This window comes from Coenobita brevimanus, chromosome 107, assembly GCF_032717465.1.
Source record: "Coenobita brevimanus isolate Jiangsu-jjx chromosome 107, ASM3271746v2, whole genome shotgun sequence".
In the NCBI taxonomy this organism is placed as follows: domain Eukaryota; kingdom Metazoa; phylum Arthropoda; class Malacostraca; order Decapoda; family Coenobitidae; genus Coenobita; species Coenobita brevimanus.
In genome coordinates this window covers 2,236,676-2,361,675 of record NC_137060.1, presented here as the reverse complement: position 1 = coordinate 2,361,675, position 125,000 = coordinate 2,236,676, and the positions used below count along the sequence as shown (strand labels likewise).

General features: G+C 43.3%; 1 protein-coding gene across 1 annotated transcript; it reads left to right on the top strand.

The window, feature by feature from the left end:
* Positions 1-45,641: 45,641 nt before the first annotated feature.
* LOC145416639 (uncharacterized) lies at positions 45,642-82,331 on the top strand. The gene is made up of 7 exons (XM_080285574.1): positions 45,642-45,690; positions 48,039-48,166; positions 57,473-57,639; positions 63,008-63,153; positions 70,483-70,642; positions 71,366-71,480; positions 82,113-82,331. The coding sequence occupies exons 1-7, from the start codon at positions 45,642-45,644 to the stop codon at positions 82,254-82,256; spliced, it is 909 nt and encodes a 302-aa protein (XP_080141700.1). The 3' UTR covers positions 82,257-82,331.
* The last annotated feature ends 42,669 nt before the right edge of the window (positions 82,332-125,000 follow it).

The window sequence follows — 125,000 nt, the reverse complement described above, 5'->3', positions numbered from 1 at the left end:
GGGAGGGAGTGTGTGAGTTGGAGCGAGGGCAGCCTGATGGCGGATTAGGCTACAGGGTGACATGGAGGATCCGTTTGTGGCGACTCCGTCCGGGATTAAGACTTTTGAGCTATAGATATATTGATAGATAGATGGATGGATAGATAGATAGATAGATAGATTGACTTTCTGATTTACGTTGTGGGATATAGGGAGGTGCATAGATATATAGATAGATTGAAAGATAAGTAGATATAGGTAGATAGCTAAACAGGTAGATGTAGATAGACGTGATGGAAATGGTGGTAATCTTTGGGTGAGTTACTAAACACTGTGTGGGGGTAGGATGTTGGTTGGTCGCGCTAATGATCCGTGTGTGTGGCGTGAGGCAGTGAAAGGATAAGTGTGGACAGATGAGGTGCTGAGATAAACGCCTATTCACCTCTGTCTGTCTCATTAAGACTACCGTACCGTGTTCTGCCGATGTAGTCAGCAACGAGTTAGGGAAAGGTAGGTAGCAGGATTTGTTCGTCTGCCAAGGAGGTTATGTTTTTGGATGGGTGTGTTTGTGTGTCTTTGTATATTATGGAATTATTGTTGTATGGAATTGAAGTGTGGAGTCCAGCATCCTAAGACTTCTATATCTTTGTCTCGCTCAGCTGTCATTTTCTGCCTTGATGGAGTGGGAACAGAAAGGTATTAAGGGTGTCATGGTGGCGTGTTGTCCAGTGTTTTGGTGCAGGTAATGTTACACGCTTACAGGTGTCATGGTGGCGTGTTGTCCAGTGTTTTGGTGCAGGTAATGTTACACGCTTACAGGTGTCATGGTGGCGTGTTGTCCAGTGTTTTGGTGCAGGTAATGTTACACGCTTACAGGTGTCATGGTGGCGTGTTGTCCAGTGTTTTGGTGCAGGTAATGTTACACGCTTACAGGTGTCATGGTGGCGTGTTGTCCAGTGTTTTGGTGCAGGTAATGTTACACGCTTACAGGTGTCATGGTGGCGTGTTGTCCAGTGTTTTGTTGCAGGTAATGTTACACGCTTACAGGTGTCATGGTGGCGTGTTGTCCAGTGTTTTGGTGCAGGTAATGTTACACGCTTACAGGTGTCATGGTGGCGTGTTGTCCAGTGTTTTGTTGCAGGTAATGTTACACGCTTACATTCAGCCAACACCACTGTTGATAGATGCTGTGTTAAGGGACTGTTCTTATATATCTTTATCTCACTGAATGGTTTAGGAAAACTTTAGTCACTAAACTACGATGACGTATTTTTGCATTGTACTGTTGCTACCTCAGGAGGATTTTATTCAAATTCGGACAACTTTTTTTCAGTTCGTAATGCCACCATTGTTAATGTAATAGTCTGGTGGTAGCGATAATTAATACGTCATTGGAGTGAAGCGATTAACCCTCTTATGACGGCAATGAGTTGTTTATATTTTTAACGCCAGACGATTTTATTCTGTACAGACTCTGTGCAGGAGCCTAAGAGTATTAATGTTGCCTTCATTAACCCAGTCATGGTCGGGATAACTCTGATATTCTAGTTAAGCTAACGCCAGACGATTTTATTCATTTGACAGTGAATCATAGGAGCCTTAGTGTTAAGCATTTTTCATATGTGTATGTATTGGTGCATGTGAAGTGTATGTACAAGTTCAAAGATACTTGTATGTGCAGTTATTCCAAAGTTATTCCAAGGGACCAAATTATTCGTGACTGTTTTCCTGGGCATGATGTTTATAGTTCTCACACGTATGTGCCTTATAATTCCTTGTTTGTGGATCCTGCCTCACCCCATCTTGTAGGCGGGAATTAGGGTTTGGGTGATGACGATGATGATGGTGATGATAATATTATATTCATATGTTAGTAGCATTACTTCATTTAGCATCAAAGAGGGTCGGAAAAACAGCCATTCTTTCACTTTGCGCAGCAGAGGCCAGGAATCTTCCGTAATGGAATCGCACAGACTCCGTGGTAAGATGCAGCCAACCTTGCCTGGCACATAATGTTTGTGTAGGATCAGTGTTGCTCTTCCATCTACGTCTTGCTGTGTTTGCCACTGAGCAGCAGGAGAGAGGAGGAGCGGTGGTTTATCTGAGTTATTGTAGTCAGACGTGTGTGTGTGTGTGTGTGTGAGAGAGAGAGAGAGAGAGAGAGAGAGAATTTTCGACTAGCTATATGTTATCAATATGTAAGTTAATAAGTGACAGTTTCCATATTTTATTCTTGTTCCCGACACACAGCTTTATTCATCTTCGGAGAGATCCTTGCCATAAACTCAAGTTTACCGACACATCACCGCCGGCAGACACAGTGAAAGATGCTACAGTAATTAATTTAGTGTGACATTAGTATGAAGTAGAAAAGAGTATGAAATAATGGCTGCTGTGTGTCGTTTAGGAAGGAACGACAACACTGCTGGGAAACTTGCAACTGTCTCTACATCATCCTTTTTATTTTTGTTGTTCTTTCCACAGTTGATGTATTTCATTTTACAACAACGCACGGTTAATTCATTCTCTCTTCCACAGGTACGTTGAGATCATCACACTGAACCTGTAAGGCCATTCCAGCATAGTAAGTCCCTGTTATGTAGTTGTTGGAGAGAGAGAGAGAGAGAGAGAGAGAGAGAGAGAGAGAGAGAGAGAGAGTTAAAACATTATTTTGTATAATGATAGACAGATAGATGGATGGTTACCATCGTGTAGCCTAAATAAAATCCGCCATATACTCGTATACGTACCGGTATCGAAAAACATATTCTCGGTTTTACTTCGAAAAGCGGAGAGTGGTGCCAGGTGAGCTAGGGCGTGGCTCTCTCTCTCTCTCTCTCTCTCTCTCTCTCTCTCTCTCTTTCCAATTCTTCCTCCTTGTACCTTATTCTTTCTCCACCCAGTCGTATAATCCCTCTGGTTCTCTCTCTCACTCTTCTCCCTCATCCTCTCTTTCTCATTCCTTCTCTGCCCTCACTCCCATTGTCGCTCTGTCTGCTACCTTACTCTTCTCTTTTTCTCATCTCCTCCACTCTCTCTTCCCTTAATCTCCTTCTCCCCATCTTGTTGCCTTTCCTCTTCCCAGGTACCCTCGTCTTCACTTACCTAACACCCACAGCCACACCCACCTATACCCTCATCCTCTTCTCCCTCAATTTCCTTTCCTCTCCCTATTTCCTTCTCCCACACCTTCAGACTCTCTTCTCTTCACCCTCCCCTCACCTTGCTCCCCTCACCCTCTGTTTCCTCCTCCTCCCCACCCTCTATTCCTCCTCCTCTCCACTCTCTATTTCCTGTTTCTCCCCAACCTTTTTCTTTTCCCCCTCCCCATCTCCTTTGCTTTCTCTCCTCACCCTCACCAAACCCAGCCCCACCCCCACCCATCCCTGTTCTATTACAATATCTTTCTTTCCAATACAACTCTCGGTCTCCTATTCCATTCTTGCTTTTATTCTCCCTCCTCCTATCCTTCTCCTTCTTCTTCCCCCTTACCCACTCTTCTCCCTCGGTCACATTCGCACGTTGTTTCTCCCTTTCTTCCTTCTCCCCCCTTCTCCCCCTTTGTCTTCCCCTCTTCTTCCTCCTCCATTCTCACCCTCCTCCTCTCCACACTTCCCTCAACTCCACCTCTCCCTCATTCCTTCCTCCCTCACCCTGTCTTCACTATCACACCCTCATTCATTCTCTGCCACTGCAATATTCATGTCAGCCTTGCAATGGACACCAAAAATTCTGCCACAGTCACAACCGTGGGTATGAGTGAGGCAGTAAAGGCAACAAAACCACATTGTGTACCGTAGTAAACATGTGGGAATAATGTCAACACAGGATTGCCACGCCAGACACTCCCTTGTCCATGTTATTACCACCTCCTGATTCTCTCTCTCTCTCTCTCTCTCTCTCTCTCTCTCGCTCTCTCTCTCTCTCTCTCTCTCTCTAGTCGGACAGTTTTATTCAACTTAGGGAAACCCCCTGATTGTCCAGGGATTAAGATTTAGCAGAGCCCTATATACCTAGATTAATGAAGAAATAATGTGTGTGTGTGTGTGTGTGTGTGTGTGTGTGTGTGTGTGTGTGTGTGTACAAGGCGTGGTCCGTTTGGGTGGGGTTTGTTGGAGTCGGGGTAAGAGGGGTGGGGTTGGGTTGGGGGGTTGGGGTGGACAACTCCAGACGGTGCCGCAAGATGGCAGGTGTGGCCCAGCCTGGGGGCGTCTCCAGAGATGGCGGGCACCGGCTCTAAATCATTCCCTCTCACACAATCAATACCGATATGAACAACACTCACAGAATTGTATTTGAAAAAGTTTTTCATTGAGGCTATACCTGCAACAGCTTATACCAGTCTTTTATTTTCTTAACGTAGGAATAGACAGACCATATGCCTGTAGTGTATACATACAGGGAAGAAAAAGCTTCACTATCACAGTCGGTATACGTATTTATAACAGTTCTTTAGTGGGGAGATATAAAGTAGCTTTTACCCTCTGGAGGTGACTGGAGACTTTTCGATTATGTTATGTGTTGGACCAGAGAAACCTAACCTCGGGCTCCTACTCCCTAACCTCGGCCTCCTTCCTACTCCTACACCTTCAGGGGAGTAAAATGGGGCTTGCTGGATCGTTTATTTAGCCCATTGAGTTCCTGGGTGTATGCACAGTATATAGATAGATAGATAGATAAATAAATAGATAAAGATATGCAGTAGATAGATTGATTGATTAAGAAATTGATATATAAATAAGTAGACACACACACACACACACACACACACAATACAGTTTGGGGTCGACTTTAATCCTCTTCAAGTATGAATACACGGGGCCGCCTATGCGTATGTATGTATAGAGATGTCTGGGATTTGCCTGTTGACTAAATCCTTGTCATTAAGACTTGCATTGAGTTTTGGCTGCGTCCCAACTTTCCCCACAGACTACGACACACAGTCTTGCAATGTGCAGTCCTGATTCCTATTTCGTTTCTGTACGAACAGGCTGTGAAGAATTTTTAAAAAGTTTGTCTGAGTGCCTGTCGAGTACACGAGGGTCATTGTTGTTGCTGTTGTTGTTGTTGTTGTTGTTGTGGCCCCAGGTTCATGTGACACGTCAACTGAATAGACTGCAGGATTAAGCTGTCCTTTTCCTGCAGTGCACCATCATTCTGTCAGGGGATAGGGAAGTAGTTGAGGGATGATTGTATTAACAGGTATTAAAGCCATCAGGATTTATCGGTGCCACCACATGAAGGCTTCCCTCTCCAGCACCACACGAGGGACATTAAGGCATACAGTCAATTTCTGTTAAGTCCTAATCTTCTCCTAGAAAACCACCTGCAGTAGTCGGTTTACATCCAGGTCCCCAGTGGTGCTGCTGGGTGAACAGAAACAAGGGGGAAACACACTTGGTCAAAAGGTCTGACGGTGCGAGAATCGAGCCAGGGATTTTATAGTTGCCGTGCCAGCTGACCGTTCATACCAGTACACCATTGGCTTCAAAACAGACTGGGGATTTAGTTAGTTAATTAGTTGGATACTTTTTTTTGTTAAGATAGGTTCATGCGTATGGACTGCATAGGGGTTATTACGACAAATACCGTAACCACTAATTTGGAGGGAGATGTTCTGCCACCTGCCTGTACACCTCCCTTGGACTGGATATAGATAGATAGATAGATAGATATACTGAGGGGGAGGCCGAGGATGAGATGGAGGGATGGGGTGGAGAGGTATATGAGAGAGGTGGGTGTGAGTTGGGAGCAGGGCAGTGAAATGGCGGGGGACAGGGCGACTTGGAGGCGATTTGTTTGTGGCCACCCCAAACGGGATTGAGGCGTCTGGCAATATATATATATACATATATATATATATATATATATATATATATATATATATATATATATTTATATATATATTTATATTTATATATATATATATATATATATATATATATATATATATATATATATATTTATTTACTGTTTATAGATAGATAGATAGAGATAGATATGTATATATATGACATATATATATATATATATATATATATATAGATATATATATATATATATATATATATATATATATGAAAGAGAGAGAGAGAGGGGGGACAGCAGTATGAAATCGTAAGACACAATCAGCAAACTTCTGTTCCTCCCTCTTGTGATTTGATGAACCACCACCACCGAGTAAATATTTAGGGTAGATAGATAGGGTAGGTAGGTAGGAAGAGAGAGAGAAAGAGAGAGAGAGAAGACACAGATGGCAAACACGACTCCTTTCCCTCCCTCATTGTAGACATTTCATGAATCAATTTTTCGTGCTGGTATGAGACCATTGTTGAGTAAATGTTGAGGGAAGTAGTTAAGGGCGTGGACCAAGTGGGTGATGGGTTTTGTGATGGCTCTTCCAAGATACATCCTTATTTCCTCAAACTGCAGTGATGTCTATTTGTTTGTGATGTGATGGCGATATCGTTCCTAAAATCCTGTATCTGATTTTGATGTTGGCAATATATTTCATTCAGACTTGTTTGAGGAAGAATTCAGTGAAGATGATGATGATGATGATGACACGTGGAATGATGTCTTCGTATGTACGATTAAATGGTGATATAATTTCCGGAATTCTTACCAAATTTTGATCATGGTTATATATTTCATTCAGATCCGCGCCTCGATTAATTTTTTCGTTTTATTATGACTCTTTCTGGGCGATCTTATTCAGGTATTCTGGAATGACAGCTGTGTGTTTGATACGATGACGGTAATACTGACGCTTGTTTTGTATCCAGATTTACTTCATGTTGATCATGGATATATAATTTGTGATGGAGATTTGTTTCAATATTTTATGAGATTAATCATAAGATTGCGCATAAAATTTTCCCCATTGGAATGGTGTCCTTTTGCTTGAGGTTCGTGGGTGATGCCATAAATGTTTCATTTCCGGTTATTTAGGTAATGTTTCTGTATTTCATTCACAGGTGCTTCATTTATTTATTTTAATAGTCTGGTAACAGTCCGACGACCTTATTCAGCCACATTAACGCTATATATGCTTTATGATGAGTAGATCCTGCTGGTTATATCAGTGCCACCACAGGAAGGCGTCCCTCTCCACCACACCACTGGCACTGAAGGCGTTAATGGCTTCACCTGGCAAATACACTCCAGCAGGTTGGCACTGGCCTCACCCAACTTGCCTCTAAACTTGACTGGTACAGCCATAGGAAGTTGAAGTAGTAGTAGTTGTTGTTGTATTTGTTGTTGTTTTGTTGTTGTTGTTGAAGCCCCAGGTATATCTGACACGTGAACCTGGTGGACTACAGGCCTAACTGATCTGCAGTTCGCCGTCCACCTTTTGAGGGACGTGGGTATAACCAGGCAATTGAGGCACCTGGTTATGTCGGTGCCACCACATGAAGGCGTCCTTCTCCAGCACCACAAGTTGAAGTGAGTCAGAACATACAGTCCACGTCAGTTGCTTACCTACACTTCTGGTGCCGGTCAGACTGGTGGACACAGTTTGTTTCCACTTGTTCCTGTTCACTCAGCATCACAGCTAGGGACTTGGGGTGGGACTGTCCGGCATATTTAGCTTACCAGCAATTCCCTGTCGTAACTTGCATGTGTTTTCACAGGAAGAACTGGACACATGGCAGGATTCAGCACTTACCACTTTCCTTGTCGTTCCTGCCTAGCAGATACAAGGTGGTCCTTAAATAGCACTGCATTTGAAATTTAGTGGTGATATATTGTGTTGCGGGTACGGCTCAGTCTGCTGCTGTGGGCGTGGGGTGGCAGTTAGAGTAGGAAATGAGTAAATGATGCAAGTTAGACATGGTTAACGCTTATTCAGCCGTCCCCACAACACACGAGATATCACCTGGAGTGGAAGAGGAGCGTTATATACGGACCACCTGGTAATTTTCTCTCGTTGCCAAGATAAATTTTTGTAGGAGGAACACACACACACACACACACACACACACACACACACACACACACACACACACACACACACACACACACACACACACACACACACACACACACACACACACACACACACACACACACACACACACACACACACACACACACACACCTACTCTGGTTAACCTCAGTGCATCACCATAAATCCGCCTATTATTGCTCGTAAACTCAGGTCCTCTGCCTCCCACTGTCTCACACACCTCACCACCCTTAACATATCACACTCCACAGTGTTCTGACTGATATCTATGTCTGTTTATGTTTAGCTATTTATCTTCATACTGTATCTATCTATCCATGTCTATTTTCGTCTATCCGTTTATCTCTCTCTCTCTCTCTCTCTCTCTCTCTCTCTCTCTCTATATATATATATATATATATACACACACACACACACACACACACACACACACACACACACACACGTTCGTTTGTCTGTCTGTTTACCTAATTGGGCAAATTGCAATAGGCCTACCCTGATGAGTGTTTAAAATGCCAGTGTAATTATATGGTCACCTTGTAGTACACCGGTTTGTGTACAGTACCCAAGCTACCTCTCCCCTGAACTGCAATATGTTGGGCAGCTTGTAGTACTCCAATTAATGATTTACGTAAGTGGGAAACCTCCTTGGATCATCTGTCGTTATTAACTTTAACAGTAGAGTCAATTTCCGGTACTCTGATTCACATTATAGCCAGCTTGCGTTCATTAGCAGTCTGGTTAGTTTGCACTGCCTTGGTAAATCAGCAATATCTCAGTTTAATAATCTCGTTAGTTTGCCCAACAGTAAACTATATGCATTGCTCCACCTACAGTCTGGTTAGTTTGGAACTAGGCTACCCAGAGCGTGACAGGACTACCCTAAGGTCGTAACCCCGGACTCTTACTCTGGTAGCCCCGAATCCCAGCGGGGTAGGCCTAGACGGGTGTTTTACGATCAGACACTAGAGTATTTGCTGGCCCCACCTGAATTATGCATCTCACACACACACACACACACACACACACACACACACACACACACACACACACACACACACACACACACACACACACACACACACACACACACACACATTCGGATTCATTCGTCTGTTTTTTATGTTTGGTGCTGTTGATGTTGCTGTCTGCTGCTGTATTTAACCCTTTCAGTACAACTACCCATTAGTTGTATTTTGTTACCTGCAAACGTTTTTGTTCAACTCAGGATAGAATTTTAGAACTTGTGAAGTTTTAGATATAATTTTCAATAACATTTTCCGTAATAAATTGTCTTCCAAGCTAAATAAAGACCGCAAAGAGGCAGCAAGATTAAACCAACGAGTTTTGTATACCACAGCACCATCGCCGTCTGGTTCATGTGCCTCTATACTTGTTTACTGTATAATGCTGTTGCTGTCTGATGCTGTTGTTGTCTTGTGCTACATGCTGTTGCTGTATTATATATGGTTTATGCAGCCTGTCCAAGTATACCCACCCACACCTCACTCTCATTTGGTTCATGCCTCTGAACCTGTTTGGTATTTGATGCTGTTGCTGTCTGATGTTGTTGTTGTCTTGTGCTACATGCTGTTGCTGTATTATATATGGTTTATGCAGCCTGTCCAAGTATACCCACCCACACCTCACCCTCATTTGGTTCATGCCTCTAAACCTGTTTGGTATTTGATGCTGTTGCTGTTGTTGTCTGATGCTAGTGATGTCTGGTGCTGTTTACTGTTGTTATAGCTATTTAATGTAGAGTTTTTGCTGTTGGTTGAAATATAATTACCTTCATCTCGTCACCGTCATCCACTTCATGCCTCTGGACCTGCTGTCGCTTTTGAAGCCGTTGCAATTGCTGTCGCTGTCTGGTGCTGGTGGTGTTTCTTTGCTTCTGTTTATAGGAGTGTCCTGTTTCAGTATTTAATGTAGGGGTAATGTTGTTGGTTGAAATCTCTACAGCTGTTTACTCTTTGTTGCATGATGCTGTTTGCTGTTTGGTACTGTTGCCATTGTTGTTTGGTGCTGTCGGTGTTGGCGTTGTTTGTGTTTGGTGCTGTTGCCATCTGGGGTTTGCTGTTGCAGGACTCAGTGTAAGGTTTATGTTACAGGTTGAAATATGCCCACCCACACCACACCGCCATTTACTTCATACCCCTAAAGTTGATTTTTTTTTTTTTTTTAATGGAATTATTTTGTTTTATGCTGTTGCTGTCGCTGTATGGAAATTGCTGTTGCTATATTTAAAATAATTATGTTGTAAGTTGGTATGTAGGGCAGTGTGTAGGGTGAAGCAGGGCAAGAAGGCAGTCTGGTACAAGGGCCCCATATATGACAGGGTGAAGATGGCTGGGGTAGGGTAGAATGATAAAGGAGTCTTATACTTGTATGATACGTTAGAAAGGGGATGTGTAAGGTTTGATAGGATAGGTTAGTGGTAGGGTAGTTGCAGGGTGAACATTGGGCTAGGGCAAGGGCTCTATGTGGCAGGACCCTACATGATATACGGTGGTATAGCATACCGTAGGTATATACTGTAGAGTGGTAGGGCTGTTGTAGGGTGAACAGGGTGGGCTTGGGCAAGGGCTGAATGTGGCAAGACCCTATATGATATACGGTGCCACCGGTACAGCAGACCGTATGTATACAGAGTGTAAGATAAGAGAGCTTGATATATGATGTAGTAAGATGGAAGGTTAGTATGTGCTGTCTGGTGGGATACAATGTTGGTGTGTACTGTAGAGTGAAGTAGGGTAAAAAATCTGGTGTATAGATTGAAACAAGATAGTAGGGTGTTGGATTTGGCAGAACCCTGTAGATCCAGGGTGAAGTAGGGTAAGATAATTGTGAGAAGGTACAGCAGTATAGGGAAGGGGTTAGGTGTATGGTATGATTAGATTATAGTGTAGCAATAGTAGTAGTTGTTCCCTAGGCAGTCTGGCCGAACAGCGCCGAGTCCTTAAGGAAGGCCACGGCCGATACCGGACTTTCCCACACAGCTCTCAAGGAGTGCATGTTGTGTTGTTGGTGCAGGTGATTGTGTGCAATGCAGTCTTCCATCCCATACTGTTATGCATATAATGGAAGACTGCATTGCAATGATATTGATCGTACTTGCCCGGGCGACCGAAGCCATTCCCAGGTTCTCGGGCCCCGAGAGGGGCCTCTTTTTTTTTTTTTTTTTATGCGAAGAAGAAGGAACCAAAGGCCACGAGCCCGCAATATCTGTTCCCTCCAAAAGAAAAACAAAATACAAGAGAGAGCCAAATTCAAGATCCTTTCATTTCGAGATGCCCGGACACACTGCGTTTGAAGACTGGAGATCATAGGAAGCAGGAAATACAGACAGAGGGAGCCAGTGCCAGAGTTGACCTGTTGCATAAATGAAGGACTGGGAGTAACGGTTAACTCTTGCATTGGAGAGTTGGACAGTACTCTCTTCACTGTAGGCCCTTTTTTATTTTAATGTTAGGAAGAAGGAACCAAAGGCCACGAGCCCGCAAACTGTTCCATCCAAGAAAAAAACAAAATACAAGAGAGGGCCAAATTCATGACCCGATCTTTTCGAGAAGCCTGGACAAACTGCGTTTGGAAGACTGGAGATCATAGGCAGCAGGAAATACAGACAGAGGGAGACAGTTCCAGAGTTGACCTGTTGCCTAAATGAAGGACTGGGAGTAACGGTTAACTCTTGCATTAGAGAGTTGGACAGAAAAGGGATGAGAGTTTGCTGCTAGACTGGTGCTACGCACCCGCCTTAGAGGTGGAGGAATGCATGCAGACAATTCAGAAGAGCAGTGACCATTGAAGTAGCGATAAAAAAGAGATAAAGATGCAACAGTGCGGCGAAGAGACAGAGATGAAGGGAGCCAGTAAGAGGAGGAGAGTTTATGAGACGAAAAGCTTTTGTCTCCACCTTGTTGAGCAGAGCTGTATGTGGGGAGCCCCCTCACACGTAAGAGTTGTACCATACACAGGGCGAATAAAACCCGTGTATAAAGTCAACAGCTGTGCAGTACTAGTTGTTGTTGTAGCCCCAGATTGATATGAAACGTGAACCTGGTCGACTACAGCTTGGTTGCCCCTTTCCTGCAGTCCATCATTCTCCATTTAGGGTAAAGGGAGGGAGTTAAGAAATGTTTGTTTAACTGGTTGGTGGAGCTGCCCAGCTGTTATCAGTGCCACCACAAGAAGGCGCTCCTTTCTAGCATTGTGTGACAGGGTAAAAGGGTGGAGTGTAGGGTCTGGTAAAGTGGAATGGTAGTATGTATGGCGTGGGAGGGTAGGTTAGGAAGGGGGTTCGATTCCTCCAGGCCTTAGGTGTTGTAGGATGGAGTAACTATTGAGCCCCGAGGGAGGAGTTTGTTTTCCCTGCGAAGGACAGTGAGCGTCAGATTTTATGGCCCTGGGTTTTTCCTTTATTGGTCCTCTAGCTGCCTTTGTGTGAGGTGGGGCGGGGAGACTCTTAACGTTGTGTGTGTTACGTGTTTTGATGATGATGATGACGGTGGTGGTGGTGGTAATCATGATAATAATATTAATGATGAAGTTGGTGATGATGATGCTTATAATTCAAACATAATCCATATGACCCAGATGAATTTAAAATCCTTTTAAGTAATTTGGTGTAAATGGCTAAATTTGGGACCCTTTTAATGGTCAGAATCATTCCCTAAAGAGAACCCTAACACCGTGGCTACAAGAGGTCAGTCTTGAACTCTTTAACTTCCTTAGGCCACAGACGTTGTTTGCATTATATTCTGTTTTTCATGTGCTTAACTTGACGGAAATTTTCGTCCTTTTCCAGCGTATTTCCCCCAGAGCACAGTGACAGAATAAAACTACTCCGACTCTACATTCTACCCATAGCACTTTTGCATGACTAGCATTATATTCCAGTGTCAATCTTTTGCCGCAGTCCAGCATTGAAAATGGAGATATGGCAGTTTTACTCTTAGTTAAAGTGAACAAAATATTGGTACCGCCAGATGGCTTTATTCAGCTGACAAGAACCACCTGGTGGTGAAGGAGTTTGAAACAGTCTCATGCAATATTGATTAACATCTTCAGGCCGAGAACGTTCATTATTGTTTATTCTGGTTCATGGCAGACGATTTTGTTCAGCCTAGGTAAACTCTTTCGCCTTTGTCTATCAACTTGTACCTTTCCTTCTTGCTGGAAGTTTGCTCTCATTCAGCCAGTCCCAAAGAAGGGTGACCATTCCCAACCCTTAAACTATCGTCCAATTCCTTTAACATCCTGTATCTCAAAAGTTTTCGAGTCAGTTCTTAATAGAAAAATTTTAAAGCATCTTTCATATCACATTCTTTCTGATCGTCAGTACGGGTTCCGTCAGGGATGCTCCACAGGTGATCTTCTCACCTACTTTCAGACCCCTGGTCGTCCTCCTTTCGGGACTTTGGTGAAAGCTTTGCCGTTGCACTTGACATCTCAAAGGCTTTCGATCGAGTGTGGCATAAATCTTTAATTTCCAAACTGCCTTCTTACGGTTTCTATCCTTCTATCTATGCCTTCAACTCTAGCTTCCTTTCTGGTCGTTCTATAGCCGCTGTTGTAGACGGCCATTGTCAACAGCGGTGTTCCTCAGGGCTCTGTCTTATCACCAACTCTCTTCCTTTTATTCATCAATGACCTTCTGAGCTGTACATCTAACCCTATCCACTCATACGCTGATGACTCCACCTTTCCATTCGGTTCCCGCAACGTCCATCTCAGCAGTTACTTCAACAAACAAGGGATGAGGCTATGGGACACCTAATGTCTGACTTGGCTCGTATCTCTGACGGGTGAAAATAATCTTGTTTTTAATGCATCGGACTCTCAGTTCTTACACCTATCAACCTGACAAAATCTTCCACAGGAGTACCCATTAATATTTAGTAATATTCAGCTTAATCCTGCATCATCCTTGAACATGCTTCGGGTTTCATTCACTTGGGACTTGTCTTGGAAAGATCATATTACATCTCTTGTAAAATCTGCTTCCAAGAGATTAGGTGTGCTGAGCCGACTCCGTTCCTTCTTTACCCCTGCACAATTGTTGACTTTATACACGGGCTTTATCCGCCCCTGTGTAGAGTACAACTCTGAGGTGTGGGGAGGCTCCCTACATACAGCTTTTCTCAACAGGGTGGAGTCAAAGGCTTTTCGTCTCATTAACTCTCCTCTTACTGGCTCCCTTCAACCTCTGTCTCTTCGCCGCATTGTTGCATCTTTATCTCTTTTCTGTCGCTACTTCAGTGGTCACTGTTCCTCTGAACTGTCTACATGTATTCCTCCACCTCTAAGACGGGCGGGTAGCGTCTAGCAGCAGACTTTCATCCCTTTTCTGTCCAACTCTCTAATGCAAGAGTTAACCGTTACTCCCAGTCCTTCATTTATGCAACAGGTCAACTCTGGAACTGTCTCCCTCTGTCTGTATTTCCTGCTGGCTATGATCTCCAGTCTTTCAAACGCAGTGTGTCCAGGCATCTCGAAAAGATCGGATCTTGAATTTGGCTCTCTCTTGTATTTTGTTTTTTTCTTGGAAGGAACAGTTTGCGAGCTCGTGGCCTTTGGTTCCTTCTTCCTCACATAAAAAAAAAAAAAGAGCCTACAGTGAAGAGAGTATGTGATTAAGGCTTCAGGAACTGTTATTAGTTTGGAAATTTTCTTTAAAGCTGAGTAAAATCTTGTGGCAGCAACAGAAATAAGACAAAAATGGCGTCCTTTGTTCTTTATTGCTGGGTTTATCAGAAGCACGGGCCGCGCCAAGCTGCCTAGAAATTATTGGAGATAGTATTTCTGTCCTCCGCTGCTGTACAACTTTATGAATCAATTTCTCGTGATTGGGTGAAACCATTGTTGAGTAATTATTTAGGGAAGTAGTTACGGGCGTGGAAGTGAGAGGCGGGTTTGTGAGGCTCCTCCTTTATACACCCTTAATTATTTACACAGCAATGATGTCTTTGTGGTTGTGGTAAGATGGCGATTTCGTTTACAGAATTTCTCTCTCTCTCTCTCTCTCTCTCTCTCGTCTGGTTAACCTCTGTGTATGACCATAAACCCAACCATATGGCTTCTAAATTCACATCCTCTGCCTCTCGCTCTCTCACACCTCACGATATAAAACTTACATTTGTAAATCATACCTCTCTCTCTCTCTCTCTCTCTCTCACACACACACACACACACACACACACACACACACACACACACATATATATATATATATATATATATATATATATATATATATATATATATATATATATATATATATATATATATATATATATGCAGTATCATCACCAGCAGTAGCCTAAATACCTCAGTATAATACACTTGTCCACCTGCAATATGATGCAGGTTTTGCAGTACTGCAGCAAACAATTTCCTTGGATAAGAAACCTATAGATCAAGTTGTGATACCGGGAGGCTTCTCCAGCACACAGCTTTGTCAGTAATATTGTACCTTGCAGTGTGGTTAGCTTGCAGTACCCTGAACCTCGCAGTTTAGCCATTTTGCAGTATCCTTCACCTCGCAGTTTAACCAGTTTGCTGTATCCTGCACCTCGAAGTTTAGTCAGTTTGCAATACCCCGAACCTGGCAGTTTAGTCAGTTTGCAATACCCCGAACCTGGCAGTTTAGTCAGTTTGCAGTACGCTGAACCTGGTGGTGGACTACCGTAACTAATCCCGGGCCCTGACTCAGTGTGCCAGCGGGGTAGGCCCAGGCGGGTGTTTTAGCATCAGATATTAGCGTGTTTGCTGACCCCACCTGAATTATGGACCACACAGCAACACACTTCGCTTCCTGACCCTACTAATGCTGTTTTTTCCTGTCTGTTGCTGTTGCTGTCTGGTGCATTTTGCTGTTGCAGTGTTTGACGTTCGGTTTGTGCCAGCATTTGGTGGAATACTCCTACCCGCACTACAGCACCCTTCACTGGGCCGTACTTTTAGAACTGTTTGATGTTGCTATTGCTCTCTGTTGCTGCTCTTGTTTATCTTGTCCGTGTTTGGTGTTGTTGGTATCTGAGGTTTAGTGATACTGCCTTTAATACAGAGTTTATCCTGTTCGTTGAAATCTACTCACAGGTTTTTGTCGGATGCAGTTGTTGTGTCTGCATAATGTTGTTTCAGTGTGAGGTTTGCTGTTGTTGGTTATTACACACACACACACACACACACACACACACACACACACACACACACACACACACACACACACACACACACACACACCGCCGTCGCCGCCGCCGCCGCCCCCGCCGCCCTCGCCGCCGCCGCCCTCGCCGCCGCCGCCCTCGCCGCCGGCGCCCTCTTCTAGTTCTTGCCTTTGGAACTGTTTGGTTTTTCATATTATTGCTGTGTGTTGTTTGCTTGTGTTTGTGTTGCTTATGTTGTGACTGATGGCGTTGTTATATTTGGGTGTTAATGGGTCTCCACGCCATAGTGTTGGGTGAAACGGTAGCAGCGGCAGAGGTTCGATCCGGCAGGGCTGTAGATGTTGCTGGGTGGAGGAATAAGGGAGCCCCTGGGGAGGAATTGAGCCCCTCCCTCCCCGTACGAAGGACACAGTCAGCGTAGGAGTTTATGAGTCTTTCCCGAACATCAGGTCTGGAGTCTTCTTTTATTGGTCCTCCAGTTGCCTTGGTGTGGCCAGACTCCAGACCTGTCTGTGTTTACATGTTTTTGTGATGGTGGTGATAATGAGGATAATGATGATGATGGTGGTGGTGATGGTGTCTATAATTCTAATGTAAGTAATATGACGTGAACTAAAATTTCCCATAGGTAATTAGGTGTAAATGTTCTAATCTTGGATCCCTTTAACGAGCAGAATCATTCCCCCAAAGACACCATTACTACAAGAGGTCTGCCTTGAACTCGTTAAGCCTCTCAGACCGCGGACGTTCTCTGTATAATATTCTAAGTAACGCCGGACGATTTTCTTTGGCTGGCACGAGCCCCCTTGGGGTGAAGGGGTTTGAAACAATCTCAATCATATCACTTAACATCTTCTACCCAAGGATGTACAGTCAGGTACAAAAGCCCGTTCGTATCTGCCTCTTTCTCTCTTTGATAGTTTTATAGGCTAGTTGCTTGAATGGTACGTAGTGGACAAAGGTGCATATGATCACCCACAGATGAATGATAATAAGCACCTCAGTCCACTGCGTCACATTTAAGCTTCTGTGAACCCAGCCATGAGAGAGAGAGAGAGAGAGAGTAGGCCAACAGATTTTGGTTTTTGTATGGGTGCTTTGTAGAATATTTTGGTTAAGGGCAGACGATTTTATTCAACTGACGACCCTTTTTGTCTGGTGACGTGATTTTGAATGTATTTCTCCAGCTACCAGACGATTTGCTTAATTTAGGATAAATCTCTCATGTTGAAGGGATTAATGAAGGTTGGTATGTCTGACCTCTACTGTTCGTCAAGTCTATCTGGAGCGAAATAAAATTGTCTGAATACAGCAAGAGTGAACTACAAAATACCTCATCGAAGTGAAGGGGTCACTTCATCCTGTTGTTTCTCGTAGCTACCGACAGAAGCAGCCAAACCCATTGAGTGTCCCTGAGTCACTCTGACTGAGCCACTGTACCCAGTACTTGAATGAAGAATGAAATCTGGCTATTTGCGACCGTAGAGTTACATGAGCGTCACACGTATGGTGGCTCCCTCCCTGGTGGAGAGGGTGTTTTGAGGGGGGTATTATTGCTGGTGTGTCTGTTGTGCGTCTGTGGCATGTCTGGAGTGTGTCTGAGGTGCATGTGGTATGCAGCTTGAGTTCATCTGTGGTGTGTCTGACGGTTATGTATAAAGACAAGAGACAGTGTGTTGTGATGGTGGATATGTTTGGGATGGTTGTGGCTATCATGATTGTGCTTTTGTGTGTGTGTGTGTGTGTGTGTGTGTGTGTGTGTGTGTGTGTGTGTGTGTGTGTGTGTATGCTCCACTAACCATGCATTTTTCATCCATTTTATCTTGGCGGAAATTTTGTCTTTTTGCAGCTCAACAGTCCTTCATCATTTCCATATCACTTCTTCGTGACCAGCATCGCATTCTACAGTAGTGTTAATTCTCTGTTACAGCTTTGCATTCAGTATAGAGAGATGGCAGTTATACGCCCAGTCAAAGTGAACAGAGTATAGTGACTACATATATCTCAGTTCTTGTTTCCGTGCTGATGCCATGAGTTTTTATTCAGCTTACGGGCCGTATTTTAGGTGGTACAGGAAACATCGTAGCTTGTCTTCCTTAGCTATTCATTTTGCATATTACAATAACATTCTCTTGTAATTTATTTATATACTCTGTTATGGACGTAGTTTGCTTTAGTAACACACAAAGTAGTACTGAGGTGTAATGTGCAGCATAAATTGCAAAAAAAAGACGTGTTACGAAATATCCAGAGCAACTTAGAATACGACTCTAATAGAAAGACCATCGCAATAGTAGTAGCAGTATTAGGTGCAACGCCGGGCTTATCTGAACGTGAACTCGGTGGACTGCAGGCCAGAGTTGTCCTTCCGCAGTCCACCATCCTTTCTTTTGGGGGGTGGATAGGGAGAGCATCGAGGAACGTTTGTACAACCGAGCCGCTCCACCGTCCGGTCATATCGGTGCCACCACATGAAGGCGTTCCTCTCCAGCACCGGCCCTGGCAGTAAGGGGGTTAAGCCAGCCTGGAGGCGGTGTAGAGCGTCCGTGATAAATGGGGAGCAGAGCAGACCTCACACACAAACACTCACTCCCCTCGTGCAGACTTGAATCTGTATGTGGGGTGGAGTAGGAAGTTAACATCACCATCAGTATTACCAGCATCACATTTGTCATCATCATCATTATCATCGTAATCACTGTATTGTCACTATCACCATCATTATCTTCATTTATAACGGTCATCTTATTTATTACAATTATCATGACAGTCATCATCACCATTTTCATTATCTCTCTGTCTTTAATGCCAGAGTTAACTGAGAATGTCAGTCATCTAAAAATACACATTGTCAACTTTGGAACTGTCTTCTTCAGTCCATCTTTCCTTCTGCTTGTAACCTCGATGTTTGCACTTTCTTTTCTTTTTTAACGCAGTGTAACCAGGCATGTCGATATGAACTGATCTGGACTTTTATTTATTTTTATTATTTTTCTCTTTGTAAAGTGACAAATTTCGTATGCCCAGACTTTACATTATTCTGTTTTTCTTTTGATTGTTTAAGTAAAAAGAATAACTATCCCTGATGTTGTCTTGGTGTAGTGTGTTCTTGCTTCCTCATAAAGTTTTTAGTCAGCTTAAAAAATGACCTCTTGTATTGAAGGGGTTATGAAGGCTGTATTTCACCCCTCTAGTTCAAGAAGCCTCTCCAAACTAAGTAAAATCATGCGGAGATAGCAAGACTAGGTAGAGAGAGAGAGAGAGAGAGAGAGAGAGAGAGACGTCATGGTAGTGAAGGAGTTAAGTGGACCTCATTATGTAATTGTAAGAACGTCGAATCCATCAATAATCCAGTGACTGGTATTGGAATCCATTGGCAGGTTTAAACTATGGCATTCTCAGGCATACGTAGATTGGCACATATTTGGCGGTTTTTGTGGAGTGGTTGGCGTGATTCCCTTCCATCGTTATTATACTCATTTTACTCTAACTTGGCCTAAAATCACCGCCTCTCTTGACTGCTGAGTTATAACAATCGATTTTTCCTTGGAATATGATCTGAAGTGTTATGGACAGGAAGTATAGCCACATAGCATCGTCTGGTTCTGCCACTGAGCTGCGTGAAATAAGTTGCAAGATGACGAAAATCTGGGCCAAGTTTAGGTGAAAGAACTGTAGTAACCCCTTCATCCCGAGGTTGTTTAATTCTTGCTTAGTCACCGCTACGACATGGAATATATCGTACGTTTGTTTGTAAATATCAGTCCTGGATGGAGGGACCGAGTTGTTCATCATCCACTCACTCGACTCTACACTGAATGACAAGCAAAATGGTTTCCTGTAACCCAGAAAACTATTGTGTATGTTGACTGGTAACTACATAGGGTAACCAGCACATGGACGCCTGGTGGCCTAGTAGGTTAAGGCGCCCCAACCCAGTGTGACCCATAGAAGTTTAAGTCTGAGGAATGGTTGAGGTTTATTGCTGAAGTAATGTTGCTGAGGGAGAACAATTACTGACTTAGGGTAATGGTGTGGAGGCAGCAGCCTAGCCCCGGGCCCCTACGCTACTGATAGGGCTTACTGACTTAGGGTAATGGTGTGGAGGCAGCAGCCTAGCCCCGGGCCCCTACGCTACTGATAGGGCTTACTAACTTAGGGTAATGGTGTGGAGGCAGCAGCCTAGCCCCGGGCCCCTACGCTACTGGTAGGGCTTAATGACGTAGGGTAATGGTGTGGAGGCAGCAGCCTAGCCTCGGGCCCCTACGCTACTGATAGGGCTCACTGACTTAGGGTAATGGTGTGGAGGCAGCAGCCTAGCCCCGGGCCCCTACGCTACTGCTAGGGCAGTAAGGAAGGACATGTTTGTCTGCATTTCAATAAGGGTAGTGTAGAGTCTTACCAGGTGTCAAGGGGACGTATTTATAAAAGATACTAACTAATTGTACGATAAACAGGTGTCCATAACAGTGTACTATGTCACTTTAACATTCACTGGTATTGCATTGTGGTATTTAGTAGGTGTGATAAACAGGTGTCCATAACAGTGTACTACTAGCACACAATATCGGGTTTTTCCTGTACTGTATTGCATTGTGGTATTTAGTAGGTGTGATAAACAGGTGTCCATAACAGTGTACTACTAGCACACAATATCGGGTTTTTCCTGTACTGTCACTTTAACATTCACTGGAATTGCATTGTGGTATTTAGTAGGTGTAGCAGTCAACACAAGCCTATATACAAACATTCTTATACACAAGTTAAGCTTAGCACAGTTTATAAATGCCACCTCAGGCGTATACGTAGGACAGTTTGTAAATCCAATCTGGCTTCCAATAACACATGTAATGAGTTTAAAGGACAACATAAATTAGCAGAGGATAAGGTGTGACTCCCATTACAGATTTAATAACAGTGTCCCTCCTAATGCTGTAAATAACACGAATGAATGAACTGGTTGGAGATGACTGAAAGATATGTATTATCTTTTACTCCTTTCTCCCTCCTTTTCCTCTCCATGTCTCCGTCTTCTTTCCTTTCATGTTCTCCGGGTCATTCTTCTTCTCCCCCATCTCTTTCTCTATACCTTTCTCTTCCCTTCCCTCCTCTTCCATCTTTCAATTTTTATCTCATCTTTTTAACCCTCCTCCTCCTCCTTTCATTACAGGTTTAATAAGCTCTCTATTATTTCCCTTCCCCATAAACATGTTCCCTCTCCCTCGCCTTCCTTCTCCTGTCTCCTTTTTCTCTTGTGTCCTTCTTCGTCGTATTATTATCCAATATCATCTTCCCTTTCTTATTCGTTATTCGTTCTTTAATTTTAACCATTCTTCTTCCCAATTTCTTTTTTCATTTCCTTCTCCTCACACTTTTCATTTCATTTCTCTGTCTCTGTGGTGCTTGGGACCGTCACCACCACCACCACCACCACCACCACCAGATGAAATCTGTAATGGTCAGTTAATGAACAGGGCTGTCGTACTACATTGGCAGGTATCGTACCGTAGATGGATTTGCCGATAGCTAGATATTGTTCAGTCGACGGTCTATCGATCCATAGATAGACAGATAGTTCAGTGGATGGATCGTTGGGTAGACAGATAGACAGGATGATAGAGAAAAGATAGATAGATAGATAGGCAGACAGATAGATATAGACAGATACAGTAGGGTGATAGAGAAAAGATAGATAGATAAATAGATAGGTAGGCAGATAGACAGGTAGATAGATATACATTGTTGGATTGTTGGACGTGTCTACATTTGGTGCAAAACAGATTGTAAGTTAATTTTATTATCTATAAATTACTGTGCTAAGCAGATGATGTATAATTAGGTAATGGTGTGTGGTATAATACAGTATGTTTTTGTGTCAGGTAATTGGGTATGGACGGGTGTATCCGTGTGGTGTATGTATGTATGTACACCAACTGTATCCTGTGTGTAGTTTGTGTAGCAGTCACAGGTTGCTGCATTAGGTCACCGCAGTAGTGTTACAGGAATTGTTACACCCTCACAACAAACACAGTTTCTGTTTGTGGGTATAGCTCTTGCATAGATAGACAGATAGATAAAGGGATTTAGAAGGTTGATGGATGACTTGCCGTAAATAGAGGGGTCGATTACTTAGAAAGTCGAAATAGAGACGGGTCGATTACTTAGAAAGTCGAAATAGAGAGATTGACAGATAGACAGATCATCACCTTAATTGTCTTAGATCCAGCTAATAATCAGGCTCAGGTAAGCTTTGGCTGAGAGAGAGAGAGAGAGAGAGAGAGAGAGAGAGAGAGAGAGAGAGAGAGGTAATAAGGAGGGTGAGTTAAGCTTCGGCTGATCGTGTTGGCAGGTAACTAAGCGACCCAGCATGGCCTCGCCTCATCATCATTAAGGATAATTATGTACCACACTGACTGGCGGGGATCAGACTGGCAGGGGGTGGCAGTGAGGTTTAAGGGGGAGGGCAGTGAGTGGGAGAGGGAGGTGGGTTGTGAGTGTTGAAGGGTAAAGAGAGGGACAGTAGTAGTAATAGGAGTAGCAGTAGTTGTAGTAGTAGTAGTAAGTAGTTGTTTTTGTTGTTGTTGTTATTGTAGCCTCAGTTTCCTCTTAAACGTGAGCTCAGTGAAATGCAGGCTGAAACTGGCCTACTGCAGTCCAGCAGTACACAAGCCTCTTATAGGGAGACAGGGAGTGAGGTGAGGCAGTAAACCTGTCGGTTATCCCGGTGCCACCACGTGAAGGCGTCCTTCTCCAGCACCTGGTAGGGGTGTAGGCGGGAGAAGTACAGGAGAGAGGGAGTGGTGGAGTGGGGAGTATTAGAAGGGTGGATGTGTGAGTGGGAGAAGTGGCAGAGGTGGAATAAGGATGGGGATGAACGATAGATGAGAAGGACAGGGTAGGGACAGCGATATGAGTTGGAGTGAGAAAGGAAGAGGAGCAGTATAGGAGAGATAGAAAGGTAGGTAGTGGTAGGGGGAGGAGAGGAGAGATGAAAGGGAGGGGGTGGTGGTGTGAAGGGTGATAGATGGCTGATGGGTTAGGTGTGGAGAGGCTTACAACTGTTGTCTTACGTGATGGCTATTGCACCATCCTGGATTGTGAGCATTACAGGTCAGATTCATATGCGATCTTACCCAATTTCCATAAGAGCCGTGTTTATAAACGATCTTATCCAATCTCTACCATGTGGATCGTAGTTATAATGGATCTTACCGTATTTACAAAGAACATTAATTTTTTTTAGACGATAAAGCTATATTCATAAATATGTTATGCAGTTTCCACCATATGGACATTATTATAAAGGATCTTACCCAAAACGTACCATAATCAAGTTTCCATAGCAGTTATCCCCTTCAGTACAGGCAGGTCATTTATATTCTTACCATAATAAAGATTCCTTAGTAGTTAACCCTTCAGTACAGGTGGGTCATGTATATTCTTGCCACCCTCAGACGATTTAATTCAGCTTAAGTGTGGCTTTTCATAATGTGTTAGATACAGCCATCATTAACACCATTCCAGACGATTTTATGAAATTAGTACACAGTTTTCTAACTGTAAGGATTAGATATAACCTTCATTAACCCCCCATTGCTACTAGGGTGCTCATTTCATTTTTATTCTTACTATCTGTAGACGATTTTGTCACCCCAAGAGATATTTTTCTAATTAAGAGTTAGATTTAGCCTTCACTAACCCCCCAGTCTTTTCTAACTGGTGAGAGTTACATGTAGCCATCCTTAACCACATCCACTACTAGGGTACTCTCCTTAGCTGAACACAATCGTTTTCACTCTGTTCTCTTTAATTATAAAGGATCTTACCCCATTTCTCCGTCTTGAATGTTGAGCTGTAATGAGTGATTAACACTGAAGTAAGATGCTAGTCACGAAGAAGTGGTATAGATATGGTGTAAAGGCGTATTGTTTTCTTATTCTGCCACTGAGCTACGGGAAATAAGCCACCAAAGGATGAAAATCTGGGCCAAGTTAAGGTGAAAAGAGTATAGCACCAGCGAAAATAATCTGCAAATGACGTCCTCGGGCTGAAAAGTATATTAATATCACGAATCAGTCTCCCCCATCTCTCTCTCTCTCTCTCTCTCTCTCTCTCTCTCTCTCTCTCTCATCGTGTTATTTTGGTGTTCACCTCACGTGCGTACATTACACCTGTGTTGCCCTCCTTAATATCCGTCCCTTATCACCGCTTTCTTCTCTCCTCCTGCAGCATCACTGAGTCTCACCCTTACACACTGTTCATGCCAGCACCCTTTACCCCCATGACTACCACCTCCACCACCCTCACCCTTTACCCCCATTACTACCACCTCCACCACCCTCACCCTTTACCACCATTACTACCACCTCCACCACCCTCACCCTTTACCACCATTACTACCACCTCCACCACCCTCACCCTTTACCACCATTACTACCACCTCCACCACCCTCACCCTTTACCACCATTACTACCACCTCCACCACCCTCACCCTTTACCACCATTACTACCACCTCCACCACCCTCACCCTTTACCACCATTACTACCACCTCCACCACCCTCACCCTTTACCACCTCCACCACCCTCACCCTTTACCACCTCCACCACCCTCACCCTTTACCACCATTACTGCCACCTCCACCACCCTCACCCTTTGAAATTCACGTCTGTCCACTAAATTCATACCTATTCATTGCCTAAGTATGGATTCATGGTCTGCTACTTTGATGTCAAATACCTATCAAAGTGGCAGACCATGAATGACACACACACAGGATTGGATGATGAATGAATGAATGACGAAAGGCTCACCAGTAATGAAGGGGTTAATGAAGGCTGTATGCAGCCCCTCGTATTGGAAAAGTATATCCTAAACTGAATTACTTGGTCAAGGGATCGTAAGATTTTAATTTGAAATGCATCCTGTCCACCAGCAGTGATTTTCTTCTCATAACCTGCTCCCCTCTCCTCTCTATGCTGTCATCTCCAGCCACCCCTCCCTCTCCACTCATTTTCACCTCCGCCGAGGGGCTTATGTGTTACCCCGCGTTGGTTTTTGTTTGTCTGTCTCTCTTTCTGTCTGTTAAGGAGGATTACTCAAAAAGATATGAACGGATTTTGGTGAAATTTTTAGGAAGGGTGGACCATGGTCCGAGGAAGAAATAGTTAATTTTGGGACGGATCCGGATCCGGAGCATCCCGCACAATATCTCTAAAAGTTCTCAATGAATTTCAATGAAATTTTGTGCAAAAGTAGACCATGGACGAAGAAATAATTGATTAAAATTTGGGGCGGATCTGCGTCCGGATCCGGATCCTTTTTAATGGCATTGGTGGAGGTATGCACTCTGTGAGTGTTTTCTAGTTCTTTTTTTTTTTTTTCTACCCTTCCTCATTCTACACACACATTTCAGTTCACCACATCCTTGATTTCGGGTTAGAGATGTGGCTTGTTGTGTGAATGGATTTCACACACTACTCAGTTTCCCATACTTCACACACACACACACACACACACACACACACACACACACACACACACACACACACACACACACACACACACACACACACACACACACACACACACACACACACACACACACACACACACACACACACACACACACACACACACACACACACACACACTCAGGGGCAGCGGGAGTGTAATGTAATTTTCCTTCAACAAAGGTGACGAGAATGTCCTGATTGAGTTTGTCTGTCTCAAGAAATAAAGAGCGTTTCATTAATTTGATTTGCTTTTTTCATCAGTACGATGGTAGTCAGTGTTATATCACCAGCTGTTGTTCTGTATGTATTGATTTTATCTCCTTCACTTGAAGGATGTATTATTTTAGTTTATTTTTTATACCTGCCGGGCGAGTGCTTCCTTGAAGTTGATGGGTCTGCTCGGCCAGACAGACCAGGGTTATTCAACAACAACAACAACAACAACAACAACCACGAAGTGAATTTACTCAGCTTAGGAATAATCTCGTACTGAATGAGTTAATGAAGGCTTTGTCCATCTGCCATGTTGGAAGAGTTTCTCCCCACTTGAATATACTCGTGTGGAGATGGTAAGAAAAACAACACAGCAAAACTATGCAGCCCCACTGCACAGCAGGCAAAGGCACATTATATCATAACTACCTACAAGGATGTCTGTAACAACACAGTGTTAACTCATTGTACAACTCCACTGCACAGCAGGCAAAGGCACATTATATCACACCCAGCCTACAAAGATGTCTATAACAACACAGTGTTAACTCTAAAATATTATTCTGTAACGGACATTTCCACTCACTGGACAGTGTTTCCTCTCTAAACCTCCTCCTCCTCCTGCAGAGAGTACGCCTTGTGCCACTCGTAGTCCCGCCCTCTGTGAAGTTTACCGGGAAAATGGCGTCACTGTATTGAAAGAGTTATTTACAGTGATTATTAAAAGGACTCTCTCTCTCTCTCTCTCTCTCTCTCTCTCTCTCTCTCTCTCCAGCCTTACCCAGAACACGCTAAAGACTGTGTCAGTATTGTCGGTATTTCCCCAACTTGATGTGTCTTTCACCGACCCGTTTTTCACGAGGCTTTTTTGCTTTCCTTTCTCTTTACACTCTTCCTCCCTCCAGCATCATTCCTCCTTTCCTCTTACTTTTGTCTCTTCCCTCTTGCATTTTCTCTTGCCCTTGTCCGTCTGTTCTCTGCTTTTTCTTCCCTGGCAATCAGTCTGTCTCTCTCCCCTCTCACATTTACACTCATACCTCTTCCCCTGTATCTTCCTTCCATCCTTTTATACATTATTTCTCCCTATCTCTCTCTCTCTCTACCTTACCTCCCTCACTCTCACTTTCTTTAACTTACCTCTTCCCCTGTATCTTCCTTCCATCCTCTCTCTCTGGCTTTTTCTCTCGTACTTCTCTTGTTTCCTTCCATCCTCCTCTCTCACTTTCTCTCTCTTACCTCTTCTCCTCGCTCACTTCTCTCTCCTACCTTTTCCCCTCTCTCTTCCTTCCCTTCACCTCTCTCACTTTCTCGTACCTCTCCCTCCCTTTCTTCTTTCCTTCCTACTCTATCGCTTTCACTCTCCTACGTATTCTCTCTCCTCCTTCCATCCTCCTCTCTCGCATTCTGTCCCACCTCTCCCCCTCTCTTTTCCTTTTTATCCTCCTCTCTCACTCTCTCTCTCCTACCTCTTCCCGTCTTTCATCCATCCAAACTCCTCTTTCACTTTCTTACATCTAGTTCCGTGTCTCTTCCTCCCCTCCTTCACATCCTCTCATATCCTATCCTGTTCCACCTCACACATGTCGGGGCTAAATTCTGTGTCAGTATTGCACCCGTGTTTCATGAGGCTCTTTCGGCCCCTTGCATAATTTTTCCCATTTCTCTTGTCTCTCTTTTTCTCCCCTCCATCCCATTCACGTCCCCTCTCCCTCTGGCCCTCTGTTCTTCCTTCCTTCCTTCCATTACTTCTAAAGCTCTCATTCTAAAATACCTTTCCCTTTTTCTCCCTCTTTCCTTCCGTTTCTCCTCCCTCCTCCTTCCTCCGCTCCACCTCCTCCTTCCCTTTCTCTCTCTCACTTCCTCTTTACTTCCTCTCCCTCCCAGTCTTACACACGTCGCCGCTAAATATGTGGTAGTATTGTAGGTATTTCCCCAACTTGATGTGTCTCTGAGGGCGCCGTTTTTCAGGAGCCCACTCTCTCTCTCTCTCTCTCTCTCTCTCTCTCTCTCTCTCTCTCTCTCTCTCATCACCTCATGTCCGTTCATTACACCGGTCCTGCCGTCTCTAATATTGGTGCCTTATCACCGCCACCTTCACCCCTGCTCCAATATCACTGAGTCTCACCCTCACACACTGTTCACCCGAGTACCGTTTGCCAGCAACATTGGTGGCAGCACCATCTTACCCCACACTCTTATATTTATACCTGTGTTGCATGACCAGGGAGTAATGGGCTAACACTTTGTTGTCATATATATATATATATATATATATATATATATATATATCTATCTATATATATATATATATATATATATATATATATATATATATATATATATATATATGTATGTGTGTGTGTGTGTGTTTGTGTGTGTACATACTGTATATAAGTATAGGAGTACTATATTTGAATGGACATCATCATATTGTTCTTTAAATAGCTGACGTGTTGGTAAAGTCATTTACCTTCTCCCAGCCTGTACAGCTTCACCACCTGACGTTCATCTCCTCTTGTATCGAAGCGTCAGCTAAATAATAAGCAGGAACTTGGTGCTGTTTGTTTACGCCATGATAGGCCTGTTCCTGTTTATAATTCGACTGTGCCTTTCACGCAACTGATCTGTTGGTTTTACACACACACACACACACACACACACACACACACACACAATAAACCAATAAAATAGAATAGGCGTCATCGTAATGGAGGGATTAATGCCTTGACTATAATGACATTGTAAAATTTTTATCAAGCTGTTAATAGATGCCTTTTTTTTTTTTTTAGTTTAGAAAAAATATCTGGCAGTGAAGGAGTTCATGAAAGCTGTATGCAACCCCTCTTGTTGGAAAAGAATATCCCAAGGTGAATTACTTGGTAAGGGATCGCAAGATTAAAATGTGAACTGCATCCTCTCCACCAGCAGTGATTTTCTCATAATCTCTCCCCTCTCCTCTCTGTGCTATCATCTCCAGCCATCCCTCCCTCCCTAGTCATTTTTCCTCAGTATTTGTCCAGCCATCCCTCCCTCCCTAGTCATTTTTCCTCAGTATTTGTCCAGCCTTCCTCATTCCACGATTCCAGCTCGCCACACTCCCTTTATTCCTGGAGATGTGGTTCGCTGCCCGATGGACTGAGATCATTGCCAGGCTGGGACAGGGAACAGTAATGAATGTAATTACAACGGACATTACTGATCCGCTGCCAGACCCACCATGTCACAAAAACACCTCCACTAATACCATCACACCAGTCCTGAATAAGTCACACCTTGCATGTATTCATATGAACGGTGGGTATTAGCGCCCAGTTGTTGACATGTGAAGATATGTGACACACACACACACACACACACACACACACACACACACACACACACACACAAATCATTAGAGGCAGCGGGAGTGTAATGCAATTTTCCTTCAACAAAGGTGACGAGAATGTCCTGACTGAGTTTGTCTGTCTCAAGAAATGAAGTGCGATGTGGTAATTGCATTTTTTGTCAGCACGATGATACTCTGTCTTATTTCACCCGCTGATGTTGTACAGTATTTGTATTGGTTTTAGCGCCACCACTTGGAGGATGTCTTGTGTTAGTTTAGTCTTCCTATCGCGGAGATACTTTATTCATCTTTGGAATGATCTCGTATTGAATGTGTTAATGAAGACTTTCGCTGTTTTGGGTTCGAAAAGTCTTTCCTTAGTTAAATATTATAATTGTGTGAAGACAGCAAGACCAACAAGCACAGCAGAACTGCGACCCCCCCCCCCCCCCCGCAACAGGCAAACACAAATAATGCCTTAGTTTGGCCCTTCCTTCCCCCCCCAAAAAAAAAAAAAAAAAAAAAGTCAGTAACCATAATATAGTTATCCCTAAAACACTTTTCTGTAACGGCATGCTTCTTATCACTAGACAACGTTTTCTCTCTGTTCTCCCCCTCCTCCTTCCCTTGGAGAAAGGGAGCGCCTTGTCCCACTAATCGCGTATGCTACTTTATTGAAAGGGTTAAGTAATGCATATAAAGGACGTCTTTCAGTCTTGCTACCAGATGATTGTATTCAGCTTTAGAAGGACCCCAGTTTATTATAAAAGGGTGGTAATCCTTGTCCAATAAGGCTTTCTTTGCGGGGCTGTCTTTTAATTCATTCCTGCTGCCGTCGGACCGTTTACACAGCATAGGAGTGACTTAGCCAACAGGAGTCATTAGATATATGCTTTATTAACCCATTCACAAGGAGTGACTTAGCCAACAGGAGTCATTAGATATATGCTTTTTTAACCCATTCACAAGCAGTGACTTAGCCAACAGGAGTCATTAGATATATGCTTTATTAACCCATTCACAAGGAGGGACTTAGCCAACAGGAGTCATTAGATATATGCTTTATTAACCCTTTCAGGAGGAGTGACTTAGCCAGCAGGAGTCATTAGATATATGCTTTATTAACCCATTCACAGGGAGTGACTTAGCCAACAGGAGTCATTAGATATATGCTTTATTAACCCATTCACAAGGAGTGGTGTTGCCCTGCCGGAATAAAATCGTCTGGAGGCAGCCAGAGTAATATAAACACTTGGTGGTATTAATAGGTTTACCTTGTGCAACTTGAAGCGTGTCTTACCAAAGCAGCTTAAAACCATCTGGCATTAGTAACAATACAATACAATTCAGTACAACAGACTGCAGTAGAATACACTGGAAAAGAAAAGGTGTGCCCTGCTAGAAGGGGTTCATCTCAGTCTGTCTGTCTGTCTGTCTGTCTGTCTGTCTCTCTCTCTCTCTCTCTCTCTCTCTCTCTCTCTCATTCTTCATTCTTCCTTCTCTTCCTAGGACATATCGTCATCCCTCTTACATTTGCTCTTTCTCCTCCTTTTTCCCTTTCCTGCCTCTTCATCCCTCTGCTCCCTCTTCCATCCTTCCTTCCTCCTCTCCCCTCCATCTTCTCCTAACTTTTCCCACAACGCACTAAAGACTGTGTCAGTATTGTAGGAAGTTCCCCAACTCGTGTCATTTAGTGCCCTGTTTTTCAAGAGGCTTTTTCACTTCCCTTTCTCTTTGCCATCTTTGGCTCTCCTTTAGCTCCTCTAGCATCCCAAGACATCTCACCTCTTTACGTTCACTCTCCCTGTTTCCATCCTTTCTTCCTCTCCCACTTCCCCCTTTCATCCTTCTTTCCTCTTCATTCTTGTTCCTTCCTCTCCTCTCGAGCTCACACACATCGGCGCTAAAGACTGCATCAGTATTGTGGGTATTTGGCCAGCTTGTAGGTGTGATGGCCGGATTTTTCACGAAGCTGTTTCACTCGTTTCTTCTTCTGTTTTCTCTCTTCCAACTCTTTTATCTCTTCTTTTCCTCCGTTACCTCCCTTTTACGTACGGAGGACATCTCGCCCTCCTTCATGTATTCAGTGTTCCTCTCACTTTCCCTTTCCTGTCTCTTCATCTCTCTCTCTTTTCTCCGGCATCCTCCCCTCCTGTCGTTCTCTCTCATTTTCTCTTCTTTCCACGGCCCTAAAGACTGTGTCAGCATTGTCGGTATTTCCCCAACTTGCTGCGTCTTTCCAGGCCGTGTTTTTCACGAGGGTCTTTTTGGCCAGACTGCCTTGGGGTGGAGGCCAAGACACTGGTATAGATGGTAAAAGTTTAAGTCTGGCCTTTGAAGTTTTGACTCGAGCCAGCTTTTGCCTTAACTCCTCCTTGGATTGACAACTTGCGGCTTAACTTGCCTCTGGTGCTGCACACATACACAGCCTCGCTCTACCTGCCCACCTATTTACCTGTTTACTTGAGTTTACTTGATGCAGAGGAACGCCTTCACGCGGTGGCACCGATATAACCGGGTTATACAAACGTCTCTCAACTTCCCCTCCCCCATCCCTCCAAACGGAAGATGGTGGGCTGTAGGAGAGGGACAGCTTCTGCTTGCAGTCCACTGGGTTCACATTGAAATGAACCTGGATGCATGACTACTACAGCAACTACTACTTTAGCTTCAGGGCAAAAATAAAATGAACTAGACGTCCTCGGACTCACTTGTAGTGTACAAGAATATTCGTTAATTCTTTTGTCGTCAGTCATACACCCGCCAAATCCTTCAGAACCGAAGTTGTGTTAATATTAACGTAAAGGAAATATGAAAGCAACTTGATTTCTGTTAATAGTAACCTACAACATAGGGTTGTGTGTCCAGAGGACGTGTGGTTTGTAATGTGTTCCGTCATTTTCACGGTATTATTCACAATGGTTTGGTTGAGAAGTGTTTGTTAGATGTGTCAGTCAAGATAAATAAAAACTTAAGCACAAAAAAAGTCCTTGAATATAGGAGGAGGTACAGATGAAAGTGGAGACGAGGAACAGGGAAGGATTATCAGGAGGTGCAAAGGGGTGCAGGTGATGTGTGTGGGGGAGAGACGTGTCTGACATGTAGTAATTTGATTATTAAGCGTATAGTAGCTGTAAAAATGAAAATAAAAGTAAAACAAGGACATAATGATGATCTAAAGCCTAAGAAAGTTCGTAAATATGGAGAAGACGGGAGAGGAGTATAGTGGACGAGGTAGTGGGGGAAGGACAGGACACGAAGTATATCGTGGTTTGACTGTGAAATGTCTGTTCGCTGTGAGGGTAAAAAAAAAAAAAAAAACTTTATATACAGTTTAAGCCAAAGAGTGTTCGTAGATATGGTGCTAGGGGGGACGGGGAAGGAGAGGGAGAGGAAAGTAGGAGGGAGAGGTGAAGATGAGGGTGGGAGAGGGGAAGAGGAGGTAGGAAGGAGGTGCAAGGTAAGAGGGAGAAAGAGGTGAACCAAAGACCTGAGTGGATACAGGCGGAGTGGCGGTAATGGGATAGTTATGGTCGTTATTGGAATCCTTTGATAAGTTTGTGTGAGGCAGCGGGAAGTTTGTGAGCCCGGGGTTATAATTACCCAGGCTGGTCTCATATATCCCCGTCCATTATGGCGCACAGATGAAACGCGAACACGGACAAAATGGACTGCGGCTTCGAACTTATGAAACGAAACTCCAACACCTTTTCATAGTTTTGGTGTACGTGTCTGATTTTTTCTTATGAAAGGCACACGGAAAAACAAACTTATTTCCTCGTATTACACTCCTGGCTAAAAGATCCTGTATAAGTTTACGGCATCAAACGTGGAAAAACGGATCTCCAACACTTTTTCATTTCCTCTTTCTAAGGTTTTGGTTTATGGGCCTTCTTTCCTCCTCTGAAATACAGTTACGTACAAAACTTATTCCTTGCTACGTACAGTGGCAGATAAAACATCTTGTGTACATTTGTGGCTTGGAACTTACGAAACAAAACTCTGACACCTTTTCATGAATTTTTAGTACATGCCAACACCTAAACAATCAAATTACACCAATATTCACAGACAGTTGACACAACTATTCTTTTATATATTGACTTCAGCAGCACTTTAGTTTAGCATGAGGTGTTCATGGGAGTCGCCTTCCCGCAGTGGCACCGATATAACCAGGCGGTGGAACTGTCGGAATAAAAAAACGTCCCTGGACTCCTTCTCTATCCCCCGAAAGGAGGCTGGTGGACTGCAAGAAATAGTACTGTTCGGTGTGCAGCGCAGTGCGTTCACGTCCTGCTGAGCCTGGGGCCACCACAACAACTGTAGCAAGATGTGATTAGGTTTGACACGGTGTTGTGGTGTAAAGGAACTACTGACTGCAGTTGTATATTGGCAAGTTATTAATATGTCTTGATACAACACTTAGCACCATATTACAGCTGAAAGTGTAAGCAATCCCTTTATATCTGACCGTCATTTATGTATCACCTGTAACTGTTACATGGCATCAGCCTGCATCCCACATTACGCAGTGCAGTCAACAGTCAAACTGATAGTTTTGACTTAATGTATAATCATCACATTTATGGAGTAATTGTATTGTTAGTATGTGATTAGCCTGCATCCCAAATCACAGAGTGTAGTCAGCAACAGTGCAGGTCAGACATATTCATTCAGTCATTATTAGACACTTAAAGTAGTATCATAATAATGGGCACCTTGTCCACTCCTTAGCACTGCCATGTTTAATAATAACTGCCTTTACTCACAGTGGCCTAATAAGGTGCAGATCATACGTGTAAAAGGGAAGTGATCGTGGGTTTTGTAGGATGAACGATAGATACGGGGAAATAGTGGCCTTTCGGTTCCTTGTCCTTCCTGGGAGAAGCACACTCAGCTGTAAGTTATACTTTTTGCGGGAAGAACAAGACAAGGGAAGATTCTACGCTTTCCCTTCCTTGTCCTTCCTGGAAAGTAAATGTAACTGCAAGATGTCTTTTTCCAGGAAGAACTACAGACTCGGAAAGCCTTTGAAATATCCTCTGCTTGTCCTACGAGTGAAATTATAGTTACCGCAGGGATTGGATTTTTTCTTCTTTAAGGAACGACAGGAGATACAGGACCAGTCTGTTATCTCTTTTCCATGCCCATCCAGCAAACACAGATCCAAGTTTATTGTAAGAGTTGTTTTACCAGGAAGAACTAGAGTCTCGGGAAGTCTCTGAATCGACTCTGCTTGTCCTTTCAGGAAAATCAGATCTAATTCTAAGATCTGTCTTTCCAGGAAGTACTAATGACGGGGGAAGCTTTTGAAATATCCTCTCCTTGTCCTTTCTGCGAAAATATGTCATAGTTACGTCAAGCATTTTATTTATTTATTTATTGACAGGGCTCCCTCCATCCAGCTCGCACAGTGCAGTGCTGCCTCCAGGTGACACTACACTGAGTGACAAGGCAGATGGTTTCCTTTAATCCTTGACCACATTTAATACGTTAAGTGGTAACCATACAAGCAAATGACGCCTGGTGGTCTAGGGGATTAAGTACTCCAGCTGGATCGATCCTTAAGGATATACAGCTGAGGGATGATTATGGGTTATTGCTCACATAACGCCACTCAGGGGTGAACGAGGCTACTCACTCGTGCCTGAAATGTTGGCAGTGAACATCCTAGCCGAGTCCCTACGCTGCTGGTGGGACAAAAGAAGGATTTGATGATGGAACAGACAGACGACAGGGATTGGAGGAACAACAAGAGACATAGAAGCATTCTGAACCTCCCTTTCCCCGCAAAAACAAATAAATTTGGACAGGGAATTAATTGTTCTCGGTGGAAAGGATAGAACATTGGGCTGCGAGATAGATAGATCTTAGACTGGAACAGAGAAATATTTGTGGATAGGAATGTCGCTAAAAGTTTCATCCATACGCCCCACCGACGTGTATAAAACCGCGTCTTATACAGACACACTATACCTGTATCATAGCCTGTATTCAGTATGGACGGTTAGCAATAGTGCCCCAAGCGGTGACATCTGAAGGTGTGAGAAAGCCATCTGTTGCACGTAAGATGACTGCTGGATGTCAGGAGCTGATTAGTTGCTGCCTGGATGCTAGTGTGTGTCCAGTGTCCAAAAATAATAAGTTTGTGAGACTAGGCACAGCATGAAGTTACTGTTGAAGCTGCACCTTTCAGTGCCTCGCAAGTCGCCTGTTATCAGTCACTTAGTGCCAGTCACCAGTTATTAGCCACTTAGTGCCAATCACCAGTTATCAGCCACTTAGTGCCAATCACCAGTTATCAGTCACTTAGTGCCAATCACCAGCCACTTAATACCACTTATAGATCTCCCTGTATTCACCTGTGGGCCAGGGCAGGTGAGAGCAAGTAAGTAATTGGCTGTTAAACTGCCAATTAGCATAGTTTGGTGGAAATCCAGGAGGCCAGGTGAGGGGGTTGGGTTGCGTGATGGTGTGGTGGTAATGGTGACATAGTTGGTTTGTTTTCATCTGAGGGAACTGGACCACTCCCATATATTAAATCCTAAGTCGTGGTGGCATAAATTTTCATGAGCCTTGCTTGTGAGGGAGGAGTGAGTCTCCTTGGTTACTAATCAAATCAGCCCTCCAATCTAACTACACTTGGCCATCAACCCTGCAGAAAGGTGTCAGGGATCTCCGTTAATTTGGGGTAATTGCACTATAGTAATTACTATATTAATATCGCTATATTAAGGTGTTTTGATCATAGTGCGGAAAGATGATGATGGTGATGATGATGATGGTGATGGTGGTTGTAATGATTTTGCCCAGTATGATATTAGTGATGATGATGATGATGGTAATGATAATGATGATGATGATGATGGTTGTGATGATTATTGCCTGTTTGATGATGATGATGATGATGATGACAGTGATGATGGTTGTGATGATGATAGCCTGTATGATGATGATGATGATGATGATGATGATGGTAATGATGATGATGATGATGGTTGTGATGATTATAACCTGTATGACGATGATGATGATGGTAATGATAATGATGATGATGGTTGTGATGATTATAGCCTGTTTGATGACGATGATGGTTGTGATGATTATAGCCTGTATGATGATGATGATGATGGTAAAGAAAATGATGATGGTGGTGGTAATGATGATGATGAGGATGTTGATGATGATGATAGTTGTTATGATTATAGCCTGTATGATGATGATGATGATGATAGTAATGATAATGATGATGATGATGGTTGTAATGATTATACCCTGTATGATGATGATGATGATGATGATGGTAATGATAATGTTGATGGAAATAATAATGATGATGATGATGGTTGTGATGATTATATCGTGTATATTGTTGTCTTTGCCTCCAGCTCATGTCCTGTGTTAGGCTACCATTGCTAAGGCTCAGTTGTCCACCCACGACACACCAGTAGAGGCTGACATGTGCAGGTGTCTCACGTCACCTGGCACTTGAGTACTAATGTACCTGGCACGAGTACTAATGTACACTGTTCCTGTTGTGGTACACTCAGGCAGTGATTCCCAGCACCATTGTACTCTTTGACAATCGAGTAGTGCTCTTTTGCTGAGCTTCAAACTGTGCTCGAGAGCACCAGCAGATATACATAGTCAGTGGAACCTTATTTAAACCAAATAAACGCCGTGTTAGTGGAAGACTTTCACATCTACAGGTTAATGAAGCCACTCCATGTTCATATTTCCTGAACTATATATTCATGACTTAAGAAGCTCGTTTTCCTCGCTGCAAACATGAATACACAACACACACACACACACACACACACACACACACACACACACACACACACACACACAAGGAAATGGGCAGTTACCTAACCTAACCTAACCTAACGTTACCTAACCTAACCAAATGCCTTTCCTCCAGCCTCCCCCTCCGTCCACTTTTCCAAAGTCCCCCCTCGCAGTAATCAATCAAGTGCATAAATTTTTCAGGCTGGGTCCAGATGCACTACCACTCCATGGGTGGCATACGCTTCAAGATTGGAGAGAGAGAGAGAGAGAGCAGTAGGAAGATTAGCTCAGCTTGACAGAGAGGTAGATAAATATAAAGGGAGATATAAAGACAGACGGATGGATGGATGAAGAGACAGATGGTTGGAAGGATAGTTGAGTGGATTTACTCGTGGGTGGATAGGTCGATAAAGAGACAGACAGAATGAGAGCAGGTGAAAGATTAACTGGCCACAAACCAGCACTTCCGTCCACCCTAACACCGTCCATCCTGTCCTTAGGCAATGGACTGACTACCAATTACAGTATTCCTTGGGGTGGAGTCTCGTGTCTTTAGGAGAATCTCTCTCTCTCTCTCTCTCTCTCTCTCTCTCTCTCTCTCTCTCTCTCTCTCTCTCTCCCCCCTCCTCCTCCTCCTCCTCCTCCTCCTCCTCCTCCTCCACAGTTTCCCTTAAACCCCTCCTTTTATTTTTCCTTCCTTCCCTCTGCATTTATCCTATCGTATTCCTTTCCTTATCTGTTACCATCAGTTCCCTCTCCGTCCTTTGCATCTTTCCCTTTATCAGTTCTCCTTCCCTGTCTCCAGCCTTCCTCCTCCATCCTGTCGTCTCCCTTTCCTTCTCTGTCACCATCAATTCTTCCCGTCTCCTACGTCTTCCTTTTCTTTTCCCTTCCTCCGTTTTCCTTCCTTCTCTTCCTCCATCTCCCCCAGTCCTCCTATCTTCCTTCCCCCCCCCCACCCCTGTCGGCATTGCTGGCATCTCGTGGGTAATACATTTTTCTGAGCGGCATCCTGGAGCACCTGCCCCAGGCCCACCCAACACAAACACAACACTACCAATGCCCACTGATGTGCCCCCGCGTGTGCTGCACCACGCCATGGGGGAGTGGCTGTGGGTGTGGGTGTGAGTGTATGAGTTTAGTTCGGGTGTAGGAGTATGAAAGAGTGTGTGGGTGTACGATGGATGTAGGTTGTGTGGGAGTAGCTGTAATTAGATGTGGGTGTAACTGTGGAAGTGTGTGGGTGTGTCTGTGGAAATAGGTGTGTACTGGTTATAGGATTGGGTGTAAGTGGTGTAGATGAGAGTTAGTATAGATATGGTCGTGACCGTGGGTGTTGTATACTGCAGTGAGAGGGAGGATTTGTGATGCTGTAGGTGTGGGTCTGGACTGGAATGAAAAAGAGTGACAGTGGTTGGAGTGAGTGCTGGAGTGTAGGGTGAGTGTTTTGGGTGTGGCTGTGGGTTGGTGTGGTTGTAGTTTGGGTGTAAGAACAGATGTTTATGAAGACCGAGAACGAGGTGGAGAGTTGAGAGAAAGTATGTAAGATAGGATGGTAAGAGTAAGAGATAACTATAGTGAATTAGTGAACATAGCAATTGAAGCCCACCTGAGTGTCCATTCTTACAGTTGATTGCCTGTCATTATGAGGAGAACTCCAGTAATAGAAAACCCAACATGTTTCCATTTCCATCTTTATACTCTGTGGGTGCTTGCAGTATTAATAGATGAGTGTTGATCACAAATGATGACTGAGTCTTGGAGAGTATAAATACTATGTTAAGCACAGTAGTAAGATACAGGAAAGAGACTCAGACAATTTATAGGCTAAATTCAGCACTGACGATGCATGCCGATCAGGATGCCAGTTTCCACACAGGGTGTAATTATATTTGCCTGGTGTTTTATGTGTAATGTATGTCCTGTTAGCAAAGGGAAGTAGCCTGACAAGAAGAGAAACTGAGGTAGGCTTCAACTGCAAGGCTGAGATAAATTCCGTATTGGAGTATGTGTTGGAATAATGGGGCTGGTAAGAGAGGGAGGTGGTTAACGAGGTAAAGAAGTAAGGTGTGAGGGTAGTGTGTGTGAAGGTGGTGGTGTGTCGTGGAAACAGGAGTCCTTACTGGGTAGGAACACAAATGCCTGGAAGTTCATTTGTCCAGGCCACCCCACACAGCACGCGGCGTCAGGCAGTAGATTTATAGATGTTACAAAGAAATACAGTAGAATAAAAATACAGATAAACAGGTGAATAGACACATAAATACAATGATGGATAGGCAAGTATACAGACGTATAGACAGTTACAGATTCTTATACATATTGTATATGTATGTGTATAGATAAATAGATAGGTAGGGTGCATAGATATAGATATATAGGTACACACACACACACACACACACACACACACACACACACACACACACACACACACACACACACACACACACACACACACACACACACACACACACACACACACCTTGGATTACAGACTTTTTGAAACTTCCAACCAAGCTTCCCTCCTCCTTCCCCCAAAAAAGTAAAAAAAAAAAAAAAATGGTAAAAAAATAAACAGGTAAAGGTGTGTGTGGGAGGCTGTGGTTGGCCTGGGAATTGGTGGGTATCGGGTGTACTGGCGGGAGGTGCTGGGTTCTGGATTTTACCAAGGAACGACTTTCTTTCGTAATATGTATGAGAAATACTGTTTACCTTTTTTAACCCGTTGAGTTTGGGTGGGGTCCTGTTTGGTTAAATTGCTGCTATACTCCCTTTACTGTAACTTGGCTTAAACAACGACAAGTGTGGCCATTGGTGTATCCTGCCTCACAGCACATCCTGCCACCGGCCACCCCAGGCTTATGTGGGGCTTGGCAAGGCTTCACGCTGGATCCGACCATATAACTTGGATCATTCATGTCTCCAGCTGGCTTATGGGCAAGAAGTAACAGCCGCTGCAGTGTGCACAGTTTTACTGCACCACCCTTGTTTATAGATTTTGTTTTTTGTGTTTAGTATTATAAGAATTTTCTTGATTCTTTGGGGGAGATTTTCGTCCACTCTGGTTATAAGATATTCTCATTTTTCCGTATTGTCTTGTTCCCACTTCTGTGTTTTTTTTAATTTGTATATTCTGTATAATATTTTTTCTTCGCAATGTATTGTACAATTTCATATTATCTTCCTTTTTTTATTACTTAATTCCACCTGGTTTATTTAGTTTCATTTTTGGTGTCATTTTTAAAGAATATCCGTCACAGTGTCATATTTCGTCAGTTGAGAAATTTGAGGGATTAGTGTTTTTTATTTTCATTTTGTACCTTATGTCTTTTTTTATTATTTTGCTTTCATTTCTTTCTGTTGTTGTTCTTTCCTTTTTTTTTTCCTTGGGGGGGGGGTGCATGGTAGCCTGATGAGTGTACTGTGTGTGTTTCATTTTTACACTTCACCAAGAAATCATATTGTGTTTTCCCCTTCCTATTTTCCACTCTCCCTGTCTCACCTCTTTTCACTCTTTCTCTGACTTCTTCTTTCCCCCCCCCCTTCCTCCCTCCCATTCCTTCCATCATTTCTTCTTCCTTCTCCCTTCCTCACTCCTTGCGTTTTCTTCCTCCCTTCCACTCCCTCCCATTCTCTCCTTCTTTCTCAGTCCTCCGTTCCTCCCTCTGTTTCCTTTCTCTTTCTCCCTCCATCCCTCCTTCCCTCTTTTTCTCACTTCCCTTCTCCAACATCCCTTCCTTCCATATCCCTCTTGTCCTCCCTTTCCCCTTTTCCTTCCCTCCCCCTTCCATCTGCTTCCCTTCCTCTCTGCCTTCTTTTATCTCCCCATTCTCTCCTTCCTTTCTCTCTTCCTCAGTCCATTCTTTCCCTTCTTTATCCTTTTTTTTCCCTCCCTCTCTCCCTACTTCTTTCTTTTACCCTCCCTCGTTCCTCTCTCTCTCTCTCTCTCTCTCTCTCTCTCTCTCTCTCTCTCTCTCTCTCTCTCCCAATACATAAACAATAGCCCCCCAATCTAACACAGATCCCTTCTACGATTATGTGACCTTTATTCTGTGATTGTCGGAGGCGTAGCAGTAGGATGAAAAGAGAGAGAGAGAGAGAGAGAGAGAGAGAGAGAGAGAGAGAGAAGGAATAAATAATAAAAAACATAACGTTATTAAGGCGAAAGAGACAAAAAGAGATCAAACAAAACGGGTGGTTGAGGATTTAGAGAAAGTGAGAAAGACAGAGGAGAAAGAATAAAGAAAATGAAAGAGAGCGAAAGTTTAAGAAGGGAAAGAGGACAGCAGTGGAAAAGAGGGAGAGGGAGAGAGGGTTGGAGGAGAAAGGAAAAAGAGTGAAAGAAAAGTAAAAAGGAGAAGAGAGAGAGGGATGAAAGTAAGAGAGACGAGAGAGAGAAAAAATTGAGGAAGGGGGAAACGAATGTAAAAAGTGGACACACACACACACACACACACACACACACACACACACACACACACACACACACACACACACACACACACACACACACACACACACACACACACACACACACACACACACACACACACACAGATGGGGAGGGGCGGTGAGATGATTCAGATAGAGACGTGTGTGTGTGTGTGTGTGTGTGTGTGTGTGTGTGTGTGTGTGTGTGTGTGTGTGTGTGTGTAGTCAGGTGTCAAAGGTAAACAAAGTGCTTCTCCATCGTGTATACCCCATGGACTTCAACCCAGTCTACATAACCTGCCACAGATCTGAGCAGCAAGACAGGAGGCGACTTACCCACGCCGTGTGTGTGTGTGTGTGTGTGTGTGTGTGTGTTTGTGTGTGTGTCCCATCCTCTCTCTTTCTCTCGTCAGGTGTCAAGGAAGCGTGACTCTCCTCTCTGCCTGTGTATTAAGGGCTTCCTCACCAACATCTCTTTGGGGGGCGGCGGGAGAGGCCTGCCTTGTGTGTGTGTGTGTGTGTGTGTATGTGTGTGTGTATGAGAGAGAGAGAGAGAGAGAGAGAGAGAAAGAGAGAGAGAGAATGGACACACACACACACTAACCATCCCACCCCTCTCTCACCCCACCCCAGTCCCTCGCAACTCATCATGTCAAGATAGGAACAAGGACTAAGAAAGTTTGCCCGACTGAGCTCAAGGGAAAACGAGAAAAAACAACAGCAGAAAACGGGTGAGGGTGTGGCCTTTGCATCTCCTGGACAAAAACTGTGCTGAGTAATTAGGCACGTCAGGACCAGCAGGCTTTATAATGCCCGACTGAGGGAGAAAGGGAGGAAAGGAGGGAGGGAGAATAGGAGTTAAAAGAGGAGGGGTAAAGATGGAAAGAAAAGTGGGATGGGAGGGAGAGAGCTGGAGAGGAAAGAGTAAAAAAGCGGATGAAAGACATGGAGAGAAAAGAGGAGAGATTGAGGAAGGGACGAAGGAGTAATAGGTTAGGAGAGAGCTTTTTGTGATGCGTGAAGGAGAGAGAAAGAGTTGAGAGAGGGATGGAGAGAGAGGGTGAAGAGAAACTAGAGGATGAGGGATGAATGGACTGAAGAAGAAGGAAGGGAGAAGAGAGGAGAGGGAGGCAGGGAAGGGGTGAAGAGAGGAAAGGAACGTCAAGACCAGCAGGCTTTTATAATGAGTTGCTGAGGGAGGAAGGGAGGAAAGGGAGTGAGAGAGAAAGTGAGAAAAGAGGAAGGAGGAGAGGGGACAAAGAAGTGAGGGAAGAGGAAATGCTGAGAGAGAGAGAGAGAGAGAGAGAGATAGATGATGATGATGATGATGACATTGCCTACATCCTTGCGTATTTCCACTCTCTTACACTCGATTTTGTGTCATTTTCTTGTTTTGTATTCCATTATCATCATCATCATAATCATCATCTTCATTATCATCATCATAACAAATACTACTTGTATTCTTCTTCTTTTTATTATTATTATTATGATTATTAATATTATTACTGTTATTATTATTATTATTATTATTATTATTATTATTATTATTATTATTGGTATTGTTATCATCATTATCACCATTACTACACTCAGGTTATATACACACCATCTTCAGCATCCCAAAGTTTTAGTCATTGAATTTTTAACCAGAAGTTCCTCTCATGTAAATAACAAAGACGAAAGAATCCACACTCACCAAAAAAATACACCAGAAGAATGTGAGTTTAGGGAAATAATGGAGGATACGAGTCTACACCCCACCCAATCCCACCCCTTACCCACCCTCTTCCCACCCACACCCATCCGCTATCCCTCCCTGAGAAAAAAATATGTCCATATTTCCCTTGCCCCATCTCCACACCCTTAAAAGGTGCATCTCTTCCCCATCCCCTCAGAAGAGGATACGGCTGTGTCCCCACCCACCATCCACCCGCTCCCTGTACTTTAGAAATTACTGCAGTTACACGTCTCTGTCTCTTTTCCACCCCCACCTACGCACCCCACTCGTCCCCCATTACCCCATTAAAAGATGTGTACCCCATCCTTTCCCACCACCCTTTCCTCATCTCCTCTTAGAAGATTCGTTTCTGCCCTCCTGCCTCGCGTGTTAATTTTCCACTGTAAACACAGTCATTAGAGGCGCTGCACAAAGGTGCCACAGTATAAGAATGACGTAGAAAGAGTAGTGTTTTAACAGACCAGGTGAAGCTGGAGGCTGTACGGTGGGGTTAAGAAGTGGGATGCTAATTAAGAGTCTTTGCCAGTCTCCTTTATCCTTATTTTTTGGGTGTGATTCATACATACAGAATAGTTATGTCTCGTACTCAGGAGGTTCCCTTGGTTTTTTTCTTCATTAGCTAAGTAAGCCTCAGACCTCAGAAGGTTTTTCAGTGATAAGTAAAATCTTTTAGTTTTAGCCAGAGCAATGCAGGTAAGTCATGCCAGGAGGTTTAAGGGTTAAAGCTTATATAGCAGTTATATTCTGGTGTTTACCTGTACCAGTCTGTATAAAGTCCATTGCCACGGTTTAGTGCTGGGTAGCGCAGGGCAGCGTGCTGTCTCGCGATCTTCCTGTGGTTCGAGATGGGGCTTGAAACCCAAAAGTGTGGGACATATAAATTATGTGGTGGGGGCGTATCCTTTATATGCTTGTATATGTTTACACCTTGTTGTTGATAAAGATGACGTGATTATTTACACACACACACACACACACACACACACACACACACACACACACACACACACACACACACACACACAATCATCATTAGAGATAGTCTTTTTCATGTGTTCAGTTTTTGCTTGCACTAAACGTAGGTAATCACAGAGTATTGAACTGGTATGGATTAAATGGGGTTGGAGCTATGTCTGATATCACATACCGATAGGAATTATTGAGAGAGAGAGAGAGAGAGAGAGAGAGAGAGAGAGAGAGAGAGAGAGAGAGAGAGAGAGAGAGAGAGTGAGCAAAGGCGGACAGGGAGGGAGAGAGTTTAGAGTTACGGGAGGGAGGGAGACGAGTGGGTTTGAGAGTGAAGTGGGGAGAGACAGGTCAGATTGAGAGAGAGAGAGTAAATTGAGTTAGAGAAACTGGGGAACACCTTGACAATAGATGGGGAGGGGATGGACAGTGTAGACGACGGAGAAGGAAGAGGAAAGGGAAGAGAGTGAAAGGGAAGATGGTGGAAGAAGAGAGATACTGAAGGAAGAGAAGAGCAATGAAGAGACGAAGGAAGAAGAAGAGAACTGGAAGAAGAGAGAAGAATGGCAGACTGAGGAGGGAGAGACTTTTATAAACAAAGTGAGGGTGGGCGAGAGGAGGGGATAGAGGAGAGAGAACAGAGAGGGTGAGAGAGAAGGAAGAGGAAGAGATGTAGAGGAAGATAGGAAGAGAAAGAGAAGAGAGGGAAGGAGACAAAATGGGTAGTAAAAGGGAGAAGAGGAGAAAGAGAAGAGAAAAATGAAAAGAAGAAGGAAAAGGAAGAGTGAGGGAAAAAAGAAGAAGTAAGGAAAGGACTGATTGGCATTTTAAGTTACGTGAGAAAGAGACAATTGACCAGTTGACACGAGAGAGAGAGAGAGAGAGAGAGAGAGAGAGAGAGAGAGAGAGAATAGTAAATAGGGAAAAGATAGACAGAAAGACACAGACACAGGTAGATGAATAGGTGGATATAGATAGAACTAGACAGAGATAGACAAACAGATGGACAGGTAAGGAGAGAGAGAGAGAGAGAGAGAGTAGGAGGAGGATGGAGGAAGTAAATCCTGTGGTGGGTAACCTCTCAATTTTCATTTCATTGATTTTCAAATGCTCGGAGGGAGAATCGTGTGTGTGTGTGTGTGTGTGTGTGTGTGTGTGTGTGTGTGTGTGTGTGGGTGTGTGTGTGTGTTGTTTCTTTGTCTGTGATTGCATTCGTAGTTGTGGTTGTCTGGTGTGTTTGCTTATTTGTTTGTATGTTTGTGTGTCTGTCTGGTGTGTGTTTGCTTTATTTGTTTGTGCAGTTGTGTGTGATTGTATGGTTATATATGTATGTGTGATTGCATGTGTATATATGTAGTTGTGCTTGTTTTTGTGTGTGTATTTGTGTGTGAATGTGTGTGTACTTGTGTGTCTGTGTGATTGCATGTATAATTGTGTGTTTTATATGTGTGTGATTATGTGTATATATGTGTGTGTTTGTGTTTGTATGTAGCTGTATGTTTATTTGTGTATGTGGTTGTGTGATTGTACCTTATGTATGTTTTTGTGTTTGTGTACGTATTTGTGTGTAACAAGACTACAGGTAACAATACCTTACCGTAGTGAATCCGACTAAAACCACACGATTTTACTAGCAAGGACTTTTATTAGTTAATTAGGTAATGAAGGCTGCAGGCAGCTGGAATAAAATAGTTGGCACGCGTGAACAAAAGCAGTGCCGTAGTGAGAGATATGACCAGTGTTTACAGTAAGCAAATGTCTGAAAAATTCTTTGGATATAATATATTGGGTTGTATCATTTGTATCTTGATATGCACTCTAGTTTGGTTATGTTTGTTTGGTAACTGTATTAATGACGATACAAGTATACACAAACAATCTTGTACACAACTTAAGGAAATTGTTGAATATGTCAGCAGGGTTTAAAGTGCTTGGTAGCCATAACAGTCAACATATAAGTAAGGGATGGAGTACACAGCATACGCTCAAGTAAGTTTATGAATATGGTGCCATGTTGTGAAGGGTTTAGTAGCTGTTGGAATAAATATAGAATTATAAACAAGCAATCTTTTACATAACTTTAAGCTTAAGATAATTTGTGAGTACTGTGGCAGGTTGTGAAGAGTTTGGTAGCAATGTGTATGAAGGCAGAATTTATGAGTATTGTAGCAGGTTGTGAAAGGTTTGGTAGCAATATGTATGAAGGCAGAATTGATGAGTATTGTAGCAGGTTGTGAAAGGTTTGGTAGCAATATGTATGAAGGCAGAATTGATGAGTATTGTAGCAGGTTGTGAAAGGTTTGGTAGCAATATGTATGAAGGCAGAATTATTAGCAAGCACTGTTGTAGACAGATAGAGCTTAAGAGAGACTATTAACATGATAGCCTCTTGGAAAGTGTTGGATAGCTGTGTGAGCCATGATAAAAGTCTAAGCCAGCAGTCTTAGAACGCCTTAAGAATACTCCCTCTTGTTTGGTTGTCAAGTGTTGGCTGGTATTTTGGTGAAGGTAAAAAGAAGACATATTGGCCAACAATATTATGCCTGACTTAACACCAAGAAATGGCACGACTATGGCCTAGACAGTGATGGTGGGGCCTGGTGGTGGGGCCCTTGTGGAAGGACGACACAAGGCATAGTTTTAACCCTTGTGGAAGGACGACACAAGGCATAGTTTTAACCCTTGTGGAAGGACGACACAAGGCTTAGTTTGGGTTGGCAGCTGTGCTGTGGGTGGGAGTGGATGGGGGGAGGGGGTTGGTTAGAAAAAGAAGTGAAGAATTTTGAGAATTTTACTACATCTTGGGTTTCTCTGCCTTTAAAGTGGCCCCAGGAGGTAACATGAGATTTTCTTTCTTTCTTTCGTTACCGGTATTTGGGTCGTGCACCATCCGCTGATTCGATGTAGTACTACCTCCACATGACTTTACACTGAGTGGAAAAACCATTTCCTATTTTAGATGGTATAATTATAACCATTATATGGAAGCCTGGGGGTCTGTTGGATTAAGACGATCCAGCCGTATGTGAATAAAAAAACTTAAGTTCCAATGGCAGAAGCAACAGCGTGGCCTGTCACAGCTTGAAGGAGAAGCACCATTGCTGAGGAAGCCGTCACAGGCCAAACGTCCAATACATCCTGGGTCCTGTCTCTGCCTAGTGTGTTTCTGCATTAGAGTTCATATGAAGATAATGCCACTCAGGGAAGGGTGACTGGTCAATCTTGGCATAAATGTGTGGACTAGATATCCCAGCCCCGGACCAGGCCACTGCTTTCAGAATCAGGACAGGATTGAAAGGTGCTTGGATTGATTGTTACCTCCGCCAACGAAGCTGGAGGAGGTTATGTATTCACCTCTGTTTGTCTGTGTGTCTATTTGTCCAGACGATGTCTCCAAAAGTTCTCAGGGAATTTCAATGAAATTTGGTGGAAGGGTGGGACGTGGGCCAAGAAAGATATGGTAGAGTTTTGGGGCGGATCTGGATCCTATGTATAATATCTCCAAAAGTTCTCAGTAAATTTTAACAAATATTTTTGGAAGAGTGGGCCATGGGTCAAGGAACAATTGATTAAATTTGGGGGCAGATCCGGATCCTATGTATTCCACACAATATCTCCACGAATCCGGATCCTTTTGAATGGCAATGGCATTAGCGGAGGTATGCGCCCTATGAGTGCTTTCTAGTTGTTATAGCGGTAATTTATTATTATTATTGTTATTATTATTATTCTTAGAGCACCGAGACTAAGCACCTTGAATTTGGCTCTCTATTGTATTTTGTTTTTCTCTTGGAGGGAACTGTTACTGCGGGCTCATGGCCTTTGGTTCCTTCTTCCTCGCATAAAAAAAAAAAAAAAAAAAAAAAACCTTCTGTTTTATTCCATTACCTGTACCTTTCAGATAATTAACCGTGTGTGTGGTGCCTACAGGTGCTGTGTTGGGGCAGGAGTACCAACCTGGGCAGCTGGGTGGAGAAGCTGGCAGTGTGTTGGACAGTGAGGATAACGCACTGTTTACCTCCAGTGATGACCTACACACCTTTACCGGCAGTACACAGGTGGGTCAGACATAGATATATAGATAGATAAATAGATAGATGGATAAATATAGTGTTGGTCAGTGAGGATAAGGCACTGTTTACCTCCATTGATGACCTACACACCTTTACCGGCAGTACACAGGTGGGTCAGACATAGATATATAGATAGATAAATAGATAGATAGATGGATAAATATATAGTGTTGTACAGTGAGGATAAGGCACTGTTTACTTCCCGTGATGACCTACACACCTTTACTGGCACTACACAGGTGAGTCATATATGGATGCAAAGGTAAGGTAGATAGAGAGATAGAGAGGTAGATAGTGTTGGACAGTGAAGATAGCGAATAGTTTACCGTCAGAGATGATCTACACACCTTTACCTGCAGTAGACAGTGAGTGAGTGATAGATGGATAGTTAGATAGATACAGCAGATAGAGATATTTACACAGCCAGGCATACTCAGAGAACAAAAGAACAGTGTTTGTAACTAAGTGATCCAACATTCAAACCAGCATAAATATTCTTACACTAATTCCAGAAGCTTTCAACATAGATTGATAGACAGACAGATAGATAGATAGATAGATAGTGCTGGAAGGTCATGATAACCTTCTCTTCCCCTTCAGTGCTGAGTTCAGCGGATAGGCCACAGCCACAGCCGTCTGACCTCTTAAATCCCCAGGCGACAAAAGCTTCCTCCTGAAACAGTTTATACTCGTATTTCAAAATCAGTTTTTTCCAACAATGACCGGGTGTGGACAGAATGAGTTGAATTATAAACGCCGGGGAGTTTGGGGTGAAGTTGACTCCTGCCATATTGCCATATTAGGGTTTGGTGCTAGTTCTTCATTATTCCTTCCTTCTAAACCATTTATTTATTTATTTATTTAAATACGTGAGACTAATTCCTTCAGTAGGAGAGGCTTTCCAGAGATGTATAAGATTGTCCTGTGATGGCAAGGATACACCAACACAAGACATAATGGCACAGAAGGGACTGAATTCGTGTGAGTGTTTAGAGTAACAAGCAGAAGGCCCAGCGGAGTTCATACCTGTAGGAGAGGAAGCAGTCGAGTGCGAGACTGTGTGGGCGGGGCAATAGAGGCGGGAGTGGGCGGAGCAGGGATGGTAGGGGCGGAGAGATAAGGAAAAGGGAGTGGCAAGCCAAACCGGAGAGTAGTTATAGTAGTTGCTGTTGTTATTGTTGTTGTTGTATCCCCAGGTTCATCTGAAACGTAAACCCGATGGACCACAGGCTTAAATTGTCCTTCTCGTGCATTCCACCATTCTCCTTTGGGGTAAAGTGGCTGAGGGAGGTTTGTCTAGCCAGGCAGTATAGCCACCTGGTTATATCGGTGCCACCACATGAAGGCGTCCCTCTCCAGCATCACTCTGGGGAGGGATGGCGATTCAAAGGGGGTATTAAAGGGGTGTTGTGGGTTGAGCTTGTGGGGGATAGGAGAGGCAGGGATGGGCGGGTCTAGGTAGGGTTGGTGTGGGCGGGGTAGGTGGGGCTGCTGTGGAAGGGCAGGGCATTGTAGGTGGGGATAGACGACAGTGGTGAAGGTTGTGAGATGGGAAGAGGCAAGGGTGGGATGGTGTGGGATGGAAAGGAAAGTAGAAGAAAAAAGAAGTGAAAGAACAATTTGTAATGTGTTAGTGTGAGTGGAAAGAAAAGGAGAAGAAGAAGAGATGTAGGTGGAGAGGAAAGAGAGGGAGAGGGAGAGGTGGGAAGGAGGCTGGTGGGCTAGGGGTGGGGAGGGGTGGGCACAAATGGGCAGGAGAGGGAAGGGCTAAAGAAATGTAATGGGTATTATAAGTCTGGCTAGTAGCAGAGGTGGCTGGGGAGGCTGGGGGCGGGGATAGGCGTGAGAAGGGCGGTGTTTGTGGGGAGGAGAAAAGAAAGGATGAACGAAAGTGGTTAGGGGAGAGAGTTGTGGATGGCGTAAGATGAGACAGGCGGTAGGCGAGGATGAGCAGAGCTCGAAAAGGCGGGGATAACGGGGGGGGGGGCTGGTAGTAATGGGGGTGAAGATTTGAATAGGCGGGGCTAGAAAGGGTGGACCTGAGGAGGCGATTAAATGGTCCAAGAGGGAAGATACTGTGGAAAGGAGGAGAGAAGGAAAGTGGACTGGGAGAACTTCTGGGAGGGGATGGAGATGGGGAAGGTTGGGGAGAGGTTAGGATAAGACGGGGCTGGGTAGGATGTGGTGGGTGGCTGTTGGGGCGGCGGGCGTGGATGTGTGGAGCCCGCAGTGATATGGGTGGGGATGAACTGGAGAGAGTGTGGAGGAAGGGGGACGGTGGAGAGGAGGGGCAGGCGGTGTGAGGTTAGGATGAGCGGGACTGGTTGGGAGGTGGGTGAGGATGGAAGGACAGCAAGAACTAGAGGGAGGTATACTGAAGAAATGCGTTGGGTGGAGCTGGTAGGGGAGAGGACGAGGTTACACAGTGATGGGGAGAGGCTGAACGTGGTAGGGGAAGGCTGGAGGGGGCGAAGAGGGACGGAAGTGTTAGGAGAGGGGGTGGGGAGCGGTGGATGGAAGAGAAGGGTGGGGAGGGGTGGATAGAAGAGAAGGGGTGGAAAAGATGGAGGGGGAAGGAGGAGAAGTGGAGGTCGAGAGTGGGGAGAGGAGGAGAGTGGCGGTGTAAAAATATGTGGGAGGGTTTACTGTAGGTATGTGCGGGAAGGGGACGGGGATGGGAGGGAGGAGAGGGAGGGAGGGGTGGGGGAAGAAGGAAAGGGACTGTTTGAATATGTGAAAGGGGACAGGGGAGGGTGAAAGTGGGGAGGGGAAAGAGTGGCGGGGTAGAGAGGTGTGGGAGGGTCTAGCTAGTGGGGACGGTGGGTGGGGGAGGACAGAAGGGGTGGAGGGGGTTGGGGAGGTAGGGAGAGACGGTGGGCAAGTGGAGGAGGATCGGAAAGGACTGGGAAATAGGTGGGGAGAGGGTGAGGAGAGTGTGGGAAGGTGTAGCATGGGTGTGAGGAGGGGGTGAGGAGAGTGTGGGGAGGTGTAGCATGGGTGTGAGGAGGGGGTGAGGGTGTGGGTAGGGTGTGGGTGGGCCAAACAGACGCTGTGGGTGGAGTCCTGCGTTGCCCCGGCCAGTGAGAGCGCACCGGGTGAGAGGGGCGACTTTATTGAGTGTGATGCAGTGGAGTGGGCGGGCTGAGGCGGGTGGGGTCTGGGGGTGGAGGCACGGCGTGTGGGTGGAGGTGGAGAGGCCGTTTGGTGGGGTGGAAGTGGTGGAGTTGGTGGAGACACTGCTGGGTGAGGTGTGGAAGGGGTGGAGCAGCTAGAGGGAGAATTTTGAGAGATTTGTGCGATGGCTGTAGTGGATGAGGTGTGTGAACTGGGGAGATTATGAAGAGATGTGAAATGGGTGGAGTGTGTGGAATGTGGTGGAAGAGCATTTTGAGGTGCTTGAACAATGTCATGACAGTCTGGGTGTGAGTGGAGAGGCTTTTGGGCTGGGTGGAAGAGGTAGACGAGGTGAGGATAGGGTGTGTGGAAGAATAGGCCGTAGCTGTGGGGTGGAGGTTTGGGTGGTGGTAAGTGGGTGGGATGTGTGAGTTGGGGGTTACTGAGCAAAGTGGAGTGGGTGGAGTCGGGGTGGGTGGCAGTGGAGTTGGGAAGGCGATTGGGCAGGGTGGAAGAGGCACGGGATGTAGACTTTGGCTGGGTGGAGTGTGGAAGTGGTGGAGTAAGTGGAGGGTGAATTTGGAATAGGAACATTTTGGTGGGTTGAAGTGGATGGAATGGGTGGATTGGGCAGACTATTGAGCGAGGTGAAGTGTGTGGAATGTGGTGGGAAGTGGAGGTGTGGAGGGCTTTTAGGTGGAGTGGGGTGGAATTGGGGAGGTGGAAGAGGTGGGGTATGTGGACTTGGGCTGGATGGAGTATGAATGTGGTGAGAGTGGACGTAGGAAAGACATGTGGATGGAGCAAAGTAGTTTCGGGAGGAAATTTGGTGAGGTTTAATGTGGATGTGGAGTGGAGTGGAGGCTGGAGGACTGTTGGGTGGAATGGAAGAGTTGGATACACTGGAAAGATGCTGTGAGTGGAGGTAATGTAGTGGGAGGTGGATTTGGAAGGGTATTTTGGGGTGGCAGGTGGAAATTTTTGAGAGATTTTTGGAGTGTAATGGGTGCGTATGGAGTTAGAGACATTGTTTGGTAGGGTGGAAGAGGTGGTGGCGCTGGAGGTGGAGGGGTGGAGTGGAGGCATTGTGGAGGGAAGTGGATAAGAAGGGGTATTGTTAGGTGGTGTGAGGTAAGTTGGGGATGTGGGAATTGGTGGAGGAAATTTGGGCGAGGTGGATTGTGTGGTGGAACGTTATATGGCAGCGTAGGGAAGACTATAGGGCAGGGTGGAAGAGGTGGAGGTGCTGGAGAAGCTGTGATGGGTAGCGTGGAAGGAGTGGAGTAGCTGGTGGGTGGATTTAGAAGAGGAACATTTGAGTTGGGTGAGGTGTATGGAATTTGAAAATAAGAGAAGGTTATTTACTGAGGTGGAAGGGTAGAGTGTGCACAGTGTGATGGAAAGTGGATGCAGGGAAAACTTTTGGGTGAAGTGTGGTTGGTGGGGTGGAGTTGAGGAGGCTATAGGGCTGAGTGGAAGAGATGGAGGACGTGAAAAGGGCAACGGGAAGGTTGTTGGTAAGGTGAAGTAAGTGAAAAAGACCTAGAGTGGAATAGGGAGAGATATTTAGAATGAGTGGAGTGGATGAGTGGAATAGGGAGAGATATTTGGGATGGGTGGGGTGGATGAGTGGAATAGGGAGGGATATTTGGGATGGGTGGAGTGGATGAGTGGAATAGGGAGAGATATTTGGAATGAGTGGAGTGGATGAGTGGAATAGGGAGAGATATTTGGGATGGGTGGGGTGGATGAGTGGAATAGGGAGGGATATTTGGGATGGGTGGAGTGGATGAGTGGAATAGGGAGAGATATTTGGGATGGGTGGAGTGGATGAGTGGAATAGGGAGAGAGATTTGGGATGGGTGGGGTGGATGAGTGGAATAGGGAGGGATATTTGGGATGGGTGGAGTGGATGAGTGGAATAGGGAAGGATATTTGGGATGGGTGGAGTGGATGAGCGGAATAGGAGGGATATTTGGGATGTGTGGAGTGGATGAGTTGAATAGGGAGGGATATTTGGTATGGGTGGAGTGGATGAGTGGAATAGGGATGGATATTTGGGATGGGTGGAGTGGATGAGTGGAATAGGGAGGGATATTTGGGATGGGTGGAGTGGATGAGTGGAATAGGGAGGGATATTTGGGATGGGTGGAGTGGATGAGTGGAATAGGGAGGGATATTTGGGATGGGTGGAGTGGATGAGTGGAATAAGGAGGGATATTTGGGATGAGAATGGATGAGTGGTTTTGGGAGGTGCAAGGAGTGGAGAGTGTGGAATGTGGTGTTGAGTAGAGGTGGGTGGAGTTTGAGGATGGGTAGAGTTGCAAAGGCTGTTAGAGAGAGAGAGAGAGAGAGAGAGTAGGGAAGAGGGTGTGCGTTATGAAAGTGATGTACAGTCGCCCCAAGAAGTGATGGCAGAGTTTCGGATTGCTTCGGACACTCTGCGTTCTGTGAAATATTATTGAATTCAAGGTAAAAATATATGTACGTCATCACGTCATATCAAAAAGAAAAGAAAAAAAAAATCAGTGTATCACGCTAAGAATTATGAGAAATGAGTAACCTCAGGCAGTGATATATTTAGAAGATAACCTGTAACATATGTTTTCCCGATGTGAATGTGTAATGTTTTTATTCCGCGCATGGTGCACAGTACCGGTATATGCCCGTGCTCATGTTTACGTCCCAGGATTTCAAAAACTCATTATCTAGTTTCGAAAGCCAACTCCTGAATGCAATACGGTACGTGTTTTTCAAATGCTATGGTGATGATGTAGGAACAATAAGGATGCTGCAAATATTAAATTATTCTTAGTAAGGATACCCTACCCGAAGCTGCAAGACTTTTTCTGCCTCTTATTCCTTGCCACCCCCTAGCATATAATAAATGTAATTAACTACTTTATTCCCTATTGATGCAAAATTACTCTGTATGATATATTATTCCTTTTTCTTTTACACTAGGCAGTAAAGAGGACTAAAAGATGGGCTTACAAACTCGTTCAGTGCAAAAGCACATACTTGTTCGATCTTTTAAATCTAGAATATCTTTCATTTTAAATAAACAGCTTTATCCTGTCTAACTGAAAATGCTGATTTGGAAGTTCTGAACTCATTATGTTTATTGCATTTTATTACTCTTGCCAGTCGTTCAGGCACCGAGGATACTAGACTATGACACAAGTTTGCATTCTCCATGGAGCTCCGACTCTCAGCAAATTTGCGAGGTTCTTTTATATTTCATTCAGTGATAGTTCTCAGGCTTATACAAAGGTTTCCACAGATTTTTCTTAGTTGAAAAATGTCCAAAAGCGGTGTAACAGCTGCATGTCTGTGAGTAAAAGCTGTCTGCATTCGTGTTTGTTGATCGAGCCATTTAAGATAGCCTAGTAACTTTACGCTGCATTCCCGCTTTCTGTCGTCGTCCATGGAGACAACAAAAACGGAAATAATTGACCATCAGCTATTCGCTAGTAGTTTAACGGTAAATATTTAATAAAGAAAAATGACAGATTTTCATTGTTTACTGAAGGCCTTTTCTTTTGCAGTCATACGCTGCCAAAAATAATTGCTTGATACCACACTTCAATGAAGCTCCGCAACTTTTTCGTGACTGTCCGTGAACGATAGTTCTGACATTTCAGTTAGTTCCGTTTAGGATTTCTTATTATCGTAACTAACACACTGTTTCCCACAATTTTGAAATTCATAAGTACTTTGCCATTTATTTATTGTTTTCTATTACAATTTTACATGATAGATGTCTTCTTTGCAAAGATATAAGAGGAGTATTATCCATTATCATTGACCGAAACTTTCTGGATACTCCGCCGTTACTTCTTCGGCCGACTGTACATGTGTGTGTCAGTGTGTAGGGTGTATGCCATTGGTGGAAGGGACGAGGTGGTGACATACGAAAGGACAAACTATACGGCATTTACTTTACTCTCACAAAGGTCCCTAACCTCTTTCAGCTCAGGTGGTGGCCAGGTGTAGTTAGACTGAAGGGGTGAGACTAGTAACCAAGGAGACTCATTCCTTCCTCATTACAATGGGTCATCAAAATTCATGCCACCACAAGCCAGTATTGTTGTGTGTGAATTGGTTCAGTTCCCTCCTATGAAAACACGTCGAGTATTCCCTCACCCGTTGTACCATCCGCCATGCCTTGTCTTTCACACAGTACACTCTGGCCACACGCAAAGCGAGAGGCCAACACGTTACCACCCAGTCACCCTGGCTCCAGTCCACCTGCAAAAATCCAGTTGTCCTTTAGTACGGTACCTTGCTACCGCCAGACGATTTTATTTCATCCACTCACTCGATGAAGTGGCTATCTGGGTGACAGGCTAGATGGCTTCCTGTGGCCCAAGAAACCATTTATTACGCTGGGTGGTAACCATTTAACCAATTGGACGCCTGGTGGTCTAGTGGGATAATGCGCTGGAAACGGATGGGGCCATTAAGGCTTCCTGTGTGAGGGATAGTTGGTGTTCTTTGATCACATAATGCCACTCAGGGATGAGCCAGGCTGCTCACCTTCACCTTAAATGTTACGAGTACATAGGGACAAACAGATTACCAGGAGGCCCACTGGACCATAACAAGGTTATCAAACAATAATAATAATAATAATAATAATAATAACTAGTAGTAGTAGTAGTAGTAATAGTAGTAGTAGTAGTAGTAATTCTACCGAACCGTGAGAAAAGATGCAAGGTGTGTATCGTAACTAAGGCTCCCTGTGTTCATGATGGGGCAAAAAAGAATTTGATTTTAGACATACATACTGACAGACAGATAGATAAATAGATTTTATCCAGGTCAGTGGAGACGGCCCCTCGTAGTGAAGGGGTTGCCTACACATCGGTTCGGACCCAAACATTACCACACCTTACCCTCACCCCCCCACACACACACACACACACACACTCTCTCTCTCTCTCTCTCTCTCTCTCTCTCTCTCTCTCTCTCGGGGGGAAAAGCGCTCACCGGTAAATTAATCTCGGGTTCTTCCAGTTGCCAGGTACAGGAGCCAACCACTGCACCACCGTTGTCCACACCAAGGTATATTTAGTGGTAATATTGACAGGTGCCAAGCAAGTCAGGTAAATTATCGGAGTTCTCGTGCAGTTATGTGAGTTTAAATCGGTGTTCGAGCGGGGTATCGAACCGTCTATACTGAACAAGCATTTTTTCGTGCGTAGGGGTCATTATGGGTACTACAGTAGATGGGGACTGGGATGGGGGATAGGGTGGTTAGAGAGAGAGAGAGAGAGAGAGGATTTCCGTCAGTTAAACAAATTAGCCAGATTGCTTTCCGTATCAGTCACACATGCCCCAGCATTTTGCCGCTGTGGGCTTTCTCATTGCTGAATAAAATCGATGGGCTTTTATGCGGTGCATGGAATGGTCTTAAGTTAGCGTTAATCAGATGCAAACGTATTGTTTAGCTGAATTGTTAACCCACTTCAGTCCAATGACGTATTCTATTATTCCCATCACCAAGTTGTGTTATGTAACTTAGGACTTACTGGTGGTAGTGAAGTGGTTCATGAATGCTAAGTCTAACCCTCTAATTCGAAAATTCTCACCTAAACTGAATAAAATTGCCTGCTAGCAGGAAAATAAAACAAAAGGTATATCATGGGACTTAAGAGTTAGGTAGTCAGCTTAACTCTACATTTATTGTTACACGTTTCTTGTTACCTGACGAAGATCATTAACACCTTTGAGCCCAGGTGATGGTCATGTGAAGTCACAGTGTAAGATCCATTTGACTGTACAGTTTGTACTCTATCCTGGCCTAAAACATCGTTCCACCCTGAATGCTTAGTTATTACAACAGATTAATACAGGAATTTTATGCTAGTCACGATGAAGTGCTATGGAAATTATGCAGAGCTATAGCATTGTTTTATTCTTCCTCTGAACTACGTGAAATAAGCCATAGAAGGACGAAAAGCTGAGCCAAGTTAGTTTTAAAAAATGTATAGTAACCTACCTCAGTTCCTACCCCTTATTACGTGCCGTCAAATTTCATGGAACCACAAAGTAGTATTCAAGTTGTGGGAGTTGCCTAAGTACGTCAGATGAAAACAAATAGTCTGTACCATATTTTATCCAACTGTTGTTCATCTTGGCACAGGAGAGGTCAGAGGATAACCGCAGCGGCAGCGGTGGGGGTCACAGTGGTCGGCTACGGCACAACGGAGGCGGGGACGTGGGCCGCAGCAGGACTGCAACAACGGGGACATTGCCGTGTGTGTGAAGCTGCTGGAGGTACTCACAAATAAGGACCTGGGCTTTGCTGCCACCATCCACGAGCTCAACACAATGTGCCCGTGAGTTTGTATTTTTGCTGTTGTGGTGGGAGAGGGGTGCAGTGTTAAGGTGGAAGAGAAGTAAGCTTAAGGGGAGGAGGGGCATAGATTGAGTGGAAGAGAAGCTTAACTAAGGTGGAAGAGAAGCAAACTTGGGGTGATAGAGAGGCAAAACTGAGGTGAAAAAGAAGCATGATTGAGATGGTAGAGGAGTACACTTTGGATTGAAAGTAACCGCATTTGAGGTGGAAGAGGGACACAGGATGCCTTAGGGCTGCAACAACAGGAACATTGTTATGTGTGTAAAACTGCTTGAAGTCCTGACAGATAAGACCCTCTCAGTTTTGCAGCCACATTGATGGACGTAACAGAATATGCTTGTGCGTTTATATCAGTTTGTTCTTAGGTGAAAGAAGGGAAGATCTAGATATAGGAAATATAAACTTTGGGTATGAAAATTCATTTCTGAGTAAAATTGACTGGATATAGTAAGATTAAAATTGAAATTTCTTATAGTGGTGAGGTTAATAAAGGCTATATGCTACCTTCCAGTTCAAAGAGCCTGTTAAACTGAATAAATTTGACTTGAGATTACAAAAATAACATATTAATGGCATTGCTTTGTTGAAGTTAGTGAAGACTGTCTCTAACACCTCCAGTTCGAAAAGTCCAAGATGTATAAAAGTGACTGGGAACAATAAGAACTAGAAAGCACTCAGAGAGCTCATACCTCCGCGAATGCCATTGCAGGATCCTGATCCGCCCCCAAATTAAACCAATTATTTCTTCGCCCATAGCCCACCTCTCCACAAAATTTCATTGAAATTCATGGAGAACTTTTGGAGTTATCGTCTGGACAAACAGACAGACAAACAAACATGGGTGAATACATGACCTCCTCCAACTTTGTTGGTGGACGCAATCAAATGAAACTGCCATAGGCAGAGCGCTTGCCGGATGGATTCCCCCTCCTCTTCCCCCCTGTCCCCCCCCCTCGCCTCGCCCCCTGTCTTTCCCCTCTTCCCTCCCCGTCTTTCCCCCCGCCTTCCCCCCCTTCCACCCCTTCTTCCCCCTCTTCCGCCGTCTTTCTTCCCTCTTCCTCCCCCCTCTTTCCCCCTTTTCCCCTCCGTCTTCTCCTCTTCTTCCTCCCCCCCCTTCCCTCCTCATCCCTTCCTCTATCCCCCTTTCTTCCCTCCCCCGCGTTCACCCCTCCCCTTCTTCTCCCCTTCCCCCCTTATTCTCCCCCGTCTCCTCCCCCTCTTGACCACTTTCTTCCCCCCTTCTTCCTTACTTCCTCTTCCCCCCGCCTTCCCTCCCTCCTCTTCCCCCCTCATCCCCCTTCTTCCCCCAGCCTCTTCCCCCTTTCCCCCAACTTTTCTTCCCCCTCCTCCCTCCTCTTCCCCCCTCATCCCCCCCTCTTCCCCAAGCCTCCTCCTCCCTTCCCCCAACTTTTCTTCCCCCTCCTCCCTCCTCTTCCCCCCTCATCCCCCCCTCTTCCCCAAGCCTCCTCCTCCCTTCCCCCAACTTTTCTTCCCCCTCCTCCCCCCTCCCCCCTCTTAAAATTTCATAAAGATCCGATGAGAATAGACGGATACATGAATTTTTGAAAATTTGACCCATGTTAAAGATTTTTTTTTTTTTTTTTTTTTTTTTTTTTTAACCCAGCTCAGGACCTTTGGCCGATTTTGATGGAAAACAACAGGCTTCCAGGGTTTATTGATACATCTACCTTCCGATTTTTTTTTTTTTTTTTATAGAACGATTGGCTCACAGCTGTGACCTGTAGAGAGCAGACAGACAGACAGACAGACAAACAGACAAACATAGGAAACTGACCAACATGCTTGCCGAATCTTTCGATTCCGGCAAGCAATAAAACTAGTACTACTACTAATACTACTAGTATAGCAGCAGCAGCGGCAGCGGCAGGAGGAGGAGGAGGAGGCCGAAATTCATCTAAAACGTGAACCCAGTTGACTGCAGGATAAATTTGCCCGCCTCCTGCCGTCTACCGTCCTCTTTTCTTAGGCTAGGGAGGGAGGTGAGGGAAGTATAACCAGGCAGAGGAGGCGACCAGTTACATCAGTGCCACCGCGAGAAGGCGTGCCTCTCCAGCAGCCATTCTCGTAGTAAAGGGGTTTAGCGGCCGAGTGACCCAGAGTTTAGCTGTTTCATCGATCCGCGTCCAGTGTGGGGGACCTGCTGGTGCAGTGGTTAGCACACCCACCTCGCAACTGAAACAACCAGAGTTCGGTTCTGCTGCCGGTCAGACTGGTTAGTTTCCTCCTTGTCCCTATTCACCCAACAGTACATTTGGGACCTGGATGTCAACTGACTAGTGCGGGTCGTGTTCTGAGGGAAGATTGGGACTCAGCACAAACTGATGGACTGCCGTAATGACCCTCGTGCAGTCGATAGGCATAAACCTTAGAGATGTTTTTACGAACTCTTCCTCGTGTACTGTATAAGTCGTTCACTTTAACTTGGCCGAGATTTTCGTCCATCGCAGCCTGTTACGCTGGGCTCACTTGCGGCATAAGATATTATAACAGATCTACAGCCAATCCATTGCACTTCTTCGTGACCAGCATCATGTAATAGTACTAATCTGGTATTACACCTCAGTATTGAAGATGAAGGGATGGTAATTGTACGTCTAGTTCAATTTTGTACAGTGTAGTTGTAGCAAACTTTGACCTGCCCGCCTGACCACTTCATTGCCATGACGTGTTTTTCATTCTGTTGTTGTCATATCCAGACGATTTTATGCAGCTTTGGTGAGACTTTTCAGACTGGAGGGTTTAAATATATCCATCATTAACTCATCACTGCTATACTCCTTTTACTCTAATTTGGCCTAAAATTGCCATCTCTGCATCTTAATGTTGTGGTGTAACATCAGAGTAACACTAGAATATGATGGTAGTCACGAAGAAGTGCTATGGAAAGGATGTAGACCTGCAGTTCTGCCTTTTTCAGTCACTGAGCCCCGTGAAACAGCTGCAAAAGGATATATATATGAACCAAGTTAAGGTGAAAAACCTATAGGATGCTCTTGTTAGCTGAACACATGCGCAATAGAAGTAAGAAATAAACAGAATATGACGTCCTTAGATGATGATGATGATTGATGATGATAATTGATGATGATGATGATGATGATGACGACGAGGACGACGACGATGATGATGATGATCAGGAGGAGGAGGATTGTGACGATGACGATGACGATGACGACGATGATGATTGATGATGATGATTGATGAGGATGGGGATGATGATTGATGAGGATGAGGATGAAGATGAGGAGGAGAGGAGAATATATTCTATGTATGACGTGAAATCCTTCCCTGCCATGAGAGTGTTTTCGTATTATTGTTGTTATCACCTGACGAATATTTTTATCTTTAGAGAGGTTTTTGGAGGTGGAGGGATTAAGTAATAGCCTAAGGAGCTCCGGTGACTCAGTTTGTAGCATGATGCCCTTTCAGTCTGCTTTTAGTCTGAGGTTGGAACCCAAGCCTTGGCTGGCATTTAAGTGGTTGTTGGTATATTTCATTTACTTTAACTTGGCCAAATTTTCACCTTTTGTAGCTTGTTTCACTTAGTGGCAGAAAGACAATGCTGCGGCTTTCCATCCTTTTCCTGTCACTTCTTCGTGCCTAGCATCGTATTCAGTGATAATCTCTATAGTAGGACTCGCGCACGTTTGCGGCTTTGGTGTGGCTCGCACCTGTGTACAGTGTTGCCACGTTTTCTATACCGTTATCTCTCTCTCTCTCTCTCTCTCTCTCTCTCTCTCTCTCTCTCCTGGTGGGAAATGTGAGCCACCCTGAGTACTTTTGATTCTTTTATAAGTTATTTATAAATGTGCTTTCATCTGTTAATTTGGTTTTGTTATATTTAGTAGTAGATGGAGTGTCAAAGTTACTGTCTGCTGAGAGGTTTGTTACGTTACTGATTCATACACCCCGACGTAGTGGGGTGTGGGTGTAGGTGTGGGTGGGAGTGTGGATGTGGGTTTGTTGGGGTGGTGGTCCAGGGGGGAGGGGAAGTGTGAAGGGGGATTTGACCTGAGACACCCAGGAGGGATTAAGAAGGGAGGGAAGGGGAAGGGGGGGCTGGATTCACCTACCACGTGGTCAGTATTAGAAGAGAGAGAGAAAGAGAGAGAGAGAGAGAGAGAGAGAGAGAGAGAAATTACGTGTATAGATATATGTGCATCAATAGGAACAATGTATATCAGTGTGTGCAGTATGTACAAAGGAACAAATGAATACAAAGAAGGCAGTGACAGACCTCTCTCTCTCTCTCTCTCTCTCTCTCTCCTGGCGGGAAATGTGAGCTACCCTGAGTACTTTTGATTCTTTTATAAGTTATTTATAATTGTGCTTTCATTTGTTAATTTGGTTTGGTTATATTTAGTGATGCCGACAATGCATGCCCCTCTCCCGCCTCTCTCTCTCTCTCTCTCTCTCTCTCTCTCTCTCTCTCTCTGTAGGGAAGCTATCTGTCAGTGCTGCCACTCACAAGAATTATATGAATTATTTCTTTTACTTTGAATATTGGCATATTTCTTCTTTTTTCAGGCTCATTCTATTATATCCATAACTGTAATATTATTAACCACCCTAAAACTACGCTAAAAAACATTAAAAGTGACTGCTATTTCTTTTAGCAACACTGTACAATATGTATGCCATGTTTCTGTGTTACTGTATAAATATTTTATGCATAATAAGATTACTGTTGATTCATCCATCAAAATACACAAGTGTAAGTTTTATTCATCTGAATTTATCGAATTTGTGATGCCTTGTACATAAACAGCTTCCGTTTCACATCGCAAGTTGGGGAAACGTGGCACCATTGTCCACAGGTGTGGGCCACACCTAAGCCGCAAACGGGCGGGAATCAGACTATAGTTATAACTCAGCATTCAAGATGGAGGGATGGCAGTTTTAGGACAGGTTGAGTGAACAGAGTGTGGTATGTCCTTTCATATACTTGCATATATTTACACTTGGACTTTGACATGCATCACCCTCGTGCAGTCGATACGCGCTGGTCTAATTCTCTTTCTTCTTCGTCAGGATCCTTTTGGAAGGTGTTCACTGCATCGATAACTACACCCGTCTTTACTCAGAACCATCAACACTGTATTACTTAACATAATATCATTTAACCTAACCTGACCTAACCTAACCTCACTCACTATAACCTGATCTAACCTAACCTATCCCAACCCAACACAACATACCCTGCCCAACTCTTTCTTTTAAGGCCAAGATGACGATGGTGGTTTTGATGAGGATAATGGAGATGAAAAATATGATGATGATGATGATGAACAACCTAACCTCACGTAACTCCTTGTCTCGTTGGTCAGGGTGTTGTTGGAAGGTCTTCAGTGCATCGACAGCTACACCCGTCGTTGCCTGACGCAGAAGCACCGAGAGTACTTCAACAAGCTATACGCTGGCACCATTAGGGTTATCAAGGACCTGTGTAACACCAGAGGACACTATCAGGAAGGTTAGTGCACTGTATGATGATAATGATGATGATGATAGTTGACGCAGAAACACCGAGAGTACTTCAACAAGCTATACGCTGGCACCATTAGGGTTATCAAGGACCTGTGTAACACCAGAGGACACTATCAGGAAGGTTAGTGCACTGTATGATGATGATGATGATGATGATGATGATAGTTGACGCAGAAGCACCGAGAGTACTTCAACAAGCTATACGCTGGCACCATTAGGGTTATCAAGGACCTGTGTAACACCAGAGGACACTATCAGGAAGGTTAGTGCAACAGATCGTTGTTTAATCCCGGTCAAACCTGGCCCAGCAGACCCGTCGACAGCAGGTAAGCAACTGTCCCTATGGGATCGTCCCACAGGTTCCCTACACCGTTGTTTTTATGTCTGTATGTTTGTGTCATGTGCTGTGCAGTGTTGCATTATGTGTGTTATGTTGTGTGGACCTGGTCTACAAGTGGGCCACGTGTCATCTGTGATACCACCCAACCCAAATCTAAGCTGGTAGCTGAGGAGGGCTGGGTGGTGTCCTGATGTGTCTCTGTCGTATAGTGACAGGAGTGTTGTGTGTTGGTGCAGGCTGCTTGTCATGTCAAGATATTCTCTAACATGGAGGCGGAGAGAAGATGCAAAAGGTGGAGAGATGGAGTGGAGTTGGAAGGAAATGGAGGCGAAGAATGTTGTTACTGTTATGACAGAGTTGGAAGGAAATGAAGGCGATGAATGTTGTTACTGTTGTGACAGAGTTGAAAGGAAATGAAGGCGAAGAATGTTGTTACTGTTGTGACAGAGTTGGAGGGAAATGGCGGGGAAGAATGTTGTTACTGTTGTGACGGTGTTGGAAGGAAATGAAGGCGAAGAATGTTGTCACTGTTGTTAATTTAGTCTTAGATTCTCTTGTACGTGAACTCTGTGGACTCCAGGCAGAAGATGCCCTCATCCTGCAGTCACCCATTCTCATTTTGGGGAATAGGAGGAGTTGAGGGACATCTGTACAGTTGGTCACACGAGCCGGCTGGGTATATCATGTTGTCACCAAGTGAAGGCGTCCCTCCAGCACCGGGGAAGTGTGTCAGGGTAGTAAGGTTAATAGTTGAACTGGAAGATAATTGTTCATGGTTGAATTATGGGCTGATTGTTTTTATTTATTTTTTCTTAGGTCAGTTATGGTATAAACGAGAGCAGTGGAGAGAGGAACATGGAGGGTTACGTGGAAAAACACAAACTTATGGGGAAATGGAGGAGCGTTGTGGAGTTGATGTGGATGTGATTGAAAGCGTTTGGAGAAATACTTTGAGATGGTTTAGCCATGTGGAGAGGATGGGAAATGAGAGACTGACTAGGAGAGTGTGTGAATGAGGTGGAGGAGGGAGGGGGAGACCGGGTGAGATGGAGGGATGGGATGGAGAGGTAATGTGAGAGTGGATGTGTGTTGGAGAGAGGGTAGTCATATGGCAGATGACAAAGTGATATGGAGGCGATTCGTTTGTGGCCTCCCAAACGGAATTAGAATATCTGGCGATACATAGATAGGTAGATGGAAGATAGATAGTGGAAGAGTTTATTTAAGGACAGCATTGTGGTGGTAGAAGGTGATGCCAGGGCAAAGTTTGGGCTGGAGGAATGGGAGTTTCAGGTTGAAGAAGGCAAAGAAACTGGGTGGTAATTCCGTTCCCTTAGGAACGTTCGTAACACCTCTTCCTAAGCAATTTATTTTGTTTATTACACCTCAGAATTCTCTTATATATTAGTGATGCAAACTGTTTCGACAACAGGAAGATAAAGATAGCATACAAGAGACTTATAAAGAGTCATATGCAAAATAACTCGGCAAAAACAAGTGTTAGGAAGCGTGGTATGGTAAGGGTAACACTGGGCTATATGTTGTACAGTATACGATGCTGGGGCTATTACCAGCCCAGCCAGCGTGGTAATATCTGGCCTGGTTATTGTCACGGGGCTGGATATTGTCTCACTGACACCACATTAATGACGGGCATTGTGGCAACTGCACGCCTGGTGGTCTAGTGGGTTACGGCGCTGCAACCGGACCTGGCTACTAAGGATTTGACTAGTCATTTCACTTGGGCCAGATTTTTGTTCTCATGTAGCATATTTCTTGTAGATGAGAGGCGGAAAAAAGATAATGCTATGGTTCTACATCCTTTCCATGGCACTTCTTCGTGACTAGCATCATATGCTAGTGCTACTCTGTTGTAACAGCTCAGCTTTCAAGAAAAGATGGCAGGTTTATGCCAAGGTATAGTAAAAAGAGTATAAGAGAGATGGATGGGAATTATTACTCACCAAATGCCCCAGAGAGTCGAGCCACTGGTCACCCTGGTCTTAACCCCATCAGTTCGGTGACGTATTTCCTTTGTTATTCTGGCCACCACCAGGCGATAGTGTTTTATCCTGGACACACTTTTCCAATGAGAAAAGTTAATCGCCTCCACTTACTGCTTTGGTGCTGGAGAGGGACGCCTTCCTGTGGTGGCACCGATATAACCAGGCGGTGGGGCTGCCCGGTTGTATAACCATCCCTCAGTCCCCTCCCCATCCCCCAAAAGGCGGATAGTGTCCTGTGGAGGAATGTCAACCTGGGCCTGCAGTCCACCAGGTGCAGCTTCATATAAGCCTGGGGTTGCAGGTACTACTGTTACTACAACACCTGTACTGCACCAGGTATTCACACCAGTTGCAGGTCCATATAAGCCTGGGGTTGCATGTACTACTGTTACAGTACTACAACACCTTCCCTTCCCCGCCTCACACCTCACCAATACCCCTCCTCCCTCATACCTCATCCACTAAATTTGAAGTCTCCCTCCCCCCCCAACTCTCTCTCTCTCTCTCTCTCTCTCTCTCGTAGTCTGCCCAGTACATGAGTGCATAGTAATGTGTTCTTTCCTCCTCTCTCTTCATTTCCGTCCTCCCTCTCCCCACACATCACCCTTTCCTCAGCCTCTCACTCTTGGACATGCCAAGTCTCCCCCCCCCCCCTGCTTACTTTTGGCTATCTCAGTATTCAGTTATGTATTATCGTCCTTTTGTTTCCTCCTACTTACACTTCTTCTTTAGTGCTTATACTGTCCATGCTTATCCTCCTTCTCCTCTCTTTCCCACGTCCCTCCCAACCTTTCCCTTCTTTTTCTCTTCACCCCCCTCCCACGTATGCCATCCCCCTCCCCCTCCCATCCATAGTGGGCATAAAACCACACTGCAGCTCCGCCAGTATTGGTATAGGCCGGCATAATAAAAATCAACACCCAATTTCTTTTTTCGTGCAGCCGTGAAAATGTATTGTCCAGCTCGGAATGTGGCGCCTATGCAAAGTGGATTCATTTGTTTTTGTTTTTTTACCTTTGCAAACTGAGTTACGTTTTCATAAGGGAAAAATAATGAACAATAAATTATGGAGCTGACAAAATTGGTCAATTTGCCTGGATTGGGCAGATGGACGGGGTGTGATGGCTTTTGGCTGTACGGCTCCAAACTGTTACATCCGACAGTTTGAGTTTCGACTTTACGGCCCTGCGGGGTTATTGGCAGTATAGTTGACTGAAAACAATTGGTACTGTACCTGCCTCCTGAGCGAAGACTGAAGTGGCAGTTTTGAGTTTGTTTCGCTTTTATTTCTCGAGGCATCACCAGTGTGGTTCTGAACACTTCCCTTGTACAATGTGACTGATGGGCGGCAGGATGGTGGGTGTTGGCACTGGATGAGGTGAGGGGGAGATGAATGGGGAGGATGAGGAGGGGTAATGGGAGGAGAAAGGAGAAAGAGCTGGGGGGAGGGAAGGGAGAAAAAGGGAAAGTGAGACGGTAGAAGAGGAAGTTAGAAAGGAGAGGGGGGAACTTGTGAGTGAGAGGAAAAGGAAGAGTGGGAGTCGGCAAGGGAGGGGGGATAGGTGAGAGAGAGAGAGAGAGAGAGAGAGAGAGAGAGAGAAGGCCTGTGATGGTGGGGGGGGGGAAGGGAGAGGTCAGAAGGAGGAAAGGGGGGTAAATGAGCGAGGAAAGGAGAGTAGAGAAGGGGAGGTGTGGATGGGGAAATGGTTGTGGAAGATGAGTCTTTGGGGGGGGGGGAGGTGAAGAGGGACTTATGGGGCGACTGACGGATGACTGTGTCGTGGGTGTTAGGGCTAAGTGGATGAGGTAGGGGGAGGGGGAAGGGTTCTCATAAAAGACTTTGTAGTAACTTGTAGAGAAGTTATATATATATTGAACTTGTGGACGAGCGGTTGTTATACGTGAGTAGTTTGTAAGTAGATAATCTTCGTTCCCATTTGTCATGCAATGACAGGAGAGGTAAAGAATAGTATGGGACTATTTTTATTTGTCTTGGAACTATTAACAGTCTCACACACACGAGTGAAGTACAAGTAGAGTCCCGCCTGCTACCTTCTGTCTGTCTGTCTGTCTGTCTGTCTCTCTCTCTCTCTCTCTCTCTCTCTCTTCCATGTTGCTAAGCCCTTCTCCCTACTACCTGTCGGTTCTATAGCTAGCCTCCTTCTGAGCTCTGCTTCCTAAATTCTGGTGTAGCAGAGGTCGTGTCACGTGTGTTACACTGTGGTTGGAAAGTTCTAGAAACCTGTGTGTGAGTATGTGTGTATGTGTGTGTATGGTCACGAGGCGCTGTCGTGTGCCTATAAAGCATTCCTTGAGTTAAGAGTGTGTAAGCATGTTTAGCATTGCTCGATTCTCGCAGACACAATACCTTCTAATCATCTGACTTGCTACTTCTATCTGTCTCTCTATCAATCTATTTATCTATTTATCTATTATGATTTGTAATTATAATGTGGAGTCCTAACAGGGTGTTTGGTGGGAGTTAGAAAAGGTAGAGACCCAAGGAGGAGGGGGGAGATTGTAAAGGGGAAGAGAAGAAGAGAAAGGGTTCAGGAGTGACTTAGGGAGCTGAAAAAGGGAGGAAAAGAGGGAGAGAGGGTGACGGGGAAGGTTAGAATAAGGTAGGGTTAATACAAGATGCTGTGGGATAATCTTAGGGGGGTATTGTGACAGGAGTGAGTTGTAGAGGGAGGGAAATGAGAGAACAGTGTCATGCAGGACTGGTGTGATGGTGATGGCGGAGGTGTGTGTGTGTGTGTGTGTGTGTGTGTGTGATATGATGAAGGGGTTTGTGAAAGATCAGTTGACACTCTTGGGCTGTATTTTCAGTGCCTTTGAAGATTTCGTAACACATCTTCCTTAGCGATTTATTTTAGCGCATTACATCTCAGTATCCCTTTGTATATTATCGATGCAAAATATCTCGATAGTAAGACGACGGAAATAATATGCGGGAGAATATTATGATGCAGCAGCAACAGAGATCACTAAGGAATAGTACGGTAGTAGTTAAAACCACAGGCTTATGTGAATGTGTCCCCAGTGGACTGCATGCTAAAGTAGCCCTTCTTAAGTCTGCTTTCCTTCTTTCATGGGATAGGAAGGGAGCTGAGGGACGTTTGTATAACCAGGCAGTTGAGCGACCTGGTCATATCGGTGCCACCACGTGAAGGCGTCCCTCTCCAGCACCAGAAGACTTTTTAATTTAGGGACAAGAGAATGTTACTGATGCAGCAGCAACATAAATAACTGAGGAGGAGATGTAATAAAGCCTCCCATACAGCTTAGAATACGGCTCTTAACCTTTTACTGGTGTTGGAGAGAGACGTCTTCATGTGGTGGCACCGATATAACCAGGTGGATCAACTGTCTGATTATACAAATGTGGGCTACAGCTACAAGTACTATCGCTAACTGTTCACTATGAGAACATCATATTTTACTCATAATACCTCCCCACAATATTATGTAGCTTAGGGCACACTTGTCAGGCTGAAGGATATAAATACAGCCTTTATTAACCTCGTCACTGCTGCAGGTCCAGCCATACTTGAATGTAATGGTTTGCTGGTTGCCTAATTAAAAAAAAATAATAATCATTTGTGAAAGGGTTAATGAAATTCAACCTCCATACTGTTCCCAGCCTCAACGTGGGATTGATCTCGCGTCCTTTGGGTCAGCAGTCCACCACCGTACCACTTGATGAGGGTATAGAAATGCCTAAGTGGTATCAGGGATGGGCGGGGTCATATCGCAAACATCCCTTAACGCCTTGAATCCAGTGACTGAGCCGCCTAGCCCCGGGCCCTTACGCTTCTGGTGGGGCAGTAAAGGTGTATCCATCCATCCATCATCTCATATAATCCTTTTTTGGCCGATGAGGAGCGTAGTAGCCCGGGGCTAGGCTACTCAGTCCCGACATTTAAGGCGACGATGACCAGCCTCGAAACCCCTGAGTAGCATTATGTGAGCAGTAAACTCCAACCTTCCCTCGGATATAAACCCTTACAGCGCCTTAACCCACTAAACCACCAGGCGTCATTTGGTTATATAGTTACCACACAACGTAGTAAAAGGTTTCCTGGTTTACGAGAAACCATTTGGCTTCTTAGTATAGAGTCACCCGGCAACAGCACTACAACAAGTGAGTGGATGGTGGGCACCCCTACCTACCTTCCTACCCTTCCTTCTTCTCGACCCTGTCCCTTCCTTTCTCTTCCATCCTCTTCTTCTTTCCTTTACTGTACATTCATCTTACATTCCTTCCTCCTGCTCTTCTTTCCCCTCCTTTTTTCTCCTCTTCTCTCCTCTCATTTTTTCTCTTCTTTCTTCCTCTCTTTCGCGACTCTTGTCAACTTTCCTCTTCCCTCCTCCCCTCCCCCCCCTGCCCTGCTGTGAGCGTATACCTCGCCACCTAACTATTTCATGGCCATGCAGTATGCAGATTGGATTCATCAGTGCAATGCATAGGATACCAGTGATGGACAACACTGGTTGGAGAGAGAGAGAGAGAGTTTTGGTTTTTTGCTAACTCTTAATCTATCCCCAGATTACACCACATCAGATGTATGATGTAAGTCCCTATTTCAGTTGTACAGTAGTAACCAACACTCAGCGGTAAGGAATCAAGAGGCAGGACTGTAAGCCTTCTTCGTCCTCCTCCTCTCCTTTCCAGAGTATGTTGGTCACACTGAACCCCAGTTACTGTACAACGTGTGTTCACTGACCTACCACGCCAAAACAGAGAACAGAATACTAGAGTTGTACCCATCATGAAAAGGTTAATAACTTTCAGCATTGACTCTCTTATGAACGGGACAAGTCTATTAATTTATTCCAGCTGATGCCTGACGACATTAATACGGCAGGAGTAAGTCATAGGAGCCCGAGAGCGTTATAATGACAATCCTTGTATAGTCAGTAGGTATATAAACGGATCTTAAACCTGCTACCCCTTCTTCCTTGCCAGAGTACGTTCGTCACGCGCCGTGCATGCGTCAGGTGAACCCCAAATACAACGTGTGTTCCGTCACCTACCACACCAAGACGGCGGGACTCAACCACATCAACGAAGCTGATGTCCACCTCACTGAGGTGGAGAAGAACAGGAATGTCATCATCCTGTGCTGGTGGGTTGTCTGACACTCAGTTTGGTTCACTAGATTTGCCTCAACAATCGTATTTCCATGTTGATTCAGAAATGTGTTCCATTTTTATTATAATAATGAGTCAAAATTAGTCTATCTGTTTTATACATTTTCTTTGTTTTGTACTGAAGTGGTATGAGGTGTGGTTTGGTGGAAATGGTGTGTGTGGTGTGAAGTAGTGTGGTGTGGTGTAGAGTACTAACTGTCGAGTGTGGAGAGGAATGCTGTAGTAGTGTATGGTGTGGAGTATGTGGTGTGTGGTAGAGTGAAAAAAATGTTATGGTGTGGAGTACTGAAAGTGGAGTGTGGAGTGGAATACTGTAGTAGTGTGTGGTGTGAAGTATGTGGTGTGCGACAGGGTAGTAATAGTGTGGTGTGAGGTACTGTAATGGTGTGTGGAGTACTGTGGTAGTGGTTAATTGTGTGGTATGAAGTTTGTGGTGTGTGGTGTACTACAGTGTGAGAAAAGTCTGTGTGCAAATGGCAGGTGTAGCAGTATGAACGTGTGGCAGTGTGAAGGGTGGCAGTGTGATGTGTGATGGTATGGGATGTGGCAGTATATGGTGTGTGTGTGTGTGTGTGTGTGTGTGTGTGAGAGAGAGAGAGAGAGAGAGAGAGAGAGAGAGAGAGAGAGAGAGAGAGAGAGAGAGAGAGAGATACATTCCCATTAAACTCCCTACACTAACTTTCTTTCCTCCCTGCCAGTTCGTTCCAAGAATACCTGCAGTGTTCAGAACGCGTTGTGTACGAGACGTGTGGCAACGAAACAGCGCTCTTCACTAAGGAATTCCTGGACCGTATGGCTGGACCCATTGTACAGGTGTGTGCTGACTGTGTGCTGTGACTTACCTGATAAATGCACCCTACCTACTCTCTCTCTCTCTCTCTCTCTCTCTCGTGCCAATAGTCTGTTTAAAGTTTCCTGTCAAGTAGCCCCCCCCCCACCTTTATAAGTGTCAGTAGTCTGTATAAAGTTTCCTTTTTAAATATGGCCCTGGTTTTCTGCCAAATATACCCCACCAACCTTCATTTTAGTGCCTATAGTGTGTTTAAAGGTAACTGCCAAGTAGCTACACTGTATTTATGTATATATTTTTAGTGCCTATAGTGAATTTAAAGTTTTCTGCTAAATACGAGTCTGACTCTCTCTTTTATTAGTGCTTATGGGATATTTATGTTTTTCCGCCATATACCCCCTCACACTTTTTTTTTTTTTTTTTTTTTTTTTTTTTTGCGTTGACGTATTTTTTCTCGTATTCTTTCTATTTATTAAACGATTATATTCAGCGTAGGAGAGTGCCTGTTAGTGAAGGGGATAATGAAGTGTGGATCTGATGTATCCAGTTCAGAAAAAAATATCTCAACCTGGGTAAAAATGTCAGGAGATAGCTGGCGTCAAGTGATTAATGTACGTGGATTGAAGGGGTTAATACCTAGGTGGGGAAAATAAGGTTTTGATGATAATGATGATGGTGATAATGGTGATGATGTATTTATCTGTATTAGTGTCTGATCCATCATACTCGGCGTGCAGTGGATAGTTTTCCCTCTTTCGTGCTTTCCTTTCCTGGTTTTCTGGACCTTACCTCGCCACAGCCTTAGGTGGCGCCAGCAGTGTGTCCAGGCATCTCCAAATGTAAGGATCTGGATTTTATTACTTTTTTGTTCAGTGTGCTTTAGAAGGATCGTTTTGCAGGATGCCAGCCTTGGTTTCTCTTTCTTTTCTTTCTTTCTTTCTTTCTTTTTTTTCATTTCCCCCCTCCCCCCCACACACAAATGTACATTCCCCTTACCACATTAAACTCAACTAAACTTTTAGGAAGTAGGCCAGAGTTGAGAGAGAGTCAGGGAGTTGTGCCCACCTTTTGAGAGCTTCGGCCTTCGTCCGCTTTACATTTGATAAAGACAAAGTTAGGCAAGTTTGTATGAGGCTGGTTGAGATGCTGGCTTGAGGAGAGAGAGAGAGAGAGAGAGAGGGTAGGAGAGTAAGGTTTGTTGGTAGGTTGGTTCAGGGTGAGGTGGGGAGGAGTTGGGAGTAAGAAAGGCACAGGTAGGGACGACTCGGTGGCTGGGTCGGTATAGTGCTGGGTCCACATGTGGAGGACACTGAGTGGTGGGTTCGAGCCCCACTGACTGCCAGTGAGTTTGTTGGATGGAGGCTCACAAGCTAAGGCCTTATTGGCAACAGTCAAATAACCAAACCTACACCATACCACTGTCTACATCATCTGTCTTCTGTTTCACTGTCTGTGTCTTGTTTCTGTCCTGCCCTCCTCCTGACTCCCTTATGACTTTACCCTTTGTTAGACAGAGGTGTGTAGAGGTGGGAGGGTGGGTTGTGAGGATAGATATAGGGGTCTATTATACCCTTTGTTAGACAGAGGTGTGTAGAGGTGGGTGGGTGGGTTGTGAGGATAGATGTAGGGGTCTATTATACCCTTTGTTAGACAGAGGTGTATAGAGGTGGGTGGGTGGGTTGTGAGGATAGATGTAGGGGTCTATTATACCCTTTGTTAGACAGAGGTGTGTAGAGGTGGGTGGGTGGGTTGTCAGGATAGATGTAGGGGTCTATTATACCCTTTGTTAGACAGAGGTGTGTAGAGGTGGGTGGGTGGGTTGTCAGGATAGATGTAGGGGTCTATTATACCCTTTGTTAGACAGAGGTGTGTAGAGGTGGGTGGGTGGGTTGTCAGGATAGATGTAGGGGTCTATTATACCCTTTGTTAGACAGAGGTGTGTAGAGGTGGGTGGGTGGGTTGTGAGGATAGATGTAGGGGTCTATTATACCCTTTGTTAGACAGAGGTGTGTAGAGGTGGGTGGGTGGGTTGTGAGGATAGATGTAGGGGTCTATTATACCCTTTGTTAGACAGAGGTGTGTAGAGGTGGGTGGGTGGGTTGTGAGGATAGATGTAGGGGTCTATTATACCCTTTGTTAGACAGAGGTGTGTAGAGGTGGGTGGGTGGGCTGTCAGGATAGATGTAGGGGTCTATTATACCCTTTCTTAGACAGAGGTGTGGAGAGGTGGGTGGGTGGGTTGTCAGGATAGATGTAGGGGTCTATTTCTTTGCTGGGTCAGATGGAGTCTTTACAGTGTGGTGTTTGTCAGTAGGACAAAACTTATATTCGTTTTACTGTAACTAGACCTAAATCTGCCATCTCTCCATCTTGAATGCTGAGTTGTAACAGTAGATTAATACAAAAACAGAGCACAAGCCACGAAAAAGTGTCATGGAATGGATGTAGAACCGTACTAATGTCTTTTTTGGCACTGAGCTACGTGAAATAAATGGAAAAAACGAGGAAAATCTGGGCCAAGTTAAGGTGAAAGAACTATAGTAGGACATGTGTGTGTGTGTGGCTGTGTTGAGTGGGGGAGTGGCCTGGATGTAACTCACTGTCGATAGAACTATAATCACTCTTTTGACTTCATCTCTTCCTCGTCTTTGTGTCATTTCGTTACCTCTCTTTTTTTTTTTTGTGTCCTCTCTTCTCTTCTATTTCCTTCCTCTCTCTCTCTCTCTCTCTCTCTCTCTCTCTCTCTCTCTCTCTCTCTCTCTCTCTCTCTCACGATTTTGTCTCATACCATCTCGTCGGAAATTCTGGTTAGGGAATTGATAATTATTTGTGTAATGTGGTAATGAAACAGAATAGGTTATGGATGCTGGAGTCATGAAACATTTAATATTGTGCTGCCAGAGAACTAGTACTGGAGTATGTTATGTGTTGAGAAAGTGTGTAGTAATTTTATGATTACCTCTGGCGCTGACGAGGAGCCTACACGTGGTGTCGCTATGCACCCTGGTTGTAGCTAAACAGCTGCGGCGTCCACCCAGGAGTCAAACATCATATTTCCCTGCACGTCTCCATGTGAAGGACCCTAGCCGATCCTGATGAGGCGCTGTCTGCCACACGGGGGCGCTGGATCCCTGTGTGGTGTATGTACTGGACTGTACCTGTAGGACAGCCCCACAGAAACAGTTGCTTGTCTGTGGTCGACGGGTTTGCTCGGTCAGACTGGAGTTAAGCAGCTGCGACAGCAAAAACGATAATCTCTCAAGGGTATGTTAGTATTAAACAGTGATAAGAAACTATTCCGTGGAAACGTCTTATTGCATGTCTTATACAGTGAGCTAAAACTTGCCAGTATATTTCATATCTAAAATACCGTAATTAGGACTAAGGTAGGCTACTTCCTTCACCATCATTGCAGCTTTCAGTGTTGCTGGGGTAATTAGCCTTAATGACACTAATAACTGTTGTTGTGTTTTCTCCTGCCATGCCACCCCTTAGGACAGCAAGGTAAGACACACAACACTATGTTGTGCCCTACACTACCACAAAATTAGAATCATAAATATCCCATTCATTCCCATGACGTCTTCTCTATTTTCTTGTTGCTGTCTCCAGACGATTTTATTCAGGTTAGAAGAGTTTCAAAAGTTTCCCCTAAGTTTAATAAAATCGTCTGGAGATAGCAAGAATATACTGATTATAAATCATATGACTGAATGGAATATAGGCGAGACTGTTTCGTTTTGGTAACTTAGCCATGTATATGTATCGTCAAAGAAGGCGACATACAATGAGGTCGTACTGTGGTTAGGCTCTAGATGTGTTATTCTGTGTTGCAGGATCTTTGTCCAGATTTTACGTATTCATTGCACACATGCCCCAGAGAGCTTTCCACCACCACCACCACCCAGACCATCACATACCAGCACCACAGAAGAAGACTCAATTCCAGTGCAAGCAGTGAGATGACAAGCACGAGTTTGGACAAGCTTGTATACCCAGAGGAAAGAGGAGATATAGATTCACTCACAGAAGAAAGTGAGGGTGGGAGTGTTATAGTTTCGTCCCCAGTCAGTGCCAGAAGTGGAGGAGTTTGGTCTGGTTGGGACCCAAGCAGCCCACCACTCAGTGTGGGAACTTTAACTCAAGAGATGGCTGTGGGACTCGACACTCCACCGCCTGAGTCTTCACAAACACACCGAGAAAATGTCACGTTGACTCTCCCTTCGAGAGTGCTGGATAATAATAGTACAGTGACTAACTCCACAGATGGTAGTGGCTCAAGTGAAGTTGCAGTGAAGCTCAACTCATCATCGGTACAGTTGTATGGTGTCCAAAGCTTAATAACCAACACTAACCCTGATCTGTTCAAAGCACGTTCATTGCATGTAAGAAATGAAACAACACCCAGTGCATATATGGAAACTATAGTTCATCCATCAGTGAATTATTCTGACTCTTTAGCAATAGAGCACGAGCATGAAGGCTATGAACAACACTATGTAAGTAGACTGTCTCACAGAATGCCACAGTCTGTGAATAAGAATTCTTCATCAGCATCAAGTAGCAAATTTAACCAATCCCTAGTAAGTACAAACTTTATGCAGTCCATTTTTAATTCTACTACAACTTCATTATCCAACAGCAGTCACAAGCAGTCTGTCTCTGTAAATTTCCCACACCACAGAAACCAACCATCATTTGATAGGACAGGATACAGGCGAGGTGGAGGAAGGTTCTCCCATCATCGAAAAAGTCCCCATTGCAACATTTCATCTAGGAATACAACAGAGGATGTGGCTTCTGTTTTGCCATCTCCCTCGACACACCCAGCAGCACCCACTCTCTGTCTCTTGCAGTCACCAAACGTTAGACACCGACCAAGGTTCAGACACTCCAGAAGACGCTTTAGAAGACCACATGATCGAGGAGCACTAGCATCACGTCACACACCACCATATAAACGTAATGGAACAGTTTTAGTACTACCATTAAATAAAACTGAGCCTGACACCAGCAGTGGCAGTGAAAGATGAATACCTGTACACAGAAAAGGTCCAAGGGGAAGACAGCTATATAGAAGGAGGCCATCCATCAAAAATAGTGGCTTGGGTGAGACACCTTTGCAGCAAACACGGCCTTTTGGTCAACAGTATGGTGGGTATACTTCAGAGCCACATTTTTACTCTGAGTCCACAACAGGAGTGCCCCAGATTTCAGAAGGCCTCACTGAGGGATTAGGTGATGATCAGCCAACATTCACAGAAGGAACAGATTGGCAAGTCACACAACCACCCATCACAGAAGTCCCTGTCATGGCAGAAAATTCAGGTATACCGGAGGTGCAAACCTTGAGGCGTGTTGGTAGGGTTGGCTCACCTAATAATTGTCATGGTACCCGACGACATTGGATGCGACGAAGGACTCTGAGGAGGAAGAGACCCATTGGTGTGACGAGGAGAGGTGACGTCATAGGCAGGAGACCCATTCACAGGAACAGGCTCAGGGGCAGAGGCAAAGGCCACAAGGATTCTCAGGACATTATAACAGGACGAACGTTTGTTGTTACCAGGAGTGGTAGACCCTCACCTGTAGGCACCACTATAACACCACTAAATGGTACTACATGGAACAACAATGCTTCACAAACTAATTCACATGTAAGTAACCTCACAGAGAATCTAAGCAGTAAGCATTTATCCATCATTCATGAAACTAAAGAAACTCAGCTTCAAACTTCTGTCAGAGATGTTGATGTTGCTCCACATACTGATATTGATTTAGATAGATGAGTGGGAATGCAACAGAGGTCATGCCTGTCAGTGTAAGAAAGGATTATTTTTTTCAGCATTCAGTCCTGACCAGTAGCTTAGCAGATGACAAGCAAAAGTTAGTGAAGTTGAAGAATTATATCTCTTCTGTTGCTTCAGATACAGAAGAACAGTATACTCGGCAACACATTATGAAGGAAAACAGTGGATATAACATGCCTGATACTACAGAAATAAATCTTAGAAACACTCACGAAGAAGGACATCAAAATCAAAGAGCCAGTTTAGGAACTGCAAGGGATGGTGTCACTCCCTCACCAGTGGATATGGTCAATTTGTGGCTGCAGAGGCGCCTGCAGGAGGAGGTGATGGAGGCAGTGTTTCCCCCTCCAACATCCGTCCCTAACACCGTCAGCCACTGGCAACACCAGGGTGATGCCGGCCTCTCTGTTACCTTTGTCCCGATGGTGGTGGATATTTTGGAAACTGATTTTCTTCGACTGATTGATCCAAAAACCAGCATTCCAAAGGAGCAGTTATCTAGTCAGACATTAGTGGAAAGTGATACTGCATTAACTGGAAACAATGTTTCCTCTGTTGAAGCTGAGGGATCCGAGTTACCAGTGAGTTATGAAAATTTGATTAACCAGATGGTGCTGGAAACTTCTCAGAGTAAAGACAGTATGTTTTCGTCCTCTGTTGCTAACAAATCTCGGTCATTTGCTCACGAAGATTCATCAACAGAAGTACAGCCCAGTTCAGCATATGAGAACAGAAACATTTCTGACAACTTAAATTACATTCAGTCTTATAATAATCATGGAAACAGTCGGAACGTTTCAGCAAGTCATGTAAATGAGCCAGGAATAAGATTTTCAGGAGTTCCTGCTCATACCAACCAGACTGATATGACTGAGGATCTTAAGCCCAAAACTGTAGTACCAAAAAACAAGAGGAATTTTACCCAGGGAAAGATGAAAAATTACTCTGGCAAACCAGCACACACGAAAGGGATATTGAAGAATGTTACTTTTGCTGAGGAAGCAAAAATGTCTTCAAACAATACACAACTGCAGCAAATAGAAGATGACGACGTTTCCACCCAGACCACAAGAATTACAGCTGGAACTCCTAAATCAAAGCTGGAAGTGGAATCAAGCAATGGCTGTACCAGATGTGATTCCAGTTTCCATACAGGAATTGCCACCACAGTGTTAATCATACTTGGAGTGATGCCCTTTTTATACAGTGCATAACTTTGCAAGAACTTAATATAGATTGGACTTTGTAACCATAATTACTGGAAGATAGTTATCAAGATCATCAGCTTGGGAAGAGTGTGGTTCCTGTATGCTATGAATATTTGATTTTCCTTTTGCACTGTTTCTCAGCTTTGAAACTTCTGGTGTAATAAAACCAAGTCTTCTTGTGTTCGTTTGACCCAAATACCTGGGCAAGAAGAAAGTTCTTCATACAACGCCTTGCTGGAACTGATGAATACCTCAGTACGTCAGTTCTCATGTGAGAGGAGGACACATGGCATAATTCCGGCCTCAAGAAACCTGAGACTTGATGGCCATTACCTGGAAAGGAATTGAAGCTGTGGAGGTTGTCTGCAGACAGGTTAAGGCTCTGGAAACTGCCTGGAGAGAAGTGAAGATTCTGGAGGCTGTCTGGAGAGAATGAGTTTGTGAAAGCCTTCTGGAGAGAGGTTCGGGATTTGAAGCTGTCTGAAGAGAAGTTCAGCCTCTTGAAGTTGTCTGGAGAGATGTTAAAACTCTAGAAGCTGTGTGTCGGTAAACTGAGGCTTTTGAGGCTGTCTGGAGAGAAGTTGATGTTTTGGAGCTGTGTGGAGAGAATTGATGCTCTGGAGCTGTGTGGAGAGAAGTTAATGCTCTGGAGCTGTGTGGAGAGAAGTTGATGCTCTGGAGCTGTCTGGAGAGAAGTTGATGCACTGGAGCTGTCTGTAGAGAAGGTCAGACCAGAGGCTGCCTGGAGAAAACCTGAGACTCAAGACACACCAGGAGAGAAGTTGAGATTGTAGGTGCACTACTTGGAATGAGAGAGAACTATTGCTGCTGAGGTAAACTTTGTCTGACCCTCCACCACAGCCCACTAAAATTACTGCTGCTGCTACTACCACTACTACTACTCCCATTACTACTACTGCAGCTACTACTACCACTCCTGCTGGTCCACAGTTAACACTACTGCTACTTACTGCTTCCCTGCCTTGGTCCATGTCCCTGCTTTTGTCCATGTCTTTGCCTCAGTCCACGTCCTGCCACGGTCTGTGTCCCTGCCTTGCTCCCTAGTGGCCAGACTAATAGAGTGCCGTCTCACACCGGGTTGCCATTGTGTTCTGTCGCAGTGAGTCTGGTGGCTTGCTGGATGCCAGAGTGTTGGTGGCAGTGGTCTGGTGCCTTGGTGTGGCTGTCCGCATCATCAGTGTACTGTACAGTTGCGGACATAAATACTGATACACTTCATAACAGTATAGTGAGTGGTGACTTACGAAACCCAGTTCTGCGTGTCTTCAGAACCCAGCAGATTTTTCATTTGCTTGGTTTTGATTTTGGTGCGTTCAGCGTTACTTCTTGAATCACTTCAGTTGTTTATCGAAAATGATAAGTGATATTCCTGACGGCAGTTATACATAGTAGAAGGTGAACATGCGGAATTGTACTAACCCCATCATCCTGAGTATGTCTTTTTTTTATCATTCGTGCTGTTTCCAGACACTTATATTCTGCTTAGGAGAGACTTCTGGAACTGTATGGGTTAGATGCAGCCTTCATTAACCCCTTCACAGCCAGAGGTCCTTCCTAAGTTGAGTATAATAATTGGTGGCACATGATTAAAATGAAAAATACTTTGTTGTTGTATGTTTAACTGTGAAGTGAGGGAGGAATCTGCATGGCACTGAACCATGTACTCATTGGCTTAGATTTCGTAGCTCCTCTTCCTGGGCGATTTATTTTGACGAGTACAACTTAACTTTCTGATATTACAGTAGAACAAAAGGTGTCATAATATTGAGCTGTATCTACTACACATACAAGGCATGGCTGTTACCTTCCCTCCTGACGCATCATGCACAGAGAACAGCTGTGGTCTGAGACACATATCAAGCCTCCTTCAGATTAGGAAGGTTGGCCTGCAGACGGCAATTATATTTACAAATTGCAGAATAGTTGGCAAACTTATGTCCCTAACTGTACAGTTTTTTTTGGCCAACATCAGATAGATGATTGTGTTGGTGTAAGAGACACCCACCATGCCATAAAAGGTTTAATTTATTTTGAATGACGTTTTTATCAAGAACTGTATTCTATCATTTATTGCAGGTAACAACAGACAGTTTTATTTAGCTCAGATAAATCCACTGCAAAGTATTTTTTATGCTTCTGATGCAAACCGTATTGATATTACTAACATGCAAAGGAATATTAAACCCTGTATGGCAAAGGCGTAGTTTTTAAAGGGGTATTCTTGTTGTCTCCAGACCATTTTTTTCATCTTAGGAGTCACTTTTTTCTTATACAGCCTTCGTTATCCCCATTAGGATGACAGGGTCTCCTAACCTGAAGTATAGCGTCTGACGTTGATTAAAGTAACATGAAGTCGATGTCCTGAGGCTGATATGTTAACCCTGTGTAGGTACAGAGCCCCATCCGTTCCTCATTTGAGACAACTTACTCACTAATCCAGTGATGAACAAGGACAAGTTTATGCCGGCATCTGGATCTTACACTGCATTAAAATAAAATCTGTGGTAAAAATTAGTTGGTGGTTTGTTGAAATAAGTTGCCAAGGAAGAATTGCTGCGAAGTCATTCCCATTAACGAGAATTTGTGTGATTGTGTTGTTGGTGGTGGTGGTGCCTCCCTGAAGACACCAAAACACTAATTGCCTGACACCACAACGAGGCACACCTGCATCTTAGCATGTCATGCATCATGTCATAGGTTCAGGTCATAATTGTGTCCAGATTAGAACAACAATATGTGAATAAGGTTTTTGTTCGTTATTGTTTTTCAACAAGGAAAGGGATTCAGGTGTCTGAATTTGTATTAATTATACAAGTACAGCAATACATGTTTTCTTTGTTTTAGTTTCATGGCTTGTTTGTTTGTACTATTTTTGTTACCAGTCAGTAATTTAAATTGAACAAGTTATCCCCATTTACTGAAGTGTCAATTAAGACAGACTGTGTCCCATTCATAACAGCTAAATATAATACTGATGTTCATGTACAGTTACTACAAAAAGTGTTTTTGCTTTTTCGTCTTCACATTTTGACATTGCGTGAAATGTTGAAAAATATTCTTGAGTACTTTTTCATGTATGCGTAAGCAATTTTTTATTGATACAGCATAAAGATTATATTTTATATAGCATGAAATACGTTCTAGATTGTAAGATGTGTGTTGGTAAAAGAAAAGCACCAACACTTATTACAAAATCATTGATGACAAGGATAGAGATACTTTTTGGAGAGACTGTGCTCTCCTGAGCCATAGTTTCTGCTAATATTATTGCTGTTAATATTATAAGATCCTTTGATGTAGAATTGTCGTTATCATTTAACGGATCACTGCAGGTAATTAATCACCTTTGCCTGATTACATAATATTATTGCTGTTAATATTGTAAGATCCTGTTATAAGATTTTCGTTATCATCTACTGGATCACTGCAGGTAATAAATCACCTTTGCCTGATTACATACTATTATTGGTGTTAATATTATAAAATCCAGTGATGCAAAATTGTCGTTATTATCTACTGAATCACTGCAGGTAATAAATCACCTTTGCCTGATCACTTTCCCTGACTGATCCGTGTTTCCTGGACCCTCTTGACCAACTGATGCTTTGCCTTTCAGTTCAAGTGCACCAAGTACGCCCCCGGGAGCCAGGTGTGTAAGGGTGCGGCTCTGGCCTCAGCGGTCCACACATCGCCATCACTACTGACCTTACTCCTTACCCTGATGTTTGGCCTCCACGGCTTACAACACAGCCTTGCGTAGACCTCGAGTGGCACTTCTCTGAGAGCGTGAGCTCTTCATTGAAGTCCCCCTAGTTTCACTGTCAGTGTAGACTTTATCCTTAGCGCACCTGGAACTCCTTGAAATTTCCCACGTTGCCCTCAATCTCTCCTGGGACGTCTTGATGTCTACCTCAGCATCAATAAACGCCCTCCTTCACCCTTCTAGGACTCCTTGATCCTTACCTCACCCTTGACTGACGTCCCCTCTCATCCATCTGGGATTCCTCCTTGATATTCCCCACCTCAGAGTAACAGCTGTTCCCTTGACCCTCTTGAGGGTCTTCCATTATTCTTCACCCTCAACACAGTGCCCTGTTCACCCTCTGTCTCAGTACACTACATATCGACCTTAAGCCAAATTTACGGCTTAGCTTAACCTCTGTAGTGGAAAAGTTTCTGCCAGTATGAATAATTGCGTGTGAAAAAGCAAGAACTTAAAAAAAAAAAAAAATGGATTTACTTCGAGATGGGGTTACGTCCAGTTTCGTTCATGTTGTTACCAGACGATTTTATTCAGCCTAAGAAAGGCCTCTCGTAATGAAGGGGTTTATTAAAGCTATTTGTAGCCCCTCCAGTCCGAAAAGTTTACCCTAAGCTGAATAAATGATCAGGATATGGCAACGCTGAACATTAAGGTCTCCCTCACACCACTGGTTTCGGGTCGAGATATCAAACACTGTATATGTAATGGGGATTTGGGGGGTTGATGTATACTATGAAGGTATAAATATGTAAACATAAAAATAGGGAGCTGTAATGTTACTACGAGCACCTGCTAAACCCTGCCGCAGCTGCTCGCACTCTTCACCAAAGCAAATGGGGCAAATACCCTGTGCAATGTGCTGTTCCTGCAAATGGGTTCCAACACCGTATGCCACTCTGGACTGAAACAGTTGGGGTGCGAATACCTTTTGCCACTCTGGACTGAAACAGTTGAATTTTATTATTATTATTATTATTATTATTATTATTATTATTATTATTATTATTTTTGTCTAGGCAAATGAGTGGCATCCCAAGGCAGATACTCAATACATAAGTCACGTAGCCTTTACTGAAATACATAATGTCCGTCAACACAGTAATGTCTTCTTTACTGTGTTCTCCCTACAGTCAGGCCATTTTATTTACCTTACTAAGGATCATTACAATGAATCTTGAATAAACTGAATAAAATCTTCATGAATTAGTAAGAATATCATAAAAACGTAGTCATTGTGTTGAAAGAGTTACACTGGCAGCAAGTGGGGATTCCTTTGAGTAGGTTGGACAAAACTGAAGCCCGTATCTTATGGGTTGTGGAGGCCCCCGGCACCTCTTCCATATCACTTACCTGTGGTTGATGGGTATGATGGGCCAGGCATGACCGGGTTGTAATAACAACTTAAGCAATATCACTTTTTTGTTATATAGACTGCGATTGAGTCGTGATATAAATAAGTGATGGAGAACGCATGTGCTGTACAGTGTGGTAATATTGTAAAGCATAGGAATTCAGATTGAAGGTACAGTCGGTCTTCCATATTCGCGGAGATATGTTACAAACTTGCCCGCGAATGGCGAAAACCCGCACATAATTGGTGCTCCTCTCCCAACGGTCTGTGCAGTCGTTAACTGTGTGATTGTCGAAAAAACCTTCGCAATAACAAGTGCTGGCAACAGGTAAAGAGCACAGTAACGAACAAGCTGCAAACATGCTCGGAACATTGGCATGCAAACCATGTTGGCAGCATCATGATGAAGTCTCAGCTGCCTCTTATGGACACACTTATCTCATCACCTCTGCTGCCAGTATGCTCAAAGTTGCACAGAAACATGTGTCCTTACATCTGTCCAAATACTGCTGCATACTTGTATCCAAACTTGTTGCCAGCTCTGTTGTCAACGCATGTTTGAAGGCACGTGTGCAGGCGCCCGTACAGTCGGTTGGTTGAGTATGTAGTATTTTGAAGTGGTTTGACATCTCTTAGTATTTTCTTATGAGTCCGACTCTGAGCATAGGTTTATTAGCCCGTTTCTTTAGGCCCAGCAACTTTCCTACATATACCTCACACCCCCACGTATCACCACTTAGGCGCTAACATCCACCGTCAGTATCAAATACTGTACATTCTAAGGTTGTCTCATACAGGACTGGTGTATTATTATTATCGGGGATGGCTTTCACATGTCGGTGGTTCTTGTGACTGATTAATAAAGTCAGTTTTAACGAAATTTAGAGACGAATCGTTCCCAGTCCCAGCTGGGAATCGAACTCGCGTCCATTTGGACAACAGATCGCCATTTTAGTATGAGATGGTTTGTTTACCCTCGAATAACCGAACCCGCAAGTAGCAAGCCAGCGAATATGGAGGACTTTTTTTTTTTTTTTTTTTTCTCCAGCGCTAGACGGCTTTCTTCAGCTTAGGAAAAATATCGTGGTAAATGCACTAAACAGAGGTCTTTCTTATGCTGAGAGAGAGAGAGAGAGACAGAGACAGAGACAGAGACAGAGAGAGAGATGCTGGTGGTTGTATGAATATAACATGTCATTAAAGCAAAGTGTTTACCAACAGTATAACAATAATATTTTATACAGTAGTATGTATGACATGAAATAATTGTTTTGTTACCTACATTGCTATATTTTGCCTTCTATACCTATAAACAGGTACGAGGCCCAGGCATCGTTTTGCCACACCTCCCATAAGGATCCCACTGTTGAGCATTTACTGATAGACCTGTATTCTGAGTGACTGGAGATGTCGTAGCATCTCTTCCTTAGCGATTTATTCTGCACATTACACCTCAGTACCCTCTTACATGTTATTGATGGAAACTGTGTCAGCGATATAAATGGCATACCAACATACCAGGTAATGTCAAGGTGTAATATACAAATTAAGTCGCTAAGAAAGAGGTGCTAGGAAGCCTGCTATGCCACCTAGAATACGTGCCATAAAGTGCTAGTTGTTTTGCTGGTACTAATTATACCATTGGTTCCTGGGACAAGCACTGAATCCTTTACATTGTGTTCTAAAGCTGTAAATATGTACAGAAACTTAGTTGATCCAGGAGGTTGACATACGTTTATGTGAAAAATAAAATGTTTAATAAAATGGTAGTTGCTGTTATTACCCTACTGGCTGGTGGTGGAGAGGGACGCCTTCAAGTGGTGGCGCCCATGTGACCGGGTGGTGGAGCTGCCTGGTTATACAAATATCCCTCAGTCTCCTCCCTATCCCCCGACAGGACGATGGTGGACTGCAGAAGGGCAGCTTTGACCTGCAGTCCACTGGGTTAACGTTCACATGAGCCTGGGGTTGCAACTACTACTACTACAACCACCATCACTACTACTACTACTACTACACTGGCACTGTTTAATCGTAAGTAACTATGACTTTTTACCTTAGAGTGGTCCAGTTCCGTAAGACGAAAGCACATTGGCTGTAGTAACCAAGGAGACTCATTCCTACCTTATAATTAAAGGTCAATTTTAGGCGTCCACAAAATATTTAAGTTATGAGATCCAGTTCCGTTGTGTGAAAACAAATGAACTACACTTATTTTAATCGCCCCAAACTGTCCTCTCCATCTTGAATGCTGTCTTGCAGGGTTGGATCCAAGTACAGGCTACTGTACTTAAGTCCAAGTACCCGGAAAGTTTTCAAGTACAAGTACAGCCTTTTTCCAATTTACTTAAGTCCAAGTCCAAGTACATATCATTATACTTAAGTACAAGTACTTTATACCATACTAAAGTGCTCCTGTTTCGAAGAAGGAAATTAAATGATCGTCACATTCTAAAGGTTAAGTTATTAAGGTAGAAAGTAGCGTATTAGAATATAAGTATACTTTATTAATCAGACCATTTCTTCTATGACAGAATATTAAGTCAATAATACCTTTATAAAGTCCAATAGAATATATGAATTTTTAAATATAATGTACTTGATTGTACTTGAAAGTACTTGGTATTATGCTTAGGGTCTAAGTACAAGTACAAGTACAACCAACATTTTGAACTCCAAGTACGTTTTTTTTTTTTTTTTTTTTTTTTTTTTTTTTTTAATGCGGCCGGCTCTGGGCATAGGCTTCACAGCCTGCTCCCAAGGCCCTGTAGTCCTCCTACATAACATACACCTCCTTATGTCACCACTTCGGCGCTAACACCCACCGTCCATAGTAAATACATGCTAGGGCTGTCTCATACAGGACTGGTGTATTGGTATTAGCGGGGGTATTTTTACGACATGTCGGCGGGTCTTCTGGTAGATCGGTAAAGTCTGCTCTACATGAAATTCAAATCCTTAAACTGTTCCCTACCCCAGCGGGGATTTACGTCCAAGTACCAAGTACAAGTACTGTACTTGGACCCAACCCTGCTGTGTTGTATCAATAGATTAACACAAGATTATGATGCTGGTCTCGATGAGCCGATATGGGAATAAGATATGGCCGTTGCATTGTCATTTCTGCCACTCAGCTATATGAAATTTACTGCCGAGGAATGAAAATCTGGGCCAGACCAAGGTAACAATCGTATAGTGTAATTAATTGATTCCGGCTAACCATCTCACACATTTTAAAATTCTCTCTCGCCTCTTAAAATCTCTACGCGTCCTTAATTCATAATGTGAAGATAGAATGATAGATGGGCAGATAAAAATGTAAAAACCGGTCTCGTGGTGGTTCCAGCCCCATGGGGACACAGCAACACGACTAGCTGTCACACACAATTTAGATATATTTTCTTCCCTCTTTATCTCTGTCTAGGTATCCCTAGTCCATAATGTGTAGAAAGACAGATAGATATAGTGTTGTAACAAGGGTGGTCTCGTGGTGGCATCAACTGCGTGGATTCACGTCAACACAGACTAACCATCTCACACAACTTAAAACAATTCTCTTGCCCTTTAAAGTTTGTTTATATATCAATATTCCATTATTCATACAATATAAACAAATATTAGTCTAACTATACAAAGAAAAGTTAATTTGGAATAGAATTTAACAAAGTAAGATCTGCCATGTTTTCGTGCGACGCGTTGTTGCTGCGGGATAAAATTGGGTTATTTCCGGTACTGCGTGTGATATTTGCGTGAGTTCGTGTGCGTGTGCGATGGCAATAACCTGGAGGAACGGACTGAGATGTGAGAGCGGTGGCGTCATGTGCAGTGTGGCGTATACGAGGTAAGGATGAGTTGTTTTCCTGTCTTAATGGTGGGGTTTTGTGCTGTGCTGTGGTGGTGTAGTGCGTTTGCCTTTATATGGCGGAACTGGGCCACTGCCACAACTTGAATACTAAATAGTGGTCGCCTGAAATTCAATTAGCCTTACTTATGATGTAGGAGTGAGTCTCCTTGGTTACTGATGCGGTAGGGTTTTGTGCGTTTGGTGGTGGTAATACATTGGGTTTGTTTTCACATGACGGAACTGAATCACTGCCACAACTTCAAGAATAGATCGTCTTGGCGTAAAATTCGGTGACCCTCAGTTATTTGGTAGGAATGAGTCTCCTTGGTTACTAGTCAAATCAACCCTCCAAAATGAGCTACCCTTGGCCATCAACTACCGGGATATGAATAAAAAGAATAGGGAGCTTGAGAGAGTAAATGCGTTATAGTAACCAAGGAGACTCATGACTGCTTCATAACTAAGAATTTAATGCACCCACGACTTTGTATTCAAGTTGCGAGAGTGGCCCAGTTGTCAGAAGGAAGCAAAGCAAGTTTGTGGTAGGAATGAATCTCCTTGGTTATTAGATTTATCCATCAGTCTGAGTATACTTGGCCATAAACTAAGCATAAAGGGATTACCGAAACTGATAGGAATGAATCTCCTTGGTTATATCGTAAAAACACCCCCGCTAATACCAGTACAACAGTCTTTTCAGACAGCCCTATGATGTATTCAGTATGGACGGTGGGTGTTAGTGCCCAATTGGTGACACGTAAATACACCTTCGCTCATACCAATACACCAACCTTGTATGTGACAGCCCAAACATATATAAACATGAACGGTGGGTGTTGGCGCCGAAGTGTCTACATAGGGAGATGTTTGGTACGTAGGACTGCTGGGCCTTAGGGAACGGCCATGTCAGAACTGTTTTTAATATGGGCGTTAGGACTCATTACCTTACATAAAATCGCTTGGCGTTAGCTGGAATGACAAAAAAATAATATTAATAATAATAGAAAATATAAAAGACGTGACCGTAATAAACTAAGCAGTCGTGACAATTGCATAGCCTATGTTTACACAGGTTCAAGTAGACGGAGAATGTGATCTGTCAGGAAGAAACAAGGCACAGGCTTCCGTCCAAGATTTAGAGTCGAAGCAGAGTATGATTGACTTCGTTTCCTCTTGTCGGCCACATGCTTCCAGCCAGGATCTCACTGACCACCCTCATCACGCACTACTTTCTTTCGCGGAGCAACACACTTAGGTTTTCTTGAAATATTCATTTTACTTTAGGTTGGCCTAAAATGCCATGTCTCCATCTTGAATATCGAGTTATTGCAATAAATAAATGGTGCCAGTCACAAAGAGGTGCTGTGGAAAGGATTATCTTACTACCATTAAGCTGTGTGGGGGAAAAAAAAAAAAATGAAAAGGACGAAAATCTGGACAAAGTTAAACTATAACCTCCCTTCCAAAACGATTTACTATGAATGCTACGCCTTATATTTCTTTGTTATATTATGTGTCTTATTAGTATCGACAGTTAACTGCAGAAATGTCAGACGCTACTAGTGACGTTTTACTGAGGGGGAAAAAATGGGAAAAAGGAATTGCAGTTGAATGCTTCTTGGGTTGCGGAGGAACACACAAGACAGTAAGACACTAGCAGCCTCTTCGCTTACTACTATCGTGCCCTCTAGTGTCCATGTCTTGTGTTTATTTTGTTTTTTCTACTTAAATCGCCGATTCTTCACCTTCAGAATATTTAACGGATGTCAGAGAGTAAGTAAGGATGTTTGTGGTTATGTGGAGAATGGGCTAGATATGTATTATTAATGATTTGACTAGGCTACGGTGTGTATATTTCTCAGCTCTGTAACTCTTGCCATTTAAATTTCGTTTCTACTCAGTCGTTCTTAGGAGAGTGTAGCATCCTTCTCTTGCCCATTTGTATATTTTAATGGCAGTTTCATATTTCCTTATGAAAAAAAGTGCCATTAGGGAAAATAAGTATATAACATACGTGAGGAAAAAAAAAAAAAAAGTGAAATATGCAAAACAAGTCGCTAAGGATGAGGTACTACTTTAAATCGCGGAGGAATAGACACACTCGGCGGGACTGCAAGTGTTAATGCTCTGTGTGTGATGTGTTTTGCCCTGAATTTCTTCCATTTTTCACCTAAATTTCCCCTTGGGCATCAGGAAGTGAGTATAGTTATATGTGAATGTATGCAGAGGACACAGAGTTAAGTGATACTGATGGTTTAATATCGGTTTACAAGTTTTTCACCGCTCTTCCACTCCGGGCATTTAAACCACCTTGAGACTGCGTAAGGGTCATAGTCTGGGTGGTATTGGAGGCTTCGTAGCTCCTCTCCGTCAGCGATTTGTTCTGTTTACTTCACCTTACCCTTCTCTTTTGTGTTGTTAATGTTTGTATATCTATGTAGTTAATTTCTAACAAGGAGAAACTGAGGCACACACACACACACGCACACACACACACACACACACACACACACACACCGCTCGCTGGTGCAGTGGTAACGTTCCCGCTTGCCAACTGGTGGACGGGAGTTCGCGCCTCGCCCAGGTTGCGAAAAGTTTCACTGACGAAGTGGGTGGTTACTGTCCCCCTGGAGCAAGGGGACGGGTGTGTGCGTGTGTGAAGGTCACAGCCTTGCCCTTAGATCGGACTATATGAGCTCTCAGCTCCCTTCCGGGAGGGTAAAAGCTGACGATCACGACCATCAAGTGATCCTGACCGACCCGGTGAATTACATACACACACAGTCCATCTTAGTTAATTTAATCTTTTAAATCTTTCTGTGTATGTAATATAACCATATACAATTTCACTCACTACCTATACAGAATCCCTTATACACTAACCTGCAGGCTGTCTGTCTGTCTGCACGCGATGTACATGTGTAGGCTATATACTGTGTCTACACATAATCAACCTATTTGTATTGATCTACATACACAATCTACCTATCAGTCTATTTCATTGGGTATAGATATACGGTAGTCTGTTCCTTGTAATGGCTCTTGACCGTGGGCTCTGTGTTAAGCTGAATAAAATCGTCAGGAAGCAGCAGGGCTAAGACGTCAGCATAGGGAGAGGAAATGCCTGTCTGTTTCTGTTTTCCATCCGTCCCTGGTTTTTAAGTTATAATAATAATAATTTATGTAAATTATTTTTACTATTAAACTTCTCATATCCCTGTGGGATGTTTTATTCTTGTCATATCATTCTTCTTCTTATTATTATTATAAAGTTGCGATATTTCAAAGGCTATTTAGTCTAAAGCCTTCAAACGTGGTCGCCCTAGTCGTACAGGTGTCCGCTTCTTTTGGCCAAATATGGCGGCAATCCGCCACCGGATGTTTGTATACTATCCAGAACACAGAGAAATGTCAGCCACGCAATAGCCTAAGGCGGACGCAGTGCGGAAAAGAATATGGTTCCAACTGGATAGTTATTCTCAGATCGCCTGGGATAAAAAACTGGGACTTTTTCAGAATTCCGGATGTCACCAAGTTTTTCATGAAGGATTAAAGCTAGCGCCATCAAACTTGATGGACTTATAGACTGTGATGATCTAAGGTGACATGCTCAAGATCATTGACCTTGACATTAAGGTCCCTATATTGCTCGGCTATTTTAGTAGGCAACGGCCGTGGAAAGTTTTTATCAGAATTGTCCTTGGACATTTTGACGGTGTTCTAGTTATTACTGCCACCGCTACTACATTATTATTATTATTATTATTATTATTGTTGTTGTTATTGTTATCAAAGTAGGCGAGCACCTTCAGGAGCAGAAGGGTCAGTCAGTCTTTCCCTGAAATGTTTACAGGCAAGGTGCTTCACTTTAGCGAAGCACCTAGCAAGAATTAAATGTAAAAGCGAGTTTGATCACATATTACTAATTTTCCCTTATTGCACATTTTTTTTCAAGCCTGTCTCAGTTGTCTAGTCCGACTATGCCGATTGATAGATAGACAAGTAGATAGATAGATAGATGGGTATGTAGATACATACGTCACATAAATAGGCATATAGATGCCGTATGCAGACAGGCAGACAGATTGATTGAAAGAAAGATGGAGGGGTAAAGGATAGATACAGATAGACAGATGTAGAGATATCGACAGATGGACAGACGAATAGACCGAAGATGGACAGACGAATAAATCGATAGAAAGATAATTAGACAGATTGATCGATGAACACAGATACCTTGTAGTATAGATTGTTATGTCTCAGTCTTCCTCCTCCCTCCTCCACATTTCTGACTTATCACCCTCCCTTTCAGCTCCTTTCTAACTCCCTTATAGCTCCTTTCTAACTCCTTCTAAACTCCTTTCTAACTCCCCTTCAACTTCTTTCTAACTCCCTTTCAACTCCTTTCTAACTCTCAGTTCCTTTCTAACTCCGTTTCAGTTCCTTTCCAACTCCCTTTCAACTCCATTCTAACTCCCTGTTAGCTCCTTTCTCTTTCAACTCCTTCTAACCCCCTTTCAACTCCTTTTAAAGATCCTTTGTAGCCTCATTTATCATCTTTTAACTCCTTTTCAAACTCCTTATCTAATTCCTTTTTGCCTCGTTTCAAACTCCTTAACTACTTTAATTCCTTTTGCAAACGCCCTTTTAACGCCTTCTACCTGCTTATAAACTCTTTAACACCTTTTATAGTCCTTTTTCTCATTTAAAGATCCTTATAAATGTTTACCACCATTTCAGCATCTTTTATCTAATTTTAACTTTTTAGCCACTTTTAGCTTACTTATTTTTAACATTTTCCAGCTTTTTCTTTCACTTTAACCGTGTTTAAAATCCTTTTTAGCTCTCTTTATATCCTGTTTAATTTCTGTTACTCTGTCTCCTTTTCAGCTTCCTTTAACTCCATTTTAACATCTTTTTTACTTTCCAAACTCCTTTACCTGGACTGTCTTAATAGTGCCTTACCTCTCTCTCTCTCTCTCTCTCTCTCTCTCTCTCTCTCTCTCTCTCTCTCTCTCTCTCTCTCTCATGCATGTCATTCATACCACGCTTTAGCATTGCATACCATACTTACGCACTCCATACCACACTTACGCATATACCACACTTATTTCGTACCACATACGCACTTCATAGCTGCCAAACTTGCTTACTTCGTACCAGACTTACGCAGTTCATACCACACTTAAGCATTTCATACTACACTTACGTCATACCACACTTAGGCATTTCATACCACACTTAGGCACTTCATACCACACTTAGGCACTTCATACCACACTTACCCACTTCATACCACACTTACGCATTTGATTCCACACATACGCACTTCATACCACACTTACGCATTTCATACCACACGCTTTTCATACCACACGTACGCGCTTCATACCACACTTACGCACTTCATACCACGCGCACTTCATACCACACTTATGCACATCATATCACACTTACGCACTTCATACGAAACTTACGCATTTCATACCACACTTACACACTTCATACCACACTTACGCATTCATACCATACTCACTTCATACCACACTTACGCATTCATACCATACTCACTTCATACCACACTTACGCATTCATACCATACTCACTTCATACCACACTTACGCACTTCGTGCCACACGCACTTCATACCACACTTACGCACTTCATACCACACTTACCCACTTCATACCACACTTACCCACTTCATACCACACTTACCCACTTCATACCACACTTACCCACTTCATACCACACTTACCCACTTCATACCACACTTACCCACTTCATACCACACTTACGCATTTCATACCACACTTACACATTTCATATCACACTTACAAATAAATATCGGTAGACTGACGAAATTTATCATAAAAATATATATGTCGTTTGGCAGGAAGAAAAACGAAAGAAAAGGCAGAATATCCCACATTCCTAGGTGTTCGTGGGAAAAAAAAAAGCAAAATATTCCCACCTTCCCAGGTCTTCCTGGGAAAAATGCAAAATATTCCCACATCCTTAGGCCTGTCTATCCATTTGTCGCCAGACGCGTCAATCCCGTAAGGGGTGGCCACAAATAAATCGCCTTCATGTCGCCCTGTCCCCTGCCATTACTATGGCTGTACAGTACATCCATTCTACAGCACTTGTTCATTACCAGAATAGAACAATACTATGGCTGTACAGTACATCCATTCCACAGCACTTGTTCATTACCAGAATAGGACAATACTGTGACACTGCAGTACATCCATTCTACAGCACTTGTTCATTACCAGAATAGAACAATACTATGGCTGTACAGCACATCCATTCCACAGCACTTGTTCATTACCAGAATAGGACAATACTATAGCTGTACAGTACATCTATTCCACAGCACTTGTTCACGACTAGCACCATAATTTATGCCAACGGAAATCGCTTACAGCAACTCCGAATTCAAGGAGGAGAGATGGCAACTTAAGGCCAACTTACAGTGAAAGAAGGTAGTGTTATCGGTAAGGTGTGTACAATGAGCTACCGGTAATGTTTTATCCTTGATCACTGTAATGAGAGAGAGAGAGAGGGGGGGGGGCACCAGTCAGCACACGCCCCTTCCCCCCGTCACACAAACGTTCCTGTACTGAAATACGTGGCGGTCCGGTGGTTGGAGAAATTGTCTGTTGTCTGAAAGGACGTGGGTTTGATCTCAGGCCGGAGCAGGGAACAGAGATTATTTTGAATTTTGTGAAAACACACCTTCCTTACCTTCCGCAACACCTGTCGACACGTAATTAATTTGATTTTTAACATTTTTTAATGGTAGGTGGTGGCGACCATCATCCGCTCACTTGATGTAGTGCTGCTTACTTCCTTAGCCTTTATCATTCTTTTTCTGTGCCTGCCCTCCTGTCTTCGTATTTCTTCCATCTTTCCTGTCACTTCTTATTGCTTTTCTTTCCTTTACAGGTGGCTTTACATTGAGTGGCAAGCCATATGGTTTCCTGTAAGCCAAGAAACCATTTACAATGCTGGGTGGTAACCATATAACCAAACTATACGTGCTCCCTACGTGTCAACAAATGGGTTGGTGGAAGGTTAGTGCCCATTCCCGTAAAACAAATAACTCAAAGTCAAATGGCCACCCCTTACAGGATTATGGCGTCTAGCAATAGATAGATAGATAGACATTTTTTTAATAGTGCTCAGGAGTATGAGGTTCTGCAGAGTTGGGGACAAGCTTTTGCCTGCATCGAAGTTTGAAGACCAACAGTGTAAAAATTACATTGTAGAAAGTGTCTCAACATTTAGCAATTTTTTCAGAATTTTTTTTTTATCATAATTTCTAGCGATTTTAAAATTTTGAGTACGTGGGCCTAGCGAGAGTTATATATTTATTTACCTAGCAACATTCTAGCAGTCTTGGCAGGTGCAAGAAATTGCTAAGTCGTTTGCAACAAGATAGGCAACTCAGCATGAGCGTTGCCTTCCCCTGTCTTGTTTGGCTTGCTCAGCCTCGCCCTCGCAGGCGTCGCAGCCTTGCAGGTGCCCGGTGCCGTCTCGCTGCTCGTCAGTGACCCTTTGGCAGTGGGTGAGTAAGGTTGCGCTGTTGTGCGCTCTCGGAGAAACTTCAGGCGTGTCCTCTAGCAGCTTGTGAGTTTGTCCCATGATGTTTTTGAAGTGTTATGTTGTGGTTATCTGTAATTTCCCAATTAGAGCTTCCAATAAATAGCATACAAGGCACTCGAAAATGAACACGGAACGATGGATTACAATGACAGTGGGATATGATACAGAAAAAAAGATAACAGAAACTAATGTATGAAGCATTAACGTAAGTATTAATGGTTATCGGTTACCTACTACGAGAACTGAACGTGGTATGCTCTTGACTGGCAGAAAACGGCGAAAGTGTCAACATTCTTCCCGTAGCACTTATTCGTGACTAGCATCATGTGTTTACCTCAATAACTATTGCAGATATAATGAGAATTTTAATCCAAATTAGAATCAAATGAATATTATCAATAGTGAAAAAAAAAAAAAAAAAAGTCACCGAAAGCAAATCGCCGATGTGGACGGTAATTGGCTGTAGTTCAGACATTTTGTCGGCGATGTTCTTTGTGCAGCTGTTTAACGTAGCTCAGTTACTGACTAATTGGCTCAACATCCTATCCATGGCACTTCTTACATGACCACTGACTACCATATCCTACGCTGTTTACATTGGCCCAGATATCCGTCCTTTTGCAGCTTATTTCACGTAGCTCAGAGGCAGAAAGACAATACAGCGGCTGTACATTGTTGCCATGGCATCCAGTACTGTGTACTGCCTGCTGAATGTACTGGCATTACCGCTGCCACTACTTGCATCAAAATGTACTAACACTATCACTACAGATACTATTTTTTTTTTTTTTTTTGGGGGGGAGAGTAGTACATTACCGCTACTATAACCGTTGCCGTTTTATTAAATACGCGATATATATATATATATATATATATATATATATATATATATATATATATATATATATATATATATATATATAATTATATATATAAAATAGGTGGATGGATATTATGTAGGCTGTGCAGTAATTATATACTGGCACTTCGTATTAATGCTTACATCAGTGAAGTACTGTACATTCCAGGTCAGCTCAGGAACTGTCTTCCTCTGCAGTTTTCCCTGCCCGTGATCTCCAGTACGGTATTTCTAATCGCTCTGGGTCCAGGACATGTCGAAATGAACGGATCTTGATTTTTTTTTTTTTTTTTTAAGGGAACAATCTTTCTGGTCACTATCCTTTGGTTTCTTCGGTCTTTCATTAAGAAACAATGAAAGCTACGGCTTTCATTTACTGAAACTCCAGTAACATTTATTCATTAACTTAAATGACAGGAAATAAATGGACATTAAAGAAAAATCCATATGAAAATGTAAAGCTAGTTTTTATCAGCAAATCAGAGTTTACCGAGATAACTATACAGTATTACAAACATAATAAGGATACTACTAAATCATGTTGCTTAATTATCAAAAGTATTCTTCCATTACCAAATATGCCAGTTTGCTTATAAATAATGCCAGTACCGATGACAACTGTACCGCGCGAGGGTCCATTGGCGTCCTGTACCGGATTTGTCCGATATGCGTCACACATCACGACATGAGGAGCGAGTAGCGTTTGGATTACCTCAGTAATGTGCCAGTGATACTGTTTTACTACTTGCAGCTACTTGAAAAAAAGAAAGTGTCTTCGCTACTTAGCGTCAGTATTGTTGTGTGGGTATTGTACTCTACCTTAACTCCACCAACACCAACACGTCCTTTGCATTATAGTCTTGCTGCACTCGCACCATTGGAATCAGCAGTGGGCCTGTCCAACACCAACACGTCATTTGCATTACATCCTTACTGCACTTACACCATTGGAATCAGCAGTGGGCCTCTCATATATAATGCAAAACATTAACACATATCCTGAAGTTTAGAGAGAGAGAGAGAGTTTATAGCTGTCCTACAGATACATCCTACAATAGTTGCAACTATTCAGCAGAAGTATGTATCGTCCCATTTTCTATGCTGTATACATGATGCAACACACTGATACATTTGCATATGGTTAGCGCCGCGTTGCAACGCAGTTGCTGGTGCTGGCTGGTAGTTTGATCTGATCGCTTCGTGTTTCTGACAGTAAAACTGCCGTGTGATGGCCAGTAAACCCGAACCACGCCAACACTGAACTCCTTTACCTACACACCCACTGATCTGATAGATGCCCTATGCAAAGTATTTTTTTTTTTTTGAGGGGGGGGAGTATCTTACCTTTATGGCGCGCGCGCACACACACACACGCACACGCGCGCGCGCACGCACACACACACACACACACACACACACACACACACACACACACACACACACACACACACACACACACACACACACCTATCGTCCACGGGGGACATGGGTGTTGAAGTTTTGGTTCTGAGGCAAAGAAAGTTATTCCTGCAAATCTGATTAACCTCTTCAAGCCAATGACCTTTTATGTGTTTTTCATTTGGGTTAACATGTCTCCATTAACCCCATCACAGCCTGATTCCTTTACTATAGGTGAATATAATCGTCTGAAGATAGCAAGAATACAATGAAGGATACGTCATGGGACTGAAGGGGTTAACTGCAAAATAGAGGACGTTATATAATTATTGATTCCCCAAAAGTCCTTCCCTAAAATGTAAATCATAGTCAAGATTAGTTCAAAGAAATATTCTTACAAATTGGTAAAATAGAGAATGTACGGTATATAGTTTTATTGGATTAAATTGAAAATTTCTTAGAGTACTGAATTGTCGCCATGTAGTGAATGCTTGTAGTTTTGAGCGTTAGAAAGTAAATATTCCAACAAATCAGTGACTAAACAATATTGTTGTTCAGGAGTGACTAGTATAACCCTGGCCCCTTCGCTGTTGATGGCACAATACACTGTTGGTTGATGGAAGATGGGTCTGACAAAGTTATTCCTACAAATCTACGTTATGGTCGAATTAACAGTGCTGATATTTACAGTGGAATAAAAAAAGGTAATTCCTACAAAATAAATTATCTTCGAACGAGACAGAATATACTGGATATAAAACTTTGATGTGTAAAATATTTTTCATATAAATCTGAGTTGTTGAACAGTAGGAAATATTAATAGATTTAATGATGGGTAACAAGAAATTCCATACAAATCGGTAAATTATCTTCCATTAAGTGTGAATATATATATATATATATATATATATATATATATATATATATATATATATATATATATAGTCGGCTTGCGTGGGTTGATTACACTTGGTTCACAGACTACACACATCCAAAGCCACTCCAACACTACATTTACACTTACAAGCACTTCTCACCCTACATCCAATCTCTACCAGACAGCCTAAGCCACTTGGTAGAGATACATTGGCTGTATCGTCCTGACTTCACTCGGGATAGGCCGGTCCTGTGGTGGATACTCAAACGGATGATGATGATGTATATATATACTGTATATATATATATATTTATATATATATATATATATATATATATATGTGTGTGTGTGTGTGTGTGTGTGTGTGTGTGGAGGTGTAGGAGGACTACTGGGCCTTGGGATAAGCTACTGCACCCGAGATATAGGCCCTGAAGCCTTTGCCCAGAGTTGGACACAGTATATATATATATATATATATATATATATATATATATATATATATATATATATATATATATATGTCATTGTGTTTAGGAGAGACTTTTGAACTTGGGCTTCCTGTGTTCATTAACCTCATCACTTAAAAAAGTCTCCCCAATGATGAATGAATTTGTTTGGACGCAGCAAGAACAGAATTTAAATGGCGTTCTCGTAGTGAAGAGGAAAAGTGTCTCTAGTTTGGTTGTGAAATAGCTTATACACGATTTAAGTTGAATGTATCCTAATTGTGGAACTAGGTCAGTGCTTCTTTTCATCCTTAGTCACATCTTGTTCTTTTCTCTTTCCAGATTAACACGGAACTGCCCCAGGGAGCCTGACATACCGGTAATATATCGTCCACCTGACCTCATTAGGCCATATGACCCCTGGATTGACCCAGTGACCCAGCCTGTGTGTCATCTTGCCCACTGGCCTCTTATACCTGCTCTTAGACAGTGACGCGTGTTTTGTGTTGATATCGCCACGTGCCTTGTGTTTATATCGTCACGTGATACCCAGAGCTCTTTAAACACGAGCTGTCAAGTGACTCTTGCTCTGGTTGATTAGGCACGTGGTACCTGCAATCCTTTAAACACAAGCGGTCTAGTAACTTGTGCTTTGCTTGCACATCATAACGTGGTATCTCTACGAGCGCTGTATAGTTGTGAATAAGTTTGTTTACTATTGCCACATGGTAATTCACACGTGTTCTTGGCCAGTGATTCAGCTGCGTATATTTACTCTAACGACATGATTATTACACGTGTTCCTCGCTAGTGACTCTTGCTGTGTTCATTTAGCCTACCCTTGTCACGTGTAATTACTTGACGTGTGTGTTATTGACTCAGCTGTGTATATTTGCTCTTTCACGTGTTACTGTCAGCCTCTCTTGACCACTTTTTGTGCCTTTGGTGACCTTGTTAACCGGTTTCAAGTAGCGAAAGTGGTATAGCCGGTATAGGAAAGAAACGAAAGTGGTATAGCTGGTATAGGAAAGAAAATGAAATAAAATCGAGAAAAGGTTGTGTGGATCGCTTCAGAAGATAATGGTACGATGGTGGTTTGACATGCTACTGTGAATGTGGTCAGAGTTGCTGTGAACGTACGGTGAGATAACGGTGCAGTTTAGTGAACGTAGAATGAAAACGTGACAGATAAGTGTGAAGTGTATGTAGCAAAGTGAACGCAGTGTGTAAAGTGTGGGAAGTACACACTGCTTGTTTGAAGGCGATATAAAATGAAACGTGTGGAGTACTGTAAGCGATGATGAAGTAAGTTTGAAGTGCTAGCAACTACAACGAAAATGATTTGTGACAGTGAAAGAGTGAAAAGTTATTAGCGACAGTGAGAAAAGTTAGAAGTTAATAGCGACAATACTGGCAGTGAACGGAAGTTATAAAATCAGTGTGAAACGTTACTAGCGACAAAATAAGTGTGAATAGTTAACTGTCTCGATGATAATGTGATATTACGGTACTAGCTTAGTATAAGTGTGATGATGATAAGTAACGGCCGTATGATGTTACTATCAGTAGTGTGTTTGAGTATTTACTGCCCTATACTAAGTGTGATCAGTATGAAGAGTTACTACGGTAGCAGCCATACAGTCAGTGTGACAAGTTACTAGCGACAGTGGGAGAAGTGTGACAGTAAATGTTCGAATACTTACTAGCAAGTAATATATTTGGTGAAAAATAACTAGCATCCATATTAATCAGTTTGAAAAATTTCTAGCGACAGTGAAGGAAGTGTTAGAGTCAGGCTACTATAGGCTAGCCCTGTGCCGGCAGGAAAACAGTGGGAAAACCCGGTCACCATGAAGACTGCCACCCTTCTCACCGTTCTGCTCAGGACCCTCTGCTTCTTCATGACAACAGGTGAGTAGGAGGAAGTGAGGGTGTTGATTCTCTCTCTCTCTCTCTCTCTCTCTCTCTCTAAAACACATCATTGTTAACCCTACCCACAGGAGAGGTCTTCCCTAAGCTGTATAAGAATATTTAAGGATAAGTAGTATCAGTATGCTAATATAAAGACATTGTTCAGAGGGCGATGACGACGATACTGTAATGGTTTCAGTTGAGGAAATGTGTCTCACTAAAGATACTCGTCAGGAGACATCACTAATTTAATGTACCTGGGGTTAAACACACACACAAACACACACACACACACACACACACACACACACACACACACACACACACACACACACGCCGATGTAAGGTAGACTTCATATCCGTTCCCTGAGGCACAGCAATCCTCGTACTTGGCAGGCATCATCACATGTCATCACTTGCGTCCGTACTGAATACCTGGCACGGCTGTATCATTCAGGATCACAGTGATGGTGAATAGGTACGCTGGGTGACATAAAAGAACACTATCATTGCCAGACTTCCGCTCAGATTGCCTTATGTGTTATCAGATAAGAGAGATAAAGATGCAAAGCTGTGTGATAAGAGATGGAAAGCTGGCAACCCAGCATCACGCCACTGATAAACCCTCCACTGCTGCAACTGCATTCAAATATTGGGTCCTAGTGAAATTGGCTTTAAGATTTCGTAACACCTTTACTTTAGCGATCGTATTTGTACAGTACACCTCGGTATCGATTTGTATATTGTTGATGCAAACTGGTTCGATATTTGAAGGGAATAAATAACACAGAAGGCCAGGTGTAATATGCAGTACGGTATAAGTCGCTAAGGAAGTGGTGCTGTGAAGTCAGTTGTGTTATATAGCCTATACTTTTATATACACGGCATATACCGGTGTATATATAACGGACGTTTTCTGGCCCGAAAACAAAGGTCGCACCGTGAATGTCCAGGCTGGTGACATGAACACACACACACACACACACACACACACACACACACACACACGAGAGAGAGAGAGAGAGAGAGAGAGAGGTAATATATCGTGTGTCGGTAACAATAATATAATACAAAGGACTATGTTGACTACCGTTGCTTATACCGGTATGGTGTAATTATGAATCTGTTATGAATGATTTATTACCAAGAGTTTTAAATGTCAAAAGTACTGGACCATAACTCATTAATGTTTTTTTTTCTTTCTTTTTTTTTGGCAAGTTTGTAGGCTGTATTGACTTAGGACTCTCTCTCTCTCTCTCTCTCTCTCTCTCGTTGATATCAGTCGCGGGTTTCAATCTATACATCTGTCTTATATATTCCTCAGTCCGTTAGTTTATGTAGCTGTCATTTGTATCAATTATCTTTACCGACTGATTTGGTTATCAGTCTGTCAGTCTGCTTTCTTTAGACACATGTATCTGTCATTCTATGTCTTTCTGATTAGGTATCTATCTACTGTGTGCGTGTGTGTGTGTGTGTGTGTGTGTGTGTCTATAGTGTATGCCTAGCTCATTTTGTACCGTAACTGCCTGTCTGTCTCCCTGTATTTTTATGGACCCATCTATCATTATATCTACGGTACTGTATACAGTACCGTAGCTATGTAAGCTGTCTGTATAGAATGTTGGGCATTCAGTTTATCTTTTATTTTGTATTTATCTCTGTCTACCTGCCTTTTTATCTGTCAAACATGTATGTGCTATTTATAAACAGTATGCCTGTGTATAAACCCTGTATATATTCATTGCAGCACTGAATACCGGTACATGCTATATGGTAACTAACCTACACATAACTCAGAAACTATGTGCAGGCACAGTGTAATTCAGTGTTTATTTATCATTTACTGTATCAACAACAACAATGGTTCTCTGTGTACCCTTCACCTGACGCCATTTGAGTCAGTTCGTTATTGGGCCACCAGGTCCACTGGCGCTGGTTCTCTAGTGATTGGCGGAGTTCTTTCGCGACTGCATGTGTTCTAGCGATTCATTGTGGTTTTCTAATGATTGGTTCTAGTTTGAGGGCGACTTATGTGGTGTTGTGGTGACTGGTGGCATCATCTCGCTGTTTGCTGTTATTTTGTGGTGACTGACGGTGTTTTGTCGTGAATTCAGCCAATGGTTTAGGTACTCGTAGAGAGAGATCATCTTAGTGAGGCTTTTAGAGCTATTGGTGTTTTCAGACATCATCAAGACGACAGGTATTTTGTAATAATAATAAACTCCGATGGTAACGAGAAAAAAACAATGCCCGTAAAAATCATCATCGTCTTGAAGGGGTATATGGAAACTGACTTTAGATGGAGCTTGTCTTTATCAGCCGTGTCCATTTTTCGTTCACTGGTTTTTCGGACGCGTATGACGTCATTCCCGTATACTTCACCCAGGTTCCATATTACCACCGTGATGGTTCAGAATGTCTGCTATTTTTGTAGCTGTTTTTTTTTTTTTTTTATTAAGTGTCAACTAAGATGATGAAAATCATCTAGTGGTAACAAGGGAAAAAAAAAAAAAAGTAAAACTACATCTGCATTTCACAGCAGTGGACTGATGAAACCCAGAGGCTCACAGAAAATACAAATGATACCATAGATAACTGTAAGATGTCAGTGACAATAGCATAGTAAGCCCTAGAAACAGGTTCTGGAAAGGGACGCTCCCAGTCGGCAGGCAACTTTTTCTCTCAGCTTTTTCCATCCTCCACCTTCTTACTGTTGTCCCTCTGTGGAAAATATGCGCCTTGTCCCACTGCTTGTGTACGTTGTTTAGTGGGGAGAAAAAGCCATCATACCGAAAGAGCCAGTATAAGTGGTTATACGCAGAGTAAATCAAATCGACAGGTAGTATCAAGAATTAGCCGTTTAAAAAATTGCGTTGCTGTGAATTTCATTTTGCTAAATATACCGGTAGTCGTCCGTCGCTTACTGGTATAAAATGGGGAATTTAGTATTATCAGGCAAAACTTAAAATATAGTAGCTTTTAGGCATTTTTGGTATCCTAGGTTTTGGAAGCATAGTGCGAAGTTTGCCTAAATAAAATGCAAAGCAGGTAATTTGCAGTCAGGGGGTTAAAGGTGAATATAGTGAACGCAACACATACCGTACAGTACTCCAGCAACCAGGGAGAGTTAGAAAGTCTTTATAACAGGTTATCAGTACTTTGATATTATGTTTGTCTTATTTTTCACTGGCTGTTATTCATTTTAGTACTGTTATCAAGTGTTTGGTAGATCCATGAGTAATGATAAAAGAGTAAACAAGCAGATCCATGAGTAGTGATAAAAGAGTAAACAAGCAATCATATGCGCAACGTAAATGCAAGCATAGGAATCAGGTCCTGGGAACGCGTGTAGGCTAGTGTCTGGGGGCCACAGGGAATGTGGGGATGGAGGTGTAGTTGTGGTTGAGATGGGTTAGTGTGGGGAAGATTGGGTTATGATTCTTACCCTTATGTTTCTGACTTTGGGCACAAACAACAGTCCGTTCCCTGAGGCCCAGCTGTCTTCCTTCACGTTAATCCTCGCTTGGGTGCGAATAGTTTTCACTGAATACTTGCTGCGAATGTCTCATGCCGGACTGATGTTATTTCATTAACCGGGTATTGTTATAGCGTATCTGTAGGTCTTAAGAAAGATCAGTAATGTCTGTTTTATCGAAATTCAAATTAATAAATTGTTTCCTGCCTCAACAAAGGATGAATCTTATAAACGTCCTGTCGGAGCACATCTCAATACTATATCCACTCCACCACCACCTACACTATTGTACCCCACCCTTTAAGTATATATATATATATGTATATATATATATATATATATATATATATATATATGTATATATATATATATATATATATATATATATGTATATATATATATATATATATATATATATATATATATATATATATATATATATATATAGGTATAGATGAGTGACCAGCCTCACTCATCCCTGAGTGGCATTACATGAGCAATAAACCCCAACCATCCCTTGGATATAAACCTCCACCAGCTCAGTCCGATTGGAGCAACGTAATTACCCACAAAATTACTTACGGCGCTCCAATCGGATTGAGCTGGTGAAGGTTTATATCCAAGGGGTGGTTGGGGTTTATTGCTCATGTAATGCCACTCAGGGATGAGTGAGGCTGGTCACTCATCTTAAAAGTCAGGACCAACCTACCTAGCCCCAGGCACCTACGTTTCTGATGGGTAACACAGGCTTGGATGATGGATGGATGATATATATATATATATATATATATATATATATATATATATATATATATATATATATATATATATATATATATATACCGTATATATGATGTATATATGTATATAACGTTTGTAAAGACCAATCCTGTAATTGGAATATTGAGGCCGTATAAAAATAACCAGAAGTCATTTTTAACAGTAAAAACAGGTGGTAGGTTAATGCAATCAGTGCCTACAACTTTAGAGCCAAAGAGTATCAATACAGCACTGGCTTTGGCCTTTCCTGGTAGCCTACTCTGTATAGTCTAGTCAAGGTTGCGTATATAGTGTTGATTGTAAATGTTTACGTTGGATGATAAAACTTGAGTTGGTAAGGTTAGGTTGGTGTGAGAGTGTGTAAGGTCATGGACACAGAGAGCCACGCTTATCACATTTACCTGTTCGGTATTCTCACTTTCACCCCTACCACTGTCTCTTGTCATCTCTCACTAGGCCATCTCTTAATTTCTCTCACTGCCTACTTTCACCTACCAATATATTTTCGTCTCACACTGTTTCCCGTCGTCTCTCAGTGTATCATCTCGCTTCATATATCCTTTCACCTCTTACAATGACACCTTCATTTATCTATCTTTCTCATTTCGACCATTAGCAGTCTCTCTCTCTCTCTCTCTCTCTCTCTCTCTCTCTGATGACTTTCACAGAATTTGCTACTCAGGAAGAAAACTTGTAGGCTAATTTCACATTCTCCAGTTATCGATCACGTGCGGTGGAACTTAGCTTTCTCGGTTTATAAAAATCGTCTGCCGATAAATGGAGCAGAAAACTAGAGACTTTCCTACCACGAGAGGGTTAATGGTGACAGTATTAACACGTAGGCTTCTGTGATTCACTCTTACCTGCATATCCTAAAATCGTCTGGCGTTACCTGGAACAATACACAGAATTTTTCCAACGTTGAGAGAGTACCGTAACTGAATTTGCTGATCACTCCAAACAGGTTCACATTTTTCAGTTATCTATCATTTGTGCACGCACTTCGTTGTAAACTATCATGCTACACCTTTGCATTATTTAAGTTTGTAAGCCTTAGAAGTTAACTGTGTCTGGCTCCTATGACTCACTGGTCTGGCATCAGCTGGAATACACTATAAGTCGTTTTATTTTATGAAGGCAGTTTGGGTGGGGCGCTCTGGGACCTCACTCTGTTAGCTCTATTGCCACATCGTCGCCACACACGTGTTCTCTCTCTCTCTCTCTCTCTCTCTCTCTCATATTTATATTAACTACTACTAATTGTATTTTCTCTATTTTTGCTCTTGTTTTCGACTTTTTTTCTACACCACCCCTGAGGTAAAAGTCTATAGGTGCGTTTTTTTTTTTTTTTTTTTTTTATAGCTTCCATGGTGGGAGACTGACGGAGTATGACCCGCTCACGTAGGGCTGTCCCTCGTGTCACCACCTGACACCGTCGCGGAAGCAACACGGACAAGTCTTATGAGATTTATACTATACTATAGCTTTGTTATTGAATTACATGTATACAGAGTGTTTAAAATTCACTTATAAGTAGTTAGTAGCTTAAAATAGGAGAGTGAGAGAGACAGAGGGAGAGGTGAGCACAAATAATTACACGTGTGTCGGCGGCGATGTGACAACAGAGCTAACAGTGTGAAGTCCCAGATCGCCCCACCCAAACTGCCTTCATAAAATAGAACGACTTATAGCTGAATTGTCCTCATGAGAAACTTTTAAAAATGTACTGTCATGGGAAAAAGACCAATACATTCTCATTCTCCAGTCGTCGTCGCTAACGTTGCACCTTAACTGCAAACTTCTTCATTAGCCTATGCAACTTCTCCCGTGACTCACTCTCAGCTGAATATTATTGCCTACCTTTTAACTTTCCGGTACTCTCTTCACTCTAACTAGGCTTACAATTGCCATCACTTCATCTTGAATGTTGAACTGTAACAATGGATTGACAATAGTATGGTGCTAGTCACGAAGAAGCGTTATGGAAAGGATGCTGAGCCGTAGGATTGCCTCATTCTGCCATTGATGCAGCCACTGTCATTAGGCAGCAAAAAGACGAAAATCTCCGCCTAGGTAAGATTAGTGAAGCAAAGTGTTGTTCCGACCATGATAGAGTTAAATACAAACTAGGCTATGCTAATGGAATTACATTGAAATATATCACTCTGCAAGCCTTGAAAATCTAATGTCGGTAATTTTCATAAAATTGAAGAAAGTGCGTACAGAACATGATGACAGTTTCACATTCACTAATCAGTCATATGCTTTTAAACTTCATTACAAACTTTATTTATGGAACACCGGTGGAATATTTAGGTTTATAAGTTTGGAAATATCCATCCATCATCCAATCCTACATTGCCCCATGAGGAGCGTACGAGCCCGGGGCTAGGCAGTTGGTCCCGACATTCAAGATGAGAGTGACCAGCCTCACTCATCCCTGAGTGGCATTACATGAGCAATCAACCTCAACAAGCCCTTGGATATAAACCTTCACCAATAATATGGGGAATTTTCCTAGAAGTGAAAGTGTGTTTCTGGAATGTATGGTGGAAAAACAACAACAATTAAAAAAAATCAAATGGTAGCAGAAACTACCCATTCATTCTGATGGCATTGTCATCACGATGCAGACTTTTCTCATCTATGGATGGAGTGAGGCACAGGAATACGACCATAGTAAAGCCGTCCGGTGGTGGTAAAAATGTAGAATACAGAAAACAGTGAAGAGGTTGCAGGCAGGGTCCAAAGGCCACAGGAACACAACGTTATGGGTGTCGTGGTAAAAGCAATACCGTGTTGGCCAAGGTACACCCACACCTTCGTGTACGATACGTCCCTGCTCCTGTATACCTAGTTCAGAACGATAACATTTTTTTTTTTTTTACTTTTTTTCTGGTATCTTTCACCGTCAGTTCTTCATACAGTTCATGTGGTTTTAAAATGCAGAATGATTCTATATACCGGTATATAATGACATAGAATAATTATATAAATACAGTACACAGATAGATAGAGATACAGAGTGAAGTACAATATGGCCTTTGGTTCCTTCTTCCTAGCATTAAAAAAAAAAAAAAAAAGTAAAATGGTGTGGTGGCAGCAAGAACCAGATATAAAAACGAGATGAAGATAGTTGTCACCTCACTCCAGCTTCACCAGGGCCGTCCACCGGTGCACGCTTGTGGACAAAAACTGGTTTGCTTGAATGTTGCACACCCAGATGATAATTTTTTTTATTTAGCTACCTGTTTTGTTTTTGTACTTGTAGCTTTTCTTCATACATCGATCAGTTTTACCCATCTCTTTCGCTACCCCCCCCCTTTCTCTCTCTCTCTCTCTCTCTCTCTCTCTCTCTGTAGGGGGCACGGTGGCTCAGTGGTAGAGCATCAAGCTCGTAATCGGAGGATTGCGAGTTCGAGCCTCGCCCGGGACTGCCGTGCCGGGAGTGGTAGCGCGCTCCTGTAACCTAGTGGGGCTTTATGATCCAATACAGGGTCTAGCTCGGGGGAATTCCATTTCTCTCTCTCTCTCTCTCTCTCACACACACACACACATACACACACACACACACACACACACACACACACAAAACCAGTGTATATAGCTACCCGATATATTGTTCTGTGATTCTTGACTCTTTGAGACTCACCTTTAGGCAGTACGTGATACTGACCTGTGTGAAACAAGAACATAGGCTTGATGAGACCGTGTTATGTTTTGTGAGATTGGAATCAGATTTAGCCATATCAGTGCGAGAGATTCTTCCTTATGTTAGTAAAATGTTCCTTCTAAGCTGAAAAACATTGTCTTTTGGTGGCAAGAGTAAGGTATAAATGGCATCCTGAGGCTGAAGGGGTTAAAAGCCATAAATGTGCGTTAGGAGGAGGGTAAGAGATACAACTACAGTGTTATGGTGGAGGTTTAGAGTAGGGTGTGATAGGTACAAGGCACAGATGGTGAAATGAAAGATAGTGGTAGTGTACAGTACTATGGTGTAGGTTAGGAGGTGGTTAGGATAGACAGAAGGCATAGACAGTGAAACATTGTGATAGTGGACAGCGTTATGACTAGGTTTGCTGTATATTAGCCTGATCGATTGTGGATAGACGTTATCTTGTAAACGTTCTCCCCACAAATTCTTTAACCTCCATAATTATCAAGTGACAAACCTTGGAGGATGCTACGAGAATGGTGGGAGATGGAAAGTACTGTACTGGGAGAGGAAGTAGCCTACGACCGCGAATTTAATACCAGGAGGAATTGCTGAGGGAACAGTTGAAAGGTGACGTGAGAGAGACGGAGAAAACATCGAATGAACACACGTTTTAGTATGGTGTGGATATGTAGGTAGATATGGAGAGGGATGCGGAGTGACGAGGGAAGAAATAATTATAGAAATATGTGAAAGAATGGTTTAAAGGTGACATGGGGGAGACGCTAAGAAGACGTACCAAGTAAACAGACTAGCGAAATGGTACAAGAATGGTAAGGGATTGGAAATACTGAGTGAGGAAATAGGCGTAGATGTAGACCATGGATTCAGTAGTTGGAGAAAGTACCGGGTAGGTACCGTAAGAGGAAGGGGATAAAAGTTGATGTGAGGGAATTGCAAGGAAGGAGGTCAAGATTGCGACTGCTTGGGTAGTGGAACAGGGTCACAGGAAGCGGAATTAGACGAAATAAGCGTGTGAGTAGCGTGGGGTGGGATGAGTGGTTGATGAGGGGGAAGAGGGTCCGGGGGTACTGTGGAGAATGAGGCACCATAGCATCATGCCCATGGGACGTTCTGGGATGGTATGTTGCAACCTCACTGACTGCTGTTGAGTTATCGTGCATAAACTAACGCATATTTATAACCTGACGTAGGCTACTCTGGCAGCACTAACACCGTAACATGACCAAACATAACTTTTCCTTGTGTCTCCTAACCTAACGAATCCTGACAGAACCAAACATTCTGATCTCATTTACCGGTACTTCTTACCTAGCCAGCTTTTCTCAGACCAGATACACTTTACACTAACTTAAAGAACTCCACAGAAGAGTACAGCTTACGTCTGTGATGAACGCAGTAGTGTGCATAAGAGGCCTTGATATTTCCCTCTTCACCCTGACCCTACCACATCCGATTCTTGCCTGAAAGGTCTAGGGGTATAATTTTTCACTTAAACATTCTCTCTCTCTCTCTCTCTCTCTCTCTCTCTCTCTCTATTACTCAACAGTTCAAGGTCAGAGTAGTTTTCATCCATTCTTCTATTGATTCTTGGGGTCAGTGTGACAGGCTTATTTTAGAGTGGCGAGAGGAGCAGCAGGTTTGGCAATTGTGGTGGTAATTGTAGGTGTGGTATTTTTGGAGGACGCTTGGTGGCCTAGTGGATTAAGGCTCTCCAATCGGATTTTGTCCATAGCTATCTTATTATTACTTACAGGGTATTAACTTTCACTCGAGGTATGGTTGAGGTTTAGTGCTTACATGATGCCACTCAGGGAAGAGCGACCAAATCACTCTCAGCTTCAGTGTCTGGCCTGAGTAACCGAGCCCAGGGCCGTTACACTCTTAATGGGGGAATAGACACTGACGTAATGGAAAGATATAAGTGTGTAGATGCATTGAGATCTGTGCCAGTGTGGTGAAGGTGGTGGTGGTGGGTATGGATGGGTGTGGTGAAGGTGGTGGTTGTGGGTATGGATGGGTGTGGTGAAGGTGGTGGTGGTGGGTATGGATGGGTGTGGTGAAGGTGGTGGTGGTGGGTATGGATGGGTGTGGTGAAGGTGGTGGTGGTGGGTATGGATGGGTGTGAAGGTGGTGGTGGTGGGTATGGATGGGTGTGGTGAAGTTGGTGGTTGTGGGTATGGATGGGTGTGGTGAAGGTGGTGGTGGTGGGTATGGATGGGTGTGAAGATGGTGGTTGTGGGTATGGATGGGTGTGGTGAAGGTGGTGGTGGTGGGTATGGATGGGTGTGGTGAAGGTGGTGGTTGTGGGTATGGATGGGTGTGGTGAAGGTGGTGGTGGTGGATATGGATGGGTGTGAAGGTGGTGATTGTGAGTATGGATGGGTGTGGTGAAGGTGGTGGTGGTGGGTATGGATGGGTGTGAAGGTGATGGTGGTGGGTATGGATGGGTTTGGTGAAGGTGGTGGTTGTGGGTATGGATGGGTGTGGTGAAGGTGGTGGTGGTGGGTATGGACGGGTGTGGTGAAGGTGGTGGTGGTGGGTATGGATGGGTGTGGTGAAGGTGGTGGTTGTGGGTATGGATGGGTGTGGTGAAGGTGGTGGTTGTGGGTATGGATGGGTGTGGTGAAGGTGGTGGTTGTGGGTATGGATGGGTGTGGTGAAGGTGGTGGTTGTAGGTATGGATGGGTGTGGTGAAGGTGGTGGTGGTGGGTATGGATGGGTGTGGTGAAGGTGGGGGTGGTGGGTATGGATGGGTGTGCTGAGATGGTGGCTGGAAATGTGAAGGAGGAACAGGTTTAGTGACCGTAACAGAATTGTAGGTTTGGTGGGCCTAATTATACGTGACTGTGTGATTTGCAAGTGTGGTGAAGGTGAGTGTCGTGGCTGTGGAGGTTAAGTTGGGATACAATACCAGAGTTTTCCCTACCTTGAGAGGATATTATCACTCATGCTTCTCTGACTCACTCGGCTGAATGAAATCATGTAGCCAGCGTTACCTAGAATACTAGAATTGTCTACACCGTGAATGGGTTAATGATAACAGTGATAACTTTGATTCTGGGTACTTTTTTTTTTTCTCACAATTCGTAGCATAGACTATTCAAATATGTTTCTCAGTTAAAGAATATCAACTTGTGAGGGCATTAGTTTAAGCATTATCTAATCCCTTCGGTACGAAAAAGTATCTCCTAAACTGCATAAAAGCCACAAAACTAGCTGGAAAAATATAAATACATCATCGGAGAGAAGTGGATAGCACTGGTGCTGTTATGACTAAGCTAAAATGTAGTCTACAGACATAAGTGGAAAGGAATACTGGAGTTTAGTCGAGGAGAGGGCTATTGGTGGCAGTAGTACCGTGTCACTCAGGCTCCTGTGATTCACTCTCACCTGAATGAAGTTCTCTGACACTAGCTCTGATTAATTGAAAATTATTTGCTGGTGGTGAAAGGGTTAACGTGTGTGGTGTGGGTGTAGTGAGGGTGAGTGGGATCAGGGAAGGGTCAGCAGGTTACCTGGGTATAAACTAAACAAGAGGCAAATGACACAACACAATGGACAGACCGTGACGAGGAAAAACTTGGTGAGTAGCAGCGATTGTTTATACAGCCGCAAGAACCCACGGAAGGGTACCTCACTGGGGGAAACCACAGGCCGTAAAAACCTTAAGGGATCACAGGGCAGACTTTCCTTCCACCACACACAGTGACCTGGTCAGGCATTAACTAACTGAACACATGCAGAGAATTTAAAAAAAAAAAAAAAAGATAACGTTGTGAAGGCCTATGTTCCTAAGTACTAGTCACGATAAACAGTTGACTGACGCCAATTTGCCTGGTGTGACGATGTTAGGTGTTAGGTGAAACGTTCGTAGCTTATATACTCTACTCAGCAGTGTAAATAAGAAATCCTTCTGGTAACGGAAAATTATTAGGAGTGATACTTTGTGACGGTCAGGGAGTAAGGAGAAAAGTTTATAATGTTGGCAGGGAATTGTCGGTGAACTCATGATCGGGATAGTGCGAAGGTAACTGAAAAAAGAAAAATGCGATACTTAATGAAAGAGCTGACGCCTGACTTTTCTTAGTATCAATACTGTTTTTCACCAGCATCGGGATAGTACGAAGGTAACTAAAAAAAAAAAAAACTATATTTAATGAAAGAGCTGTTGCCTGACTCTTTTCTTAGTATCAGTATTGTTTTTCAGCAGCCTGTGTTTGAGCATGGAGACGGGACAGTTATTACCACCAGAGGAATATACATATTATGCACAGGGTGGTCGGTATATAGCGCCCCACCATAGCTCACCTGGCCGTATCTTGTGTGTTGTGGGAACGGCCCAGTCTGCTGGTATGGGAGTGGGAGTAGCAGATGAATAAATGAACCAGGATAGGCACTGATAACACTATCTGAGCCGTCCCCACAGTACGGTACGTAAGGAATCGGTGTCGGAGTGGAAGAGGAGTGTTACATATGGACCAGTCTGTATATACGGTAAAATTATAAACGATTGTTATAAGTACGTGTGAAATGAAGTTACTCACTTCATGTTGTCTTAATTACTTCACTGTAATGATGTCTTAAACATTTTATTCCTGGTACTTCGGAACATCATATTGTGTATATGAGAGGTGTTTTGAACTGGAGGAGTTCGTTATAGCTTCATTAGCCCCGTTGCTGCAGGAAATGCGGTATCCACTAAACTGAGTTATATTGTCGCAAGATGGCAGCATTTTAATAGACACTGAGCTGAAGAGGCTAAATATTGTTTTTGTTTTACTTGCATCTGTACATCCGGATAAGAAAGTTCTCAGTATGAAAAAATACGGGAAAGTTATATACCAGTATAAAAAAAAAAAAAAAAAAAAAAATGAGCCATTGTTATAAACACGTGAAGGGAGGTTGCCTGTTGCACGTTCTCTTGTTTTGATTTTAGTCTTGCTGTCTTCTTGGGAGTTTATTAAACTTAGGAGGGAAGTTAGTTGGAGAGGTTAGGTATACTGTAGTCTGGTTAAACATTCGTCAGCACGGTAACGCTTTTTTTTTTTTTTCCTCCATACGACTTTATTAAGCTTAGGAGGGGCTTTTCGACATGGAAGAGTCAGGTATGGGCTGGACTTACAGACCTCTTCATTACGAAGATTGTCCATTCATGTAAATACAGTGCTCTGGAGTTAGTAAGAATATGTCTTCATTAGTCATTTCAGTATGATGACTTGTTTGATGCTTCCTACACACACACACACACACACACACACACACACACACACACACACACACACACACTCGATTTCTTTTACAGCCGTAGAAAATATTCGTGTACTGAAGGAGTTACTATAATCTCCATCATTGTGTACGGTACTTACTCTTCGCCACCTGACAGTGATCTCCAACTCCGTTCACCTTAGTTTATAACAAAGTGTAGTGAGATTGGAAAATTTGACTAGTAATCAAGGAGATTCCCACTTCATAAGGCTTATTTAATTTCATGCAGTCACAGCTTAGTATTTTGAGTTTTGGGAATGGTCCAGTTCCATCAGATGAAAACAGACCAGCTGTAGTTAATTATTTACCATGAAGTGTTTAAGACAGGGTGGCCCGTATGTAAAGTTTTTCCAGTCCGCTGGGCGGGCGATTTCTCGTGTGTTGTGGGGACGGCTCAGTCAGTGTTAGCGATGTCTGTTGTACATCATTTATGGATTTCCTACTTCCACTGCCACACCCAGGCCCACACCAGCAGACTGAGCCGTCCCCACAACACATACCGGTACTGCCAGGTAAGCGTCTAGTGGAGCGCTGTTTATGGACCACTCCGTATTTAATTCCCACCTCCAGTTTATTTGCCTAGTCAGTTTAAGGAAGAGGTATGGTACTGTAGAGGTTAACCTTTTCACTACCATGGTGTCTTTAACATGTCATTGTTGCTGCGTCCACGCGATTTGATGTCAGTGAAGAAGATAGTTCCAGCTGGAGGGGTTAGATGTAGCCTTCACTATCCCCTTCATAAATAATTTCTGTCCATCTACAGTAGCTGCCTATCGCCAGACGCTTTAATCCCGTAGGGGCCGGCCACAAACGAATCGTCTCCATGTCACTTTATCCTCTGCCATCTGACTGCCCTCTCCCTAACACACACCCTCATCTCTCATATAGCTCCTTTACCCATTCCACCAACTCATCATCCTCTCTGAAGGTAAACAAGATCGTTTAGAGGTAATAAGAATGAAAACAAAAAAAGGCGTCATGGTAGGAGAGGTGATCAATAACAGTGTTTTAATAACCAGAACTGAGTGCAGTAAATATACAAGCTCAAATATTTGTCCAAAAAGATATATTGAAAAATGTCACTATGGCCTTTTAGGGGGGGTCCGTCAGTTGAAAAGGTACAAAGGAAAGCAGACAGCAACAGAACTATTGGTCCTTACGGGGCTGTTTGTTATAAAGAAGACAATGCCTGTGATATCTAATTCTCTGAGCTGAAGATAAGGTTAACAAAGCAAGAAGGCGTTTTAAACATTCTTACTCTATATAGACAATTTTATTCAACTAAGAGGTAAATTATCATCTGGAGGGGTTAGTTGTAGTCTTCATTAACCTCTTCACTTGACAGCATTACGAGATTGATTACAATCGTCTGTAGGTACCAAGAATTAAAACATCATCCATCCATCATCCAATCCCATGTTGTCCAATGAGGAGCGTAGGAGCCCTGGGCTAGGCAATTTGATCCGGACATTCAAGATGAGTGACCAACCTCACTCATCCCTGAGTGGCATTACGTGAGCAATAATCCCCAACCATCCCTTGGATATAAAACATTAAATTAGTTATTTGGCCCCAGGGTCATCTGTACGCGTGCCAAGGGAACTGCAGGCCAATTGTGCCCATTCCAGCAGTCCACCAACCATCTTTCGGTACTTATGGAGTTACACCTCTTTACATGTCACCACCTGAGAACTAAAGCTCACCGTCTGTATTAAATATATTCTCTCATACATGGCTCACACACTTTCGTAATATGTCACCACTTGACCACTAAAACCTACCACCCATACCAACTATCCTCTGCCCCCCACCAACCCCATGTCTAGGCCATCTCAATACCGTCACACTGAACTCAGCCGCTGTGGTCCTCGTATCCCTCTGCCATTCACCGCACGCCCCCAGCCCCCTCCAGCCTTGCAAACAGTATCACTATCTCCCCCCCTCCCCCCCTCTCTCTCTCTCTCACACACACACACACACACACACACACACACACACACACACACACACACACACACACACACACACACACACACACACACACACACACACACACACACACACGCACGCACGCACACACACACGCGCGCACACACGCGCGCGCGCGCACACACACACACACACACACACACACACACACACACACACACACACACACACACACACACACACACACACACACACGTTGTCTCTGCCAGGCTCCATAAATCGCACGGGGATTGTAGACTTTTTGATATTTCCACCATTAATTTACATACCTGGGTCCTAGATACACCTGCATGCACTGCGATGGGATGTGGTGGGGAGAGAGAGAGAGAGAGAGAGTAGGGGAAGGGTTGTAATGAAAGGCTTTGAGTTGATTAATATGTTTTGTCTGTACCACCATATATCTTCACGCCTGAGAAATACGTTAATGGACGCGTGTTTCAATTAAGAATGTATAGTTTTGTTGGAACTGAACCTGAGTCACCTGCCATGCTGTCCTTTTCATTAGGCCTCAGCAGGATGGTGTGGAGACCTGTATTGGCTCAGTTTATTGTTTCTTTTTTATTCTTTTATTTTTTCAAGTCTTTCTTCTTTATTCTTCCTTCTTTTTTCCAAACACTTTTCCCTTTGGAGCAATTCCTTTATTTCCTCGTCAGTTCGTGTCTTACTTGGTACAGTTGTTCTTTGGACAAATACCCTCATTTTTATAGATTTTTTAAAAGGGCTTTACGAGGTCAAAGGTCAAATCATGCAAGCACAAATTTGGCATCGTGTGTTCTTTTATGTTTATTAAAGTATCATGGCAGTTTGCACAGAAGTGTCTTAGTGTAATGGTGGTGTGTGGAGAATACACATCTTTTGCAGTCTTTTACTTTCTTCTTAATTCCTACATGTATTCAGCTTAGGATTGGCGTAATTCAGTGGTTTCCCACCTTTTCTAATTCTCGCCCCCCCGTCACTGAATGACACGTTCCCTGCGCCCCCCCTTTCTCAGATATATACTGTACTGTACTGGCACAGTTGACACATGTCAGTAAATATCATAGATTCTTAATCTTTGAAATTGTTTAAATATTCAGATAACTAGATTTCTTATTCATATCTGAAATATTTTCTCCATATTTAGAAATCACTGAATTCCATCATAATTCATAGTTTTCAAATATAATTACCCTCTTTATCAAGCCTTCACGTCCCCCCCTTCGTGCCCCCCTAGGAGGGCGCGCCCCACAGGTTGGAAACCACTGGCGTAATTCATGTGTAGGCCAGCTGCATAAAGGAAACTGTCATAATTCCTGTTGCGTTTGTTTCACGTACTTGTTTGTGTAGTACCGTACCAGATCTTCCCATGTTTGTAGGCTACGAATATTCCCCCCCTCTCTCTCTCTCTCTCTCGAGCTCAGTTTATGGTCAGATATAGTAACAGTTCAGTATAAATTTTACTAGTAACCAAGGAGGCACACCCAGCCTACCTCATAACAAAGGCTCATATAATTTCATACAAACACGATTTATTTTCCAAGTTAAGAGAGTGACCCAGTTCCGTCAGATGAAGACAAACCCAGTATAGTTTATCGTGTCATTGAAAGGTCATTCCTGTAGTTGTTTCACATAGGGACGAATTCTAAGTGGTTTTGGAGAGTTAGTAACACCTCTTCCTTAGTGATTTATTCTGCACATTTCACCTTAATATTATCTTGCTTGTTGTGATAGAAACTGTCCATGTAAAAAAATGTAAAAAAATGCCAGAGAATGTTAAGGGGTAATATGCCAAATGAATCGGTAAAAAAGAGGTGCTACGAAGGCCATTTGTTTTTCACTTTATATGGCGCATAATGTGTTTTATTCCAAGGGATGATACAGATTTATTGATCACATAGTGCCACTCAGGGGTGGAAGACTGGTTATGTTTGTCACAAATGTGTGGCGTGAGTAGCCTAGCCCCGGGCCCCTACGCTGGTGATGGAGTAGACGTACGGTAACGCCACCCATCCAAAACATTGGGCATGTTTTTCCTATAGTGGTCTTCCTTCCAATACTCTTCATACTTGACCTCTTGTAAAACTTCACTTGTTTAAGGTTGGCCACTTCAGTCCGTTGAATTTTTAGTTTATTAGTGCCACCACTAAGTCCGCGTCTTTCTGCATTTCCTCTTCCGAGTCTTGTCGACTTTTACTGTCATTTTCCACCCTCAGGATTCCAACAAGCCTTGCAACTTCTACTCCCTCCCCCACGCCTCACAAATGTTGATATTCAGTTTTGTTGGTGGTCGGGTATGTGGGAGGAACGCCAGTGTTGAATGTGTTGGTGCTTTCTGTTGCTGGTTGCAGAGTTGATGGTGATGTGTAACCAGTTTTGATGTGTTGGTTGGAATGTCTTGTCAGATAGCCTAAATAGTACCTTTGATACGTATGTACGGGTAGATAGATTAGGCTAGTGTACGTGCCGTGTAGATAGGTAGATAAATAGATACCGTAGGTTAAGACAGGCCAAATACCTGGTAGGTAGATACAGTAGATGAAGGAATTCACAGGACCACGTAAAACAGTTAAGAAACAACAGCAACAGAATCTGTTGCTTTTGCCAGCTCAAGCTACCAAAGTGAAACTGTTTGGAACTTCAAAGACAAGTGTTCCTTTGACTGAGTGAGGGAGACTCAAGAAAATGTTGTAACAGGTGAAGGGACTATTTCAGAGAACTAACAGCCTTCCCGTGATGGACGCTGTGACAGGAGAATAATCAATTTAACTCACCAACTGGGGAAAAGTCTGGGGAGTAGTCTGAGCCCTGAATGTCATCTCAGTTGGAAAAAAGAAAGAAAGAAAGAAAGAAAAAACATTTTGTCCATTGTAGTACGTAACCAAATTAGAGTTCCGAGCCTCAAAACATAGACAACTGTTACCTTTGCCAGTTTAAGCTACCAAACTGAACCAGTCTGGTGTTTCAAAAACAAGATTTTATATTCTCCTCTAGTGTGAGTGAGCGAGAATCACGAGAATGTTTTAGCAGTCCAAGAAATTTTCAGAGAACTTAACATACTTTCCGTGATGGATGATGTGATAGGGGACCCATCAGCCAAGTAGAAATTTAAGTTCTCAGTAACTTAAAAAAAGAATGTTAGTTTGAGTGACCAAAATGAACAGTTTGGGTCCTCAGACAATAAATCATTTACGACGGCGTTGTCCTTTTTGTTTAAATTTTAATGTCATCAAACATAATATTTCAATGCTATCTGTCTGTAACATCCGATTGAACAGTTTAGATCCACAAAAACAACAAATATTAGCTACAAGTAGTGTGTCTGTGAGTAAGATGGAGGGGGCGAGTGGTAGGGGGATTCCAAGGATAAGATGGACAGATGGAGGGGAGAGGTATGTCAGTAGGGGTGTGCGAGTTGGAGATAGGGCAGCCTGATGACAGAGGACAGAATAACATGGAGGTGATTCTTTTGTGGCCACCCCTTCCGGGATGAAAGCTATTGATAGATTACGATATTTGGCAGTAGATAGATAGACAGACCAATAGATAGACAAACAGACAAGCTTTTTTCTTGTTTCAGCCATCAAATTGAAACCGTTCTGAATGACAGTAAATTGAGTGAGGGAGGACCAGAGGAGTGTTTTAGCAGTCCAAGATAATGTCAGAGAACTTAACATTCTTCCTGTGATGGACGCTGTGACAGGAGAGCAATTGGCTAACCAACTTGGAAGAAGATTGGGGGAATGCCCCGAATCTTAAATAATCATCATCCTTAAACCAGTGCTGGAAAGGGATGCCTTCATGTGGTGGCACTGATATGACCGAGCGGTGGAGCTGCCTGGTCATATAAACATCCCTCAGTCCCCTCCCTGTCCCCCCAAAGGAGGATGGTAGATTGCAGGACAGTTTTTGCCTGGAGTTTACTGGGTTCACGTTCAGATGAACCTGGATTTGCAATACCACTACTAACCCCTTTATTCAGTTGATGTATTACTGATGTATTTATTAAACCTCCAGACGATTTTATTCAGTTTTGGGTGACATGTTAATGAAGCTCGTTTCTTACTTGTCCATTATGAAGTCTTTCCAAAGCTGACTATAACTGTGTGGAGATGGCAGAGTAGAAACGCCATCGGATTGAAGGGTTAATAGCGAAAAAGGAAAATGTTGTTATTTCTGTTCATGTAGCCTACCGGTGTAAGTGTTCAGATCTTCGGAAAACACCTACAACTATAGTTCTTTCACCATAACTTGGCTCAGGTTTTCGTCTCTTTGTGCTTAATATCACATAGCTCAGTGGCAGAAAAAGACAATGCTAGTCTACATCCTTTTCCTAGCACTTCTTCATGACTAGCACTTTTTTCTAGTATTAATCTGCTGTTATAGCCCAGCATTCTAGATGGAGAGATGGCAGTTTTAGGCCAGGTTGGAGTAAAATGGGTATATTAGACCAAGATTACTTCATAGAACTTTAACATCCTCCTTGTGATGGGTTCTTGTGACAGGAGAGCAATCGACTTAACCACCAACTCGGGGCAAGACTGTGGCACTGGCCTGAGTCTGAAATGTCATCTTTAATGGCCAGTAAAGTATATTGGGGATCATGTTACACAGTTGGGAAATATAAGATTTTGACTAAGCCATGACTTTGAGGAATGTGTGGTAAGTTGAATAAAATCGTCTGGCGTAGAAACAACAATATTAGACGATTATCTGTTGAAGGAATTTAAATGTCATATTTAATGGCCAGAAAAGTATATAGTGAGCTCATGTTACTAAGTTAGGGAGTTTAAGATTTTGACAAAACCTACACTTGCATCGGATGTTGGTAAGCTGAATAAAACCGTTTGATGTTTTCAAGAACATAATAAAACCTGTTAGTGAAGGGATTGAAAGTTATAATGGACGGAAAAGTAAATTTGGCGATCATGGTACACAGCTGGAGAGTTGTGGTGAGCTGAGTAAAATAGTTCAGTGGGAATAAGATCAAAATTAAAATAGAAAAAAAAAAAAAAGCTGATGTCTTCAGTAGTGCGAAAAGTAAACCGGACAGTTATGTTAGGAAGTTGGAGTTTTAAATATTTGTTTAAGGGACTTCTTGTGAGCCGAATAAAATCTAGCAGTGGTGGCAATAATAAAGTAAGACATCTTTTATAGTTAGATCATATTGGAAAGCAAGATTATTGAGTATTGAGCTGCGAGGGATATATTCCAGACAGGCCGGGCTCAGGCGACAACAACAACAACAATAACCTGTTTCCAAAACACTTCTTCGTAACTATACGTAACGCCATATTGTACTGATAATCTCATGTTACAGCTCTACGTGAACCATGGAGCCGTAACAGTTTTAATCCAAGATAAAGCGAACAGAGTATAGTGAGATATGGAAGGTAGATAGTTAGGTAGGTTATTAAACAGGTAGATAGATTGATGCAGATAGATAGATATAGACAATTTGATACAGATAGATGACCCGCGAGTCATTATATGCAGGTGATACACAAACGTCTCCTTATTAGTCTTCTTATTATAAAGGACAAATTTAGGAACTTAGAAGCCAGACTATACTAGACAGACTTAGATAAATACGAACCGGTACATATATAGACAGATAGATGGGTAAGATAGAATGACAGGTAGTTAGGTAGATAGATTGGTAAGAGAGAGTTAGGTAGACAGATTGATAGATAGACAAAGGTAGAGAAATGCATGTAGTTAATGTGTAAAGAATAGGTAGATAAATAATAAAGTAGATGTATAGACAGATGGAGAGAATCGCCAAATATAAATGACATTCAAAGGTGAGACGTCAAAGAAATGGTCTGCTTACTGTTTAATGTCACAGAATTCAAGAACTCGGAAGCCATACCATACCAGATAGATAGGCAGGTCGAGAGAGTGAGAGAGAAAGAGAGAGAGAGAGGGAGGTTACATTCAAAGGTGGGATTAAAAGAGAATTAGCTAGTCTTTACTATTAATACCACACTTTCAAGAACTCTGACTGCAGCCCAGTCAGAAGAACGTCATTAATACGAGACGTACCGGCCGTGTTAGTATTGATTATGCATTAACCCTCTTGCCATTAGCTGATTAAAACCGTCTGGTGGTGATCATAGCCTGTATTCTTAAACAGTCTTGAGGTTAAACTACGTCAGAGATTCGTATACCCGCGTTCGTAATGCGAGAGTGGAGAGTGGATGTTATGTTTTACTCAGCGTGTGTTTGTGCCTGTCTTTGTTTCTCTTTTTCTGTCTAGCTGTCTGTCTGTGTGAATAAAATAACTCAGCAGTTTTTTGTTCGGTTTTAGCCAAGCAGAGTGGAGGGGTTGACGGTCAGCCAAGGAGTTAACTTTTTTTTTTTTTTTTTTTTTTTTTTTTTTTTTAAATACAAGAACAGGCCATGTTAAGGGCCAGGGTCACAGAGTTGCCGAGTTTTTCTTATCATGGTCAACTTAAATAGTTTTTATCCAGTGTAGACCAGACTTGGGGGAAGGGTTGAGGGCAGCAAGAACGCAGGCCTTCCATTCTGAGAACAGTCAATCAGAGCTCAAGGTCTGTGTGCAAGATCAGAGTTTGACCCGCGTGTCTTCGTATGAACAAAACAACTAAAACTGTTCTTACCTGCTGTGTATAAAATTTTGTGGAAGGGTTGGGATCACCCAAGGCCCATCACTTTTAAGAACAATAGACCAGAAGTCAAGGTCACTTGCCGGAAGGTCACATGCCAAAGTCAACTTAAAATTATCATATTTAGACTAAACCTTCTGGAAGGCTTCAAGATAATTGAAGGATAAAGGGAATTGATTTTAAGAACAGTCAAAGGTTAGGGTCATAGGGAAAGGTCAAAGTTCAGGGTCATGGGGAAAAATCGACTCGTTATTATTTGTTTTGGATTAAAGTAGGTGGAAGTGTTAAGGGTCAGGCAAGGATGTAGTAATTCGATTTAGAGAGCAGTGGGTGGAAGGTGAAGGTCAGAGAGCAAATGTTCGGCCCTTATACCATTTGGTGACGCAGGTGTTGCACTGTGTGATTGCTTCTTGTTTATTCTTTCGTCAGTAGATACAGGCACCAACACATCATATCCAACGCTGACTGAATGGTAACGTGAAAAATATGATGGAGACTCTTTTTTATTATAATTATATACTATTGCTACTGCCACACATTTGTTTCTTCAGCTTATGAGATCTTTGTGCAACTGGAAAGGTCCCATCTGTTTTATATTAACCCCTCTATTAAAACGGTTCTCCACCAAGCTGAATAAAATAATATGGTGGCCACAAGAATAACGAAAATAAACACGTCATCGTACGAAAGGGGTTCATGGAAGTGCATTGACTGGATCTCTCTCTCTCTCTCTCTCTCTCTCTCTCTCTCTCTCTCTCTCCATCAGATGCCGTGGTATACACTTTTAACAAGCCACCACTAGGCAGTTCTACTCACTTTGACTCCTCAGTACGATGACACATTTTCCCAACTAATTCTTGTTTAGTTCCTTTAATCCTACTTGGTCCAGCTTTTCATACTTTTGCAGTTTATTCCACGTGGCTCAGTAGGTAGCAGAAAAAGACTACCGGGTACTGCTTCTTTACATCCTTTCTGTAGCACTTACTCTTGACTAGCATCATGTTCTAGTGTTAGTCTTTTCAGCACTGGAGATACATAGATGGCAGTTTTAGGTCAAGTTAAGGAAGGTCTGTACCTCATACCGTTTCTGTACAGCGTAGGATAGACTTTTTGTTGTGGATGGGTAAGATATGTTTCATTAACCCCGCCAGTACAAGAGATCCTCACAAAATTAAATAAAATCTTTTGTAAGTAGCAAGAATTTGATATACAGGGTGATCCGTAAATAGCGCCCTACTCGAAACTCACCTGGCAGTATCTTATGTGTTGCGGGGACGGCCCAGTCTGCTGGTGTGGGTAGGTGTGGCAATGGGAACAGGAAATGCATAAAAGATGCAAGATAGTTTACGCTGACTGAGTCGTCCCCGCAACACAAGAAAGCACCCGGCAGAATGAAAGGGAGCGTTATATATGGACACCTTGTATACTGCGTCATATACTGGAGTGGCTAAGGTCAATCTGTTGTTATGAAGGGGAGGGGAACTAGTTGAGGGACGAATGTGTAACCAGGCAGTTGAGCCGCCTGATTATATCAATACCACCACATGAAGGCTTCCATCTCCAGCGTCTCCAGCACCATTCTATTTATATATCTTGGTATGAAGGGGTTTATGAAGGTCGGGCTGTGTGTCGCCTCGCCAGTTGCAAAAGTGTCTCTAAAGCTAAATAAAATCCTGTAAAGGCAGCAAGACTACAATGCCTGATTGTCATATTACGAGTATGTCATGGGATTGAGCGAGTTGGCTTCGAGGCGTTGTTAGAACAGTGATGGATTACCTTTATGAATTAGCAGTGAGATCACGTGTTTAGCCTTTACCTTGTCCTGAAGGTTACCTAAGAATTTTTTTTATTGTGGGGGGGGGGGTGAAGTGATGTGGGGAAGATGACCATTCTGTGAGGTGACATTTAACAGTGTGGAATGTCAGCTCGTTTCGTACCCTATCATTACTGTCTTTACCAATACGTCCACAATGTTGCTGTTAGTTCTGTCATTTTAAGATTTTATTTTATTTTTGCTACTACCGACTCGTGTAGTTAGGTAAATCTCCCTTAAGCTGATGAAATCGTCTGGAAACAACAGGATTAATATTAAAACGACGTGAACATGGTGAAGGAATGAGCTTTTATTCAGGGGCAGGACGTTCAGTTCAATTAAAATTTTATTATATGTATTATAGCCAATTCCATGGTGCTGGCGAGGGACGCCTCCATATGGTGGCACCGATATTTCTGGGTGGTGGAGCTGCCCAATTACACAAACTTCCCTCATCACCCACCCAATCCTTCTGAAAGGAGAATGGTGGACTTCTGGAGAGGGACAACTTCAATCTGCAGTCCACTGGGTTCACATTCATATGAGCCTGGGGTTGCCACTTCTACTACTACTCCATACAACTTTTTTAACCCAGGATAAAACTTTGGAGGGGTTAGATGCAGCCTTCGTTAATACCTTTACAGTTTTAGGTCATCCTCAAGTGTAATAAAATCTTATGGTGCCAGTAGTCATGAAATAAGACACTATACATCACTGAATTGAAAGGGTGATCACCTTCATAACCAGGACGTTTGGTAATATTTGTACTGCTGTGTCCAGACGAGTGTGCTCAGTTTATACGAAACTTTTGAATATGGGGGAGTAAGATATAGCC

Coding starts and splice junctions, on each gene's coding strand:
- LOC145416639 (XM_080285574.1), top strand. CDS start 45,642: ATGTATGTTTTTGTGTTTGTGTACGTATTTGTGTGTAACAAGACTACA. Junction 57,640..63,007: donor GAGCTCAACACAATGTGCCC/GTGAGTTTGTAT, acceptor CTCGTTGGTCAG/GGTGTTGTTGGAAGGTCTTC. Junction 63,154..70,482: donor CAGAGGACACTATCAGGAAG/GTTAGTGCACTG, acceptor CTTCCTTGCCAG/AGTACGTTCGTCACGCGCCG.